We start from the raw sequence: 144,179 nt of genomic DNA, 5'->3' as shown, positions 1-144,179 counted from the left end.
CGGTGTGGTGAAATAAATAAATGCCTTGAGTCCAGGTCATGCAGGGATCAATAGAGGGAACTGGGAATATTTAACCAGGAGAGGAGAAGATTCAGAGACGGACATGGTATTTGAATGACTGTCCGGGGAAGAGGAATGAGATTTGGTCTTTTGGCCCCAGAGGGCAGAATCAGCCACCAAGGGTGGTCATTTTGCTCAGTTTCTTAGACTTGAGGTCAGGAAAAACAAAAAACAAACTTCTGAACAATTAGAATGGTCCAAAAATGGAATGGTCTGTCTTGGGAGGTAGTGAGTTCCCTTTCATCAGAGGTCATCAGAGTGCTGGGTGACCATTATCAGGGATGTTGTATGTGGGGTTGCAGCGGGGAAGTAGGGGTAGGGGGTGCAGAATTCTTGTTTAGGTATGGATTTCACCAGGTAGGTTTTGTGGTCCCTTCAACTCTGAGATTCTGAGCTTTGAGGATTATTGAACATCTACTGTGCTTTCAGCACTGAGCTAGCAGTCCAACAGTACTAAGCTATACTTTTGCCCTCAAGGAGCTGACAGATGGATGAGATGGAAATGTCCTTAGTTCATTAAGAGCCATAGATAATGTCGTGCTGAGAGTTTTTGTTTGTTTGTTTTGAGAAGGCAGGGGTAGCTTCTATGCTCTTAAGATGATAGGATCGTAACTAGAAGGAGCCTCAGAAGCTGCCTGGTCCAAAACTTTCATTTCACATATTAAGAAACTGAGAGTTAGGAGACTTTCCCAAGGTCATGCAGATAGTAAATATCAAAGGCAGGATCTGAACCAGTTCCTGTGACTTCCAAATCAGGACTTTTTCTGTTGCACCATGCTTGGGTATCAGTAACAGAGACTTCCCAGAAAATGTTTAGTTAGGATGAAAACTCTTAAGGAACTCTTATTGGCTTATAAAGTTGAGTTCACAGGCCTTTCTCCCTTTCTCTCTTGACTCTGTCCTTCCAGAGTTTAGGGGTTAGGAGTTTCTCTTTCCCTTCTACTCTGAGCCAGGAGCAGTTAATGGTGAATAGTAACCAAAGCCTGTTGTAAGTAATGTGAACTCAGGCAGGTAACTTGAGAGGGGAGATTCCTGGACCACAAATTCTTGACTGATGTTTGCTTATTTCCCTTTCTGAGCCCAGGTCAGAGATCAAGAGAATTGAAAATAGAATTTCAGAGGGAATGGTAGCAGCAGCTGGTAGGTGGTGGGATTTTGAGAATTCCCGGAGAAGCACATGGCTAAGGCAGACATATGCATGCCTGTGGGGATTGTGAGGAAAGGTCCTGGATGATGATTCTGAACCACAGCCTCATGAAAAGAGAAGAGGGGAGGGGGACAGCACAAGGTATCTGAGCACATTGCCTCAAGAGTAAACCCAAATTTGAGAGTGCTGCAATTGGATTTTCTAGAGAGAAATGAATGTCTTAGATAAAGTGGATTGCCCATGCACCTTCTATGACTGTAGGAAAAACTCCAGTGTATGGAGGAAGAAAAGGATGGGGAGCTGATGGCTCCCCCCATCACCCACAGCTGATTACTTTCAATAACTAACTTGGGTGGCCAAGGTCAATGGAGCATCATCTAACAGCCATCCTCTTGGCTGAGATCCTCTCCGTCTTTGGGAAGACAAGAACTCAGGAACTTTGGGAGAGAAGGAACTCAACGTATGGTTGGGACAGCTCTAACAGTCCTTTCTTCATAGGAAAACCTGTCTAAGTTTCTGCTCACCTGCCATGACCTTAGAATCTGAAGTCACCCTAGAAGCCATGATGAAACTTGATGAGCAGGATTTGATAGAGGAAGACATTGCTCAGAATGGTAAAATACACCAGGATATGTCCTAAGTCCATTAGTGTGGTATAGGGGATGAAGAATCTGGAAGTCCTCTGTTCGGGTCCTGCCCCCTGACATCTACTGGCTGTGTGACCCTGGCCAAGTCACTAGATTCTAGGCAACTCTCTAAGATTATAAATCACATAGAAGGTGAGAACCTGCACTAGTGGAAGGTTCCTCACCTGGGAGTTTCCTACACCAGTGAAATCGCAGATCTCTGGTCCTTCTCCCAGTCTGTTGCAAAACAAATTGATCTGATTATTTTAAATGCCTTTAAAATGTCAAGAATGAGAGTTATATTGGAAAGAAATGAGTCTTAAGACCTGCCAAGGATAAATGCTTTTTTTGGGGGGTGGGGAGGAATAGTATAGATTTAAGGGAGGGAGAGGGAAGAAGTCTCAGCAGTTTCCATTTGGGACTGAGACCTTTCTAAAATATGTCTCACACAAACCTGCTTTTTGAACAGATAGTACGAGCCACCTTGGAGGGAGGTCCAGAGGGGCTTGGAGATGAGTGAGGGTGCTGAGTCAGAGGATGGACTTTGGGCTACCTACCTACTCATGCCACTGACAAGCCTTATCTGCGTCCTCATGGTTCTTGGCTTGGTGCCCTCCCTGTAGGTGAGGCCACACTGAACTGAATTCAACTCCACAAGTATTCATTAAGCTCTTACATGGGCCAGGTCCTGGGCCAGGAAGGGGGTGTGGATAGGGCCCAGGAATCGAATTGCATGGTGCTAGTGAACTTCCTGATGAAGAAACTCCCATTCTCGTGGCTAATGTGTGCATTCTGGGCAACTTGTGCCCTTAGAAAATTATCTACGATACTAAGTGATTGACTTAACAAGGGTCATGTAGGTATAAATTGTTTATTAAGCCCTTATGTGCCCAGGACTGTGATAAGTGTTGAGGATACTGATACAAACAAAATAGATAGTCCTTGACCTCAACAAACTTCCATTTTAATGGGGGAAGACGAGATGCAAAGGGCAACTGGGAGGAAGGGGGAGGGCATTTCAAAGAGAAGAGATGGTTGAGGAGTGAAGTAGGCATAACGTGGCCCCTTGTGATGTGGCATGATCTGGGCCAGAGACTCATTAATCAGAAGGGAAAAAATAAGAAAGAAAGGAAAAAAGAAAAAAGAAAGAAATTTACATGATAACCTTATGATATATTTAAAAGGAATAGCAATTTGTACATAGTACATTTGCAGCTTCGTGTGCAATCTTTTTTTATTATATGATGTTATGAAAATGCTTGTTTTATTCCATAAATTAAAAATAAGTAATTAAAAAATCAGAAGAGAGGGCTGCAGGGGGCTGGCACCTCTGAGGTGAGACAGCTATGGCCATGGGTAGGCTGTCCAGGCTGCAGAGTGAGGAGTGGAAGCAGTGTGTGTGGGAGGCAAGCTTTGAAGCCGGGTCTTCTTGGCTTTGGGAACGACTTGCTTTCTACTACGCCTCTTAGCTGCTGGAGAGTAGAGTTTCTCTCTTTGAACAAGCCCCTTTTAAGCAGGTTGGTTAATTACTCTGCTGATCTGACAGCGGAAAGAGAAGTCCTGGCAGAGACCCAGGAGCATGACTCTGCAGGCTGTCTGGGAGAGGGCTAGGACAGGAGTCCCTCAACTGCCCCTGGGGCTGGGGTGGGAGGGGATTTCAGAGAAAAAGGGAAGCGAATTATTGCCTGACCCAGAGCCCCTTGAACGCATCCCTGCTGCTGGTTCCCGGCTTCTGCCTCAGTTCTGGTTTTGGCTTTTTTCTTTATAAGGCATCTAGGCGCTGCAGTGGATAGAGCAGTGATCCTGGAGTCAGACCTGAGTTCAAATCCAGCCTCAGAACCTTACCTTGGGCAAGCCACTTAACCTCTGCCTCAGTTTTCTCAACTATTGTTAGATGGAGATAAAAATAGCACCTTCTCTCAGGGTTGTTGTGAGGGTCAAATGAGAACAAGAAGGCACACATAGTAGGCCCTTAATAAATGTTTGTTTCATTTCCCACCCCGATTTTACTTCCTCTTCCTCTCAGAAGGCAGAGCTGACAGGGAGGCCTCAAGAGAGACTAGGGTCTGGGAAGTGTGTCAGGAACTTTTCTTGAAGTTTAGACCCTGCTTCTTTTTCCTCCTTTCTTAGTCCTGAGTGGTTGCCGTAGGGAACCCTTGGCCAGAGAAGGGCCACATCGACACTGGGATTCCCCAAACCTCCAGTGCCCTTGGGGAGTTCCTGAATAAAACCTGGGGAGAGACAGCCAGAAGTCTGGGGGAATCTGAGAGGCATCACCAGTAATGGGAGAGAAGGAACCAAGGGGCAGCCACCGTGGGTAAGAAGGTACCTTCCCCCACCCTGCCGAGCCACAGAGACTGGCATGAGTGTGTGGCACCGAGACGGCCTTCTGAAATTCAGAATCAGGGAGCCCTGGCTTCAAAGCCCATCACGGCACTCATCAGCTGCATGGCTGCCATTCAATTTCTCTGAGCCTCAGATTCCCCATCTGTAAAATGGGAATAATAATCGTACCTACTTACAGGGTTATCGGGAGGATCAAATGAGATTATGTCTGGAAAACACAGTATCATCTTGAATCAGTCTCTAGATGTTGGCTGTATTAATGACTCACCTCTACTTGTGGAGGTCACAAACCCAGCTCCTTGGACCCCTCGGAGTCCCAAGTCAGTACGTTTTCCCCTTCTGTGTATTCGTGTTATTAGCTGCTTAAATTGTAAAGCTCTGGATGAGTCATGCTTCTCCTCTTTATCATCATCATTGTTCTTGTTAGCTAGAGCTGTGAGAGGGGAGGGGGCATTTTAACAGACCCCTGGAGGGCAAATCACGTTGGCATTAAGGAAAAGGTGAAAGTGGAGGTGAATAGAGAGAGGAAGAAGCTGGGAGCAAAGGTTCAAAAGCAAGGAACTTAAATTAATTCCACAAACCTTATTCAGCAGTCACTTACTACAGGCCAGGCACTAGGCCAGAGGCCATCTATCAGTGGCATCAAACTCAAATAAGAAAGATCACTAAACCTGACCTATGGAGCCCTGTGGGCCACATGGTAACTTAGAAACTATATGTTAACATTATCTGTGTTTTGTTAAATATTTCCCAGTTATATTTTAATCTGACTCAGCCATTTGGGAATACCTGCTGCTGAGGGTTTGACACTTCCCATACAATATCTGGGAATGCTACTCCTCTTCCTAAGTACTTCCTACTCCTACTATTCTTCCTCCTCCTCCTCCTCCTCCTGCTACTATACTGCTACTGCTATTGCTGTTACTATTGCTGCTGCTATTACTGCTACTACTATTACTGCTGCTACTGTTACTGCTACTACTACTACTGCTGTCACTACTATACTGCTAGTGTTGCTGCTACTACTGTATTGCTACTGCTACTGTTACTCCTCCTACTGCTGCTATTACTACCACTCCTGTTACTCATGCTGCTACTCCTGCTACTGAAGTTACCCACCTAATCTAAGAGGTCATCAGTTTAAAAGAGTTAATAGAACCACTGTGATGTGTCCGGTGGAGATACTCTCTACGGAGGTACTGACAGATAATTGCAGCAGGCCAACCAAATGTTGAGAACTCAGTAGAGAAGATAGCTTGTGGGTGCAAGAGATAACTGGCCCTGAAAATTGTGAGTCCAGGTATGGAGAGGAGCAGAATCCAGTTGAAAGCGTTGTCTAGCCGAGACACTGAACTCAAAGGAAAATAGTGTGGGGTCAGCTAGGTGGCACAATGGATAGAGCACCGGCCCTGAGGTCAGGAGGACCTGAGTTCAAATCCGGCCTCAGACCAAACACTTGACACTTACTAGCTGTGTGACCCTGGGCAAGTCACTTAACCCCAATTTCCTCAAAAAAAAAAAAGAACAGTGTGAGGACCTACAGGGAAAGGAAGAACACTGGGACCCTGTAGTACCACAAGCATGGCCTTGACCATATATGTCTCACAATTACTGTACTCTAAGTTCGTGCCCATTTTTCCCAAAGATGATTTATGGGAAAATTCACTCCAGGTTTACAGTGAGATTGTTTTGTACTGGTATAGGGAAGTCCTGATGAGGAAGATCCTCTGCCAATGTAGATGAGCAAACTATTCTGCACCTTGTGGTATTGGCAAGTTGTCCGGGGGATTGAGAGGTTGAGTAATTTGCCCTGAATCACACAGAGATGAAACTTGAACTCTGGTCTTCCTGACTCACCCTGACTAACCCTGACTCAGTTAACATGTAAGGCCAGGTATTTCATGAATATTCTCTTATGTGAATGAAGGTAGAGTGCAAAGATGGGATTTACTGGGGGCACCAAGGAGGTCAGTGGGCAGAAGTCAAGGGTGCCTTAGACTGCTTTGTCTTCCTCTTCAGGCCTGTTCTGGAGGGTACAAGATTCCTAAGCCTATGAGAGAAGAAAGCAAGTTTTGAAGGGTCCCATTAAGCTTGAAAGAGCCCAAGTTTAAGCCTGGGGCCTGATTATTTTGCTTATTGTTTAAGAACCAGCTTGCTGTTCAGTCATTTCAGACTCTTTGTGACACCATTTGGGATTTTCTTGGCACAGATACTGGAGTGGTTTACCATTTTCTTCTCCAGCTCATTTTACAGATGAGGAAACTGAGGTAAACAGGGTGAAATGACTTGCCCAGGGTCACATAGCTAGTAAGCATCAAATTTGAACTCAGGTCTTCCTGACTCTAGGCTTGGTGCTCTATCCACTCCATCACCTAGCTACCCCAGCTTAGCTAAAGACAGAAAGCCTCTTCGTCAGAGGAGTGGCTACCAGTGGAGTGACTGGTTTTTAGCTACAGCATCTGCTGACAGGGTGGCTGCAATCTGCACTTGTGGAGGGAGCACCCATCCCAACAAATGAATGGCCTTTTGGAACATTGAAGGCATTTCTTCTCCAGACTGAGGAGCAGATCTCATGACCCATCTGCCAGGACAGAGTGGTGCACGATAAAAACAGGAGCAAACCAAAATGCTCCCAACCCTCAGTTTTGGAGGCCAGACTTATTGGTTTTCTTTTTCCAGCACTTGTGTGGCCATCACTCTTGGTCCTTTTCCTCCTCATTCCTCCTAGGCTCGAGGTCCTGGAGTTGGACATCCTCTCCAAGATCTGGTAGCGACCCTTGCAATGAATGCATTTGCCATCCTTACTGCCAACCAGAAAGAGAGAAGGAAAGGAAGAAAGCCTAGGACACTGGCCCCAGTCTGAAGTCACATTCTCTCCAGTGTCATGTTTTCATATCGGCTCCAGCTGCCCCTCTCCCCAAACCCCTTTTTTGGTCCTATGGCCTCCCCCAGCCAGTGTCCTTGAATCATCTCTGCTTCCCCTCCAGGAGCCCACCCTCCAATCAGAACTGGCCCACTTGCCCGTCCATCTTGTCTCACCTTCTCTCAGCTCTGCCCGGCCTTAAGGCTGGAGTCCCCTTCCCCCTCCCACAGACATCAAGGACAGAGAAGAAAGGTGGAGGTGCTTGAATCTTCATCCAAAGTCTTATTAAGGCACGCATATCTCTCTGTTTCACTGTCAACTGCTAGAAGCAGAATTTTTAGGTTTCTAGCCTCTCTTTTTCCAACAGGAAAATGAGTCCGTTCTTGGTAGGATCAAAGAGTTAGATCTGGAAGGGTTCTTAGAGTACAATTCCCCCATTTTACAGGGATGGCTTTCCCAATGGTACAACTAGTAAGCAGCAAAACTGGGTTCTCAGGTCTAAATGGAGGGCTCTTTCCCCCAAGGCTCCTTCTCCTTAAATGACTCTCAGAGCTGGAAGGACCATCCTGGGCCACCCAACAGAGCTCCTAACTGCATAATAACCCCCACAGTAATGTCCCTGACCATGGCCATTGAGCCAGTGCTGAAGACCTCCAATACCTCCAGGGGCAGACCACTTTGTGTCTGGAGGGCTTGAAGTGTCAGCTTGCAATTTCCACCTCTTAGTTCTGACTCAGGAGCCCTCCTCGGCCAGGCAGACAGAGTCTAAACCCTCTTCCCCATTACAATCTTCCCAATACTTAAAGACAGCTATCAGCTAGTGATACAGTGGATAGAGCACAGATGCCTGGATGCAGGAGGATCTGGGTTCAAATCCAGCCTCAGATACTTATTAGCTGTGTGACCTTAGGCAAGTTATTTAACATCTGTTTACCTCAGTTTCCTTATCTGTGAAATGGGGATAATAATAACACCCACCTCCCAAGGTTGTTGTTCGGGTCAGATGAAATAATATTTGTAAAGTGCTTAGCACAGTGCCTGGCACATAGTAGGCATTATTATATAAATGTTAGCTATTAGTATGCCTCCCCTGAGTCTTCTGTTCTCTGGGATAAACATCTCCATTTCCTTTAATCGAGCCTCATATGTCATGATCTAGAGGGCTTCCATCATTCTTGTACCCTTTTCTGGACTCCCTCCAACTCACTAATGCTCTTTCAAAATGTGGTGAATGGGGGGAATTGTACAAAAATATTTAGAGCAGCTTTTCTTGTACTGGCAAAGAATTGGAAATGGAGGGAATGCTCACCAATTGGGGAATGGATGAACAAGTTGTGGTATATGATTTTAATGGAATACCACTGTGTTATAAGAAATGACAAGCAGGATGCTTTCAGAAAAACCTGGAAAGACTTCCATGAACTGATGCAAAGTGAAGCAAGTAGAATCAAGAGAACATTATACACCATAACAGCAGTACAGTATGATGATCAACAGTGAATGATTTAGCTATTCTTAGGAATACAATGAATGATATAAGACAATTCCAAAGGATTCATGATGAAAAATGCTATCTAACTCCAGAAAAAAAGACCTGATGGAGTCTGAATACAGATTGAAGCATACTATTTTTCACTTTCTTCATTCCTTTTTTTGTGTTTTTTTTTTGGTCTGTTTTCTTTCACAATACAACTAATATGGAAATATGTTTTGCATGATTGCACGTGTATAATCTATATGAAATTGCTTACTGTCTCAGGGGGGGAAGGGAAAAAGAGAGAGGGAGAGACTTTGGAACTCCAAAATTTTTAAAAATGAATATTAAAAGTTATTTTTAAACGTAATTAGGAAAAAAATAAAATATTATTAAAAATAATTAGTTAAAAATAGAAAAGTACCAGTTGGGAGACATTGTTAATAATACCATCTTTGAGGCTTTACAGAAACTAGTCCCATCTCCCATTCCACAGAATTTTTCTGAATTGTTGTATTATTTTCACATATGTTGCCATATATTTTTCCTTGTCCTTATCTTTTCCTGCCTTTGCATTGAAGTCACCAAGCATCAGGGTTCTATCAACTTCTTCACAGAATTTCTCGACCACTTCATCCACATCAATCAATGTCAATGTGTATAAGCTGAAATTATTTTCATGTATTTCTTTCTTTTTTGTTTGCAAATAGTTTTCATTAGTACCACAGTACATGTTGATTACATGTCCCATGAAACAATGCTCTTAACCGCAGGTGGCCAACTCCTATCTTTGTTTCTCTAAGATAGATTCATGAACTATCCTTCCATCTAGTGGCAATTTTCTTTTGGTTTCTTATATCAAGAATGTCACGACTGACATTATCAAGTTCCTCTAATTGGTTGGTCCTCAGTTGGTCATTGGGCAAAGACCTGTCACTTAGAATACCAATAGTCAAATTGAAGTTCATCGATGGATTATTCTTGCCAACCTTTGCCCCATCTCTTGCAAATTGGCTCAAGTGAGTGAAGGGGCTCCAGAGGACTGAGGGCTATTTAGTACTTCTCTTGGTTTCAGGGATTGCTTTGGCCAAAAAAAAAATCTACCGCCAAATGTCCAGCCTGCTGGTGAAATGCCTGTCAGTTATTAGCTAGGGTAAGCTTCAGAAAACAGACTCCACCAGCTACTGGGGCCATCCTTGAAGTCTTTCCAACATGGAAGATGCTGTCTAAGCTTGTGGGACACTGAAGTAGCCCTCAATAAACTCACAATGCCACAATGGGACATTTGAGTCAATCTTTGTGAAGAAAGAAATGAGAGAAGCCAAATATATGTAGTTTCACACCCCTATATCATGAATACTTTCTTTAAAAAAGAAATAATTGGTAGGCACAGGGAATAATGAGTACTGACCAAAACCATAAAGAATGACATTGACTATATTTTAATAGACAGAAAAAGACTTGTTACTCATGTGAGAGTTATCTCCGAGTCAGCTATTTGTGTATAGTCAGAGCTGAAGTCAGAATAAATAGAAAAGAAAAACCAGTGGGAAAGATAATGGTATAAAATTAAAATTTTTAATCCTGAATTTTTAAAAAAGTTATTAAAAATTTAAATATGGAAAATGGACAACAGAAATGACATTGACAACAAGGATAATAAATTCACTCAATTTCAACCTATTTAAATTAACCATCACAACAAGGAGACCAAAAAAAGCCCAGAAAGTGCCTTAATGACCAAACATCTAACTACCTGTCCAAATGGAGTGAGTTGGCTGCCCAAAGGCTTCAGCTGTTGGTATAGTAGATAGAGTGCTGGGCCTGGAGTCAGGAATCCCCAGGTTCAAATTCAGCCTCAGACACTTACTACCTATGTGACCTTGGGCAAGTCACTTAACTTCTGCCACAGTTTCCTCATCTATAAAATGAGATTAACATCACCATCCCAGAGCTGTTATGGGATCATATGATATAAATTTGTAAAGCATTTAACATAGTGTGGAGGAGGGCAGCTAGGTTGCTCAGTGATTAGAACACTGGGCTTGGAATCAGGAAGACTCATCTTCATGAGTTCAAATCTGGTCTCAGACACTTATTAGCTGTGTGACTCTGGGCAAGTCACTTAATTCTGTTTGCCTCATCAGTTTCCTCAACTATAAAATAATCTGGAGAAGGAAATGGCAAACCACTCCAGTCTCTTTGCCAAGAAAACCTCAAATGGGGTCACATGGACCCCAGGGACATAACTGAAAAGACTCAACAATGACAAAATAGTTTGAAGGAGAGGCAGGATTATGGAGGAAAGGTTGATTAGTGGCTAGGTGGCCCAGTGGATAGAGAACTATGCCTGGAGTCTGGAAGACCTAGGTTCAAACTTGGTCTCAGAGATTTACTAGCTCTATGACTCTGGATAAGTCACTTACCTTCTACCTGCCTCAGTTTCCTCAACTGTAAAATGGGGATAATTACAGTACTTAGCTCACTGAGTTGTTGTGAACAGCAAATGAGATAATATTTGTAAAAAGTGTTTAGCTAAATAAAACAAAAACAAACAACCAAAAAAAACCCCAAACAAACAAAAACCAAGGGCAGCTAGGTGGTGCAGTGGATAGAGCTCTGTCCCTGGAGTCAGGAGGACCTGAGTTCAAATCTGGCCTCAGACGCTTGACGCTTAACTAGCTGTGCGATCCTGGGCAAATCACTTAACCCTGATTGCCTTACCAAAACAAACAAACAAACAAACAAAAAAGCAAAGAAACAAAACCAAACCAAAAGAAGTGCTTAGCACAGGCACCATATAACTCTTATTCCCTTCCTCTTCCCCAAGCATTACTTAGTTAGAATATTAACTTGTCTGGAAAATCTTGTGAAGAAGCGGATGACAGGCAATTATGAGCAGCGTCGTCTGATGAAGCAGAGGGAAGCGGTGGTGACAAAACCAGTCCAAAGAAATCTTGGCAAGCTCTCCAACCAAGCCAAGCCATCCTCTGGCCTTAAAATGGAAGGAGTATTCCAAAGAGAAGGAAAGTGGGAAAGACTGGCAAAATCCATTCCAACAACGTGGTGTGCAATCCCAGCTCAGTCACGTATGAATAATAACTGATGGTTATAGGGTGTCTCAAAAGTCTTAGTGAAGCTTTAAGATTAATCATTTAAAGAGACTATTTTAAGTTTGAGAGAGATTAAGATTTTTGTATTGTGCTTTAAGGCACTCTACCTACACTGCCTCAGTGATCCTCACAATAACTCTATAAGCTAGGTGATACGAGTAGTATTTTCCCCATTTTACAGATGAGGAAACTGAGGCAGACAGCGGTTCAGTGACTTGCCCCGGGTCACATAGCTAGGAAGTCTCTGAGGCTGGATTTGAATTTAGGTCTTCCTGATTCTGACTCTAGCATTGAACCACATGACCCCTAAGGGACCTCTTTCTGCTCTGGTACAAAGAGGGAATGAGCAGTACATGCCAGAGCATAGGCCACCATTTGATCCCCCCTAGAAATGTGGATCTGTAGTTAAAGGTTACCTTGGTGATGTTAGCACCATCCAGTTTAGTTTGTATGGAACCTTCTGTTTGCTCTCTCCATTACTTCAAACCTTCTTCTTGACATCTCCCTGTGTTCTTTCTCCTTGTGAATAAAGCCTAAAAAAATGGTCTCTTGTCATGTAGGGTGTGTAGTTTGTGAAGAAGAGAGACAAGAAGAAAGAATTAATCTTAAAGATGTGGTGGAAGGAAGAGAAGAAGAAAGAGAAAGGTGACCTTGATTAAATATATGGGTAATAGAGGGAGGGAGCTGGCCTCAAAGCCAGGTGTAGAGCAGAATGGTTAAACATTTATTAAGCACCTTTTGTGTGCCAGGATCTGTGCTATGCGCTCTACAGTTGTCTGTTTTCATCCTCACAATGACCCCGGGAGGTAGGTACTATTATTATCGCCATTTTACAGATGAGGAAACTGAGGTTAAGTGATTTGACCAATGTCACATGGTTAGTAAATATCTGAGGCTGGATTTGAACTCAGATCTTCCTGATTCTAGCTAGCTGTCTCTAGGGAAACCTGAATTCAAATTCTGTCTCTGACATATAATAGCTGTGTGACCCTAGATTGTTCACCTGACCTCTCAGGGCTCTCAGCAGTTCTTTAAGACTGTAAGTCACAGAGAAGGGTCCCACTTATATTGGTAAAAAGGGGGTTTCTTCACCAAGAGTTTCCTTCACCAATGAAATAGCCAGTCTGATTATAAAATCTGTGAGTGGGTGAAGGGGATCTCTGTATGGATAGAGTCAAATAGGCTCATCTATAGTAGCTGACAGTATATGAAATACTACACATCCATAGTCCCCCACCTCTGCATTTTCCCAGCTCTTTTCCAAAACCAGGGTTGGTCATCACAGCCACACAACATTCAGTCTCATTAGATTCTTCTGTTTATAGTGCAATCATTGTATATACATAGTTTTTCTGGTCCTAAGGACTTCACTCTTCATCACTTCATATGAACTTCCCATGTGGATTCTGCCTGGTGGCCTAGCCTTCTTGGTGCCGATAACCAGCCTATATAAATACTAGCTATAATTGTTATTATTACCAAAAAATTATGCTGAAATGCAGGGATCAAAATATTTTTTAAGTTCCTGGACTCCTGGTTAAGGATCCCCTACTCTAGAGGGAATAGCTGCTTCATCCCTGAGATGGAATTGATTGACTGATTGGCTAAATTCCTGGTGTACACATGGAAATATTGGTGTACAAAATGTACCCGACCAGGCTTATTCTTGGCACCAAGCAAGTAGGGTTACGGGGCAGAATTTCCATATGTAGCTAGCTGATAAAGCCTGTTGAATTCAATTCAGAGCAATACAATTCTATGTTAATTCAATTCAATTCAATTCTTCAAGCATTTTATTGGGCGCCTACTATACACCAGGTATGGTTCTAGGCATGAGGGACAGGAAACAAAACTATCTCTGTCCTCAAGGGGTCAGACAGTCAGTCAACAAGCATTTACTGAGCTATTACCATGGGGCTGCCATACAAATATTAGCAAAAATAAAGACAGTCTCTACCCACAAGGAGCCCACGTTCCATTGGGAGGCAACACAGATGAAGAAATACAAAGTAATATGGGGAGTGGGAGGCATCAGAAAAGGCTTGGTATATGAGGCAGCCTTTGGGTTAAGGCTTGAAGGGGGCTCAGGATTCCAGGTGGAGGAGGTAAGGAGGGGTTGGGGAGAGGGGCAGTAATTCAAGCCTGGGGGCTGATCTGCACAAAGGTATGGAAGTGGTAGGTGTTAGAATAGTATATACAGGGAAAATCAAATGGGCCAATGTGGCAGGAGAACGTGACAAACACCAATGTGTAATGAGCAGGGAAAGGTAGCTTGGAGCCAGGTTGTGAAGGGCTTCATCCTGCCTGCAAATTATCCACAAAAGTGGAAGTTATTTCCCAGGCTGCCGGTAAGTCCTTCAGGACAGTACTGCCAGGCTCCCCGAGTCCAGCCTGATTGACCATAACGACAAGCATTCTGTCTCCTTCTTCTGACTAGACTAGGAATGGTGCCAGTGTCTGATGGGGCGAGGTCCTGCCAAGAGCCTCCCTTCCCTTGGGGCATCACTGAACTGGAAGGCTATTTCCTTCCAAGTAGTGTTGGAAGCAGCAGGGCCCTGCCCGGACAAGTTGGCCTAAATCGGTGGGAGAGAGTCATGAGCACTCCACCTTCCTCGAGGGGTCTCAGGGAAGTTACTTGCACACATTCCTTAAGTCCCCACAGCCACCACTGGGCGAAAGGAAAGAACCTTTAAGAGCGGTTTTCATCCCATCTGCTCCTCTGAGGTATAAGAAGTTTGCTCTGGGAAGGATTATAGTTATCCACCCTGCTGAAAGCAAACACTTGACTAGAACAATTTGGAGCTCAGAGGATCTCCACCCAAGCCTACACGCTTACTATTAATTTTATTCCAATGCCTTTGACTCCATATAAAGTACTCTTTTTTATTGTGCACCCTGTTTTAATTTTTCTTGTTCAGTGATGTGTTTTTTATAAAAACAACATAGAATGTGAATTGTGAATTTGACAAGGTCCCACCTCTCCCCTGAGTTAAATTTACTCTCAGACAGGACAGGAACAGCAACACAACCAGTTAAACTGCCTCATGACAGTTCACGCTTCAATTTGTGTCAGTGGATAAAATCTTATAACTCATCGATCGCTCTCAGTCTCCATCACGATTCTGTTTGTTTAATGATTTCCACTCATTTCCCCTCTTATATGGCCATAGTATTGTGGTCATATGGGGTTGATGGGAGGATAAATGAGATTATATTGCTATAATAAGTGATTTGCAAACCTTAAAGTGCTATCGAAATGTTAATCGTCATCATCATCATCACCATCATCATCATCATTACATTAAGACACCCAACACGCTAAAGGATTTGTGATCTCATCCAAGTTGAGAGTCCCTCCCACAATGCATGCTGGAATCCTTCCATGTCTGCTCATCACGTGTGACTCCCCTCCATGCTCTTCTTAAAGCTCGTACATTACAGAAGTCCAGCTGATGTGGTAGGGAAATTCATTTGAGTTCACTTGACTTTGTGAAGATTATGATGGAGAACCAGAATTGCCCTTAGATAATCTCTCACTCTATGTGACCCTATGTATATGGAAACCCATACATTAATGTATCCCTAATGTATTAAACCACTCCTCCCTTATTGGATAGTTAGATTGCTTCCAGGTTTTTGCAATTATCAGTCATTCTGCTGTGAAACTCTTTGGATAGATGAAATGTTGGGAGTGTTATTTCTGAAAAGACCTTGTTTCCTCTTTTGAAAAAGTCTCTTTGTATCCTATGACCATGTATTTTCTGTGGCCCAGGACAATGCTCTTTCTACTTTTCCTCCATTCTACTTTCAAGCTTTGCTCATTGAATGACCTCCCACCCTGAGGCAGAAGTTCCTTAGGTTACCTCTTGACAGCCAAATTGAGAGGGTCATTGTAGGAAGAAAGCAGAAAGAGCCTTGAATGCCATATGCAGAAGAAGACAGACATTTTGGGATCTGTCCAGGGTTTGAACACCTGGAATTTATTTTGCTTGGTTAAGCATATTTTTTACAAGGGTTTTGTTTTTCTTTTTTCATTTGGGTGGTGGTGGTGGTGGTGGTGGAATGGGATGGGATGGGATGAAAATAAATTACTGTTAATTAGACAAAAATTTTAATTAAAAATAAAAGAAGAGAGTTGGATTCAGAAGACCTTGTTCAAATCTTAGCTCTACCATTTACTGTATGACCTTGGACAAGTCTCATAATTGCTTTGGGACTCAATTTCCTTATCTGTAAGATAGAGATAAATTATTATTTAGTATTGGCTATTATTAATGATTATAATGGAACATCTAGGTGGCACAGTAGATAGAGTCCCAGGCCTGGAGTAAGAAAGAGTCTTCCTGAGTTCAAATCCAGCCTCAGACACTTACTAGCTGTGTGACCCTGGGCAAGTCACTTCACCCTGTTTGCCTCAGTTTCCTCATCTGTAAAATGAACTGGAGAAGGAAATGGCAAACCTCTCCAGGATCTTTGCCAAGAAAACCCCAAATGGGATCATGAAGAGCTGGACATGACTGAAATGACTCAACAATAACAAATGATCATAAATATTAACATGTAGGACCTATCTCGTGGGGTTGATGCAAAGAAAGCATTTCACATGTCTTAAAGTGTCAATAAGTTTGTTATTATTGACTCCTGGTTCTCTCTCTACCTGTGTGACCTCTGGGTGAGACATCGACCCATGGCTTCATCCAGGTCACAATCATTAATCATTGACGTCCCCTAGGGCTCTGTTCTGGGCCCTCTTCTCTTCTTCCTCTCTGTTATTTCCCATGGTGATCTCATCAACTCTCATGGATTCAATCATCGTCTCTCAGCAGGTGATTCTCAGGCCTATCTATCTAGGTCTGACCTTTAGTCTCACATTTCCAACTGCTCACTGGACATTTTGAACTGGATGTCCTGTAGGCATCTTAAACTCATCATGTCTGAGACAGAACTTGTTATCTTCCCCTCTTAATCCCTCCCCTCTTCCTAATTTTCCTATTATTGTAGAGGGCACTATTATCCTCCCAGTACCCTGGGCTCCCAACTTAGGAATCATCCTGACTCCTCACTACCTTCCATATCCAATATGGCACCAAGGCCTGTTGATTTCACCTTAGCAGCTTCTCTAATACGCCCCCTTCTCTCCTCTGACATTGGCCCCACTGTAGTGCAGGCCCTTATCCCACACCTGGCCCATCACAGCAGCCTCCTAAGGTCTCCCTGCCCAGAGCCTCCCCCATTCCTGTCCCTTCTCCACTCGAATGTCTAGTTGATCTTCTCCAAATACAAGACCATCCTTAAGGGTAGGGACTGAATTTGCTTTCTTACATATCCCCAACCCCTAGCACAGTGTTTGACACGTAGGCTTAGGAAATGCTCATTAACTTGATTTGACTCAGAAACCTCCTTCTAGATGTATTGTGTGGATGCTTTATTTAGAATTATACACATATCCATGCCGACTCCTCCTCCACCTCCCAATAGAATGCAAGCTTCTGTTTTTGTGTCTTAATGCCCAGTGCCCACAGCAGTGCCTGACGTATAATAGGTACATATTAAATGCTTGCTGATTAAATGATGTTAATATTTTGTGGTTTCAATAGAGAATGAGTGCATCTGTTATTCCCTGTTTTGCCTCATAACTGAGTTCCCTCTTTCCCCCATCATCCTGTACATGTCATGGATAATGCTTTTCATGACATTTCTCAGGGATTACACAGTGGAGATAGCTCCTGACCTGGAGTCAGGAAGATCTGAGTTCAAATTCTGCCTTCAACACATACTAACTCTGTGACTTTGGGAAAGTCACTTAACCTCTATGGACCTCAATTTCCTCATCTGTAAAATAGGAATGATAATAGCACCTACCTCCCAGGGCTGAGCAGCTAAATGGCAAAGAGGATAGAGTATGGGGCTTGGAACCAGGAAGATTCATCTTTGTGAGTTCAAACATGGCCTCAGATACTTGCTAGCTGTGTGACCATGGGCAAGTCACTTTACCATGTTTGCCTCAGTTTCCTCATCTGTAAAATGAGCTGGAGAATGAAATGGCAAACCACTCCAGTATCTTTGCCAAGGAGACTGCAAATGGGTTCACAAAGAGTCAGACATGACTGAAAAACAACCTCCAAGGGTTATTGTGAAGATAAAATGAAATAATATTTTTAAGGTGCTTTGCGAGCCTTAGAACACTATATAATTCCAGCTGTTGTTATTTCTGTTATGCTCATTCACAAGTCAGCACGTAAGATGCTGCAGCTGACCCAGGCCTCCTATGCTCCCCTCCATCACCCTTTGGGCCATCTGCAATGCTGAGTGCTGTGAGATGGTGATGTTCCAGGGGTCTCAGGGGGAAGCTTGAGGGAGAAGGTGGGCTTTGATAGCAGGGAACAACCTGAGATCTTTGAAGGATCTCGAAGCATTCTCCTCTTCCTTTGCAATTTTGAATCCAACAGCCCATCGGGATCCCATGTCTGAGGTCATCCTTTGCTCCCATGAGCACTGTCTTCCTGAAACAAACCAGCCAGAGAGTAAAGAGAAGACTGAGTGGATCAAGTTGGCCACATAAGATATTCAAAGGGTTAAGTCCTTCCATGTATGATCTGTGGTCCAGGTGTAATAAAATACAGGTAGGGATGAATGGTGCAGGGGGGGGAAGGGGAATGGAGAGGCTCAAGGGGGATGGGACACCTCAATAAGCTCCTCTGAGCATTATAGTAACATTTACATAGCTCTTTAAGGTTTGCAAAGCACTTTACAGATGAGAGGTAGGTGTTGTTATTATCCTCATTTTAACAATTGGGGATACTGAGGCACTTTTCTCCACTCCTCTCTTTGCCTTTCCAAATACTGTCCAGCATCAAAGGCCCTCCTCTTCCGTGAAGCCTTCCCTGACTATTCAACCGCAGAAAGATTTCAAATTCCTCCAAAGTCTTGTGGCACTTATAATCTAATGGGGGGAATATATGACATTATATTAGATATTGTACTATTTTAATATATAGGATATATTATCTATGTAAATATTTTATATGAATGAATATATGAAACAGGTATATGAATATATGCCTATATAAATGTATGTATGTATGTATATATTTGTGTGTGTGTGTGTTGTGTGTGTGTGTGTGGTTGCAGTCACATCCAACTCTCTGTGACCACATTTGGGGTTTTCTTGGCAAAGATACTGGAGTGGTTTGCCATTTCCTTCTCCAGCTCATTTTACAGATGAGGAAACTGAGGTTAAATGACTTGCCCAGGGTCCCACAGCTAGTAAGTATCTAAGGCTGCATTTGAACTTGGGTCCTTCTTACTCCAGGGTAGCAACTCTATCCATTGTGCCACCTAGCTGTCTCTCTCTCTGGCGCTCGCTCTCTCTCTCTCTCTCTCTCTCCTCTCTCTCTCTCTCTCACACACACACACACACACACACACACACACACACACACATGCATATTAGTAATGGAAAGAATCTTAGAAACCACTTAATTAAAATTCTTCATTTTATAAATGAGGACTCTAAGGACCAAGAAAGAGATATTATTGGCCTAAAATAAACCTGTTGGCAGGCGATCCAGTCCTCAGAATCATTCATTTCTTCAATAAGCGTTCAGTAAGTGACAATCAGGCGTCAGGTCTCATGACTTTTAATTCCCTGCATGTAATTCCCACTAGCCTACACTGCCTTTTTTAAAGAATCCATCCTTGATCATCCGTTTCTGTCTTTCTGTTTCGATCTCTCTATTTCTTTCTGTTTTTTTTTTTTAGTTTGGTTACATCTGTTCCAGTTTATTGCCCCCCCACCCCCAACTCCCCAGCCTGCAGAGAAGTCTGATCTGGGAGGCCAGGCACACAGGGTAGGGGCGGGCCCGTATCTCTCCTTGACACATCTGCTTGCTGTTCACCCTCCTCCTTGCCCTGTGGCAGCTGGAGCCGGGAGATGGCCAGAGCCAGATCCAGAGATGCCCAGCTGTGCAGGGGCGCCAGCTGATGAGCTGAAGCAGCTGCGCCTGCAATTCTAAGATACGGAGAATTCTGCAAGCCAGCCCTGAGTCTAAGCGTCCCTAACCTGGGAAGAAAGCCCCAGGCCCTGGCCTGCAGGCTCTTCCTACTGTCTCCTTTCTCTGAGTTTTCACTTTCGAAATCCCCTTCCTGCCTTTTGAACAGAGACAGGATAACTCCTAGTCTATCTCCCATCCATTACGTTAATGACAGTTAAAATGTATCTAACATAAACATCTGGGTTGTTTTGTTTTAGTTTTTTGTGGTCTTTTTTTTTTTCTGGTCGGCTGTCAGACCTGTGATTTTACTGGAATAGGGAGCTTCCTAAAGAAGGTTTCTTCTGGCTTCCCATCTTTGCAGTCTCGAAGTTGCCTGGGGCACTGAGATTGTCAGTCAGTCAATAAGCGTTGTAAGTTTCTACGACGTGCCTAGACTTTGCGCAACTCTGCTTCAATTAAATCTAATTGACCCACGAGTCAAGACATTACCCACGATGCCATTCATCGGTCCTCTTTGAAAAGGAAGGACAAACAATAATTCTGTGTCAGACACTGTACCGAGCATGGGGGACAGAGAGAAATGCAAAAAACAATGCCTGCCCTCGGAGAAGTCACATTTTAACGAGACAGCACTCTAATAACTATGTGCCTACAATACACTTGCAGGTGGAAGGGTGGTCATTTCAAAGGGAAGACACTGGCACGTGGGGATTGAGGCATGGGAAGGCCACCTGGAAACGGTAAGACATGAACTGAATCTGGAAGCCAAGGAATCCAGGTGGCATCGGTGAAGACTTGCCGTGATCACACCGCAGGTATGTGTCAGAAATGGGATGTGAGTCTGTATCCTGACCTGAAGTCTGGCTCTATGCATTACACCACCCAAACCCACGTCTGAGGTTCTAATGAGGAGACCTGGGTTGTACTAGCTGCTCTGCCACTAACTTGATATGTGACCTGGGTCAAGGAACATCCCCCCTCTCTGGGCCTCTGTATCGCAGCATCTCACAGTCCGGAGGGACTTCAGAGGTCACCTCATGTAACCTATACTTAAAAGAAAAATTCAGTGGGATAGACTGGTGACCTCTAAGGGCCCTTCCAGCTTGGTCACCTCTTTGTAGGGAACCTGAGATATTATTTTAACATAATCTAGGACTGGAAGACACCTGAGAGCTCATCTGATTCATTTCCCCCATTTTACAGATGAGGAAATTGAGGCTCAAAGAAGGTGACCCACCCAAGGTTCTACAGATAGTAACAAATGAAGTCAGAATTCAAACCCAGTGTTGTTTTACTCTACCAAGGTTCTATGGCCAATCAATTCATCATAAACATCCGGTAAGTGCCTACTATGTGCCAGGCATTGGACAAAGCACTGTACAATACTATGAATATTAAATACAATTTATATCCCTCAATTTCTTTTTCTTTTTTTGTTTAAAATTAGCTTTTTTCCTTATTGAACAAAAATTGATTAGCTCTCCCTCCTACTACCCTAGAATTGACGAAAAAGAAAGAAAGAAAAAATAAAAGCTATGCATAGTCAAGCAAAACATATTCCTGCATTGGTCATATATGTGTGTGTATATGTATATATACACATATGTGTATATCCATATGTACATATTGAAAGAGACTGACAGATCTAGAGATATATTAATACCACTCTATGTGTATATGTGCGTGTGTGTGTGTGTGTGTGTGTGTATATATATATATATATATCTACATATATGTAGATATATATATATCTACATATATGTATATGTGGGTGTATCTTGTTCATACAAATCTTTCCAGGTTTCACTGAAACTGCTCCTTTCATCCTATCTTATTGTACAATAATTCCTGTATATTCATATACCACAATTTGTTCAGCCATTCCCCAACTCCTTATTACTAAAAATAGCTAACATTATTATGGTGTGCTTGAAGGCTTACAAAGAACTTTACAAATATTATCTCAGCTGATCAGTAAGTGCTATTGCTATAAGCATTTGAAAAAAGAGGAAACTGAGGCAGCCTGAGATTAGGTCTCCCACTGTTAGTATCTAGGGCTGGAGTCTTCCTGACCCAGATCCAGTGCAGTCTGCCTACCACTCCAGCTCTGCTACTCTGAAGTGAGGTGAAACACTCAGAGATCGTTTTTCTTCTTCTTTGATCTCTTTTTTGGAGTCAGTGATATTATTGCTGGGTCAAGGGATTTGCAAAGCTTGATGACTTCTGGAGCACGGTTCCAAATTGCTTTTCAAAATGGTTGGACCTGTTCACACCTCCACCTTCCCATTTTCTTTCACATATGCACAAATACTTTGACATCTTTGTAAACAGCACAGACAAATGAATTCCAGGCTCACCTTTTTTATTCCATAGACAGGACAGTTAGGTGGCTCAGTGGATAGAGTGCCAGGTCTGGAGTTAGGAAGACTCATCTTCCTGAGTTCCAGTCTGGCCTCACACATTTACTAGTGTCTACTAGTACTACTATTCAGACACTTACTGACTATAGCAAGCCATTTTGCCTGTTTGCCTCAGTTCCCTCATCTATAAAATGAGATGGAGAAGGAAATGGCAAACCACTCAGATATCTTTGCCAAGAAAATCCCCGAACGGGGTCATGAGGAGTTGCACACAAATGGAAAACAATTCAACAACAACCACAAATTCCATGGACAGCTTCCAGATTGCTACATAGCTCATCTACCTGCTATTTTGTATCTCTCTAGCCTCCCTTCCTAACACTGAATTATAGAATCTTTGAGGTAGAAGGGACCCAAGAGTTGACTTAGTCCAAGCTGTTTGTATTTTAACTACCATATTATAAGAATCAGAACTGCAGAAGATTTGACATGAAGGGACCCAGGTGGCCATCTAGTCCAATCAGGATCTGAAGAGGAGCCCCCACCACAACTCACTGGATGAATGCTTGTCCTTCCTCCAATGAGGAAGGGCCCACCCAGGCCTAACCCACAACTCTAAGCCTAAGACATCCCCCTCGTTGCTCCTAACTCTGCTCCAGTCCAGTCTCTGGTCTCTACGAAGCAGTATGGTACAGTGGAAAGACAACTGAGGATCCATGTTTGGATCTTGGCTCAGCTATATATCTTACATATAACCATGGGCAAATCACTTCCCTTTTATGTACCTTAATGTCCCCCTTCGTGTAATAAAGGAGTTGTGCTACATTAGCTCTACATTCTCTGCTATCTCTTGGTCCTTTTATACTACATGCTAAGACATTCTGCCAAAGTTGGACATTTGGGTGGTTTCCAAGTTTTTGCCATTATAAATAGCATGTACAGAGTTAGAGAAATGCCAGTCAGTCAATAAACGATTATTAAGCACCTACTATATACCAGGCACTGTGCTAAGTGCTGAAAATACAAAAAGAGGCAAAAGACAGTTTCTTCCCTCAAGAAGCTCCCAATCTAAGGGAGAATGCTTATGCATAGCCAAGTCTCTGAACACCCTGTTAAGAGATACAGGACAAAGAGCTGGGCATGTGTAGGGCAGAGGGAGGTCCTGAGGTTTGGAAGGATAGACATCAGCCTGTGGCCAGGATGGGGGTGGGGGTGTAAGTCCACCAGGGTATCTTCTGATCAGCAGTGCCTGACTGGGGGTTAGGGTGGAGGCTCCTTGAACAGAGACACAGCCACAATTTCACCCAGGGCCAATGCTGCCCCAGTACCTCCTTCACCATCTCCCAGGTCCCCTAAACTGGAAAGGTGAGTTCCCTTTACCAATGGGCCCTGGTATCTAATTACGGAGTTACATCAGAGCTCACCTTTCCTTGTTATCCTAAACCCTGGTGGGAGATAATGGTGACTTAAGTCATATGATTTGCCCTGGAAATTCAGGAGCTCAAGCCTGAGCCATAAAGCAGAGGGAGGAGGTCCAGGCAGTGCCAGGCTGCTCTGGGGACGTGAGAATTGGCGGATGCCACGTCTTGGGGGGCTTCCTGACTGCAGGATTTCTTCATCTCAGTCATCATCATGGGCTTGTTTTCCCTCTTTCTTTTTCTTTCTTGAATGGGGGGGGGAGGGAGAGAAAGGCTGTTTTCAACTGATCTAACACCTGGATTGTTGGGCCTCTGCTGACGTTAATCACACCTATCTACTTACCTGGCTATTTTGGGCAAATTACATCTCCTATAGAACACCAGGTGTCTTTGTCTGGCTTTGAATTCACCAATGTATAAGGCAAAAAAAAAAAGCCAGTGTGGAAGGTGATATCAGACATTTTTGTAGAGGAAACCTGGGTAGTCTGGGATCATGCCATCCTTCCAGTCCCTCAGATTTACCACCTCAGACTCATCTTAGATCAACTCTATCTTCTCCCCCCAGGCCCCAAGGTGAATTGACTGCCAAACATCATCCATTCTGCATCCCTAGCATCCATCTTTCTCCATTCACAAAGACTCTAGCCTAGTTCAGGCCCTCATCACCTCAGGCCTAGAATAGGACAATAGCCTCCAGATTCACATTTCTGACTGCCTATTGGCTATCTCAAGTAAATGTCTTGTAGCTGTCTCAAACTCAACATGTCCCCTTCCAGTATCCTTACACCTTAATCCCTGCCATGCCATGGAATCCAGCCACACAGGCCTCCTTGCTCTACCTTGAGCAAGGCTCCACCTTCTGACCATGGGAATTTTCCTGGGCTGCCCCCCTCCAGTGCCTGCCATTCTTCCTCTTCTCATCCATCCCTCCTGGCTTCCTTCAGGTAAAAATACTGCCATCTGCAAGAAAAAATTTCCCTATTCCCCCTTAAGGCTAGTGCCTTCCTTTGCCCGATTTTCTCCAGTTTTCCCTGCATATATCTTAATCGTACATAATTATTTGCATATTGTCTCCCTCCAGGGGAGGGCAGTTTTTATTTTATTTTATTATTTTATTTTATTTTATTTTATTTTATTTTATTTTATTTTATTTTATTTTATTTTATTTTATTTTATTTTATTTTATTTTATTTTGCTATTCTTTGTATCCCAGGTGCTTAGCACAGTGCCTGAAACATAACAGGAGCCTAATAAATGTTGACTGACAGTCTTTCACGTAGTCATTCTAATTAAGAGAGGCAACACAATATAAAAAAGACAGCTGCAGAGCTAATGGCAAGGCTCAGGGGTCTTTAGGTTGCACTGCTGGGAAGGGGTGATCCTGGTGGTCTCTGGCTAAGGGGAGGGTTGGGTGTGGCCACTGGAGGACAAAGGAGTCCATTCTGTGGGCTCTACTGTCAATATCTGAATGAATGACTGAAAAAGCATTTATTAAGTAATTACTATGTGCAGAACCCTGTCAGGATGCACAGAGAAAAGCAAGACCATTCTTGGATGGCCAATAAGGTCCCTTCTGATTGTAAGATTCTATGATCGGTAAAACAGGAATGGTAATACTACCAACCCTATCTGCCCCACAAGTTGTTGGGAGAGAAGTATTATAAAAGCCTAACATATTATAGAAATGGGAGCAATTATTATTGGCACTTTGTGCATACTCTGTGACTTCTCTGGAAGCATAGCCTTGCATAGCAATACAAGAATACTTAGGTAGCAATCTAAGTTTATGTGTTCAAGTCTTGTCTCTGTAAGTAGAGAGTAAGCAACTTGAGGGCAGGCATCAGCATCACCCTTTTGTCTGGGCTCACACAATGCTGTGGGTGTAGGAGACACTCCTAATCTGTCTCCTCTCAGAAGCCCCTCCTCCACTGGCATCAAAATTGCCACAATGCTTGGAAGCTGAGGGAAAGCCTTGCTCGTTTGGAGAGTCTGTGGACTCTCCTTCCCACAAGGTTGTGCATCGGGCTGCTTGGCAAGGTGGTAGAGTAGAAATGGTTGCTTGGTTGTTGTCCATTCTCAGAGAGGACCAGAATGACATCACCATGTTAGAGTCAAGTTATAGTGCGTCCGACTGTGGCTGATCAGGCCAAAACAAACTTGGAATGCTCCACCACAGGTTGGGCACAAATAGTTCATGTGAACATTTGGGGTGGATTCTCTAAATTTGCATATCTAGAATATCTTTTGAGCTACTTCAATTCTGCTTTGCTCAGAGAGCACAGCACCTTCTCTGATGAGGGCATGCCATGTTGGGTGGAGTGTCTCCCATGACACACAATCAATTCCAAAGTTTTTTGTTTGTTTGTTTGTTTGTTTCATTTGCTTTTTTGGTGAGGCAATCAGGGCTAAGTGACTTGCCCAGGGTCACACAGCTAGTTAAGTGTCAAGTGTCTGAGGCCGGATTCTAAAGTTCTTAAGAGAGACTTTGAGAGTATCTTTGTATTACTTCTGCCACTGTAGGTGGGGATGGACTAGAGAGCCCACTCACAATGTCCCTACCAGTCATGGGGAGCAGCTCTGTGGCTAAGGGTACTAAAAACACTTGGCTTTTGTTCCATTAAATGAAGCAAGTATGCATGAATGTGTATGTGTGTGTGTTTGCTTTGAACTCATGTGTCATCTGGCTGGGTCTGGTTAATAGAGGATCATTGGAGAGGAGCTCATGACCTTTGGCTTTGAATAGATGCTGACCCAATGTTTAATGAGAAGCTGAGCGTAGCTTTCAGAAGACAGTACTGAAAGTCTCCAGGCTACATTGGCATGGATAAATAAATGAATGAATGGGCTAAGCATGACTCCATTTGTGCTAACTCAGGTATGGGGAGTTGGCCCTTTAAGACAAGCTTATGTAGACCAGTTCAGACTGGAAAAGCTTGTAGAAAAGTGCAATAAAAAGCCGAGTTTGACTTTAGTTATTAGGAGGAGTCATAGCCCAGCTTTGAATGAAGTCACAATTCACCTTCTACTAATAGTAACATCGAGACTCCCAGCTTCAGGGCGGGACTGCACCAAAGGGTGTTTGGCCTTGCCTTTTAAGCCCAACATAGCCCTTCTTTTAGAAAGGATGGAGATCAGAGAGTATGAAAACGGGCTGCTAAACTTGCCTGAGAATCATGGGAGACCAACCCTCTTCAAACTTGCAACCCTGCTCTGAAAGGTGAGGCTCCCAGGAAGCCATCCGATGGCCAACCATCACAGGAACTAGGCCTGCTCAGGATACCACCCTTCCAAACCCTGAAATATCCATAGTACTAAATGATCTTGGGCAAATCACCCCCCCTTAGCCTCAGTTTCTTCATCTGTGAAATGAAAATATTGACCTAAATCATCTCTAAGGGTCCCTCCCCAATTCTGATATCCTATGGTCTAGGAGCTTTCTCCAAAAATAAATATCACTTTTTTGTTTACATGCCATTTCCCCAGATCCTACTGTTCAATTTAATTTAGTCCAATTCACTGTTTATTAGGTACCTACTATGTGCCAGGCAAGGTGCTAGGGATATAAAGACAAAAAAAAAAAGCCCTCAAAAGGCTTACATTAGATTGGAAGGATGCCACAGACATTGAGATATGTAAGGAACATTCAAAGTAACACAAAGTCTTTTTAAGAGGAAAAGAACACAAAAGAGGTGGGGGAGGGAAAGATGAGGGACTAAAGAGGAATACCTCAGAAAAAGCTTCACAGAGGCAGAGGCAGTGCTGTGCTAAGCCTTGATGGAAGCTGGGGATGCAAAGAGGTGAGGAAGAAGTTGGACAGTCAGTGCTAAGGCAGAGATGGGAGATGGGATGTCTATTTAGAGACCAAAAATAGGCCTGTTTGACTAAAACAGAAAGTGTGTAAAGGGAAATCATCTGAAATCAGACTGGAAAAGTACATGAGACCTTGACTGTAAAGGATTTGAAAAAAACAACAGGCTGAAGAGTTTGTGTTTTACACTGGGATTATAAGTACTTAGCAGTGTCTTACATGTACTAGATGCTTGATAAATGTTTATTGACTTGACTTTGAAGGCAGGAACTTCACCGTTTATCATTTTGTATTCCAGTGCCTAGCACAGGGAGACCTCAATCAACCAATAAGCGTAAGTTGTCTCCTACGTGGCCCAAACACATAGTAGGACTAAAAGGAAGCAATCTCTGATCTCAAAGAATTTACAAGTTTGCTGAGTTAAGCTCAAGTTCCTGCTCTGGGCAAAGCACTTACCATCTCTGGGACTCAGTTTCCTTATTGGTACAATGAAGGGTTAGATTAAATTGTACCTGAGAATCCTTTTATCCACTGGCCTTGGACCAGCAATTTTCCCTCTAGGCCCTCAGTTTCCTCATTTGAAAAGTGAGGAAGTTGGACCAGATAGCTTCTGAGGTGCCCTTCTAGCTCTGAAAACAATGTCACACTGAAATAATTCCCTTTGTTTGAGTGTAGTATATAAACCACTTTTACATATTATATATTTAATATATAATTTCATATAATATATAGTCATATATTTCATATACCTCATTAAATCTTTCCAGGTAAAAACTGTAGGTATCATTAGGCCTATTTTAATGGGAAGGCCAAGGTCCAGAAAGAGTAAGAGATTTACTTTAGCAGTCATCTTCTAGTACAACTTCCTCATTTAATTGAGTACAACTTGGAGAAATGGTTTACTAGACCTCTCCGAGCCTCTGTTAGTTATCTCTAAAATGGGGATGCCTTTTGGACAGAACTCTTATCGAGATGTTTCACGTTTCCCTGCCTCATTAAACAGAGCAAGCCAAACTCAATTTAACCTTTTCTTGTTGGCCCGGGGTTATCAACAGCAACATTGTTAAGGCTGCACTGCCATGCAGGAAGGCCCTCAAGCTCTTTACTTCTCTAACCATCCCCGACCCTGGGCTGCCGGACTTTTTGAGATCTGGGAAGGTTTTTCACTATTTGAGTCAAAGGCAACAAAATTCAGGTGACTGTGGCCTCCATTTCCTCCACTGTATGATAGCAGTGTTAGAATACATGGCCTTTGTATTTCCTAATACAGTCTAAAGTCCGTAAAATAGAAATCTACCCACTTTGTGGAGGAGAAAGCAAAGCACAAAAAGTAAATATTATTGGTCTGCACTTTCATTTGCAAAGTACTATTTTCACTACAACCTTGGAGGTTGATAGTAAAGCCTTATTTTGGAAATTTTATGGATGAGGAAACTGAGGCCTGGACAAGTTTAATGACTTGCCTAGGGTCACACAGTTGGCACATAACTTCCTGACTCCAGGTCCCAAGTTCTTTCTCTTATGCCCCTGAGTGACCTGGTAGCAAAGGGAGAAGCAGGCCCCTCTGTTGGCTATTCTTCTATATACAATCATTTCACTTATTTTTTTTTCTCTCCCCAATAAATGCTGGGCTTGCCCTGCCCGTCGGGTCCATACCAAAAAAGGAATGATTTCATTTGCCTTCTTTCCTCCCCTTCCTTGTCTTCATACCAATGCACCAGGGGCAGCCCGAGAAGAGAAAGAGGATCCGTAGCCAAACTCTGGGCCCTGAATGCAGGAAGTCAGTTGTCTGCAAGATGTTATCACTTACTAAGGTTAGAGTGACCAGCTGGAATTTAAAACATCTAACACATTCTGAATGCCTGCACAGAAGGAAGCCTCTTGCCTCCCTAGCTTGCTGGGCACAGGCCAGCTGTGTGCTGGGAAGGCAGGATCAGGGCCTAGGAGCTCCTGGGGATGCCAGGCAAAGGCAGGGGCCGGGTGGGGAGAAGAGGCTCCACTTCACGGGTCGCGTTCTGGACTGGGGGGGCCTGAGACATAAGCTCCTCTCCCCATTCTGCCCAGTACTCACCCCGTGACCTTCACCAACTGTGGTACACTTGGAAGTTGGAGAACTAGAGTGAAAATCCCAGTTTCTTTACTTCTTCCCTTCATTCTTCTGTGTCACAGTAACCTTGTTTATAAAATGAGAAAACTGGGCACAGCTAGATGGGGTACTGATAGAGTACTGGTACAGTACTGACCCTGGAGTCAAGAGGACCTGAGTATAAATCTGCCCTCGGACACGTACTAGCTGTGTGACCCTAGGCAAGTCACTTAACCCTGATCACCTCCAAAAAACCCCGAGAAAACACATTTGCTTTGGAGTCAAATAACCTGAGTACAAATTTCACATGTATTATCACACAGAGCATGGGAAAATCATTTCATCTTCAAGAGTTTTGTTTCCTCCCCCACAAAATGAGAGCACTGGACCTGGGGGCCTTGGAGGTCCCTCCTAGCCCTCCACCTACTAGCCTAACAATAAATGACCTCAAAAGTCCCCTGTAATTTTAAATCTATGATCTTAAGTTGTTCGACCTCTGAAAGTCTCAGTTTCCTCATCTGTAAAATGGGCATAATGATAGCAGTAGTATGGACCTCCCAGGGTTGCTGGGTTATTTTGAGTCACTTGCTGCACGCTTTCTTGCTATTATTTCCTATCTGTCATGTATATGGTTTGATTTGTACATTTTTGTTTTGCAGATTGTCTCCTATTAAATTGTAAGCTCCTTGAGGGCAGGAACTGTCTTTTGCCTCTTTTTGTATCCCCAGTGCTTAGCATAGTGCCTGGTACACACTAGGTGCTTGATAAACGATGTTGTACACAGCCGATAAAGCAATCTTCCTGAAGTGCAAGTATGGTCATGTTACTGCCCCGCTCAAGGTCCTTCAGCGGCTCCCTATTGCCAGACTCTGTGATCTGACATTTAAAGGCTTTTTCAATCTGGCTCCAACTTAGCTTTCCAGGCTTATTGCATGTCATTGCCATTCTCTGAAAAAAGAAAAAGAAAGAAAGAAAGAAAGAAAGAAAGAAAGAAAGAAAGAAAGAAAGAAAGAAAGAAAGAAAGAAAGAAAGAAAGAAAGAAAGAAAGAAAGAAAGAAAGAAAGAAAGAAAGAAAGAAAGAGAAAGAAAGAGAGAGAAAGAAAGAGAGAGAAAGAAAGAAAAAGAGAAAGAAAGAAAAAGAGAAAAAGAAAGAAGGAAGGAAGGAAGGAAAGAAAGGAAGGGAGGAACGAAAGAAAAAAGAAAATAAAAAACATTGATATAGCTACTATGTGCTCACTGTACTAATCACTTTAAATATGGTATTTGATTTTCACAACAGCCCTGAATGGTAGATGTTGTTTTTATTTCCATTTCGCAGATGAGGAAACTGAGGCAGGCAAAGGCTAAGTGACTTACCCAGGGTCACACAGCTAATGAATGTCAGAGGCAGCATTCGAAGAAAAGGTTTCTTGACCCCGAACCTGGCTCTCTCACTATGCCAGAGTGACACAAAGAAGGCTTGCTATGCATTGGTTTGGGTTGGATATGTCAGAGACAGCAGGAAGCTAGTCTTCCAGACTCCACCTCAGCACTATTTCCTCTTAGATAATTATCATTGAGCTTACCCAATTCAACTGAACAGACACTGATTATGCAGTCCAATGCTAGCAGTCACAGAGTCTTGTAGGAGCAAAATAAGACACAGACCATGGAAGGGCACGAGGTTCAAAACAGCAACAGCAGAGAGGAATTGTTTCTGGCTAGGGGCTCCAAGAAGGTTACAAGAAGGAGGTGGAAGAGCCTTGAAGGCTGGGAAAGATTTCATCTGGCTGAAGTGGTGGCTGGGGTGGGGGTGGGGGAGTCGCATTTCAGGTACTGGGAACAGTGTAACCAAGAGCTTGGAGACAGAATACTGCGCACTGTGTTCAGGGAACTATACGTGGACCGATTTATCTAGAGTGCAGGGAACAGAATGAAGAGTAATGTGAGATGTCTAAGGAGCGGATGAAAAGGAATGTATCAGGTGCTGGGGCTAGGCACTGAGGTATAAATACAAAAAGACAGTTACTGTCCTCAAGGATTCTAACGGGGCAGAGCCGGGGAAGGGTCTTTGGGTTTGGAAAGTCACTCTGGAGATCTAGGCGAATCATCTGCTGAGTCCTCACCGTCTCAATAGCACTACGGGATTCCATTAGTTAGTTCCCCAGGGGCTGCATCCAGCCAACTACAAACAGCTCACAGGAGTCGATTGTAAAGTTTTCAGTGTGATCACTTACACCTTGGAAATGGACAAGGGCTGCAAATCAGGGCTTGATGGATTGTTTTCTTATTTATCTAGACTTAAGAAAGTGAAAGAGAAAATGTTGCTAATGCTGAATGATGCGATACATTGTTATCAACCAGAAAGCTGAGTGTTAAGTACTTGCCAATACACAGTCGTTGAGAGGGGACAGTGGCAGGAAGGTTGGCTGCCAATCCGAAGGCCAGAGGGCAACGGGAAGCTTGGCTGGGGCTGACCAGATACAGTGGGCTGGAGAGGTGACAAGCTAGGGAGCTGCCATTTTGTCCTGTATGGTCCCCGTGGATGGCGAAAGGGTAAGTATCAGGAGAGCTAGCAGGCTGAGCCTTGTGCTCTAGGAGAAGAGATCCAAGGGGGAGAAGGCAATGGCCCAAGGACATGCGTTTGGTTAGTACTAGGCTTGGACTAGAGAGAACCCAGGGCTTCTGAGCCATACACCTGGGGCTTCCCAAATTTGTAAAATGTCTTACAATAAAAAGAATTAGAGACTTACTACACGTCAAGTCCGGTCCTGCGCTAGCTACTGTGAGCGCCAAGATGCAGAATCACTTACAGTCTTTTGGAAGAGCATAACATTATATGTGTATGTACATGTATATGTGTATGTGCACGTGTATGTGTATGCATATATCAAATATACATATCATATATGCATGCATTATATCTGTATTGTATTGCTATATCCTCTATACACATATGTGTATGTAAATATAGGTCTATATTATATAGTATATACATGCTATCTTCAAATAAAATAAATTCTAGCATTTTCCATGCATATGCATGTAAAATACATTAATGTTTCATAAGTAAAAATTACCCTCTTGATAAATCTTTTTAACCCTTTGGGATACAAGAACTCCAGACAGGGCACTCCTGCTCTAGTAAGACTCTAGGCTAGGAACTCTTGATTCAGAGAATACTGAAGGTCTTTGATCAGAGAAATGATGTAGTCAGATCTTCAAATTAGAAAGACTGTTGCAGTAGCCTCCCAAATGGTCTCTCTGTCTATTGTCTCTCTTCTCTCCAGTCTGTCCTTCAAACGGCTGCCCAGCTGCTCTTCTTACACCAAAGGTCATCTCTCAGGTCCCTTTCGGCTCTATGACTTCACAGGTGAAATTGAGCCCCTATTGAAAATGAACATTCTGATAGTAGTCCCACTTCTTCTGCTAGTGTGGAGATAGTGGGAGTATGGCAGACCAGGAGGGCAGAGATTAGACTGCCTAGATCAGACCTCTTAGTATGCTGAAAGTTTTCTGTTCCTTACCCTAAGCTAACCCTGAGGTTCTTGAAGGACATAGCACCTAATCCCCACAAAAATCAGTGATAGGACCCCAGAAGACACAGATCACGAAAAAACAAAGCCCTGATATTCCCCCCTAGAAGTGTGCAGAGCCTGACCCTCACACAAAGTTCCATTTCAGGAAGAAAGCCTAGAAGAATGAGTAAGAAAGAGAGGCACACACAATAAAGAACTGTTATAGAATCAGGGATGTCCACAACATAAACCCAGAAGAAGAGGATAAGTTCATGACATCTGTAAGCAAAATGTCAAAGAAAACATAGCTTTGTCACAAGGTCAACTAAAAGTGAATCAAAGGCTAAAAAGAAAATCTTATCAGTAAAATGAAATGTCTAGAAGAAAGAATTGGAAAAGAAATGAGTGTTAAAGGAAAGACTTAGAAAAACACTAAATAGCAGTATAAAATCTTACCTATGGAAGATATTGATATTGATATTATAATGAACCAAACAGAAGTTAATGACTCCATAAGGCAACAAGAAATATTAAAGTCAGAAGACTAGAAAGATATAAGATACTTCATATCAAAAATAAATGTCCTGGAAAACAAGTCAAGGAGGAAGAAAAATCTAAGAATCACTGGGCTACCTGAAAACCCAGTGACCAAAAAAAGAGAAAGAAAAAGAAAAAAAAAGAGCTTAGATACTATATTTCAGGAAATCATGAAGGAAAACTACCTAGACCTATTGGAACCTGAGGGCAAAGTGAAAACAGAAAAAAAAAAATCTACCAGTCATCTTCTCAGAGAAACCCCAAAATGAAAACTCCCAGTGACATCATTGCAAAAATCCAGAATTTCTCTGTCAAAGTAAAAACAATGCAAGTATCCAGAAAGAAAGAGTTCAAACACCAAAGAGTCATAGTTAGGATTTGGGGACATGATATTCCAAATGGCAAAACATACACCTTTACAACCAAGAATAACCTACCCAACAAAACTAAGTAGAATCTTACTGGGAGAAAGTGGATCTCTAATGAAAGAAAAGACTTCCAAGAATTCCTGAGAAAAGAAAAAGACAAGTAGAAACTTAGAATTGCAAAGATTTAGGTCAAAAGAAATATAACAAAGATAAATTCTTTTGAAAATTAGAAGTATTTAAAAGGAATTAAAAACAGATGTCTCCTCAGAACCCTAATAATATTTTCAAGGGTTATAAAGGGAGTCAAATAAGATAAAGGGCTTAGGGGTGGTTTTGTTATGGTTTTTTGGGTTTGTTTGTTTGTTTGGGGTTTTTTTGCTTTTAGGTGAGGCAATCAAGGTTAAGTGATTTGCCCAGGGTCACACAGCTAGTAAGTGTCAAGTATCTGAGGACGAATTTGAAAGATTTGTCATGTTTTGATGATCTTAAAAGAAGAAAGAAAAGGGAGAGTGGAAAGGGCTACACTAGAGAAGAAAAGAGGAGGAAGGATGGGGGAAACTCATATAATCTGGGTATGCATGTAGAAGACTGTACAAATAATAAAGAGGGGACTGGAAGTGGGTGTTACTTGAACTTCATTTTCATCTGAAGGAGTCAGATGAGGGGAGAATACACATATGGAGTTCAGTGTAGAAATACATTCAAATCAACAAGGAAACAAGAGGAAACTGGGACAGGAGAGAGTTGGAGCAGAACAGGGAGGGTAATTTCAGAGAGGGGTTAGTCATAAGCAAAACAAGCTTCAGCCTCAAAGAGTAGATTGTGAAGGGGAAGGTGTATTGAAGAAAGAAAAGGTAAGAACCTATGATTTGGGTCAATTTGAGGGAAGAAAAGAGGGTTAGGAGAACAGAGGTAAATTGCATCAAGTGTACAGATCACTAGTGATGAACACATTTCTTCTTTCACCATCCTTTTCTTCTTTGTAAAGAGAGAATCAGAGGGCAGAGAGGAAAAATTATAAAAAATGTTATAAGGAAAATATATAGTTAAATAATTGTGAATGTAAATGGGATGAATCCACCAATAAAGTGGAAGATAATAGAATGAAATAGAAAATAGAATTCAATAATATATGTTTATAAGAAACATAGGATTCACAGAGTTAAAATAAGGGGCTGAATTAAAACATATTATGCTTCAGATGAACTCAGTTTAGATGGAATGTCTCCAAGGAGAAGTAATGTGAAATTAGTCTGGAAAGATAGATTGAATCCAGATTGTGAAGGGTTTTAAGTAATAATGTAATAATAGCTAGCATTTTTATAGTACTTCATATCACTTTACATATGTTATCTCATTGGATCCTCACCATAACTGAGAGTTAAGTGCTATTTTTATCCCTATTTTATAGAGAAGGAAACTGAGGCTGAGAAATGTTAAGTGATTCACCCAGAGACACTGCAGCTAGTAAGTGTCTAAGGCAGGATTGGAACTCAGACCTTCCTGACTCCAAGTCTGATGCTCTATAGGGGAGTTTATTTTTGATCTTAGAGGAAATGAGAAACCACTGGAGTTTTGGGTGTATCTGTGTGTGTGTGTGTGTGTGTGTGTGTGTGTGTATGTGTGTGTGTGACAGAATCAGATTTGTGCTTTATGAAAATAACTTCAGCAGGTGAATGAAGGATGGATTGAAGGAGGTAGGAAGGCCAAATAGGAAGCTATTACAATAACTCAGATCACAGTGATGAGGACCTGGTGACAACTAGGATGGTGACAGTGAATTGAAAGGAGGGGACATATGAGAGAGAAGGGATGGAGATAGAAATGACAACATTCAGCACCTGCCTGAATATGTACAGTGAATGTCAATGAGAAATTGAGAGGGACACTGGGGCTGGTAGCCTGGGATATTGGAAAGATGGTGGTGTCCTTGACAGTAACAGGGAAGTTTGGGACAGGGTTGGCTTTGAGAATAGTACTTGCTGGGGAAAAAAAAATAGATGGAGTTCTTGCAGGTTGAGTGCTAGGGAAGGAAAGGAGGAAGGGAGGAAGCAAATAAGCAAAGGAAATAAGAATTTGTTAAGTACTTATATGCCAGGCACTGTGCTGAGACCTGAAGATATTATAGATACAAGCAAAAAGAAAGTCAGTCCCTGAAGGAACTTAAATTCTAATGAAGAAAGAGTAAGGCCAAACTCTTTGGAGAGGAACACACACACACACACACACACACACACACACACACACACACACACACTCACAGAATTTGGCATAGAAATCCATTCCACTCCATTGGGAAAGAGGAGCAAACTGGGAGAGGGGAGAGACAATAAGAAGGAGGATAGATTCAGAGATTAGTCATAAATAAAAGTTCAGATAGATTTATTTCAGGGAAAGATGGCCAGGGCTAATTAATCAATTACTGTTATTAAGCTTCTACTATGTGTGAAACTAAGACAAAAATGAAACAATCCCTGTCCTCAAGGAGCTTACAGTCTATCAAGATGGTGAAGAGTCCTAAAATCATGCCTTATCATATTAATTAAAGAAACTGGAGATACTTAACTCATAGAAGACTTAAGGGGCGACATGAAAGTTGTCTTCAAGCATGTGATAGGCTGCAGAGTAGAAGGAGGCAGCTAGGTGGTGAAGTGGATAGAGTGCTGGGCCTGGAGTCAGGAAGACTTGAGTTCAAATCCCACCTCAGAAACTTACTAGCTGTGTGACCCTGGGCAAGTCACTTAACCCTATTTGCTTCAGTTTCCTCATCTGTAAGATGAACTGGAGAAAGAAATGGCAAACCACTCCAGTATCTTTGCTACAAAAACCCCATGGACAGTATGGCCCATGGGGTCATAAAGAGTCAGACACAACTGTGTAACTGAACAACAAATGAAGTAAAAGAAGGATTCTTTAAAAGTAGTCCCCCCCAAAAACTAGAAGTAATGCGTGGGAATTGTTGGGATACAGATTTTGACTCAATGCAAATGGAGACTTCCTATGAAATAGGGCTCCCCAAAAGCAGAGCCCATCCCCTCAGGAGGTAGGTCTTTCCTCAAGGGAAGGTTGGCTGACCACTTGTTAGAATGTAGAAGTGCTTCTCAAGCAGGTTCGGGATCAGACCAGCTCTGGAAGCCCCTTCCAGCTCAGAGATTCCAAGACTCTGTGATCTTTATAACCAACATCTCCTTTGCAAAGTAGTTGGAGCTCTTTAGGGGAAGGGATTACATTAGATCAAAGCAAGGCATTGTATCTCTCCTGAATGGCATAAACTGAAAGCCCTCACATCACAACAAAGCTTTGTGAGTTTTTATGTTGATCCTCCTAAGATATAAAGCCTAGCTTGAGGGCTGTCTACAATTACAGGAGATTGGGACTACTGTGAGCTGTGGAAGCGAAAGGTATATTGTATGTGGGCTGAAATCATAGAATGTCAGAGCTGGAAGGGCCATTAGAAAATAATGATAATACCTAGTATTTACATAGCACTTCAGAAACATTAACTCATTTGATCTTTACAACAGCCCTGGGAAGTAGGTGCTATTATTATCATCCCCATTTTACAGATGAGGGAACTGAGGCAGACTGACTCAGGGCCACACAACTTGTGAGTGTCTGAGGTCACATTTGAATTCAGGTCTTCCTGACTCCAGGCCCAGAGCTCTATCTACTGTGACACCCAGATGCTCCTGGAAAATGAAATGGCAAGACTTAGAATGCAGAACGTTAGAGTGGACTGGGCCACCTTATGAGGCAATGAGTTAATACTACTCATCACTTAGAGATTGTCAGACAAAGGCTACTGATCAGGAATGTTGTAGAAAGCTTTCCTGTTCAGGCACGGAGCGATCGCTCCATTCCTCTGGGACCCATTGGATCATGGATACTGAGCAGTAAAATCAAGTCATCAGGCGTTTATGAAGCACTTTTTATGTCCCGAATACAAGCAAGAAGAAAGACAAGCCCTGGAGGAAGGAGGGGTGGGGATGGTCCAGGGTAAGAAGGTTGGACAGAGGAAGAACATGCCAATGGTAAGAGAGTCAGAAGAAGAGCTGGGAAAGGTATGAAGGATGACTGCCCAGAGTCCTTCCTCAAAATCGAGACTCACAGAAAGTCACTCAGCAGTGGGAGAAGGCGAGAAGGCCATCCAGGGTGAGAAGGGAGCTAAGGCACGGTCTGGAGGTGGATTTCCCATGCCTGAACAGTCATCCTCTTGACAACATAACCTGACAAGTAGTCCCCTAGCCAGAGCAGAGGCAGTCTTTTCTTCAGGGGATGTCATTAGTAGCAGAGCCAGACATTTAAATCCAGGTCTTCTGACTTTCAGCACTGAGCTCACCCCAACTCTGTGCCAGCCTCTCTGATCCCGTCCTGCTCTAAATCCAAGATCCCATGACTTTCCTCCATGGAATCCCAGACTGGCAGAGTTGGACCTCAGCAGCCATCTATGCAGCACACACCTGAGTAAGAATTCTCTTACTCCATCCCAAGCTGGCATCTAGACCTTGCTTGAAGGGCTCAGGAGAGGGAGGGGGATCCCCCACTTCCTAACCCAGTGCACTGGGCCCTCCTTGGACTAGCTTTGATTGGGAGGAAGCCCGTTCCCTCTGAAACAGCAGAAACCCTCTCCTCTGCCCCTGCTCCACATTGCTCCTGATTGGGTCCTTTGGGACCATTTTCCCTTTGCAGAGAAGACTTCACAATCTCTACGTATGGTTTCTTTACCGTGCATGCGTGCACACACATTCACAAACACAGACTCACTCACATGCACACACACACACATACACACATGCACACACATTCACATACACACATGCACACTCACATACTCACACTCATACCGTCACACATTCTCACATGCAGACATGTGCACACAACCAGACACATACGCACACTCACAAACATATGCTCACAGACACACATGTACACACACACTCTCACACGCATGCACACACCCTCACATACAGACACAGACACACACATGCATACACTCAGACATGCACATACACCCACACACACATGCACACATACGGTCACACACTCACATACACATAGGCACACTCACACACTCACAGACAGGTACACACACACTCACAAACACACCCTCACACACACCCAGGCATGTGTACACACACACACACACACACACACACACACACACACACACACGCACACCCCTCTTGGAAGACTGGTGAAGAGAACCTGCCTTGCCCTTTGCCAGTGGGTGATGTCATATCCCCAGAGGGCTGGAGAGCCTGGCGAACAGCTTAATGTCAGCTCAGACAGAATCCTGAAATACAAGGGCTCTCAGAACAATCGTTAGTTCACTCTTACACAGAGGACTTCAGACTACAGGCATTAGAAACTCAGGCCTTCCTTAGCTGGGAGGAGACTTTGGATTGGGTCTGGACCTGTGATTTCTGTAGTGTAAAGAATTATTGGTCTGAAGCTCCCCCATCCCCTTTCCTTGTTAATTAGTCAATCAATAAATATTTTTAGGGGCAGCTAGGTGAAGCTGCTAGAGTACCAGACCAGAGGTCAGGAAGACCTGAGTTCAAATCCAGCCTCACACACTGACTAGCTGTGTGAACTTGGCAAGTCACTTCACCCTGTTTGCCTCATTTTCCTCATCTGTAAAATGATCTGGAGAAGGGCATGGCAAACTACTCCAGTATCTCTGCCAGGAAAACCCCAAATGGGGTCACAGAGTCAGGCACAAGTGAAACAACTGAACAACTATAGGGGAAGACAACAAGTACTTTATAAGGATAAATAAACCAAGTGTATGTCCAATCATTCCAAGGTACCATTTTAGGGAGGAAGGAGGCATCAGTTTTGAGTGGGGAGGATCAGGAAAGGCTTTATAGGGAAGGGAGAAATGGACAGCTGAGATCTGGAAGAAACTAAATGGAGACAAGAGGGCCTTCCAGGCACTTCCGACAGCCCCTGCAAAGACATGGAGGCGGGTGATAAATGATCCTGCCTGGGGAATAAGAAATAGGCCGGTCTGGCTGGAACATACAGTATGTGAAAGGGTGCTATTTTTCCAAAGGTTTACTGGGGCCAGAATCATAACAGTTAGATAAGGGAGGGAAGGGAAAACGCATTATTTGGTGCCTACTGTGTGTAGGGCACTGTGCTAAACACCTTACAAATATTACCTCATTTGATCCTCGTAACAGCCTGGGGAGGTAGGAGCTATTATTATTCCCATTTTACAGATGAGGAAACTGAGGCAGATTGAGGTTAAGTGACTTGCCCAGGGTCATTCAGCTTGTAAATATCTGAGGCTGGATTTGAATTCAGGTCTTCTGACTACAGGCCCAGCATACTATCCACTGTGCCTCTAGATAAGAGATGGAATATTATTTTTGAGGACCAGCAAGAAGGCCAGTTGGGCTGAACCTTAGTGTAAGCAAAGGGGAGCTCTGTATAATAAGTATAGGAAGGTAAGTTAGAGTCATTTATGCCTTTGGGCAGATTATCTGTGACTTATACAGCACTTGGCATACAGTAGGTGCTTAAAAAATGTTGATTGAATTGTATTGAATTGGAGTCTTAGAGCAAAGCCTCCTCACTTGTTTTGGGTATTCTGGACCCCTCTGACACTCAGGTTGGTGAAGTCTATGAACTCCTTCTTGGAAAAATGTTTTTAAATGCAGAATAGGATTACCAAGGGAGCCAATTCTATTGAAATAAAGATGTCATTTTTTCCCCCATTCAACTTCACAGACCCCTGAAATCCATCCAGGTGGCCCAGAAGTTAAGGATTCCAGGCTCAGAGAGTTGTCTGACGCTGGGAGAGAGGAAGGGGCCTGTTTCTTTTCCCAATGTACAAATGTGCCCTGAGGCCTTTACTCCCCTTCTTTTATAGGTGAGGAAAAGGAGGTCTAGAGAACAGGCCTGTGACTCATAGTCTTAGGGCTTGTACAGATCATTGAGGCTTAAAATTTTTAAAAAAGAATGTCAAAACTGTTTTTACATGTAATTGGGAAAAAATAAACTGTTTCAATGAAAAAAAGGTCAATAACCAAGACTACTTGGTCCAATACAATGATAGACACAAATAAGTTTTGGACCAAATACAGGTTTACTTGCCAGAGTCATTCAGACAATCAATCAAACAGTTATTAATCGCCTACTGGGTGCCAGGCAGTGTGCTAGATGCAAGGGAGTTCAAAGGCAGAGACGCACGAAATGGTCTCCCTCCCCAAAGAGCTTAGCAGCAGAGCCAAGGCAGGATTTGAACCCTGGGGAGAGGGGGGAAGCTCTGCTTTCTCAGAGTTTGATATGGGGGCACCACGGGAAGAGAGCTGGATTTGTTATCAAGGAACCTGGGTTTGAATCCTGTCTATCTGGCCCCAGAAGTTACCTGACCACCCAAGATTTCAGTTTCCTTGTCTAGGAACTGAGGAGTTTGGTAAAATTCCTCGCTCTTTTTATGGTACCAGGCCAAGTTCTCACAGTTAATGAATGGCAGAGCTGAGCCTGCTTGCTGTCCTGATGCCCAACCCTGGCCTCATGACTGTCTTAGGAGGTAGGTATTATAATGACATATGAAGAAACTGAGTCTCAGGGGTATGACTGGCTCAGGGTCTCATAAGTAGTGAGTGGCAGAGCCAGCCTCCAAGCCCAGTTTCCTTCCTCTTCCTGGCTTATCTGCCTTTGAGGATGTACAGATCTGAAGATGAACAGCAAAAAGAATTCCTCCTGCTGGCTCTTTAAGGACAGCCCTTCCTAGGCCTGGTTCTAAGGGGGGTTTTCTCTGGGCAGGACACGCCTGGCTTATCTGGCCAGCTCCACCACCTTGGGGCAGCATCTTGGGTCTTCCACATGTCCTCTGCTTGGAAGCAGAACACATCTGATACAGAGCTGCCCACCCCCTGGCCCCCACTCCGGCCCTTTCTCTAATCAATAGAGAAGCACTCAGCAAGTTAAAGAGAGATAGCTCCAGAGGGGAGGGCCTCCCTCCATCCACATCTCAAATGGTAAAAGCCACGGAAAGTGTCTCTATTGCCAACAAAGGTCTCTTTTCCCAACTCCTCCTTTCAACCCCATCAGTTATAATGAACCCTGGAAAATATGATGAAATTAGAAGGCTCTGGATGTGAGCCTGAGAATGATTCACCTCAGCTAAAGCCCCCGCTCGAACCTGATGGGTAAAATGTGGAGTGGCCGAAAGTACCTTGGCCTGGAAGTGCAAAGGCTCAGAGGCTAGATGTGCCTCTGTCACTAACTTGCTGTGTGACCTTGGACAAGTCACTTCTCTCTGGACCACAATTTCCTCATCCATAAATAAGAATGATTAGTCTAGATACCTTCTAAGGACCCTTCAAGCTCTGAATCCTGTCATGCTGTCAGGAGTTGAGAACCAATTTCTCTTGCTGCTCTAGCCATAAGTGTACATTACTGCTTCCATTCAACAAATAATAATTAAGCACTTGTTGTATACAGGGCTCCTTAGTGCAGCTGGGACTTAATAAAAACACTACTAGCTCTGGAGTCCAAAGAGTGAAATTGGGATTCTGGCTTTACCACTTTTTGAATTCATTTCAATCCAACAAACCTTTATTAAGTGTTCTGGGCACCGGGAATACAAAGGGAAAAACAAAAAAGTCCTTGTCTTCAAGGAACTTACATTCTATTGGGTAAGGGAGAAAGAAACATTCAACATGTATGAAAATTGATAGAGAAAAGTTATAAGGGGCAGCCAGGCAGCAGAGTGGATAGAGTCCTGGACCTGGAGGAGTACCTGAGTTCAAATCTGGCCTCAGATACTTTCTAGCTGTGTGACCCTGGGCAAGTCACTTAACCCTAATTGCCTCCAAAAGAGAGAGAGAGAGAGAGAGAGAGAGAGAGAGAGAGAGAGAGAGAGAGAGAGAGAGAGAGAGAGAGAGAGAGAGAGAGAGAGAAAGAAAGAAAGAAGAAGAAAAAAGAAAGAAGAAAGAAAGAAAGAAAGAAAGAAAGAAAGAAAGAAAGAAAGAAAGAAAGAAAAAGAAAGAAAGAAAGAAAAGGTATAAATAGTGGTTTCAAGTAATGGGGGTGATCCAGGAAGACCTGACCTCTGCTTTGAGACTTTGCACAAGTCCTTCAAGGCAATTCTCTGTGCCTCAGTTTCCTCACCTATGAAATGGGGATAATATCTTTCCTGCCTATCTTAAGCAGTTGGGGAGATGATCAGATGGGATAACACATAGAACTTCTTCAAGTTCTATCTGAATCTCAATCACTCACCAAGCATTTATTAAGTGCCAACCATGCCCCGGGCACTTTGTTACAAAGATACAAAAATAAATAATCTTTGCTTTGGGGAAGCCTACATTCTACCGAATTACATACTAATGTAGGAAGAAGATAGATGTCACAGTAGATAAAGCACGGGACCTGGAGTCAGTAGGACCTGAGTTCAAAACCAGTCTCAGGCATTTACCAGCCATGTGAGTCACTGAACCTGTTTGCCTCAATTTCCTCATCTATAAAATGGGGATAATAATAGTACCTGCCTCAGAGGGTTGTTGTTAAAACCGAGATAACGTTTGTAAATCACCATATAATGGATAGCCATTATCAGCTAGATGATGATGATGATAACAGCATAATGTAGTGGATGGAGTGCTGGGCTTGGAACTAAGATGGCCTGGGTTAAAATCTGACCTCAGACACTTATTAGTTGTATGACTCGAGCAAGTCATTCCCTAGAACTCAGTTTGCTTGTCTGTAAAATGGGAGGGGGTGGCCTAGATATTCTTCCCAAATCTGATCCTATGGTGTTTTGTTGAAGGATATATGTGTGTGTGTTTTACACACACACACACACACACACACACACACATACACACACATATATAAATGTCAGTTATTAGCATTACAGTGGCATCATGACGAAATATACAGAGACCAGGAGTCACAAAGATCAAGTTCAGACCTTGCTGCAGACACTCATGGTGACCCTAGGCAAGTCACTTAACCGCTGTCTACCTCAGTTTCCTCATCTGTAAAATGGGAATAAGAGCAGTACCTGTCCCAGGGTTGTTGTGAGGGTCAAATGAGATCATTGTAAAAAGCACCTAGCATAGGGCCTGGCACATAGTAGGCACAATATAAATGGTCATGCCCTTCTCCCTTCCCCTTGTCATGTTGGCCATGATACAATGACCCCCATATATATAGCCTTGAACAACAGGCTCAGAGTGAGAAGGAACCTTGGAGGTCACCTGGTCCAACCCACTCGTTTCATAGAAACAAAGGTCCAGGGGAAAGAGGTGACTTGTCCAGGGTCACACAGGGAGAAAGTGAGAGGCTAAAACTGGAAGCCAAATCCAGAGCACTTTCCAATGAGCCACACTCCCTCTCAGGGTGAGGCTTCATGGTTTAGGTCTTTAGATCTGCCACTAAATGTTTATTAAACAACATAAATAACCTAAAAGGGGTGGAGCCAGAGTTCCTGAGTTGGAGGAGGGAGGGGCCCCTTGTGGGGGGAGGATGATCGGGGCAGGCTTGAGAGCTGCCCCCCCCCCCCCGAGGATGAGGGGCAGTTCCAGCTGGAAAAAGCCCAGAGTCATAGCAGCAGAGGAGACAGATTAAGGAAGAGGTTCAGCCCAGAAGGGCAGAACTGGCTGGGCTGCAAGGCTCCTGACCAGGCCTCTCGGCGTCAGCCTGGCCCTGCCCAGCTCTTGGCCTCTCATACCTGCACCTCCCCCCTGAGGAGGTGGGTACAGGCAACCAGCAAACCCAGAGGCAGCAGAGGCACATTCAGAAACCCAGAGGCAGAAGCCACTCACAAACCACTAATTAACAGAGCAAAACCCTCCCCATCAGCAAAACCCAAGAGAGTGATAGAATCAATCTGCCTAGCTTCCTTCCCTCTGCGTTTAGAGGGATTTAGAGAACAGATTCACAGACTGTCAGAGCTGGGAAGGCCCTTAGGAAAAAGGACCTCAGAACGTGGAATGTCGGAACGGGGAGGAGCCTTAGAACAGAGAATGGCAGAGATGGGAGAGGCTTTAGAGCACAGACTAGCAGAACCGAGAGGGGCCTTAGGATGTCAGACCTTAAGGCATGTTAGCTCAGGAGAGAACCTCAGGTTTCATATGGACCAGTCACTTCATTTCTAGACAGAACATGGAGCTTTAGAGAGAATAGAGGGGCCCCGGCTAATCTGTGGTAGATCCAGGATTTAAAACCTTGTCTCTGCCTCCTAGAGCAGTGGGCCTTCCCTCCTCCCAGCTGTTTCCCTGCCATTTAAAAACAGACAAATAAATAAATTCTTTTGGTTTAGGAAGTCGGGGTGGGGAGGCTTGTTATTTTAATTTCTCTGAAAGTCATAATCCAGGCTGCCAGATGGCTAGGTTGGCTCAGAGCTTGTACCTTTTTTTGTTTTGTTTTGTTTTGTTTTTTTCTTTTACAATCAGTATGTGAGCAGCCTTGGCAGTCTGTCAGAAGACCCAGGACATATAAGACGAAGGTGGCCACCAATGCCTGGTGAAGGCCTAGGGGTAGGGAAGGTTATAAATGTTTGTTTGGCCAGGCTAGTTCGAGATCTACTGAGGCCCTGAGCGAGTCAAGTTTAAGAGGCTCCCTGACATAAAATGTCAGTGGCAATGAAAATAGAGTAGGTAGCCCAGTATTGTGGAAAGACCCCAGGCCTGGGAGTCAAGACACCGGAAATCCAATCTCACATCTGTCACTGACTAGCTAAGACCTTTAGCAAACCTCTTTTATTTTCTGAGATTTAGAGGCTCCTAAATTGAGAGGTGAAATGGACCTTAAAAGCCATCTGGTCTAAATCCTTCATTTTAAAAATGAGGAAATTAGGAGTAGCTAGGTGGTGCAGTGGATGGAGCATTGTCCCTGGAGCTGGGAGGATCTGAGGTCAAATTTGACCTCAGACACTTACTAGCTGTGGGACCTTGGGCAAGGATTGCCTCCAAAAATTTTATAAAATAAAAATGAGTAAAATGCTTTGCCCCGGGTCACACTGCCAATAAATTTTGGAGGTGAGATTTGAACCTGATTCCAAGTACAGGACTCTAGCCATTCTCCCCACATTGCCTTCTTCCGTTGCCCCACCTATAAAATGAGCTCTAAGGGCCCTCCCAAGTATGACATTCTACATTCTAAGGTTCCTCCAATTTCTGACATTTTAGGTAGCTAGGTGACACAGTGGATAGAATTGTTAGCCTGGAAATTTGGAAGACTTGAATTCAATACTGCCTCAGACACTCAGGCCATCTGGGCAAGTCACATAATCTCTCTTAGCCTTAGTTTCCTCATTTGTAAAATGGAGGATGACAACAATCCTTGCAGTGTTTATCCTACAAACGAGGTAAAGCGCACAAACCTTAAAGTTCTAAATAAATGGGAAGGATTCCTTTTGTCTTGTGTTACTGGGAGTGACTGTTTTCATCCATCCATCCATCCTATCTCCCCACCAGCCCTGACCCATGCCCACCCACCCATATATACATTCCCAGGCTGCCACAGCTAGAAGGCTAGGCAGAGAGGCCATTTCCTGGTGATGCAATGTGCAGAGGATGGGGCCTGGAGTCAGGAACATTTGTGGTCAAATCCAGCCTCAGACACTTACTAGCTGTGTGACACAAGGCAAGTCACTTAACTTCCATTTGCCTCCATGTCTGCATCTGTAAAATGGGGATAATAACAGCATCTACCTCCCAGGGTTGTTGTAAAGATAAAATGAGATCATGTGTGTGAAGTGCTTAGCACAGTGCCTGGAACATAGTAAGCACTATATAAATGCTCATTATTGTTGTTGGTATTATTATTAACCTCTCAGCACCCAGACCATTCTCAGTCTCTAAATTGTAGAACAGATTTTAATCTGTACTAATAGGAGGAGACCTTGGTGAGAGCTCCCCACAGCAGTGAAATCATAGACAAAAAAGTATGTAGGTATGGAGGTGGGGATGGGGAACCCTGGGCTAGGCATTGCGGCTATGGAGTCAACAAGTCAATAAGCATTTATTAAACACCTACCATGTGCCAGGCACCATGCTAAGTGCTTTCTTTCACAAAGGCAAAACCACCTTCCCTGCCCTCAAGAGCTCACAGTCTCACAGGAGACAACACCCACAGAACCATCTACAAAGAAGCTATAGAAGGGTCAATGGGAGATGAGGAAACAGGATGAGTAGGGGAAATGATTTGCTTGTGGTTACAAAGCTATCAGGGCCCACAGGTGAGATGTGAACTCAGGCCTTACAGGAACACAGAGATTGAGAGCCAGAAGGAAGTTTTCTGACCACCTAATACACAGTCCTGCCCACAAGGAGTTTCTATTCTTCAGGAGTGGGGTGGGAAGTGACCGCATTATAACTGGGAGGTGAAGAAGGCGCTAAAAGCCCAGTGGGTGGGGAGGAGCAATATTTTACTATGTAGCCACTGCTCTGTTTTTAACATCAGTCCTGGGGTGTCAGAGCTGAAAGGGACCACAGAGGACTTGTCCAACCCTTGCACTAGGAGGAGGAGGAGGAGGAGAAGGAGGAGGAGGAGAAGGAGGGGGAGGACTGGACCGGGCCTTATGTCCACAAACATACCATTCCAGGGGTTAGGGCAAAAAGGCCCTCTTTTACACTGGTTACTGTGGTCAAGAAGCCGTGGGAAAGATAAGGACTACTCTCAGAGTGGGGCCTGTGGGATATTAGTCTGTCTTGGGTCTTTGCTCGTCCCGCTCGACATCCCTACTGTGTCTGACGCTGCCAGCTGGCAGTGCCTGGGTCTGGATACTGGCTGGGTCTCCTGATCCTGCTTCCCCTCCTGCCTTCAGCACTGTTCCTCGCTTCCTCTGCTTTCCCAACATCCATATCAGTGGTGAGGAGGGTCCTGCAAGTCTCTGTCCTTGCGCTACATCATCTCCCCAGATAGCCTTGTCAGCTCCCCACCATTCACATGCCATACCTACGCAGATGACGCCCAAATGTGCAGCTCTTCTGAGCTCCAGACCCTCATCACTAGCCTCCTCCTAGACTTCATCGAGAGCCCCATTGATATACAAACTCAAATAATGATTTCTTGTCCAGCTTGGGACCGAGGGCTCAGCTATGGATTTACCAAGTAGCACAGGGACCCTAGAAGTAGGGGTGCTTCTGGAGGTGGCCCATCTGATGGGCTTGGGAGAACGAGTCTGGGAAAGGGGAGAGACAAGGACAAAGCCAGGGAGATGTACTTAACCCCACTGTCCTCTACAGGGAAGTCAGCACATATGGCGGCCCACGAGGTCTCTGTTTAGAGAAGCGTGCTACGCTTAAGCTGTAGAGCCACATGGAAAGAAACCCAGATTTGAAGGTAGAGGATCTCACCGGATTCTCCAGCAGTAACGTGAAGAGGGTGGATTTGTTGGCCTTGAAGTTTCCATCCCAGTCTAAACTTGGGATCCAGCTGGATGCATTCCTAACCATGCCCTCCTCATGCCAAACATGCCTCTCCTTCCCCCTACCCCCACCCTGGGATCCGGCTCTAATAGTGGGAGCTTTCAGCTTCTCCTGTCTAGAACCAGCTCTCCAGGCTAGGCTGCCCCAGCCCCCAGCCCCCCATCTTGTGTTTGCTTCCTCCGCTAGAATGTAAACTTCTGGAGAAAAAGGACTGCATCTCTAGCTCTTAGCAGACCCTAGTATGTAGTAGCAAGTGCTCAGTAAATGTTCTCTCTCTTTCTCATCTATCCATGCTTGTCAGCCACACTAAGGAACCGACATTTTATCTATCCCTCTGGCTATCCATCCATTTATCTTCTGTCCGTCCATCCACCCATCCACCCATCCAGGCAGCTAGGTAGTGCAGTAGATAGAGTACCAGGTGGAGTCAGGAAGACAAGTTCAAATCCAGCCTCAGATGCTTCCTGGCTGTGTGATCCTGGGCAAGTCACTTAACCCTGTTTGTCTCAGTTTCCCCATCTGTAAAATGAGCTGGAGAAAAAAATGGCAAACCACTTTTTATCAGGGAAACCTCAAATGGGGTCACACAGAGTCAGACACAACTGAAATGACTAAACGACGGCAATCTATCAATCAGTCTATCTATCTGTCTTTCTGTCTCCAGTTGTCTGTCCATCTATCTCTATCATATCCTCCAAGGTCCCTTCTAGAATGAACTCTACGATTCTCTGAGCAGAGGTTCATAGGCTTATGTCCCTAGAGCTGGATGGGTGGGGGAACAATTTAATTCAACAAGCATGTATTCCTCACCCAGTCTACGTCTCACATTGTACTAGGCCCTGCAGACACAAAGACACAAGGGAATCTGTCCTTGCCATCACTGAGCTTTTATTCTCCCTGTGGACAGATTCACTCATTTTGTTTTCACTAATACACAGACTATGGGCAAAGTCTAAGAGGTGGATTGGAATGGAAGTGTGAGGGGCTATGTGAGCAGTGGGGCGTGCCTGCTCCTATGCCATGTCTGATTAGAGAAGCCCAGGGAGTGCCATTATGACTGCAAACCTTGTTATCAGCCTAGCTGTGCGGAACGTGATAGTTCCTGTAGTTTACTGTGTTTGAGTCTGAATATGCTTTCCTGTGTGGCCTTGGGTAAATCACTCAACCTTTCTGAGTTTCCGTTTGCTGGATGACCTCAGGCTCAATGTCCAGAAACTTGGCGTCAGAGACTGACAGGAGCAGTAAGTCAGAGGGCATGGCCCTGTCTTCCCAGCCATGTGTGCAGCTGCTTCTAATCGGCCCCCCGGAAGCAGCGGCATCTCCTGGTCTTGGGCCTCTGGCAGGCAGAGGCCAGCGTAGACTTTCGCCTATCCATTGCTTGCATTGCCCAGCTAGGGACTTCTCCCTTCCGTTTGCTAAGGAGGTGGGATGCAGAGGAAGCAGCCAAAAAATCCAGTTTATCATACTGTCATGGACTCTAGCCTGTGCCCCCCCAAACAAGAAGAGCTCCGATGTGAAGAATTATAGCAGGTATTCACATGGTACTTTAAGGTCTGCAAAGCACTTTGGGGTTCCTCCTCTCATCAGATCCTCACTTGAGGACAAGCATTATTTTTCTCTTTCTTGGTAACCCCAGTGCTTAGGACAGTGAGTGGCACATAGGAAACACTGCCCAGTGAGGCAGCTGCTATGATGATGTATGTTTTACAGATGAAGAAACAGAGTCTTAGGAAGGTGAAGTACCAGGATTATAGAAGCACGGGTCTAGAGCTAGAGGAGACCTCAGGGCCAGCTAGGCCAACCCCTTCATTTTTACAGATGAGGAAACTGAGGCCCAGGCAGGTGTAGGAACTTGCCCAAGATCACAGAGGCAGGTCGCAGAGTTGGGATTTGAACCCAGGCCCTTTGCCATTATATCATGACCATGATGGGAGCAGCCTCAAAGCTGAAATGCTGTGTGAGGAACAGTAAAGGAGGAGGCCACTGAGAGGGCAAGCTGAGAGGCCTGGCGCGGCAATCAGGGCACCTGTTAGGCAGGTCAATCATTTATCTTCCCTGGGCCTTGTTGGGTTACTCTTTTACAGAATGGAGGAGATGGATTAGATCATTTCTAAGGTTCCTTCCAGGGCTAAAATTCCACGAATTAGGGTCTATAAACTAGGGATACTTAGACTGAAAAAGACATATGATATAATGACCTAAGATGTTATATATACAATATGATGACACGACATAATAAGATGACATACGGTATGGTATGTAGTAAGATGACAATGACAAGACATGATATGATATGACACATCTATACAATATGATGGCATGACGATGACATATATATGTCGTAAGATGGCATGCGATATTATACGTATATCATATATGACAGCTGACTTCATGTGTCTGAGGCTCTGCCCTACAGAAGAGGAATTAGACTTTCCCTCTAGAGCTTCAAGGACAGAATCGATGGGAAATAGGGAAGCAGACCTGGACTCATGATAAGGGACACCTTCCCAACAATGAGAAGGGCCCAGTAATGGAAGGGATTGCTTTGTGAGGTAGTGACTTCCCCGTCCCTTGGAAGTGTTCAAGCAGACGCCTACCAACCACAGTTCAGAGTCACTGTAGGAAGTGAGGTCAGCTGACCCTTAGGTCCTTCCCCTTGGAATTCAGGGGAAAGCAATGTAGCACAGTGCACGACATCTTTGACCTACCTGGAGTCAAGAGACCTGAGTCTGAATCCAGACTGAGGGAGGATCGTGGGAGTAGGGCAAGTTATCTAAGCTCTCATATCTGCCATTGCTTATTGGTAAAATCAGAATAAATATCTGTGTATTTCATAACTTCATCGAGGCAGTTAGGAAGTTCAGTGGATAGAGCATTGGGCCTGGAGGCAGGAAGTCCTGAGTTCAAGTTACGCGAGCCTGGGCAAATCACTTCATCACTGTCTGCCTCAGTTTCCTCATCTGTAAAATGAGAATAATAACAGATCTGACCTCGAAGGGTTGTGGTGAAGATCAGAAGAGATGGTTGTAAAGTGCTTAGCATAGTGCCTGGCACATAGTAGGAACACATATGAGGCACAATAAATGCACAGGATGGAGGAGGGATTGGCAGCAGAAAAACCAATTAGGAGATTATTGTGACAGTCAGGCAGCCATGAAGGCCTGGGCTTAAGTGGTGACCATGTAAGCGGAGTGAAGGGGACAGATGCTGTGGAGGCAGAGAGCTGGCATGACTTAACAACTGAACATTTGGGGATGCAGGAAAAAGCAGAAGATCTGACCCGAGGTTGTAAATCGGGGTGAGAGAAGGATAATTAGTTCTGTTTTGGAAATGGTGAGATTGGATACCTATGGGACATCCTTGATGATATATAATAGGCAAGTGGTGATGTGTGACTGGAGTTCAGGAGAGAGACAGAGAGAGAAGAGAGAAAAAGATACAGAAACAGAGAGAGATATACACACAGAAACAAGACAGATAGGAACAGAGAGAAGGGAAGAAGGAGAGAGAGAGAGAGAGAGAGAGAGAGAGAGAGAGAGAGAGAGAGAGAGAGAGAGAGAGAGAAGAAGAAGAAGAAGAAGAAGAAGAAGAGGAAGAAGAAGGAGGAGGAGGAGGAGAAGGAGAGGAGAGAAGGGAAGAAGGGAGAGAAGAAGGGAAGAAGAGAAAAGAGAAGGTGGGAAGGAGAAAGAGAAAAGAGAAAGGGAAGGAGAGAGAGGAGGAAAGGAGGGAGGGAAGGAAGGAGAGAAAGAAGGGAAGGAAGGAGAGAGGGAGAGACAGAGGCAGAGTGACAGACAGAGAGAGAGAGTGGGGAAGAGAGAGAGACAGAGACAGACACAGAGGCTGAATATATGGCCCTGGGAGTCATCTGTATGGAGATCATAGTGAAGCCCATGGGAGCTGATGAGACCACCAAGGGAAAAATAATTGTTGTGACAATAGCCTGCCAGCTGGTCACCTCCCCTCTGGCCTGTCATGAAGCCACTTCCCCAGTACCTGAGTTTGACCTTGTCCTCCCTCCCATGATGCTCCGGTGCTTCCCTGGTGCCTCCAGAATGAAACAGACCCTCCTGGGCTTGGCATCTGGAGCTCTTGCCAACCTGGCCTCTCCTCCCTCCACTCTCATTACACACATCCCACCTCCCAAGTTCACCCAGACTAGCTTGCTCAGGGCTCTCCATCTCCCCACTCCTGGCCTTTGCACTCACTGTTCCTCCAGCCCAAAGATGGTCATGTGATTTGCCCAAGGCCACACAGCTTGTAAATGGCAGAATCAGGACTGGAATTCAGCCCCTGTAACTCCAGGGCCTCAGCTCTTTCTGGAGTCTGGCACTCCCTATGTCTTTGAGCCTAGGCTTGAGGGATAGAGGACAAATGTGGCATTCTGGGTAAATGTCAAAGGAGAAACAAAGGCACAGACAGCAACATTGAGGGTATGTTTGATGAGTCATCCAGCTTGGCCATAACTCAGAATGTGTGAAGAGAAATGGGGGACAAAACCACTCACTGAGATGACAGAGGGCATGGAATGGCAGGCAGAAGAATTTGGCCTTCACCTTTTCAGCCATAGGGGGCCATGGAAGGCTTTGGAGTAGGAGGGCCACCGTGGGTTCTGTGCCTCAAGATCACATCAGGCTGCAGGCTACACTGAAGAAATGCATCCTTGGCATGTGCCTTCCAGGCTTCCTAAGCCCTGGAGGGGCTTTGGAAGCCAAAGTTTCTGAGTCAAAGGGACTCCTTGGGTGATTTGGAGAAGGCTTCAAACTCCCAAGAGCAATCATTGTACATGAATAAAATAAAATACATAGGATTATCAAAGGTGAGTCAAAAAAGATATAATTTTTTGGTTCATAATCGACGTTCACAGTCTCTGGGTTAGGACTTCCAGACTGGAGGTTTTCTCAGGTCCCTTCCAGCTCTGTGAGCCTATGTGCAGAGCAGGCACTTAATAATTTTTTATTTGTTCAATGAATGACTGAACTGCAGAGCCAAAGTTTGCCCCATCAACTAGGCTCTTATTGGAGAGAGTGGGAAACAGGGCAACAATCACTTGCTCCCCGCCAAAAGGAGCCATCCCCCAAGAAAGAGATTTCCAGCTCAGAATACTGCAATGTTCTGGACACTGCTGTTGGCTGGTAAGCTAGAAGGAAAGTACTTTTGTAACACCTACTATGTGGCACGCACTATGCTATGTGCCTTTTTTAAAAACAAATATCTCATTTGATTCTCAGAATAACTCTTTGAAGTAGGTACTGTTATTACTCCCATTTTACAGTTGAAGAAACTAAGGCAAACAGAGGTTAAATGACTTGTCCAGGATCACCCAGCTAGTATGTGTCTGAGGCCACATTTGAACTTGGGTCTTCCTGACTACAAGATGGGCAACTACAGTAGAAGGCAGTCTGGAACTCATGCTGTCAACCATAAGCAGGCCACAGAATCTCACATCCCTAGAAACCCACCTGGAATGGGGTGTCTTGTACATTTTGACAAGGGTGGGGTGAGAGGAGGTTGGTGCATGACTGCTGCCTGAAAGGGATGATGTCTAAGAAGCCTCCCAGCTGTGATTCATTGATTGTATCCTTTTCTTTATCTGGGAGCTCCCAGAAAGGGAAGGGCATGGGTGGGGTGGCAGGCCAGTGGATAAGACTACTGGAAAGGACTGTAAGGGTCCTCTAGTCTATTCCCCCCTTTTCCCAGACACTGTAGACACACTATGTCATACTAAAAAAGGATCTTAGCACATGGAACGTTAGAAGGTCTAGACTGGAAAGGCCCACAGAGGTCATGCAATCCGACCCCTATTTTAAAGAGGGGATGACATGCCACGTGCAATCAATAAGTGCATATTGCATTGACTATGTGGGGACAAAGTACGATGCTGGGCACTGAAGCAAAGGGAGAGAAGGAACTTACATGCTAGGAGGGAGACAACATACACATAATGAGCGCCTACAAAAGTGGATACAAACTAGATACAAAGTAACCTTAAGAGAGTCTAACCCTTAAGAGGGGGAAAAAAAGGGAGAGCTTGGGGTCTAGGGAAATCCGTTTGGCAGCTGAGGGGAGGATGGAATGGAGTGAAACACCACCCAAGTAGTAGACTTGGAGTCAGAAAGACCTGAGTTCAAATGAGACCTCAGATGCTTACTAGCTATGTGACCCTGGGCAAATCACTTCACCCTGTTTGCCTCAGTTTCCTCATGTGTAAAATGAGCTGGAGAAGGAAATGGCAAACCAGTCCTGTATCTCTACCAAGAAAACTCCAAATGGGGTCATGGAGAGTCAGACATGACTGAATAACACAAAGGCCCACCTAACCTCTCAGCTTCAGTTCCTCATCTGCAAGATGGGGATAACAATGGCACCTGCCTTAGTACATACCAAGGGTGCTTGGCACAGGGTAGGAACTTTTTAAGTGCTACTTGGCTAGCTGAGTGACCCAGTAAGCACCAGGGGCGCTCTCCCCTGTCCTGGTAGCCTCAGTTTTCCTGGGCTGTAAAGTGGAGATAATACCCTTAGGCCCCTACCTCACAGTGTTATTGTAAAGCTCGGATGAGATAATGTGCCCAAAGTGCTTTGCAAACTCTATAGAAATGTCAGCTGTTGGCACAATTCAGGGGCCTGGGTAAGGCTGGATTGGGCATCTGTCCCAGTATGGATCACGTTAGGGGGAGTGGAAGCTTCCATCAGTGGAAGCGTGGAAAGCGCGCAGGCCTCGCGCCTCGAGACAAATGGAGGACGGACAGGAGGCGCTGCGGGCTGGCTCCCTTAGGATAGGGGCTGCCACGGAGCCCCCCACCCTCGGGGCCGGGCACGGATGGGCACGGCCGCGTTGGCGCCTCTCCGAGTCCCGAGCACCGTGGCTCACGCAACAGGCCGTCCTTGCAACTTTTCTCCAGTGCGGGCCTCTGGAACGTGAGGCTGCGGAGCAAGGCTGGCTTTGGAAAATCCTCCCGGCCCGGGCTGGGGCTCTCCCAGCTGGAGGCCGCCTCTCGTGGACACCCCAGTCCCCCGCCGGGCCGTGCACGCGCGCCCTTCCCAAGGGAGCGAGGGAGGAGCGGGAGGAGGGCACCCCACCCTCGCCTCCCCTCCCCTACCCTAAGAGCACCCCGAGCTCGCCGCCGCACCCCCTCCCCCAGCCGCTGCCCGGCTGCCTGGAAATGTGTAGAGGAGCTGTGACGTCAAAGAGGGGCGGGCCCCCGCGGCCGGCACGCCAATGGGGCGGTGCGGGCCGGCCTCTCCTCGCTGGGGATTGGCGGCGGCCCCTCCTCCCGGCCGCGCTCCCCCTCCCCGCCATGACGTCAGGCGGCGCTGCACCCGGAGGTGGGACCCACTTGAGGAGTGAAGTTTTTTCTCCGCCCGCTCGGCTCCGCTGGCCCTCCTGCTCCCACGCCTCGGCCCCGGCGGCGGCGGGCGGATGGCGCTGCGCCGCGGCGGCGGCGGCGCGGGGAGCCCAGCTGCGGGGCTGAGGATGGATGGGGACGCCCGCGAAGGCGGCGGCGGCCCCGGCGGCGGCAAGGAAGCGGGCGCCGAGGACTACGAGAACCTGCCCACCAGCGCCTCTGTCTCCACGCACATGACAGCTGGGGCCATGGCCGGGATCCTGGAGCACTCAGTCATGTACCCCGTGGACTGCGTGAAGGTGAGGCTCCGCGAGCACGCCTGGGCACCCGGGAACCCCCGGTGCGAGCACGCCGCGAGCCTGCCCGGCTTGCCGGTGCTGCTAGCCGGCGTGCGCGCGTGACTGCTGCCGGGGGCTTCCGAGTCTGGGGGCGTCCCGTGCCGGGGAGCGCCCCATCCCGGCCACGTTCCAGCCTGGGGACCTTTCATCTCGGGGGGCGTTCCACCCGGGGAGCGGGGAGGAGCGTGCTGGGCCGCCGCCGCCGCAGTCGCCGGGCTGGCTGTGCCCTCCTCCCCGCCCCTCGGAGCCGGGGATGGCGCGCGCCATCGGAGCCCTCTTCCTTGTCCTGGAAGGGCTCGGCCCGCCCCCTAGTCCGGAGCTAGCACATTTCTCCCAGAGTGGGTGTGTGCAGCCTTTTGGGGGGAGGGGGAGCAGACTATTACTCCCGAGTATGGGTCGCTGCCCTTAACGTGCGTTTCTGCGCTCATCAACTTCCCGCCCCCTAACTCCCCCCTGCCCAAAGAGTCATTCCGGTACCCACAAGGGTGCCCCTGTGCGCAGGGAGCTTGCATGGCAGAAACTTGCATCCGCTGCCCCTTCCTTTTCCGTCCATCCGGCCGGCAGGCTCTCTCTGCCCGGGAGAAAGGGGGCCGGTCGCCTCAGCTTATTTTTTGTTATTTTGCTGAGGGTGCCCTGGCTTTGAGCTAGCGAGGAGGGCAGCCTCTTCTAGGACGTGGCAGCTGCCGGCCTCCCTAGGTAGGCTCGGGCCCCTTCCCAGCCTCCGGTGCCGAAGACCGCGAGGCAGGCATTCCCGGGATAGTGAAGCTGATAGGGTCGGGGCCAGATTCCAGGTGGAGGACAGGAAACTGCCGGATTCAACTCCCTCCGAGGGCAGAAGGGCCCCGGGAGAGTTGTAGGTTTTTTTCTCCCTCCAGATCATTTAAACACTCACGTGGAGAAAGTGGGGGCTGGGAAGGGTTCCCTGTTGGGAGTTCTGGGGGGGTTTTGCTGTGTGAGACAGCGGTGGATGTGGAGTCAGGATCAGACAGCTATCGAGTTCTGGACCTGCCATTAACCCAGCTGGGCCCTAGCCTACCTGTGTGACCTTGGGCAAGTCACTTCTCTGTGCTTTAACCACCCCCCCTCCTATGAGGAAAGAAAGGAGTAGAAGATGGTTTTTGAGGCCTCTTCTATTTAGACCCTGGAGCCACAAGGGACACCAGAGGACATGGAGTCCACCTTCTTATCTCACAGGGGAGGAGATGGAGGACCAGGGAGCTTAAGTCACTTGTCCAAGGTCACACAGGTGGTGGCGGCTTCTTGGGCTCCACAGCCAGACACCTGTTCCTTCTCTGCCATGCTGCCCATGGGGCGCTGGGGGTGGTTAAGAGTTTAGCTACAAAGAGGTCCTTGCCTCATTGGGTGTGCAGGGCTCTGTAAGGATAAGGCATTGTTAAACTCATGCCCCTTTATTTGTGTTGTAGATTATATACTCTTTGAGGCAGGAAGTCTCATTATTTCTTTCTGTCCTGGGTACCTGACACGTAGTAGGTTCTTAATAAATGGCTGTTGAATTGAAGTGGGCTTCTAGGGTTTCTCACTATCGGGCAGTCTCCCGGGTATCCTCAGCAGAACGATTCTGGCCAGGACAGCAGCGATGATGCCCACTTATTTCCACCAGCTCAGTTGGGTCCAATGAGGGCTTTAGCGCAGGGGGCCCTAAGGTTCCCTTGCAGCCCTATCTATGATCTGCTGATCCTAGGGTTTGGGACAGGGTCTGACACATGGCAGGTAATGATTCATAAATGTATTAGTTGAGGGCTGATACTTCTCACCCAAGGGTTAGGGGACTGGTCCTGTCTGCTCAATGTTTGCTGGTCGGGGCTGGGAAATAGAGAGCATATTCACTGGGGAGAGGCAGTGTGGCCCCAGCCTGGCCTTGGGCAAGGGTTTTTGTCCACAAGGATCATAGGGCTACAGATAGAAGGGACCTTAGGCCAACCTCATCAGATTACAGATGAGGAAACTAAGTGACTTGCCCAGAGTCACAGCTGTAATTGAAAGAGCCGAGAGATGCTGGTCTGTCCCCTAGACAAGGGTTCTTTGCTGCAGCTGAGTCTAGGACTCCAGCCTGTCCCCTAGTCCAGGGCTCTCCCCTGCCGCTCCCAGCCTCGTTCAGTTGCCGAGGATACAATTTCCCCTCCTTCCCCTTGTATCCCACCAGTCTCTCTATTAGAGAGAAGAGCCCTTCCCTGTCTTAGGTTGCCAAGGTGTCCTGAGTGTGTAGGACGTTATAATTGGGGGCTGTTGGGAGGGAACTGAGATCTAAGACTTAGAAGACCTTGGTTCCAGTCTCAACTCTGCCAGTTAATTGGCCTTATAACCTTAAAGGGGGGGAAGGGGGAATAATAGCATTACTGCTTTCATCCGTGATTATTTCATCTCTAAAATGGGGATGAAATTCCTGTACTGTCTCTACCCCAGGGGTGATGTGCATATCAGAGGAGGCTGACAGGAACAGTCCATTGTAAAGAGCTATGCAAAAAACCCCCATTTTTTTTTAAACTGCAAATGAGATCATGCCTGCCAGGCCCTTTGCCCATCTCCCCAAGAGCTGTAGAATACCAAGAAGCCCTCCCTTAGGAAGAGGTCCGTACATCACAAGAGCGAAGCTTGCCACTTTGCAGGCCATGCTCCCACGTGCTTCGATGAAGGCTGGGGGACACACCTGAGCCCAGGGTGGTTATCTGAGTATGCCTCAGACCTGGAGCCCCATCCTCCTTAGCTTTGGCAACCTGGTGCCTCTATCTAGTCACTGCAGGTAACAGTGTCTCCATGTCTGCGGGGTGAGTTTGGCCTCAAACAAACACACAGAAGTAGAATTCACAGGCTCTTTTTTGGGGAAAGCCCTACCATGTGGGACATTTGATCTGCCTTCCTTCCGTTCCTGGTTCTCACCCCGTTCTTCTTTATTTGGATGCCTCATTAATACCTTCCTGTAGGTGTTGGTATATTTGTATCCAGTTGTTAACTGTGCTTTTCAGAGGATTCTCTGCAGAGATTTTCAGGACCTGGAAATGGAGGCCACCTTGGGAGGAACAGTGGACCCCAGGAGTCACAAGACTTGGGTTCTAATGCTGGTCCTGCTCTTATCCCAGTGTGTGACCCAGACAGGGCCAAACCCTTCCTCTCTCTATCAAGGTCCTTCACCTTTTAAAGTGAGCCTGTTAGACATAGACGATGATGATTTACAAATATTATCTCATTTTATCCTCAAAAAAACCCTGGGAGGCAAATTGTTGCTATTTTGATCCCAGTTTTACAGATCAGGAAACTGAGACTCAGAGAGGGGTAGAGGCTTGCCCAAGGTCACCCAGCTGGTGAGGGCCTGAAGGGAGATTCTGGTCTCTGTTCTTCCAAGCTGAGAGGTCTCCCCTCCCCACCCCCTACAGCACAGCTCAAACCCAGAGCCTTTACTTTCAGCCTCAGCAGCCCTTCAGCTCTGAGTGTTTTCCCACACCTCCCACTTCCCTAATTGTCTGCCACTGGATTTCAGAATTGAGAGGTGATGTGGTCTGCTGGGTAAAGTTTGGGGCTTGGAATCAGGGAGACCTCTGGTACTTGATAGCTTTGTGACCACAGGTAAATCATTTCCTTTCTGAGCCTCAGTTTCCTCATTTGTAAAATGAGATGGTTGGGCTGGATGGCTTGTGAGGTCCCCCCAGCACCAAATCTCTCTGATCTTATAAGACATGGATTCTGTTCTGGCCTCAGTCACTTTCTGTCTAGGTGACCATGGTCACAAGTCTCTGAGCCCCAACTTTCTTATCTGTAAAGTGGGGACAAATGCCAGTCTGCCTCAGGGTTGTGAGGATCAAATGAGGTGAATGGAGACAAAGTACTCTATAGAAATATAATCTTATTATTAGGCAGCTGGCCTAGGCAGTGCCCCAGTTAGAGCAGTGGCTGAATTCATTGTCTAGGTCCCCACAAGCTCCTCCAGGCCCCCAGCTCAGGTTGAGGCGGGGCTTCATTATGCCCTCCCTCTCCCCTGTGCCAGGGTTGGGCCGGGGGTTGGGGAGCATCTCGAAGTATTGCCCAGGGTTCCTCTGGGCCGCAGGGTGTCAGTTTGGACTGGTGGACTCTGCTGTTCCAAGTCAGGAGTGTGTGAGGGAGAGTGGGGCCAGAATGCCAGGTGGGTGGAGGAGGAAATTCCAACCAGATTAGGCACACCACACAGAGTCCGTGCTGGTCCCTGAAGCAGCGGCAGCAGCGACGGCAGCAGGGAGAGAGGGCAAAAGGAATCTTCAGGATGGTGCTCTCCTTTTCCTTCCTCCTACCCCAGGCTCCCACCAGGGGTGACAGGGATAGGCTGAAGAGGCCTCCCACCTGCCTCTCTGGACACTTGGACTTAATGGGCTTCTGGGCAGAGAAAACTGAAGTTTGGGAGTTAGAAGGCCTGGCGAGGAATCCCTGCTCTTTTTCCTGTTCCTCGTGGGCCCTTTCTGTTGCTTAGGTCTCAGTTTCCCTATATGTAAAACGAGAGGGTTGGGTTAGATAGCCTTTAAAGGGCCCTTTTGGTTCTGCAGCCTGTGACCCAGGCCTTCCCTTGTCTGGGCCTCAATTTCCAGGTTTGTAAAATGAGGAGGTTGGACTCAGTGACCTCTGAGGCCTTTTCTGGTTTCAGATGCCATGAAGTTGGCTCCCCTGCTGAATGGCAGGACTGGATGTCTTTTTCCTTCTCAGGATTCAGTAATGTAGGGTACTTTGGTGGTAGGACAGTTAGGATCATGAGGAGTGCTGCTGCCCACAGTAGCAGAGGGGCCAGAATTCTGTAGTTGGGGTCAGGAAGACCTGGGTTGGAATCCCGCCTTGGATTCTACTAATGGTACCTTGAGTAAGTCATTTTCACTTTTTGTTTTTGTTTTTTAGGCAGTTGGGGTTAAGTGACTTGGTCAGGGTCACACAGCTATTAAGTGTCTAGTGTTTGGTCTGAGGTCAGATTTGAACTCAGGTCCTCCTGACTTCAGGGCTGGTGCTCTATCCACTGTGCCACCTAGCTGCCCCCATTTTCACTTTTAAGGAACCTTTTTCCTCATTTGTAAAATATTGTAGTATCTGCCCTCTCCTACTCCTACCCCTGTTTTTGAGGCTAATGAGGATGATAGCTATAAAGGACCACAGAAATATTTTAGTCCTGTGTCCCCCAACCCCCCATCTTCCCACAATTGGACAGCTTAGGGAAGGAGAAAAGTGACTTGGCCAGGGTCACTTAGGTAATTCCCTCTGTGGAGCTACGTGTCAGAGGTGTGGGATTTGAATTTACGTACTCTTACCTCATCTGCTGCCTCTGGAGTCAATACCGGTAAATAACACAAATCTTTCAGCCTTGTAAACTCAAAGTTGGGATTGTATTCCTTCTCTTCCTTCCAGGTTTCTTCTGCCCTTGCAAAAACAGTACGGGGGGCAGCTAGATGGCACAGTGGATAGAGCACTGGCCCTGGAGTCAGGAGGACCTGAGTTCAAATCTGGCCTCAGACACATGATACTCACTAGCTGTGTGACCCTGGGCAAGTCACTTAACCCCAGTTGCCTGGCCAAAAATGAATAAAAACAAACAAAAACCAAAAATAAAGTAAGGCCCTACATCTCCAATCTTGGAGCAAAATTATACTGTTTCTCTGCTCTCCCATCCCTCCACCCCCAGTCTTTTTTCTCTTCCTTTTTATTCCCAAATAGAAAGTCATGGAATCTCAGAGACAGAAGAGATCTTAGTATGATTATCTAGTCTGTTCCCTTCATTTTACAAGAGAAGAAACTGAGGCCCAGAGATGGTGTATATCATAGGATTAGAATAGAATTAGAACTGGGAGGGTGGTTGAGGTCATCTGATCCCATCTCCTTGAGCTCATGGAGTCAGTTTGCCATGTTACTGCTAACAGCTGGAATGAGCACCCAGGTTTTTTTAACTCAGTATGACAACATTCCTTTCCATGGTTAAAGCCTCGAGGAGTGTGGCTTCCTGGTGTGGTGATTGAGGGGCTGCCTCTTCTGTAACTTATTTAATCCCTTGCCTCCCTTCTGTCACAGGACCAGAGGGACCAGAGACCTAGGGTAGGAAGGGACCTCTGGGGCTATCTAGACTGACTCCTTTGTTTCATTGGCCTGTTTATTCTGGCTGTCCTGTTTGTGACAGGATAGCACTGGAAGGATCAAAGTCTTGGAGAGTTGGCTCTTTTGACACTTGGGCTATCCCTGAGATCATGCGATTTAGAGAATCTGTTCTAAACTCTCCTTAGTTGACTGATGAGGAGTAGGAGTAACTTGGCTAAGGTCACATGGCTAGTTTTGATTCCAAATCCAGGGATGGGGAGGCTGTGGGGGAGCTGGGAGCAGGGGCAGAATTTAACCCTGACTTGGCTGGTGCAAAAGGAAACAGGTTCTGGGATGAGCAGGAGGGATTTTCTGGGATTAGGCTGTTTGTCTGGGAAGCATATGGTTCAGGAAAGTTAGTGGCGCTGTGGTGGTAAGTCAGTACAATGGGTGCCACTGGAGTAGGGAAGGAAGGGTGTTAGGTAAATAGACCACGTGTGTTCATAACCTTCCTCAGGCCCCATCCCACATTCTTAAGGCTCTTGGTGGATCATGGATTTGACTCAGATAACAAATAGCCCGATGTTTGAAAAATGAGATTTGTCGATGCTTTTTGCCTTTCTGAGAGGCAGTAGTGGTTAGGAGGCTGGGCTTAGGAAAACCATGCTATCCATGGGACCCTGGGCAAGCACATAGTGGCTGGGGAGCTTGGACTATCAGATTGCAGAGGAGCTGCTACCTGTACCCACAGAAGGAGTTTTTTTATCTGGAAGTTTCCTATGCTTGTGAAGTAGCCGGAATCCTGGCAGAACTCTCCCCAGTTACGCCTAATCCAGTTGCTTTGGCCTGAGAGTGCAGTGTTCTGTCCCCGTGGTTCCACCCCTCTCTTCCGGGAAAAGGGAGGCCTACAGTTTCTTCTGTTTTCTGGGCCTAATAATAGTTATTCCTTGGGGTATAACTCCCTGTTAGGGCTCTTTACCTGATTGAGGTAATTGTGTGCCTTACTTTCCAGAGGACACCTCTCCCTTTATTCCGCATCGGTCCAGACCAGCCTTTCCCATCATGCCTTATACTCTTTGATAAACGGCCTCCACCAAATAAATACATTTGTACGTGCTGCCACCCCCATCAGAGTGTAAGCTCCTTGAGAGCAGGAACTGATTCATTGTTTTGTCTTTGTATCTGAGCCACCTAACATGTGCCTGGCACATAGTAGGTGACTAATAAATGCTTGTCGATTGATTGAATGGCTTATTTTTCTCTGACTTCCTTGGGGTGTATGTAGGTATACACATATGTATCTGCATACATGCACACATGTAGTTGCAGTAGCTCAAACGAAACATGAGATGTGCCAATTTCGAGCCATTGCCACTTGGATGTTCAGACAGACTGTTTGTGGCTGACCGGTGGTAGAGCGGTGTTGGTCTGATCAGACAGTGGGACACACAGTACCCTGACCTGGACGTAGTGATGCCATTTTGGTCCCTTCCATTACGATGGCCAACAGCAGCCAGTCTACATAGCCACATAGACATGTCGATCTGTAAATACACATATGTGTGTGTGTCTTCTACCTATCTGTCCTTATATTTGCTGGGTCCGAGCCCAAAGAAGCAGCTGAGGCCCAGAAGGGTGAGATTTCCAACCATCAGTAATAGTCTTGCTGACCCAGTGCTGATGACTCTGGTCCCTCTTTTCCAGGTTTGTGGGTTCTTACCCCTGGCTTTCTACACAGAGGGTTGTTTTCCTGTCCTACCCCAGAAAGCAGGGCTTCTCTGTGGGATCCCATCTGCTGCTTTCTCCGGGCCCCCCCAGGGCCAGCCCATAGTCCACGTGCAGCCCAGAGGGGCCCTGTGTGGGTGTTAGGTGAGTTCTCTGGGCCTGTCTCTTTCCCCCTTCCCCCTCTCCTGCTCAGGGGATTAGCCCGGCTGCCTGCCTTCTGGAGGAGGAATGTGGGAGCAGCTGGGCCTGGCTGATGTCCCCAGGTTTTAATGAGGAGGCTTCCTGTGGCTGGAGTCTGCCTCCCTCTCAGGACCTCCAGTGGGGGAAGCAGGGTTCTGACTCTTTGACTTAGCACCTCCAAATCCTAGGCCCTCAGGGTTGGAAAGAACCTTATAGGTCATGTGATCCAACCACCCAAAATAAGAATCCCATGGAGACCCTCTGACTGTCTCTGCTTGGATACCCCCACTGAGGGGGAGCTCATTTCCCTACTCCTTCCTATGGTGTGCATCATCCTCAGGGAGGCCTTATAGGTCCTTCTCTCCTATAAGTATAAAAAATAATATAACAAATGATTAATGATGTTAGAATCATATAATCTTCTAAAGTTTGGCACCTCACAACAACCCTGGGAAGTGGTTACTACAAGCAGTGTTGTCTCCATTTTATAGATGAGGAAACTGAGGAGGATAGAGGAAGAGTGGCTGACCCTGGGGCACACTGCTAGTCAATGGCTGGCACACAGAAGGCGATTAATAAATGCTTGCTGATTAATGGTAAGTGCCATCGCCAGTCTGTCCCTACTCCCATGCCCAGGGCACTCTCCACTGGGCCACGTTCTCCTCTGGCCAAGTGTCTCCATCCTGGCTCTGGGTCTGCCCAGCAGAGAGGTGGCAGAAAATCAGCTCCTTCTCCTTGTCCGGGGGACAGCCCCCCCCGAATGAGGCCTGAGATGGGGTAATGGTGGATGTGGCTTGTGTACAAGCCGGGGGGGGGGGAATTTGCCTTAACTCCTCAGTGAGGATTTATTAAGTACCTACTGTGTACAGCCTGGGGATACTTAAGAAACAGAAATAGTCTCTGCACTCAGGGAACTTGCCGACCTATTAAATTACATACTTTTCCATGTGTAAACAACATATGAAGTAGTGAGAAAACTCCCTCTACCAGGAGTTGCAGTAGTTTTCTCTGCTCTTCTTGGGGTTCATCTTGGACCCTATTATACTTACACAACATTCAGTTTTGTTTTTAGTTTTGTATTTTAAAACAAATTTTTGTAAGATGGGGATGGGAAGGGGGGAATAAACATTTATAGAGAGCCTACTATGTGCCAGGCCCTGGGCTAACCACTTTACAATTATTATCTGATTTGATCCTCACAACAATGCTGGGAGGTAGGTGCTAGCATCGTTATCATTCCCATTTTACAGATGAGGAAACTGAGGCAGAAAGCGGTTAAGCGACTTGCTCAGAGCATACAGCTAGGTCACATTTGAACTCAGGTCTTCCTGACTCCAGGCCTAGTGCTATATCCACTGGGCCACCTAGATGTCTAATAGAGTGAACTACAAACTCAGTTTCCCCATCTGTAAAGAGGAGAATTAGAACTGATGATCTGTAAGGTTCATTCCAGCTGTAAGTGAACCTGTGACCTAACAGGCTAGTTTATTATAGAAGCTGTGGGGGCAGCGACTAGATGTCTCACTGTTGGCAGCACCCTAGTAGGTGCTTAGTAAGTGCTCCTGAGATCAAATGGTTCCAGAATTGTGAATTGCTTTCATAAACCCAGCTGTTGGGTTGGCCAAACAAATATGGTCGTTATCTCTCCACACTTGTTTTTTCCTTTCTTTCCTGATAAAAAGCTTATTCATGGAGAGCCATAATTAGAACCAATGGTGTCAGCTTCCGGGCTTGGGTCTTTGCCCTGCTGCCTTTCCCCTCTGGTGAAAACTGGGGGGTAATGCTTCTGAACTGGACCTTTTGGGGCCTTTGATGACATCTCCTCTGCAGAAAGCTTATCAGGCATCTCAGCAGACACATGGGTGATTAGCCTCTGAAGTGAAGAGCTGTCCCCCAGAATGGCGGCCTCGCCCTTTTAAGATGGGATGTGAACAACAGTGATCTTGAGTCACTGGGGTAAATATTCTCACCTTTGACTGCCTTCATTTTTGCCTTACACATAGTAGGTGCTCATTAAATATTTGTTAATAGTTTGAGTCACCTGGGAGATGTCTCTGGACCTTTTGTGGATGTTTGTCAAGGAGCCATCTAAGTCATAGCTGGAATGGACCTTGGAGGCGATTTAATACAAACCCCTCATTTTACAGATGAGCAAACAGAGGCCCAGACATTAGATGGGAGTTACAAGGGTACGAAGTCAGAGCGAAGATTTGAACCCAGGCCAGCCAATTTCCCCTATGCCATACTCCCTCTAAGCCCTTCTCTCTCTCTCCCTCCAGCTATCCAGCTGCCCACTCTGTACTGCCCACACTTAGGTATGATGAGGGTCTCAATCAAGCAGGAGGCAGTTAGAGTCTCTTATGGATGTACAAGAGAGATAATACCAGCTATTGTGGATTCAGAGTTGGAATAAGACAGCCATGCCCTTGAAGAGCTTACAATCACTTGGAGGGAATAAGACAAATGCATAAATAGTTATGATATGTTATATGCATAAGCTATGAAAAAGATTCTCAAAAGGAGATTTGGGTGGAGGAAATCGGGGAACACTTCATGGAAGTGGTGACACTTTCAGTTAATCACGAGTACCTATGTGTCAAGTACTGTGCTTAGGGCTAGAGATGCAAAGGTAATGATTGAAATAATGCTTACTTTCTAATGGGGAAAACAGTAAATTCACATGTAAGTATAAGCAGAATAAATATGAAATAAATTTAAGGGAGGGATGGTGGGCACCATTAGTTGGGGGGAGAGCAGATTAGGAAAGACTTTATGCAGAGGATGGTGCTTAGGCTTTGTCTTGAAGGAAGTGAGGGATTCTGTGAGACAGGTGAGGAAGGGAGGGCCTTCCTAGTGCAGGGGATAGCCAGTGCAAATGGATGGGTGTGGGAGACGTGAGTGCTGTGTGGATGGAATAGAGAAAAGGCCAGTTTGGTCAGGACTTAGAATACAGGCAGGGGAGTGACATATAATGAGGCTGGTAAGACAGATTGTAAAGGACTTCGAAAGCCAGGTGGAAAAATTTATATTTTCTCTTAGAGGCAATAGGGAAAGAAATACTGAAGTTAACTGAGTTGGGGGGAGAGTGGGGTCGGATGTTTGCTTAAGGAGAATCACTTTGGGAGTTGTGTGGTGGATAAACTGGAGTGGAGAGAGATCTGATTCAGGGAGACAAATGCCTTCATATTTTTATTTTATTTTTTCTCAATTATGTATAAAAACAATTTTTAACATTCATTTTAAAAAATGTTCAGTTCCAAATTCTCTCTCCTTCTCTCCTCCTCCCCTCTCCTTGAGAAGACAAGCCATTTGCTATAGATTATACATGTGTAGTCATGCAAAACATTTCCATGTTGGCCATGGTATATAGGAAAACTAACAAAAAACCCAAGAAACATAAAGTAAAAAAAAGATTTTTAAAAAAATTTTTAAATTTTTATTTTTTAGGCAATTGGAGTTAAGTGACTTGCCCAGGGTCACAGCTAGTCAGTGTTTGGTCTGAGGCTGGATTTGAACTCAGGTCCTCCATGACTTCAGGGCTGGTACTCTATCCATTTGCCACCTAGCTGCCCCGCAAAAAAGATGTGTTTTGATCTGCACTCAGACGACCTCAGTTCTTTCTCTGGAGGTGGATAGTATGTTCAGAATTGTTTTGTATCATTGTATTGCTGAGAATAGCTAAGTCTTTCACAGTTGATCATGTTACCGTATTCCTGTTACTGTATACAATGTTCTGGTTCTGCTCACTTCACTTTGTATCAGTTTGTAGAATTCTTCCCAGGTTTTTCTCAGAGTATCCTGCTCCTCGTTTCATATGGCACAATAATATTCCATCAAAATCAGAAAGCACAGCTTGTTGAGCCATTCCCCAAAGGATGGGTATCCTCTCAATTTTCAGTTCTTTGCCACCACAAAAAGAGCTGCTACAAATATTTTTGTATATGGGGGAGACAAATGAGGAGGCCATTGCAATAGTCTGGGCCCAGGCGTCCACCATGAAAGGAGCAAGATGGAGTCAGACACAAGAGACACCATGGAGGTCAAAGGATCTGACCACTGACTGGGTCTGTCTCGTGAGGGAGAATGAGGAGTCCTGCTTAATGATGAGATTTTGAAACTGACTGTGGGGAAAGTTGATGATGTATCTAACAAAAAGAGGGAAGTTTGGAAGAGGGGCAGTGTTGGGGTGGGGAAATGCTGAGTTCTGTTCTGGGCTGGCTGAGGTCTTGAGCCGACAACGGGACATGCAGGAGGAAATGTCCACTAGGCGTTTGGATGTCTTGGTCCGGGAATTATCTGTGTAGAGATGATAGATGAACCCATGGGAGATGATGTAGGCGCCAAGAGAGGGCAAGGAGAGATTTTGCTGGGTGGACTTACCCAGATGGCAGATTCCAGGCTTGGGGGAGGGTAGGCCCAAAGGCCTGGAGATGATAATGGGCAGTGGGAGATGAGGGGGTGGGGAATGTTACATTCTAGCTGCAGTGTAGAGGGAGGAACAGCCAAGGGAATGGGGGCAGCAGAAAGAGCCCCCGATTTGGAGTCAGGATGCCCATGGGCAAATGCCTTGCTCTCTCTGGGTTCAGTCCCCCCCCCCCATATGATGAAAGAGTTAGATTATTTCTAAGTTCCCTCCCAGACTGAGGAGGCACTTTCTACTTCATGGACATCCTGCCCATGGGCATGCCAATCACGACCTCCCTCCCTGTTTGCCAAGATTAGTCACTGGGGGAGGGCAGGCATGTGGGCTGCTATGAATTGCCTTAAAAACACAAACACAGAAGCTCCTTTCCTTCCCCCCTCTTCCTTTCCTCCCCTTGCTCCTTCCCCTCTCTTTTTCCCTCTCCCTCTTTCCCTCCCTCCCCCCTCCTTTCTTCCCCTCTCTCTCCCTCCTTCTGTCCCTCACTCTCTCCTCCCCTCCTTCTCTCCCTCCTCCTATCCTTCTCTCTCTTCCTCACTCACCCATCCCTCCATGGCTCTCCTCGCCTTCCCCACCCCCATCAGTTGTTCTAAAAGGGGAGCAGGGCCAGCACTCATCCCCTGCCTTAGATGTAGTGGTTTTGTTTTTCTTTTTTTCCTGCCCCGAAGCATTTTCTGAATAAAGACAAGCAAAAGTGTGGACATCCACGGGGGAAAGTCTTAGCAGGGTGGGGTCTCTTGCCCAACCAGGCGAGCAGGTTTGTGCAACATCTGGTTGAAGTTGGGCCATAGGATGGGGCAGAGGGCAGTCACTATGTGGGTCTGACTTGGCCTGAGGGCTCAGCCCTGTTCGGGGAACGGGGGGGGGGGCACTAGGTCACTCAGTCCTGGGGGGAACCTTAGAAAATCCTGGCCCAACCCTTCCTGCTGGGAGCTCAGTGGGGGGTGGGGCTGGATGGCTTTTGCTTTCATCATACCTTCATTTACATATATACTCCCCAGCCCCACCTAAGCCAAGAAAGGAGGAAAAGGCAGCTCAGCAAAACCAACCACCCCAGCCTCCACATCTGACTGATATATGTAGTATTCCACACCCATAGCCCCCAGCTTGGACAAAGGGAGGGAGGTACATTCACTCCTCTTTTCTGCTAGGTGCAAAGCTTCGTGCCAAGGCTGGGGAAAATAACTGAGTTTCACTTTAGTTTGCTTCAGCTTTGTTTTATTAAGTACCATAGGTTCATTCAGTCAACGAGCATTTATTAAACACTTACCGTGTATACCAAGCACAGAATGCAAAGAGGAAAACAGGCCCTGCCCTCAAGAAATGTATATCTCTTTTCAGAGAGACTTTGTATATTATTTATGCACTGATATACAAAGTATTTGCAAGAAAAAAACAACTAAGTAACATTGAGCCTAGCAGTTAGGATCAGAAAAGACTTCATAGAGAATGTGGTGCTCAAGCAGAATTCAAAAGGATACTAGGATTGTAAGAGGCTGAGAGGTGAGGAAAGGGCATTCTAGGCATTGGGCACGGCTCATGCAAAGGTGTGGAGATGGGAAATGAAGTAGCCCATTTGGCTGGACCTTATCGTGACCATCCCATGCATTGTTCTCTTGGTTTGGCTAACTTCACTTGGCCTCAGCCCACGTGAGGCCTTGCAGGTTCGTGGAATCTCCCCATTTTGGCATTATTCTGCAATAATGGTGTTGCATTCGTGTGCTTCAATTTGGCTCTGCCACGTTCCCATTCGATGGGCATTCCCTTTGCTACCACAAGGAGGACTGCTCTCAGTATTTTTTGCCTTGGGGCACGTGCCTGCCCCCTTGTGTGGCTGAGTCTACAGGTGTGGACGACTGTCCAGTCAGGACCAGCTGGTTTGTCTGTCATCGCCCCTCTCCCTGCCACTCTTCAATGTCTTCTGATGTCATCTTTGCCAAATCCGAGCCTGATATGAAATGCCTTTCCCTTATTGAGGAGCCAGAGCATTCTTTCATATGGTTGTGGGGATAGCTTGAATTTCTTCTTTGTTCATAATCTCAATGTTCATAATCTCAGTCTAGGTATTCAGATCCTGTCTCAGGCATTTACTAGTTATATGTGCCCCTGGGCAAATCACTTAACCTCTCTGGTCCTCAGTTTCCCTATCTGTAAAATAAGGAGGTTAGAGTTATTGACCTCTTAAGTAAGGTTCCTTCTAGCTCCTATGAAAGGAGGCTCTTTCCCTGGCCTGAAGTTGCCCTGCCCTCGGCAGCTGGGGCTTTCCCTAGCCATCCCTCTACATTTTATCTTTCCTCCTCTTCCCACATAAGCTCATTTGTTGGAATGGAAGAGGAGGAAGTGGGAGATGGGACAAAAGAGCCTTTGGGATCCTTTGGCCTGTCAGCTCAGGGAATTGAGTGGAAGGGCTGGTGAAGAGGGTACTGCACCCTGCCTGGCTTGGCTCAGGGGAGATGGAGAGTTGCTTGCAACACACGGGAAGCTTCTCTACCTGCTGGGAAACCCTTCTCCCTGGCTCTGACCCCCTGGCTGACCTCTGCTCCTGGTGCCTCCTTCTGTGAATGGCAGAGCTGACCATGGGAGGTCTCAGGGCCTTCATGAGAGTTGTGGCAGGGGGGCTAGCTGCTTTGTGGATGGGAGAAGCCAGACCCGAGAGGGGTGAGACAAGGCAGCTGAGGGCATTCAGAAAGGCTTCCCCTTGTCAGCCGTGTTATAGGGAGTGAAGTTCTGTGTGGCTGACGCCTGGCTTGTGTGTGTTAGGCTGAAGAGCACAGCTTTTATGGGACCCTCCTTGAAGAAGAGTTAGGAAGCAGCTTCTTAGAGCTCAGGAGGGTCCAGCCTCCCCTTTATGGATGGGCTGACTATGCCCTAGCAGAGACTGGCAGATGGGCCTCTAGCTGTGGCCCTGGAATCCAAGGCCTTGTGGACACTTACAGGCCCTGTGACCCTGGATAAGTCATTGAACTTCTGAGTCTCAGTTTCCTCATCTGTAAAATGGGGGTAATAACATCCCCTGCCCCTCCCCATCACGGGGTCAGTGTTTGTTTTGTTTTGTTTTTGGTTAGGCAATGGGGTTAAGAGACTTGCCCAGGGTCACACAGCTAGTAAGTGTTATGTGTCTGAGGCTGGATTTGAACTCAGGTCCTCCTGAATCCAGAGCCGGCGCCACTTAGCTGCCCCAGGGTCAGTGTTTGTAAAGTGTTTTTTTTGCCGAGCCTGATGTGCCCTGTAAGCACCGGCTACTGCTGCTGTTGTTATTTTGGTCTAGACTTGTAATTTCTCTGGGCTTGGGACTTCCCAGTGACTAACCTCCTCTATCAGTGATGACCGACCGACCAGACGAGCTGTCCTGGTGGGGTCTGGTGCTCAGAGGTGCGGGGTTGCCACAGCACAGTGGTATTGCCAACTCGATTATCGTTGTCGTCACGGTGACAGTGACGTAGCATCAGCAGAGCAGACTCGGAGTCTCCGGCTCCTCTGGCAGTTGCCACAGCCTTGGGCATGTCTGTTTCCCTCTCTCCTCACTTTCCCATCTCTGAGATGGGCCTGTTTTATAGGGCTGCTGGGAGGTTGATGCTTCCTTTGCATAGCGTTACCCATAGAAAAGGGAGAAGATGTTATTTATTCACTCTTGATGGTCATGCTTGTGTCTGTGGGAGGGGTGTGAGTGTCCGAAGGTCTCAATGACCAGCTGAGCTTCCACGGCTGACAGGAGCCTAGGTCAGGAGCTGAAAGGGACTCTAGAGGCCCCACTTTGCTGTTTGGAGAAACTGAGGCCCAGACTGACTGCATGGTGTGGAGGATAGAATGCAAGATTCCGGTGCAGGCGCCCTCTGGCACAGGGGATGACCCTCTCAGGCAACCCTCCAGTCTCCCAGAAAAGCACCTTCCCACCATCCTAGACCGGCGCTGGTGGCCCAAACATCATCATTATCTTGGCTAGCATACATGGAAGGCTTTAAGGAACCTGAGCTAGATGGTGGAGTGACTTGCCCAGGGTCATACAGCTCTGAAGTGGCAGAGGCCCGGCACCATTCCGTCGGCTGCCACCTGGCTATTTTGTGGATAATTTTTAATGAAAACACTAAGAACTCCATTTGCCTGGCATTCTACATGCATTATTTTGTTTGAGCCTTTTGAGGTGGGTTCAGTTCTTGTCCCCATTTTACAGATGGGGAAACTGAATCTCAGAGCTGTTATGGGACTTGAAGGGGTCCCACTGCTAGGTGTCGGTTGTGGATTTGAACCCAGTTCTTTCTGACTTTATCCTGCCACCCAAAAGAACTGTGGGGGAGGAGGGGACGTTTCCGCTGACCAGGCAGCCACATCCTGTTACCTCCAACTGGTTCTGATACCGGATCCCCGGCCAGGCCTCCGGAGGGTTTTATTTCGGGCTTATTTGTTGGCCTTGGTGCCTAACCTCGAGTACCAGATGCCCAGAGACAGGCCTGGCTTGGCAAAGATGAGACCCTGGGCTCCACGGGGCTCGGCAGGGCCGCCACCCACAGGCCTGCGCTGGCTGGGCAGCCCCTCGGGGAGGGGGCGGCTTTGGCCTTTCCTGGGGGAGCTGGGGGTTGAGTCAGTGTGAGAGCATGTGGCAGGGAGAGTGTGGCTTGGATTTCATGGAATGGCCTGATTGGGGTTTCAGCATGGGGTGAGGAATCAGGCATTTTTGGTCCAAGAGTTCAAGCCCCCAAGTTGTACAGGAGGCCAGGGAGCCATCTTCCTCCTTCTTTTCTTTCCTTTCCTTTCTTCCTTCCTTCCTCCTCCCTCCCTTTTTTCTTTCTTCTTTCCTTCCTTGGTCTCTTTCTTTCTGTCTATATCTCTCCTCCTCTCTCCCTTTCTTCCCTCTTTCCCTCTCTTCTTTTCTTTTCTTTCTTTCTTTCTTTCTTTCTTTCTTTCTTTCTTTCTTTCTTTCTTTCTTTCTTTCTTTCTTTCTCTCTCTCTTTCTTTCTTCTTTCCTTTTTTCCTTTCCTCCTTCCCTTATTTTCTTTCTTTTGTCTTTATTTCTCTCTTCCTCTCTCCCTCCCTTCTCTCTCTCTCTTCTCTCTCTCTCTCTCTCTCTCTCTCTCTCTCTCTCTCTCTCCCTCATCTCCTCCTTTTCTTCTTTTTCTTAATACATTTGAACCTTGACTTTCTGAAGCAATCGCTGACTAATAGCTAACTCTGTGGGCCAGGCAGATTAGGAAGAACCAAGCCTCCAATCCGCTTTCCTCTTTTAAAGACAGGTGCTGATTTACTGCTGTTCGGGCCTGGCCTAGTGGACAGAGACTTCCAAGACTGGAAGCCTGCCAGCTGCCTTGCTGGGTTGTGTGACCTTGGCTGAGTCATTTGGGCCTCTCTAGACTCCAGTCTCCTCATCTGTAAAATAAGATCATCTCAGGCACCGCGAGGATTTCCTCTTAAGAGTTTACCACCTAATTGTGTGCACTGGGGCTGACTGCTGGGACTCCAGTTCTCTCCTCCTTGGCCTTTCTCAAGGCTGGGAGCTGGAGTCAGAATTGAAATCGGGCAGTTGCATATCTCATCCATTCGCCTAAGGCCTTAGTGGTAATGAAAGCTCATATGTAGCACTTCTCATTGCCCAGAACCCTTTCCTCCCAGCAGCCCAGGGAAGAAGACTCCCACCAACGCCCAAACACAGGACCCTGTAGCTCTCTAATGACCAGGGCTTTGGACTCTCTCAAATGGAGCTAAGTTATTCCCACTTTATAGAGGAGGAGGCTGAGACTCTGAGGCGGACAGTGACTTGTCCACCATGTTGAGGCAGTGCTGGTTTTCAAACCTAAGCATCAAGGTCCAAGATTTAGACCTAGAAGGAAATTGAGGGATGTCCTCTAGCCCACTCCTTCATTTTACAGATGAGGAAATCAAGGCATTGAGAAAGCTGAAGTGACTTGCCCAGGTCAGATTTGTGTGTGAGGTCAGATTTGAACTCAGGCCTTCCTGACTCCAGCACTAGAACCTCATTCAGGGGACCGATCAGCTGTCGATTTCTGAGCCGTCCAGTGGAGGTGTCTTGTCAGGATAATACTTAGCCTCCCTTGGTGGGGAAGTTCTGGGAGACTGGCTTCCTTGGCTGCCCTGTTCAGGGGAGTTCTGGGCCACTCAGGCTAGCCGCTTCTTCATTGAAAGTTCCCAGAGTTCCTTCAGATGACTCTGGAACAATCCAAACTCGCTCGGAACGTGTGGTTTTTACTGGAAGATGATTTTAATTGAAAACAGGTTTCTGGCAGCAGCTCCAAGCGATTTGGCGGAAGATGGGTGAAGGGGCCAGGGAGGATCATGGGACATGTTTGTGTAACCCTGAAGCTGCCAGTAGATGGCCGTGAGAATGGCTGAATGCAGTTTGGAGGCATAGGGAAAAGCTGCCTGGAGAGCCAGACTTGTTCACAACTCCATCTGCTCTTGAAACAGTGTTCTCAGCAACTATTTGGAGTGAGTTTAAAGGTACTGGTCCCCTACTAAGTAGAAGTCATTGACTTGGCAAGCATCTTTTAGATGCCTTTGGGGTTCCAGGTACTGCTCTAGATGTCGGAGATTCAAAAAGAAACACAAGATAACCCTTTGGAAGTAAACATTTTTATTGTCCCCATTATACAGATGAAGAAATTGAGGCCCAGAGACTTGAAGTGACTTGTGTAGAGTCACATAGGCTAGTTACTGTCTGAAGAAGGACTAAACTAGCTGTGTGACATTGGACAAGTTATTTGTTGGGCATCAGTTTCCTCATCTGCAAAGTGGGAGGAGGGAGATTGGATTTCAAGAGTGGCTTCTGGTCAGTTCTTGATGACCTGTCCTGGTATCTCTTCACTTTACAGGTCAGCACAGATAAACTGTTGAGTGTGTATACTGACTTGTGAATTACATTATCATCACAGAAAGACTGTCAAAGTCAGTTCAGCATCCGTGTGAATTACCATGTAACTTTTTAGCTTTAACAAACATGCGTGTAAGAGACACTGTCCTGGGTGTTAGGGATAAAAAGGTATGCATACACCGCACTGACACTGCTGTCAGTGAGCTTATGGTCAAATAAGGGAAAACTTGTACAAAAGCAGCTGTGTGTGATACAAAGGACAGCACATGCAAGCAGTTGTCCAGGCAAAATAGCATGAGAAACAGTAGGAAGAAGGGGGAATCCCTTTCATTTAGGCTGAAAGTGGGGAGTCCATCATGGAGGAGGTGTCATCTGAGTTGCGACTTGACCCAGAATCTGGGCAGATTCCAAGGATGGAGGGGAGGACCATTTGAGGAAAGGTGTGGAGATCGGAAAAGACAAGGTAAGAGCAGGAGATATAGAGACCAGCTGTTTGCCTTTGTAATATGAGAAGACCAGAATGATTGTTGAGAGCCTTGGGATAGCTTGGGATTGCTAGCTAATTCACAAAGTACTTGAGAGCCCTGCTGCCCACACCAAATACCTCCCATCCATCCATCTGTCCATCCATCCATCCGTCTGTCCGTCTGTCCGTCCGTCCATCCATCCATCCATCCATCCATCCCCTTTTCTCCACTCGTGGCCCCCACACTAGTTTGGGATCTCATCACCTATATTGGGAGCATTGCAATTATCCTAGCTGTTCCCACCCTTCACATAGCTGCCAAGTTGGTATTTCTAGAGAACAAAACTGTGACCACATCAGTATTCAGGCACTTCTCATGGCCCCTGCTTGCCTCTAGATGAAAATACAGCTCCCCTCTTTGACATTTAAAGCCCTTCCCGATCCTTCTTCGGTTGACCTTTCCAGGTGCACTTCACCTGACTAATCTGGGGCGACATCTTGCCTCTGTCACCATGGGAGCCTGGAGGGAGGTCCCATCTCGATGCTGTCTGGCCAGCTTCTTGTTCCTCACAGGCTTGCTGCCCCATCTCTTACCTCCAGGCCTTTGCACTCCATTGCTGTCCCTCCTCACCTTGCTTGCCAGACACCTCAGCTCTCCTCTCACCTCTGTGACATCTTCCTTCCTGTGCACGGCGTTGTGCTCTCTCCCTTGCCACTCTTTGGAGATGGCTTCTTCACGGAGTTCACATTGCCCTGGGATCTGTGGAAACAGCATTGTCTCCTGGCCAGAGGCCGGATAGTAGGAATCGGCCTGTGTTTTAGCTTCCAAAGGGCTGTCCTTAGAGACATTATCTCACCAAATCTGTGACCCAGGTTCTGTTAATTAGCCTCTTTTGGCAGAGGAGAAAACTGAGGCCCAGGGTCACACTGCTAGTAATCCTCTGCTGTGAGATCTCCTGGACTCCATTCATTCAATAAACATTTATTAAGCCCTTGTTGCATGCCAGGCTTGTCATTATTCCTCACTCCTTGTGGAAACTCCCTGAGGGCTTCCTCAGTCCTTCTGCCAGCAAACATTTAGCACTTACTGTATGCTAGACCCTGTGCTAAGCATTAGAAATACGTAGGCAAAAGCAAATCCTTCCCTGCCCTCAAGGAGCTTCCACTCTGGTGGGTAAGTCTATGCACTCTCCCTCAGGCTGCTTTTCTTTCTTCTCTTTGGACTCCCTGTCCTGGCTCGGAGCTTGGGATGTAAAAGCTGCCTCTGGATGAGATGTTTACTCAGATGGGGTCAGCTGAGACCTTGGAGCCTTGTTCTCTGGAGTTCACTGGCTTGGAGGAAAGGCTTCCTTCAAACTCTGGGAGGTTCAGATGACCCAAGAGAGAAGGGCCCAAGGAGATTACTACTGCAGTGGGGCTGGGAAGTCGGTCAATGAGCATTTATTAAGCGCTCACTGTGTTCCAGGCAGTGGACCAGTTCCATTCCTCAAAGGGCTGGAGGAAACTACACATCTATAGGTATATTAAAAACAGACACCAGATAAATTGCAGGATGGGAGTTGGGGAATTAGGGAATAGCCATGGTTGGATGAGGGGTAGGGAAGTCCATTGAAATGGTGCTTTAAGGTTTGCAAAGTGCTTCCTAAATAGTATTTTATATGATCTGCCATTTTACAGATGAGGAAACTGAGACCAAAGGTGTTTTAGTGACTTGTCCAGGGTCACACAGATAGTGAGTATCTGAAGCTGGATTTGAACTCAGGTCTTCCTGACTCCCAAGTCCAGTTAGTTGTCTGTTCCTTGTACTGTCTTGCTGCTTCATGTTAGAGATGGCATTTGAGCTAAGTTTGAAGGAGCTGTGGAATTCTAAGAGGTGATTGGGAAGAGTGTGCATTCCAGGCTAGAAGGACAGACAGGCCACGCAAAGGCCTGGAGATGGGAGATGGAGCGTTGTGTGAGAGAAAGGAGACAAAGGCTAGTTGGCCTGGACCACAATGGGCTTTGAGGGAGAGGGGGGTAAAGTGTGTATAAGGCTGGAAAGGTAGTTTGGGCTGGGCCATGGCCAAGGTCACTGAGAGCTGGCCCCTGCCCCCAGATTGGCTGGTTGGGAATAGTCTACACCTGTTGTCCCCCCAGTAGGGACCCACCCTCAAGTGGAGGAGGGTGGCTCAGGGGTGAGGCGGGGCAGTGTTCCTAGGGGCCCCTCCCTGAGCCTTCGTTCCTGTTGAAGACCTCTGGCAAGTTCAGCTTTGGGGAAGCTGAGTCACAGAGAGGCCAGCTGGCCGGGCTGAGGTCAGGAAGATAGCCTGGGTTAGAGGAGCCCCTGGCAGCCCTGCCTGTCACCCTGGCTGAGGGCTGGGCTGGGGAGGCAGGCTGAGAGCCACAGAGAGGAGAGAGAAGGCTGCCCAAGCCCTAGTGGCCTCCTACTTTTATGAATTTCATTCATTCACTCAACAGACATCTACTTTCTGGCCTTTCATATGTCTGTGTTGTCTCCCTTGTTGAAACACTTAGGGAGGCAGTGTGGAATGATGGAAAGAACATTTCCTCTGAAGTTAGGGGATCTGGATTCAAATCCTGCTTGGCTGGCTGGCAGGCAGGCCAGTTCATCTCCCTGGGCCTCAATTTTCCTAATCTTTGAAAGAGGGGATTAGACTAGACCTTCCCCCTCTGACTATGGTCTGTGACAATGCAGGGAGGGGTCACTCCCAGGTCCTCAGTCTTCTTGTCTTTAAAATGGGGAGAGGGAAATGGAGGTTCCTTCCAGCCCCAACACTTATGGGCATTTTGAGAGAGAACGCTCAGCGTCAATCAGTGAACCAGCTTTTCTGTTCTGGGCATTGTGATTGTAGATCCCCTCCCTCCTACCCCAGCCCTGTAGCAGCTTCCATCCTCCTTGGGGGTGGGGGCACGAGGTAGTCACATGATAATATGCAAATAGAGGCACACTGATGGAGGGAGGGGTGCTAGCAAAGATGATGTATGGAGATTTAATTCCTACTTTTTAAGCTCCTACTATAAGCCAGGTCCCTATGGATACAGATACAGAGGAGACAGAAAGAATTTATGTTCTCCTGGGGTCCTGCAGAGATGGAAGTGGGACCTTTCCTTCCCTCTGAGAACTCCTATTCCTTATTCTCCTGGTGCCTGGACTTTGTAAGCTGCAGAACACTCTAGGAATGTGAATGGAGAAGAATCTGAATGGTCTGTGAGCTCCTGGAGAACCGGGACTTTTTTGCATTTCTTATTAGAACATACGTAGGTCCTTAACAAATAAATGCCAGTTGACCAACCCAACTGACTGACTGACTGACTCCTTCCTTGAAGGTGGATCAGGTCCTTTTCCTTTGGACCCTTCCCCTGGTTTGGCCCTTGGATCAGAGGCTCTGGCTGGCATGGCCTGTGGAATGATGATGACGTTCATCCATTCTCCAAGCGTGCTGCCTGTCCTCCTGGCCTGCTTTGGGACTCTCGTTCTGGGGGCTCTGAGCTATGCAGCCACCACACTTCGTGAAGTCTTCTAGCGTTCTGTTGGGGACAGTGGGTGGGTGTGGGCCTGTGATCAGGAACGAGACAGTGGCAGCCAAGATGGTACCCTTCTGTTTGGGGTCCCATTGGGCTGAGACGAAGGCTGATGGCCTGATCACACGCCGTGCGGTTTCTGAACTCCAGAGAGCACAGCCAGGAGTGATCTGGGATGGCCACAGGGTTGGTCCTAATGGAGGAGCTCCGAGGGCTCTTCAGGAAGGACCAGCTGCCAGTGGGGTTCAGATAGTCTGTGACTTCTGGTCAGAGGGCTCATTGGGAGGGAGGCAAAGTTGTTGACCCTCCGAAGGCTGTGGTGCCTTGTAATGATTAACCTGTCCCTTCTTTTACCTGTCCTGAAGGGCTGTTGGGCCATGGCCAAGAAGAGTGATTTTGGGCCACTCTCTTTGCCAGATGCCAAGTGTGGGAGCTGCAGTTTTTCCAGATAAATCTCCCTCTTCTACAGACCCTTTCTTTCTGACTCAAGAATCTTGTAGGAGAAGTGACCATGCTTCGTATCATGAGCAGAGAAGAAGTCAAAGAGGGAATGGGTCAGGAAATTGAGGCAGAAGGGAGGATTTGCTCAGGGCGCCGTAAAAACGAGGTATCATGGAAAAGACCCTTGATGAGCAAAGAAGCATTGATGTCCTTTATCCCTGAGATTCTCCCCAATTTATCCTTCAGACACCTCATTTGTTCATGGTTGTCTGTGGTGGGCACTGTTGTTTTTTGCCTGTCTTTGTTTCCCTCAATGCCTGGCACATAGTAGGGAAGTTATCAGTGCTCCTTCCCTTTCCTTTCCTCTTCTGAACTTCCTCTGTGGGGGTAGAATGGGGAAATGCTCTGATCCTGTGATTTCCTTGCCTTCCCAGTATGCAAATCATTTAACATTATATAAACCTTTTAATATTACGCAAATATTGGAAGTCATCCTTAAAACCAAGTGCCTGATTTGTTCTGGTCGGGGAACTTCCTTTTCCTTGGGCTCCAGCTGGCCTGCATCCAGCTACCCTGCCAAAGGGGCTGGTGCTGGCTCTCAGGTGATAATGGGCAGGGCCTCCTGGACCATCATGGGGCGGGGAGAACATTGCACCCTGGGATGCTGGGCTCCCTCTAAGGCCTTTGCTGTAAAACACTGGATTTCCCGGTCAGCTTTTGGGACAGCCTCTAATCCCTCCTCCTCCCTTCACATCTCAGAATCAAACCAAACAGCAGATTTAAAAAACCCACCCAAACCCCCCAAACCCAGGACGAATGGTGAGCGATTATTTGCCTTCCTGAAGAGTTAGCTTTCCAAGACTGCCATGACTTTTGGCATGGGAGCTGTACCTGAGATTTCACTGGACCATAGGTTTAGAGCAGAAGGATGCCGTGGGGTCATTTTATAGGGGAGAATCCCAGGGAGGGGAAGGGATTTATCAACCCAGGGTCACAGAGATCAGTCAGTGTCTGAGGGAAGATTTGAACTCAAGGTTTTTCTGACTCCAGACCCCAAACCGTTCCCTTTATAAAGGAGGAAATGGAGGCCCAAGAGGTTAAAAGACATCATCTTCATCATGATCATGATCATGATGACAATAACCACAACAGTGATAATAGATCACATTTATGTGGTGCTTCCTATGTGCCAGGTACTGTACTAAGTGCTTTACGATGATTATCTCATTTGAGCCTCACAACAACCCTTCGAGATAGGCGCTATTATCTCCATTTTACAGATGTGAAAACTGAGGCTGGAAGAGGTTTTTGCCAAGGTCTGGTGCTCTGTGCACCATGGAGCCACCTAAGTGCCCCAGGCTTGTCCAGGATAGAGCTGGAAGGGACCATAGAGCTCATCTATACCAGCCCCTTCATTTTACAGGAGATGGAACTGAGGCCCAGGGAGAGAGACTTGTCTAAGGGATGACATTTGAGGCAGGCAGGCTCTTGTTTTTGTGATTTTTCCTTGGTTCCTGCCCCCAGTGGTTAGCACAGGGCCAGGCACACAGGCACTTACATGTTTGTTGACTTACTGATGACTGGAGAGGAAATGATGATGGTGATGGTGAAGATGGTGATGGTGGTGATGGTGATGGTGATGATGGTGATGGCGATGGCAATGGTGATGATGATGGTGGTGATGGTGATGGTGATAATGGTGATGGCAATGGTGTTGATGGTGATGGTGATGGTGATGGCAATGGTGATGATGGTGGTGAAGATGGTGATGGCAATGGTGATGATGGTGATGGTGATGGCAATGGTGATGATGGTGGTGAAGATGGTGATGGCAATGGTGATGATGGTGATGGTGATGATGGTGATGGCGATGGTGATGATGGTGATGGTGATGATAGTGAAGATGGTGATGGTGATGATGGTGATGGTGATGGTGAAGATGGTGATGGTGAGAGAGATAATGATGATTTTCTTTTAATCTCCCTTCTGTTGACTGCAGGCTCCCAGGGGGTGAGTGTTAGAAGGCTGGATGGCTGAGACTGAGTGAGGCTCTGCTGCATGGGCTTTTTGAATCTCTCAGACTCAGACAGGGACCAAGGAGCCCAAACACCACTGGTATACAGCCTCCTAGTCTTCTTCCCCTCCCCACCCGATCCTTTCCCCAGGCTGGCCTTCCGGGGCCCTTGTGACCGGTGCCTTAGTCTTGGAGAGACTCGGCTATAATTAGCCAGAAGTGAGAGTTGGCACCTCCCTCCTTGACCCCACCTCTGTCTCCACCCTTGAGGTGGTGACAGATGCTTACCTGGGGCAGAGGGCCCAGGAAGGCTCAAGGCTGGGATGGTGGGTGATGTGTTTGGGGGCTCTGAGGGGAGATCCTTTGGCTTTGGTGAACTTGCATGCAAAAAAAAAATAGGCTAACTGGATTTCACTATGATGGTTTCCTTTGGAAGCCTATGCATTTTATTTTGCATATGTAGATAATTTCTTTCTCAGAAGGAGCTCATCAGCTTCCCCCAACTGCCACAGGGACATGGGATGCAGAAAAGATGCCCCCTTGCCTTAGAGCCCATCTGTTCTAACCCTCTCCTTGTTTTTGTACATGAGGCAACTGAGGCCCAGAGCAGGAAGGCTCCTTGCTTGGGGTCCCCCACTGCCAGGCAGTGGCAGACCCAGCATTTGCCCCCAGGTCTGTCCCCTGCCTCTCAGTGCTGAGCTTTAGCTAATTCACAGCTTAGGTGGTAGTTGCATCTTCAGTCCTGTTGGACCCTTGGGCTTTGTAGTACCCAGGATTTTGAACGGCCCCTCTGTCAGACTTTCCTGCTGATCCAAGGATTCTGGACTCCTTGGAGCCTTGGAGGATGGGATACTGTGGGAAGTCTCTTTGCTCTCTTTCCAAGTCTTTCCAAGTCACTGAGGCATCTTGAGGAAGAGCAACTTAGCAATGTGTGAACAGGGTACACTACCAGCCTTGGAATCCTGAAGACTTGGGTTCAAATCTCAACGGTCTTGGATCCTACAGGTTCCCTGCCTGTGAAGAGGGGCATCATAATTACCTGTAGAGCTTACCTCAGAGCTTCTAAGAGAGTGTCTAGTGCTTCTACAGACTTCAAAGTCCTGTCTAAATGTCAGGTATTACTGTTATAATAGGTGTGCATGGGAGCTTTAGGCAAAGCTAGTATGGGATGACATATGATTGCAAAATCCCTCAATTAGGAGATGAGGATTTGCTTACAAAGGAGGCTGTCCAGGCTGGGTGGGTAGGTTTGTGGACCGAGGTTCAGCTTGGAGTCAGAGCTGGGATTCTGGTCCTGGCTTGGGCTGGTTGAGAGCTGTGTGTCTCCTGGCTGAGTCTCAGACTCCGCTCATCTGTCAAATGTCCAGGAAGGGGAGGGGGGTTGTTGTGGATTGAGTGCTGGGCTTGCAGTCAGGATGGGTCTGGGTTAAGATCCCATCAACTGACACTACCTATGTGATTTAGCCTCTCTGATCCCTGTTCCCTCATTTGTAAAGTGGAGGTGATAACCTGTGCTGACCAAATCAGAAGGTGCTTGTGAGGCTCATATAAAGGAACATGTGGAAAGTGTTTTGTAAGTTTTAAAGTGCTGTAGAAATGTCCATTATTATTATTTATTATTATCAACAGTAATAGTAATAAAGACTCATGAAAGTACAATCTGAAGTCAAAGGGACGTGGATTCGAATGTTGGCCCTGCTGCTTAGGATTGTTATGACTCTGGGCCTGGGGATTTTTTCCTTTGCAAAGTGACCTCTGAGGGCCCTTCCCTGTCAAGCTGTGATCCTGTGATTCTTCCCATTCATCCATATCACTGTCTCCCTAACAGTGACTGCAGGCTCCTGGGGGTGGGTGTTCAGAAGGCAGGCTGGTTGAGAGTGGCTGGCCAGTGTGAACTAGAGGGAGGCTCCCCCTCCTTCAGGATTCTCCTTAGGTTCCTCCGAGTTTGGCATCCCAGAGTGACGCTTGCTTTTGTAGGAATCCCTCGGTTGTGTTTTGGGTTGGGATGGTATTTGTCGTGGATGGCATACAAGTGTGTGAGGACATAGATGGATGCAGAGGTGTCCCCTCCATCCCTTTCCCAGTGCCGGATTGGACTGAGACTTGGCATCCAGCCTTGGCCCTGCTGCCTCTTTTCCTCGGCAGAGTCGTCGGGTGGTTGGCTAGTTGGCGGCCTTGGGCCCCGATGCCTGGAGGTGGAGCCAGCTGCCTTTTGGGCTTACAGGAGTCTGGCGGAATGGGGTGGACTTTAGCAAGGTGAGGGCCAAAGAGCAGAGGCCTCCCTCAGGAGGGATCGGCCCTGCCCTGCCTTGCCCAGCCCTGCCCCGAGGACCTTTGTGTGGGTAATCTGACCCTGGCAGTGTCTTTCAACGTGGGGGCCTGCCTTTCTTACGTAATAGGGGCTCATGCAGTGGCGGGCAGCTCCTTTGTAGTCATACCTGATTGGTGTGTGTGTCAGGGTGCTCCTTCTCTCATTCGATCAGGCTCAGGCCAGATTGAAGGCCCTTCCCAGACCATCGAGTTTAGCCTTTTTTTTTTTTTAATCTTTCTTCCATGCCTTTGCTCGTTTACAGTTTACTTACGCCCTCTCCCCGCATTGGACCTGCCTTTGTAACAGACTCACAGTCGACCATAGGGAAGGACTTCCTGTGACAGTGTGTGCAACGTTTGGGTCCTGTGGGCCCTCGCCTCTCTACTCAGCAGAGCACAGGAATGGTGTTTCCCCTGCTGTTCTCCTGTCCCCTCCCCGTGTTTCACTTCCCTTGAGTAACAAAGAAAACCGCTTCAAACCAGTGGCCCAAGCAGGCTTCTCCAAGCATGTATGCAGTAGTACAGTCCAGTCACACCCCACCTTTCTACTCAGAGGCCCAGCATGGACCGTGCCAGTGAGACAGCATGGAGCAGCCTTGTGATTGGGGCTTCATTTGAGGTATTTCAGTTACTGTGTCTGTTATTTTGTGAGTTCTGCCTCATCCCTGAAAGTCTGGCCAGGTTTCTTGGAATTCCTTGATTCTTTGCTTTTAGAGGCAGTGATTGGGCTGGGGCTGTGATTTCATGAGTCAGTCAGCTGCTTAGCAAACACTCATCAGGGCCTGCTGTGCGCCTGGCACGTTCTTAGGCTGAAGGTACAAAAAAAGGGAAGAGGCGGTTCATGTATGGGCAGCCCCGAGGAGCCCATAATCTAACTGGGGAGACAACGTGTGAGCATGTATGCACGGACAAGCTGCAGATGGTCAGCAGGGGAAGGTGGAAGAACTGAGAGGTGCTGGGAGCGGCTTTGGGCAGATGGAGAGTTCTAGCTGAGACTGAGAGGAAGCCAGGAGGTGGAGATGAGGAGGGAGGGCATTCCAGGCATGGGGGCACAGCCAGAGAAAATGCCTGGAGTTGGAAGATAGACAGTCTTGGGTGAAAAACAGCAAGGAGGCCAGTGCCGTTCGATGGAAGATGTCTCAGAGGTGGAAGTGTAAGGTGGGGTGAAGGTGGTGCTTTGAGGAATGAGCTTTTCAGGCTGTAGTGTGCTCCAGAATGGGGCTCTCTTCCTCCCTCTTCCTGGGGAGCTAGTGTGGCTGTAGGGCAGAAGTATTTCTCAGGTCCGCCTTCCACTAATGACGATGGTAATAATTCCCACCTCACTTTGATCTTCACAACAGCCCTGGAAGGCTGTTAGTGTTATTATCCCATTTGTCAAATGAAGCAGTTGAAGACAGGCAGAGGTTAAATGACCTCCCTTCATCACACAGTAAGTATCTGAGACTAGATTTGAACTGGAGTCTTCCTGACCCCATGTCCAGTGCTTTACCAGCTATACCACCAACTGCCCTAAGAACACTGGTCTTTAAAGTCAGAAGGCCAAGGTGTGAAACCCATCTTTTGCAGTGGATAGAGTCCTGCATCTGGACCTGGAGTCAGGAAGTCCAGAATTCAAATCTGGCTTCAGATACTTAGTAGCTGTGTGACCTTGGACAAGTCACTTAACCTCTCTCTACACTCAATATCCACTCTATTACTAGATGCTTCCCATAGGGCCCTCACTGATGACCTCTCCAGCCTTATTTCATATTTTTTCTCACCTTTATACAATGTATTTTCTAATTGCATATTAGCTTTTTAATGATTAGATTTGTCTGACTGTGGAATGAATTTTCTCAGGAACTCGTGAGCTCTGTCATTGCAAGGTGTGAATGTACAGGCTGGGTGACTTGGTCGGAGGTGTCGTAAAAGTGTTCTCTTCTTCAGGAGTGTTGGTCAGTCTTGTCCTGTTCTTTGTGATTGCATGTTGGGTTTTCTTGGCAGAGATACTGGATTTTACAGATGAGGAAACTGTAGCAAACAGGGTGAAGAGACTTGCACAGGGTCACGTAGCTAGTAAGTATTTGAGGTGAGATTTGAACTCAGGTCTTACCGACTCGAGGCCCAGCCCTCCATCTACTGAGCCACCCAGCTGCCCTTCTTCAGGAGTGGGCTGTTTGAGATCAGGGTTTCTTAATCTATGGGTTCATGGATGGATTTCAGGTAGTTTGTGAACATAGATGGGGAAAAAATACATCTTTATTTTCCTAACTTCTGGTTGCCTTTGCAATGCTGCGTATTTTATTTTAAAAACACGATCCTGTGGAGGGGTCCCTAGGCTTTGCCAGACTGCCTGCTGAGGGGACCGGAACACAAAAATAGTCAAAGAAATTCTGCTCCCGATGACCTCCAAGGCTCCATCCATTGGAAAGTCTCTGATCTCTTGGCAAATGTATTTGTGTTGGTGATGCTGGCTTGTATTGTGGGACTGTGTTTTTGGCACCTAGGAACACTGACGAGCATTTCTAAAGACTGGCCATGGGCTGCCTCGAGCCTGGGTGAGTGATATCATGATAGTTTCACCATCATGGTGGCTGCCATCTTCTCTGGCTGACTCCAGACCTCTTGTGTCCACTCTCAGTTTTCATCGGCAGTATGGCTGGTTCCATGAAGTTCCAGATATACAAATGCTACCTTGATGTGGCTTTGAGCTCTTGCTGTCTCACCCCACTGGCCTTTGGGGTGAGGGGAAGCAGAGCTAGGAAGGCCTTGATGCGCTAGCAATGACATCATGCTGACCTCATCCTGGCTGTGTCGTTTGCACGAACAGATTGCCCGCACGAACAGATTGCCCGGGACCAAGGATTTCCTCCTATATTTAAGTGGGTGGCTGGGATGGGGGGAAGGGAGGATGATTTGTAGTTCTGTTTGTGTGTGTGAAGGGCCAGCTCCAGGCAGGGGTGCTGTCCTCTGCCAAAGCGTCCTTGCTCAAAGATAGTCAGCGGGAAGGTGGCCTTGTGGTTTCCTGAGTGTTATCCGCCGACCTCCAGTTCAGGTCAGAAAACTGCATGACCAGCAACACTTGGAGGTCTCTGATGAGGGGAGAGCCTTTGTAGGAGAGGCTTGTGGGGTCTGGCCATATAAACAAGTCCACCCAATTGGTGGCAGCAGCTGGGGATGACACCCATTTCTGCCCATTTCTCTTCCTATTCATAAATTAAAGAAATTGGGATTAAAAACTGGTGTTTTTTAATAATGCTTTAGCAAAGCCCTTTGATCTTTGGAACCAGGCTGCGATGTAGGTGTCTGTGGTGCGAGGGGGTGCAGGTGGTAGAATGTCTGACTAGGAGTCAGGGAGAGCCGTGTTCAGAGCCTATCCCAGACATTGATTTACTAGCTTTGTGACTGATTCTGTGCTGCAGTTTCTTCATTTGCCAAATGGACTTTGTGATGGCCCTTACCTCACACGACTGCCTCGAGAATCAGATGAGAGAACAGATGGAAAGCACTCACTCAGGAAACCTTGAAGCTGATATAAATGTTAGTGATGACCATCTCTGTTATTCAGATGAAGAAACCAAGGCTGAGAGAGGTCACAGGAACATAGATCCAGAGCTGACCACTGAGTCCAACACCCTCGTTGGACACTTGGAGAAACAGGCTCAGAGAGGAGAGGAAGAAGCTTGCCCAGGTGTGGGCTCTTCTCCCCAAGCAGATCCCAGCTCCTCTGGGACCTAGTGGGTGGCCTCTGAAAGATGAAAATGGATCACCCTCTGGCCAACCTGGTGAAGAGGGGCAGAGATTTGAATGACAGATGCATTGTGGCTCCCCTTGCTCATAGAGCTTTGGCCAGTCTGGGGTCACTGCCAAGTCCTGAAGAACGTTTATTAGTGGGGTGTGTGTGTGTGTGTGTGTGTGTGTGTGTGTGTGTGTGTGTGTATACACATGTGCATATGTATGTATGTATCTATACACTATACACACACATAAAAATATACACACTTAAGTATTCTAATATAGTCATAACAGTTATTGTTATTATTGTTATATAAATTAAAGGGAGGCATTATGGAAAAATACACGTTTATGTATTGTAATATATTACAGTCATTATTATAACATTTATTGTTGTTATTCTTATTATTGTTATATAAATTAAAGGGAGACATTATGGAAAAAGAGCCAGCTGTAGAGTTCCAGGGAAGACCTGGCTGCATTTCCTGCCTCTGCTGCCCGCTGCCTGTGTGACCTTTGGCAGACCACTCAATGACTCTGTGCCAGGAGACCCTTCACTGGCAGAGGAAGTTTCTTCATCTGGGAATTCCCTTAACTGATGATATCATAGGACCAACCCCTTTCCTTATCTTAATTAGAATATCTTTGGAGGATGTGTGTGTGTGTGTGTGTGTGTGTGTGTGTGTGTGTGTTATGAGACATTTATCATCCCTGAGGTACCTCACCAGGACATGCAAAGGCAGGACTGGAATCTTTGGCCTTTGGGTCTGCTGCTGAGTGAAGGATGGAGAAGCCTAGAACTTTAGGAGAAAGAGGGACCTCTGAGGCCATCCCCATGCCTTGTGGGTTCTGCTATCTCCAAATTTTTTTTTTGAACTTGATCTCTGATTTCATTGGGATGATAGTGAGTATGATAGTAATAATGGCTAGCATTTATATAGGGCTTTAAGGTTTGCAAAATCCTTTACATCGATTCTCATTCATTAAAATAACCTTGTGAAGTAGGTGCTGTCATCGCCAACTTAGTGGTGAGGAAACTGAGGGGGAGAGGCTAATGATTTACCCAGGATCACACAGCCGGCAAGTGTCTGAGGCAAGAGTTGAACGCTGGTCTTTCTGACTCTGAGTCCAGTGCTTTGTCCGTTATCCATCTGCCTCAACTGTAGGAAGCTCCCTTTACCAGTGTGGGTTGGCTCCTCCCAGCTCTTAGCCAGCTGCCTGGGCCCTGGAACTGTAAGGGACTTGACCCTAGTCCCTCAGGCAGTTTGTTGTGAGCGCAGACTCAGAGGTGGTGGGGACCTCTGAAGCTAGTCTAATGGAGGTCCACTCTGCCATTCTATAGGTAAGGAAAGCCTTTGGAAGTTAAGTGACTTGTCTGAACTCAGGTCTCCCTGACACTGTCATGTCTTTCCTCCACATTTGAGAGATGGAGAAGCTTCCTTTCAGGATAGCCTATAGATTCTCCTCCAGTCAGATGGCTAGGGAATGTCTGGTGAGATTGGATCCCAGGTCTGCCTGATGCCAAGTCCAAAACTTTGGCCGATCCCTCAGATTGCCTTCTGGCTCCCGGCCCAGTCTTCCTAGAGTCTCCCAGCAGGCTGGGAGCCCCCAGAATATCTGATGAGTCGCTCCTCTCGCCAGAGTTGGGTAGGCCCCCTGAGGTCCTCTGGCCCCAACAGAGAAGGAAGCTGAGGCTTAGAGAAAGTAGGGACATGTCCAAGGTGACAGAGACCATTCTAGACCCCAGATCCCCAGCCCTCCCTCTATCATTGGCTGCTAATTTTGTGAGGATTATCATTGTGTTCTAATAGTAAAGTGCCCACTCTGGGCCTGAGATGCATCTACCCCAGGGAAGCCACATTGAGAGCAGAGAGTTTCAGGGGATCTTGGGAGACCTTCATACAGCTGGCTGCTGTTGAACAGAACTGACTAGAGAAGAAGGGCCAGGCTTTTTTTTCTGTCTGACATTCAAGGTTTTCTGTGATCTGATATTGGAGCTGCCTCTGCCCCTTGGCCCTCTTCTCTGATGGGTGAGTCCCTGGCCCCTGGAGGAGGGGGAGAAGGAAAGAAAGGAGAAAGGGGAGAGAGGAAGGGAGAAAAAGAGAAAGAGGGAAGGAAGGGAGGAAGGAAGGAAAACTCGCTGTCCATGCTGACTTCACTCCTAGCTCTCCATCTCACCCTCCAGCTTTTTCTCCTCCTCCTCCCCAGCAGCTTTCGCTCTGTGAGGGTCTTCTTCCTTGCCCACCCCTCACATTCCAGTTTCCTTTTGTTTGTTATTAAGCCTCTTGAGAGCAAGGACTGTCTCTTTGGCTTATATTTGTTCCTCAGTGCTTAGCTCAGTACCGAGCACATAGTAAGTACTTAATAAACGTACTCTTTGTCTCTCTTCTCCTCCTTTTCCCCCCTTCTTTCTCTGTCTGTTGTTGCCAAGCCGGGCTTCTCATGCTCTTCCCTCATATCTCCACGCCCCTTGTTTCCTGACCTCCAGGCCTTGGGTCATGCTGTCCCATGAGCCCTGGAATGCCCCTCCCTACTAGCACCAAGTGCCTACCTATCTCCTTCAGGGCCCAGACCAGATGCAGGGTGGCATAGTGGAGAGTGATCTGGACTTGGAGTGTGATAAGACTGATTTCTTCTGCAGGCCTCAGTTTCCTCATCTGAAATATGGGTCATAATCCCTGTCTGGACAGAAATCTTGGCTGGGAAGGTGTTTCATTCAGTGTAAAAATGTCCAGGTTTGTAGGTCCAGAGCTGGTAGGGGCCTCCCTCTGAGGCCCTGGAAGAATAGATGACTTCAGTCCAAGGTCACCCAGGTAGTAGATATCAGAGGCAGGATTTAAACCCAGTCCTCTGACCTCAGAGTCAGTGTATCTTCCACCTCCTAAGAATGATATTCTCCCAGTCCAGTGTTACACATCACAGTATTGAACTAGCTGATTCCTTCATTCATTCAGCAAACATTAAGTGCCTACTGTGTGCTAGGCACTGGGCTAAGCACTGGGGATACAAAAAGAGGCAAAAGACAGTCCCTGCCCTCAAGGAGCTTACAATCTAATGGAAGAGACGACATAAATACCAAGCAGGCTTTATGCAAGATAAATGGGAAATAATTAACTGAGGGAAGACCCTGGAATTAAGAGGGCTTGGGGAAGGAGAAGGCTTCCTCCAGGGGGTGGGGTTTTTTTTTGGGACTTATAGGAAGGTGGGGAGGTCAGTGGTCAGAGGGGAGGAAGCCTGGAGGATATCTTGGCTTTGCCTTAGAGTCTGGTCTCCCAACTGGAAGTTTGGAGCGGTCCTGTTTCTTGAAGGTGGAGTCTTCCTTCAAATGGGTCAGGCTAAAAGATATTTAGACGGGAAGGTATTTCTAGGATTTTCTTTGTTTGGGGAAAATGTATTAGACTATGTCTTTTTTTCTGAAGTGGGTTTAGGCTGGAAGGGGTAGTTTTTATTCATTCATTGTCTTCTCCTTTTTCTCTTTCTGTCTGGCCTTTGTCCTTTCTTTTCTCCTTTTCTCTTGCTTTCTCCCTTTCTCTTTGCCTCTCTTCTCCCAGTCAGTCTCCCATCCCACCAGGTAAATTTGCTTTCTGCAAGGAACAGCCTCGTTAGAGCTAACAAAAGCAGGATTTGTAACTGAGCCCCAGGGGATGATGTCAGGAATGATGGTGCCATCTTTCCCCCTTCTCTCCAGCCCCACCTTGCATGCCTGGTCTAGCCAGACATGGCCCCCATCACTGCCAGCGCTGGGTGGTGAGGCTTTTGTAGTCTTCCTGGGTAGCTGGCTTTTCTTTCTCTTAAACTCCAGGAAAAATCCTGGGTCATGGGCCAGTCATGCAAGCACTGGCAAGAAGCAGTCGGGTAGGGGGAGCCCTCCTTCCCCAGGCTTGGGGCCATGGACTTCCCTTGCTGGGGCAGGAGAACTTCACAGGCTAATTAAGAAAGCTGGGAGGCTCTTCTTGTGGAAAGGTGACTTACCAGCCACCCCTTCTCCTATCTGGCGTGCGCGCAAGTACACACACACACACACACACACACACACACACACACACACACACACACGCACACGCACACATGCGCGTGCCTTGGTTGACAGCTGGCAGAGAAAGCTGACCTGCTTGGGACTCTGAAAAGCAGATCCTTGCCTTGGTTGGGTTTCATTCACATGGACGGGGGTCATGGGGGAAGAGCTAGACAGTGTCTTGTGATGGAAAGAGCAGGCCTTTGGGCCAGTGAATGCTCTGATCCTCACAGACCACCTCCCCCCACCCACCCCACACACAGCATCTAGGCGAGGCAGGAGACTTCCTCTCAAAGCTGGGCTTGGCTGAGGGCAGAGGAGGAGGCAAAGGAGACAAGGCTGTCTGTCTGCACAGCAGCTTCAGGCATCTGGGAAATCCAGACAAATGTGATGTGGCTTGCCCCATCCCCCAGAGAGCTTCCAGGCCCATTCCTTTTCAGCTGGGGCTGAATGAAATGATTAATATGGGCCCCCTTTCCAACTCTGAAAACAGTAAGGACTGGAAGGTATTTTAAGTGCACCTTAATCTCCCCAACTAGACCAGACTAGTTATTCTTCTTAGATACCTAGGACAGTGCTCTGGATGTAGTAGGGACTTAGTAACTCATTGTTAAACTTGAACTATTTGAGAAGTAGGAAAAAAGGAAGAAGTTTGGGGACACTTACTAGCTGTGTGACCCTGGGCAAGTCACTTATGTTTGCCTCAGTTTCCCCATCTGTAAAAATGAGGATAACAATAGCCCCCACCTCCCAGAGTTGTGAAGATCAAATGAGAATGATTGTAAAATGCTTATCAGCATAGTGCCTGGTACACAGTAGACGCCATGTGAATGTTGGCCATCATCCTTATCACTGTCATCATTATCACCGTCACCACCATCATCTCATCATCACCATCACCATCACCATCACCATCACCACCGCCATCACCATCGCCATCACCATCACCATCACCATCACCATCACCATCACCATCACCATCACCATCACCATCACCATCACCATCATTTCTCTGCAGCCAAATTAGATTCTGCTTTGGAGATTTAGTAACTTTTCCCCAGTCCCTTTGTTTAGTCTAGGGCTGAGTGTGACCTTGAGAGAGGCCTGAGGCCTCCTGGAACACTGAGACTTCAAGGTTAGGTGGTACAATGGAATGTCACAGGGCTTGGTGAGGAGGCTGCAGCCAGAGCAAGCCTTGGTTCACTTGGGAGGCACTGTGTTAGGAAGGACGTGGGTCCCATAGGAGAGTGACCAGGCAGGAGGGGTGAGAGGGGACTGGTGACCCCGTCAAGAAACGGGTCCGTTACAGAAGCTGGGGATAGGGAGCCTAAAGCTTCCCAGCGTTGGGGGAAAGGGTCTTCACGTTTTCTTGGCCTGGGCTGTGGAACCAGGAGCAGTGCCAGGAGGATGCAAAGAGGTGGCTTTTTGGCTTGGCGGAGAACTGTCTTGATAGGTTGAGGCATTTAAAAGGAAAATGGGGCTTTCTCAGCAGGTAGTGAGCTCCCCATCCCTGGAGGTCCCCAGCAGAGGCTTGACGAGCACTTCTCCATTAAAGAAGGTTGGACACTAGATTATCTTTGAGAAGCAGGTCCCTTACCCTGAGATTCTGGAGCCTTTACTCTGTGCCTAGTGTTTTGTGGGTGCTGTTTGGAGAGACAGTCTGGCTTAATGGAAAGAGCAGTGAACTCTGGGGATCAGAACAACCTAGGTTCACATCACAGCTCTTGGCCGTGTAATAACCTGTGTGAGCCTGGGTGGCTCCTTTCAAACCCTTGTGGGGCACAGTCTGCTCGTCTGTAGGGAGAGGGTAGGTCCAGGACCTATGGTTTCATTGCCAGAGGGAACTCCCAGGTGACAAAACCTCCTTTGCCAGTACAGATCGACACCTCCTCTACGGTTTAGAGACTGTCAGAGAGTTAGCTGGCCACTGAGAGGTGTCCCCCAACCAGGCCATGTCAGAGTCAGCTCTTTCAACGAGGCCTCCTCTTCTTTCTCATCTGTAAAATGGAGATAATGACATTTCTGCCTCCCAGGATGCTTTGTGAGAACATGCTTTGGAAGCCTCTGGCGGTCTTCACGTGGCTGACCTGCACGTAGCCCTGGCCAGTCTGCCCAAGTTGAGGCACACTGCCTCCCTCTCAGTGGTAGAAATGAAACCTATAATTATTATTTTTCCTTAGGGTGTCAGGGGGGATGCCATAAGTGCCTCTTCTGTGACAGGCTCCAGATTACAAAGGTAACAGGAGGGATGATCGTGGAAATTCTTGGGGAGCCATTTTTCTTTGTATAACCTTGAGGGGGGTGGAAAGCTCCTTGAGTGTCACTGCTATGGCTTTGGTGTGAACTGTCACCTCTGGGATGTGGGGCCCCCCTCCAGCTTTGATCCAGCCCACAGTAGATGCTTAATGAGTAGTCACTCCTCTTGTCCCTGTCCTATATACCCACTAATGGGAAGTGAGTTGGGGGAAAGACACTCAAAGTGCTGGGCTCCTTTCTCCAGATCTCAGTGTTGCATGGATACCATTGTTGTATGGTGGTCCATCCAGCTCTGCCCCATGAGAACAATGATGCCAACTGGCATGAATGTGTGGCACTTGAAGGTTTGCAAAGCGTTTTACAAATATCTCCTTTGATCTTCACAACAACCTCTGGAGGTCAGTGCTGTGGTTCCCATTTTATAGATGGGGAAACTGAGGCAAACAGCAGTCAAGTGACTTGCCCAGCATCAGCCAGCTAGTAAGTGTCTGAGGTAGGATTTGACTCAGGTCTTCCTGTCTCCAGGCCCAGCACTCTGTATACTATGGTGCCCTACACTATAGCTGCCGTAGATATGCCCCCATACCAGATCCCCTTGGCCTTTCTGCTGAACTGAACAGTCCCATCCCCCAAGGTTTGCCCAATCCTTATATTTCACATGTATCTAAGGGAATAGGAAAACCAGCAGTTAAATTTCTTTCTTTTTTCCCCCCACTTAATAATATTTTATTTTTCCCAATTATATGTAAAGATAGTTTTCAACGTTCACTTTTATAAGATTTTGAGTTGCAAATTTTTTTCTCCCTCCCACCCTCCCTTCCCCAAGATGGCAAGCAGTCTGACAGGTTCTACATGTACGATCACATTAAACACACTTCCACATTCATCTTGTAGCAGTTACATTTAACTCAGTTCGGCAAACAAGGAGCATTTATGTCTCCTGTGTACAGATGGCTGTTTGAGGTGCTGAGGGTATAAAGAACTGGAAACAGGTCAGTACATTTTATTGAGGGACACAATGTTCCTAAGGCCTCTTCTCTAGAGCCAGAAGAAGGGACCTCTGGCCCAAATGAGACCACGTCACATAGAGTTCTTTGCACACCTTCAGATGCTGCTGCTGAGTTGTCACCCTTAGACTTCACATTTAGTGAGCCCCCTGCTCTGTGTCTGGCACGTGGAAGGTGAAGTGTGGCCAAGGAAGTTTCCTCCCATCAGGGCTTCCCACGAGCAGGAAGATCGTGGTTCTTGGGAGCCTCTTGATGACCTTGGATGGTCACTTCCCTTCTCAGAGCCTCTCAAATGAGGGGGAGGGATTTGCCTAGATGAGGTTCCTCAAAGTATCTCTCCAGGGTCACTTACCCCCATTTTATTCTCTTTCCCTCCCCGCGCAGACTAGAATGCAGAGCCTACATCCAGATCCCAAAGCCCGCTATACAAGTGTATATGGCGCCCTCAAGCAAATCATCCGGACTGAAGGCTTCTGGAGACCCTTGCGGGGCATCAACGTGATGGTGATGGGGGCGGGGCCAGCCCACGCCATGTATTTTGCCTGCTACGAAAACATGAAAAGGACTTTAAATGAGGTCCTCCACCACAGAGGAAACAGCCATCTGTCCAATGGTATTTTGAAAGCATTTGTCTGGAGTTAGACTGCTCTGTTCTATTCTACAACAGACCCTCCCCTCTCTGCTTCCTTGGGGCTTTCCCCCTTGGGTGACCCAGCAAGCTAACACACCCAGTCTTCAGCCTGATTGCTTGTGAATAATGAACCGTAGACCTGTCCATATCTATCTATATATCTATGGATCAATAGATCTATAGATAGATATAGAAATATTCAATTTTTCTGAACTTTGGGGAACTTGACAACCAAGGGGTGTGCTTGGTTTTTTTGTATTTTTTTTGGTTTTTTTTTACTTTTGCTTTAACACTCAGACTCTTTTCATAGACCTTTATTGATCAGACCTTAAGTAGAAACCAAACATGTGAATTCAGGCTACGAGAAGCACTCTCTGAACAGCCTCTCTCAGACTATGCTTAAAAAAAAAAGACCTTTGGCGTTGCAGCAGCATCGGCGAGAAAATCAGGCTTTCAGAGATCTTACAAGAAGTGTTACTGACTGACTGGAGGCGTATTCTGCAGAGCAGACCACCATGTGTCAGGATCTAAGCTCCTGGGAGGGTGCCCCCTCCCACCCCTGTGGCTCGTCTGAGTCACAGCTTTCTGGGAGCAAGGGATGGAATAGTTTACTTTTGGAGGAGAAGGGGGGTGGAGACAGGGTTTTGTGAGTTCTTATGTACAGCTCTTCCGTAACGTTCCACGTGGGCTTGAGACGGGAGGGTGAGTTAGGAGAGGAGGGGGGTGCACACGTGTGGGTTTGGGGCTTTTGTTTTTGTTTTGTGGGTGGTGGTGTTGAGGGATGATGGAGGCCCGCTTTGCTGGGAGCCCCATCTGGGCTTCTGAGCTTAGCTGGAGAGATGCGACCTGCTTTCTTCAGCCCTCCTTTCTCTGATGCGACCTGTAGCAGCTTTCTTCTGCCCTGCTTTCTCTGCCCCTTCGAGCAGCAGACCTTGGTAATCCACGTCCTAAGTGTGTTCTGTAGAAATGCGTTAAGAACATTCACTGAGATGTTATGACCACCTAGGAACAGTCTTAATTTAGGTGTTTGGTGATTTCAGTCCTGAAACAGGCCCCACTGGGAGTGTAGTGAGGTTTGCAGACATTGCGTACCCTAGAGACGTCCTCTCTGGCCTGTCCTGGTGCTGACTCTCCAGGCTGGCCGGAGGGTGGATGTCATTCCTCAGCTACCCTCCCGCTCCTCAGTGGTAACGTCACTTACTTGGCATTGTCATCACTGAATAAGAAAGCTCAAAGCCCCAGGTAGGACTCCTGGACCAGTGCTCCTGGTTCTTGAAGTTTGGCTGGGGACCTGCCAGTGGAGAAGCTCACAGTAAGCTCAAATTTATTTTGGACATCTGCAGAGTCCCTTTCCTTCCATTGCTGACCCGGCCTATCCCCATTCTAATTCTGTAGGACTTAGGATTTAAGCCTCCTTGGACCTTAAAGGTCATATCTGGCCCAGTCCCTGTACTTTACAGCTGGGGAAACTGAGGCCCAGAGAAATGAAATCACTTGCTCCAAGGATTTGAACCCAGGTTCTCTGATGCCTAACCTAGCCAGCTTTTCTGCTGACTTCTGTTTGCACTGTCCTTCAAGACCCCTCTTCTTTTCATTTCCCTCTGCCTTGCCTTACCCCCCTCCCTTGGGTGGGCTCCATCCAGGCTAGAACTGAGGAACTGAATTGAATTACTGAATGGGACAAATTGAATTATGAAGGAGAGGGCAGTGAGAGTGAGGAAAACCCACTGAAGGTGAGGGGGGAGAGGGCTGCTGAGGGTGGTTTCTGTGGGCTCTCTGGCCTCAGCTCCTCCCCAGAGATTCCTTGAGAGAGCTGAGGCCTTCTCGGGAGGTCTGCTGGAATTTGCTGAGCTCTGTGCCCTTCCCCCACCCCCGCACCCCTTCACATTCTTACCCTTGCTTGGGGCCTTTGGGGATAAAAAGCAGTTAGTCACCTGATGGTAAGTGGTTTGGCCAGGCCTCAAGATGCTTGGGTTGAGGTCCCCAGGGACTGTGCCCCAGCAGTCTGCTTTGGGAAGCTAACTGTCTGGAGTTTGTTTTGCAGGGATAGCGGGGAGTTTGGCCACCCTGCTCCACGATGCCGTAATGAATCCAGCCGAAGGTAACGTGTCCCTGCCCCGGGGAAGGGGGAGACTGGAGCAGGTCCCAACAGCATGGGAGGGAGCAGTAACCGCTAACTCAGGGGAATAGTTAGGAAGACCTAGTGCCTTGTTTCTAAAGACCAAGAGAGCCCCCAAAGTTTATTTTATTTGATCACTGGGCTCCTTAAGTAAATAAGGTGGTTAATTACTGAGGCAGGTAGGTGGTACAATAGGTAGAGTGCTGGGCCTAGAGTCAGGAAGACTTGAGTTCAAATATGGCCTCGGACGCTTATTAGCTCTGTGACCTTGGGCAAGTCACTTAACTGTCTTTGCCTCAGTTTCCTCATCTGTATCGTAGGGATACAACACCATCTACCTTACTGAGTGGTTGTGAAGATCAAGTGATAAAAGTATTTGTGAAACACTTAGCCCAGTGTCCATAAGAGGTTCTATATAAATGCATATTCCGTTTCCTTTTCTTGTTTAAATGTGATTGCAAAGATGTTCTTAGATCTGTGATTTTGAGGAAGGGACCAAAGGGGCTTTGTTTTGGAGGAAGTCCAGTTTTTCCAAGTGTCTCTGGTTCAGGCCTTAATTACTTGAGCTGATTACAGGTTGTGAAATGGAAAGGACCTGAGTTCTCAGGCAGACTTTTGACTGTGTGACCCTGGGCAAGTCACAACTTCTAGGCAACTCTCTAACACGGGTTCTTAATCTGGGGCCTGGAGCTGGTTATTAGAGACATTTTGATAACTATGTTTCAACATGATTGGTTTTCTTTGCAATCTTAAGTATTTTACTTTATGCATTTAAAAAATATTCTGAGAAGACAAGAAGTCTGTGGGCTTCACCAGACTGCCAAAGGGGTCCATATTGAGAAACGAGGTTAAGAATGCTTAGTCTAAGGCTTTGAAGTTGCAGAAAAGCTGCCAACATGCATTGGTGGAGGGCATTTCTTCATAGAAGATTGCTGTTATCAATGAAATCACAGGTCCGGTTTCTATCCCTATCCCCTTAGTGATGGTACTGGGCATAATGAGTTATAGCCTCATGGGAATCCTGGAAAGGACCTTAGAGGTCACCAGATCCAGCCTTCCCATTTTGTGGATGACAAAACTTGAGGCCTAGAGAGGTTAAGTCACTTGACCAGAGTCACACAAGAAGTCTGTGTTGGAAATTAAATACAAGTCTTCCGACTCCAAATTCTTTGTTCTTTCCGTGGTACTGTTTGTTGTCTGGATTTAAAACAGCAGTAACTGATCATGTAGTCCAACCTCCTTATTTTATAGATTGGAAAACTGAGGCCCAAGTTGGGGGAGCAGTGACTTGCCCAAATTACACAGATGGTAAATGGCCACAGTGGGAATCCAGACCCAGGCCTGTAGACTCTTTGTGCCTTGCTGACCCCAGAATAGCTTCAGGCAAAGAAGAAGCTGATAGGCTTCTTTCATATCTAGTGGCCATGGAGCTAGGAGGGAATACCTCCTGAAGCCATTGAAGACTAAAGGCCCTCTTGGTCCTCCAGGACTGGCCAGCCCACTGCTGTCCAGCAATTGAAGTGTGGGACATAAACCATGAGGAAAGACCTTCCGTTTGTTAGCCTTGAAGTTCAGCGGTGTTTCAGGGGAGTAAAAGGGTTCATTTTAGTTGGATTTCCTCCCGCTGTCTAGGTCGAGACACCCTGGAAGAGCTGATTGTTTTTATTTGTAAAGTAAAAGCTAGAATGATGAGTAAGGACTTGGCAGCGTGGAATATGGGGAAGAAATAGGCCGCTGCTTCCGGTTTCATAAACATCAGCTGTCTGAATCAGTGCAATGGTCTCAAAGAGCTTACAAAACTTCCTGAGTCCTCCTCAAACTGTAACTTCACACCAGACAAGGCAGCTTTGAGGCCAGGAAAGACTGATTCTAGAAACATCATAATCCATTAGCATAAAATTTCAGGAAGAAAATATCAAGGATCAAAACTTGTTATACCTCATAGGAACTAGAAGGGAGCTCAGACTTACTTAGGAAACTGAGGCCATGGAGATGCAGGGAGGGATTGGCACAGTCATATGGCTGTGTAGGATTTGAAGCCACACTCTGTACATCCAGCACTGTGCCTTGCCGCCTCACCCAGCCTGGGGACCTCCCTGTTTCTTAAGGGAACTCCTAGCCCCATTGCCTAATTTTACTTTGGGATTTTTCCCCCGTCTCTAGGCTGCTAAATGAATGTTTGATCTTCATAAACTCGAGACTTTTGTGGCCTTTCCTCTCTCTCTTGTCTTTAGAATTAAGTCTCCTTTTTACATATTTAATGGCCGGCCTGAAGGAAGCTGGAATTAATTTACTTGCTTTCTACTAGTGGGACCACCGATTGAAGAGCTGTCTTGTGGGAGAGGGCTTAGCCTTGTTTTGCTTGGGCCGCAGGGGGAGGCTTGGGGAGTGAGGGGCCCAGAGCTAAGAGCAACGGATGGATGTTTCCAAGGAAGACTTCAGTTTTGTATAAGGAAGATTTTCCTTCCATCATTTGAGCAATTCAGCTCAGCGTTGATAATGATTATCGAGGAAGGCACTGTGGTAGGTTCTGGGGATATAGAGACCAGCCAAGAAGAACGGTCCCTGCCCTTATGGAGTTGATGTTCTAATGGAGCTAATCCCAAAGAGGAATGGGCTGGCACGAGAACTAGTGAGTTCCCCAGCCCTAGAGGTCTTTAAGCAAAGAGTAGCTGATCTCATATTAGAAAATCAACAACTCAATTCATCAGACTTGTATTAAGAGCCTACCTGGGTCTATGCAAGTCTTTGAAGGCAAAAATGGAGCAGTCCCTCCCTTCAGGGAGCTTACATTCTACTGGATTGTAGAGAGGATTCTTAAGTATGGATAACCTTTCTGGAGCTCAGTTTCCTCATCTGTAAAATTAGGAGGGCTGGACCAGATGACCCCTAAGGTCCCTTCTGGTTCTAGAACTGTGATCCTAGGTGGCCTCTGAGATCCTGTGTGTGACCTTTCATTAATTCCCCAAGCCAGCTTCCTCTTAAGAATTATTTAATTGAACCTGGGCCCAAGGGAATTCTGATAGGCCATTGAAAAGCATACACATGTCATTTAGTCCATCAGTAAGCATTTATTAAGCATCTACTGTGTGTTGGGCACTGTCCTAGTTGATGAAGATACAATTACAAAGAATGAAACAATGCCTATTTTGAAGGAAAAACAGCCTAGGTTGGGAAATTTGGAGTGAGCCTGGGGAAGGTCATTTCAAGTCTGGGTGGTCATGATAACAAGAATTCTCATTTCTGTTGTGCTTTCAAGGATGCAGAGTGCTAAAGCAGCATTAGGAGTAGGGGTTCTCATGGCTCCCTCTTCCTGCTGCTGGGGCAGGGAGGCCCGGGTCAGGGAGTTGGAAGCAGGGTGAGACTTTATATGAGGCAATGAAGACAACTTGGGGATAGGTAAGGCAGGGCTTCTTCACCTGGGGTCTGGGGACTTGAATGGGGAAAAGCTTAGGTTTTTATTTTGATTAACCTTTGGTTTTCCTTTGTGATCTCATGTGTTTGATCATGAAACATGATTTTGGGAAGGGTCCCGAGGGCTTCGCCGCCGGCCCCAAGGGTCCAAGCCAGGGGGAAGGTGAAGAACTCCTGGGTTTGGACTCTGAGTCATGGGGCAGATCCAGCCTGGGCTGCCCCAATGCACCACTCATGGGTCCCCAAGACCGAGGCTGCTGAAGCTCTGTGACAGCGTCTGTGTCCTTTGGGTCTAACTTGCCTGTTTTTCTTTATGACTTGCCTTCTTCTGCATCTCCATAATATGGGGTGGCAAACATCTCTACCTGGATCACCCGGACCATCGGCGCCCTCTTCTGGCAGTGGTGAAGCAGCGCATGCAGATGTACAACTCCCCTCATCATTCGGCACTAAGATGCGTCCGGGATGTGTGGAGGACCGAGGGGGTGGGCGCCTTCTACCGGAGCTACACCACCCAGCTCACCATGAACATTCCCTTCCAGTCCATTCACTTTATTACCTATGAGTTCCTTCAGGAACAGATCAACCCTCGCCGAGGTTACAATCCCCAGTCCCACATTCTCGCCGGAGGGCTGGCGGGCGCCATCGCTGCGGCTGCCACTACTCCCCTGGATGTCTGTAAGACCCTCCTTAACACTCAGGAAAACGTGGCTCTCTCCTTGGCCAATGTCAGCGGACATCTCTCTGGCATGGCCAATGCCTTTCGGACAGTGTACCAGCTCAATGGTATTTCTGGGTACTTTAAAGGTATGCAGGCACGGGTAATCTACCAGATGCCATCCACAGCCATCTCCTGGTCAGTCTATGAGTTTTTCAAGTACTTCCTTACAAAGCATCAGATCGAGAATAGAACTCCATACTAAAGGAACAGACTATGGGGAGCAATTCCCGTATCTTATTTAAAAAAGAAAGGATTTCCCCCTCATTTCCATCCCTCTTTCCCCCATGCCCCCGAACCAAGTTTTACAAGCTTCAGGGTTTCCCGAAGCACCAATGTGATTCTTGCAGGGTGTGTGCCACTGACCGGCTCTTCCCTGTGGCCAGCCTTGAAAGAGGGGTTGGGGCTAAAATGGCGGCACTGATGGCTGGGGAAAGATTTTAGCAGAAGAAAGATGAATGCCTTCCTCTTCCCCCTTCCTGTCTTTCTCTCCCCTGCCAGAAGAATGAATGTGACTTTTTTTCTTCCCCTGAAATCCTAAATCGCACAGAATAGGGTTGGGGAAGGGGGGGGGTCTGGATAGGTGGGGAGTTTGCACCTCAGAGACTTAAGATGTTAAAGACAAATTAAATATGATATGTATATAGAAGTTCCATTACGCAATATAAAAATAGATGGATAATGTTTATCCTTTATTTTTCTATGTAGAGGTTGAATTTGTGTGTGTGTGTGTGTATGTGTGTGAGAGTGTGCAAATAGCATTACAGTTGAAATTTTAAAGCGCTTTTTTAAAAAAATGAAACAAAGGGCTCAGTTTCTCCCATCATGATATATAATTAAGCACCAAAGCATCTTTACCCAACCTCCAGGGGTAGCCTGAAAGCCTAGAGGCTAGTCACCCTCCCTGCTCCTCTGACCACCCCCACCCCCAACCTCCATGGAAGTTTCCCTTGAATGTATGTACTAAACATTGAGTTTATACTTTAAAGTTTTTTTTTTTATGGGGAAAAAGGTACATTTTTTAAAAAAAATCTGTAACCAAGAGAAAAAAATGACTATTTTGTCATTTCTTCTCTTTACACACATGAGACGTTAGGTCTGAAAGAGATACCAGAGGCCATTTGAGCTGACTCCCTGTGTATATAGATGAGGAAACTGAGGCTTGGCAGGGGTGAGGTTATTTAAGTCATTCTCAACAGAGTGTGACTTCCTGTAGTCCAGGATGAATATCCTCTGTTTCTAAGGCCCTGGAGAGCAAGTGTTCCCTTCTCCTGGACTCTGGTGGACGTTGAGTCCTGGGTCCTTTGAGGCCCTTCCTGTGAGAAAGGACGTGGCCAAGTCATCCCCTGCTAACATCCTGAGATGGAAGATTTGAAAGGGCATTGGTTGTGCTTGTGTGTAGGATTTTGGTCTTTGTGTGAGTGTGTGTATGTGTGTGTTCTGAAGTTCCATAAAAGGCTTGTTTGTGGCCAGGGCAGTCCAAGACCCTTTTCTGAGGACTCTTCTCTTCCTCAATGGCTAAAGTGGATTGTTTCTAGGACAGATGTATATGTAGCTGGCACATGTGGACAAAGCAGGTGTTTTTTCTCTCCCCTGATCCTGCATTTTCAGACAATTTTTCCTGTGGCATTACTTAGGGTCTTGTTCTTTCTGCCCAGCTTGGAGGAGGGATGGGGGTGAGGGAGGAGGTACCTTGCTAAAAGCTCATCTTTGGTTTTCCATGCCTTGCAAGAAGTGCCAAAAAGAAAGTGTGTGTGTGTGTGTGTGTGTGTGTGTGTGTGTGTGTGTGTGTGTGTGTGTGGTGAGGGTGAGGGTGGGGGCAGGGGCGGGGGTTTTTGGCTTCATCAGTGGTGAGGAAGAGTCGGAGTTGCAGAGAGGCACAAGATGCTTGGGATGGTTTTTATTGGGTATTTTTCTGTTAATGACTCAGGCCCTTGTAAGTTTTGTAGTGTGTCCTGAGTGACAGTCTCCTAAAAAAAAATACAGACCTGTGTTTTCCAGCCCATTGCTAGCTGCCAGCCCCGAAGTCAGAGAAAAGACACACTTAATTAGCTGCATGCTTCTCCTTGCCCAAGTGCCTGTCTCTAAGTCTCAGCCAATGGGCATTTCTTTTGGCAGAGGCTCTGAGAGGGCCCCAGAGACAGCCAATAGCCACTTGTCCTGGACCCAAGTGTCTCCCATTGAGCGTTCTGACCTGGGGATAGGCACTTGGTGGGGGGTGATTTCTAGGGAGGAGTTGACTTCATCCCTTTGAGATAGTACCATGGTCTTGGGGACACACAGGGAAATGTGGGTGGGCCCCAAGCAAGGGAGGGGGAAATCTTTGCTTGGTGATCCCAAGGGTTTTTCCTCTGAATCCAAACACTTAGAAGGTCTGTCTTGACTTCATTCATGAAGATGGGAGTGCCAAGTTGAGTTCCGTCAGAGAGAAGCGTGGCCTTGTTGCCAGGATCTAGATAACCTTTCTGAGCCTAGTCAGAGCTCAGGGGGACTGGGGACAGCAGACAGGGCAGGGACAGGGTCCGGATTGTGTCTATGCCATGTTGGGGGTTTGGGAAGGGGGAAGTGGGCAGTAGAAAGGTTGAACCTGCTGAAGCCAGAGCCAGGATTAATTTATTTTCTAAAGTAGTGTCTCATCCTTCTTCTTTTCCCCCTCAGCCCCCAGCCATTTCCTCTTCCTCCTTAAGCTTTTGTTTCAAATGGTATTTAGAAACTGGAATGCCCACTTGTCTAGGTGAGGCTTTCTTTAAGGAAGGGGCCTGCTGATCTCTTTTCAAGACTTTCCAAGCCTGGGCTTGCCCTAATTCTGCTTGATTCAACAGGCAACTAAGTGCCTACTGTGTGCTGGGATTCCAAGGCAAAAATGAAATCATGCCCTCCCTCAGGGCTCTGTGTCAATAACCTTGAAGAGCACACAGTGCCTCGGGCCCCTCCTCGGACAAGTTTCTTGTTTGTCTGTGCCTTGATGTCTGGACGGATGACTTCTGATATGTAGGAACTGTAAGACAAAGGTTCCGCTATCAATTGTAATGGCTAAGATAAACCTTCAGAACTTGATTCTTCTCCCCCCATTACCCCAACTCTGCCTTAGTTACTGGGTAAATCTGCCTGGTTTCCTGATCTCTCTGTCCTTTTTATTGAACCATACGAGAAGCTACATGGGTCCGCCTTTCGCTCTTAGAGGCTGCCTCTCCCAATGCACCTGTACTGCCTGGGACCATTGTATTTGACGGGGGCGAGGGGAGCGTTTCTTGTGTTTTGTTTGGCCTGTGAGATCCACATGTGTTTGCTGCTTCATATCTGCAAGAACACACAGTGTATTTTTCTTTTTTAAAGGGAGCAAAAGAGTGTTGTTTAAAATTTTTTTAAAGGTTGTGATGGCTGCCTGTAGTTTGTATCAAACCCTATTTCTCCCTCTTTTCTGATTGTTAACCAGCTGTTTGAAGAAGGAATGGGGAAGGTCGGGGGCGGGGAAAGGAGTGTGCCTTGGTGTGTGGGGTCTTTGTTTCCAAATATGCTGCTACAGTTGTACCACTGGAGCTGGAGGAAAAAAATAAAGTATTGACTCATCTGTCTCTCGTGTGCCATGTGGTGGGGGTGGCATGGGGGAAGGTGGAGGGAGCGGGGCTGAAGAAGGAACTGAAGGGATGCTGAGAAGGGGCAAGTTAGAGCTGGGATTTTCCAAGGGATGCAGCTCGGCTAGAGAGGTACATTGTACCGTAGCTGTAGAGCTGGGAGAGACCGCTGATGCCATCCAGCCTGACCCATTCATCTTACAAAGAAGGAAATCAGCCCAGAGAAGTGATTGCAGCTCAAAGATTTACAGCTGGAAGGGGCCTTAGAAACCAGCTAGTCCAAGTGCTTTACAGAGAAGGAAACTGAGTCCACGTTGGTTAGGGGCACCCAAGTAGCACATATTGGAGCCCAGGTTCTCTGACATGAGGTGGAGTGCTCTTCACTCTACCCTACGTCTCCCATGATGAGGCATTTAGAGATTATCTAGTCCTAACACCAATTTTACAGAAAAAGAAACTGAGGCTGAGAGAAGGGATGATGGCAGCACAGTATTGGATTTAGAGTCAGGCAGGTAAGTTGCACCATCTGCCTCAATTTCCTTATATGTAAGAGTGGGGATAATAGCATCTACTTGGAAGGGTTGTGAGGATCAGAAGAGATGTAAAGTGCTTGGCAAACTGAAATGCTCTGTCAATGCTAGCTGCTAGCATTGTATGCTCATTGGGGTTTGGAAGGGACCTCAGAGGGTCTGGTTTGACAGATGGAGAAACAGGTACAGGGAAGGGAAGGCTCGCAGAATCAGCTGGATGGGACCTTGAAGGTAATCTTGTCCAGCCTCTTACTGTAGAGGACAAAACAGACTTGGAGATTATAGGACATTTAAGGTCACATAAGTAGGGACAGAGGCAGGATCTGGACTTCAAGTCCCCTCCCAAGTTGGTGCGCAAATGCGCTCTCCCACACTGCTGCTTCAGAGACATGGAGATACCTTAAACTTGGACTGCAACCCTCTCTTTTTAAAGACAGAAATGAAGGTCTGGTCTTATTGATCTCAAACTGGAGGGGCCTCAGAGATGACCGAGGCCCAGGGGAGGGTCTTTGGGTCCTCAATTTAGGGCTGGAAGGGACTTGGGGTCATCTAGTCCAACTGTCATTGACTGGGGGAGTCATACTGGAGCTGAGATACACAGCTAGGGTCCTGCTGGCCACCAAGACCACCAGTCTGCCCAGGCCTGGCTCTTCAAGAGCTGGAAGGAGTAGAATGACCAGAAAAAGGCAATCGAGAAGGGGGAGAAGACAGGGCATGTGATAGCAGAGCATGAATGGCCATCCTGGGGAAAGAGGGAAGGAAAAAGAGGGAGGGAGGGAATAAGCATTAAGCACCTACCTAATCTATACCAGGCACTGTGTATAAACTCCTCATGTATGTGTGTGTGTGTGTGTGTGTGTGTGTGTGTGTGTGTGTGTGTGTATATATATATATATACATATATATATATATATGAATAACACTTTATTAATATTATCTCATTTAATCCTCACAACAACCCTGTGAAGTAGGTACTATTGTCCCCCTTTTACAGATGAGAAAACTAAGGCCAACAGGTTGAATGACTTGCCCAGAGTCACACAGCTTGAAAGTAGCGTAAGTGTAATTTGAACTCGGGTCTCCCTGACCTCTGGTCCAGCCCTCTATCTGTTGTGCATTTAGCTGCTTGGAGTAGGAGGGTCTGCGGGTGAACACCACCTTAGAAAGTGGTGTACAGCTTCCTTTTAAAAAATCAGACTATGCCGGGGCCTGGCAGTGCCTTCAAAGGGGACTTTCGTTAAGCGGAATGTGGCATCAGCTGCCTTTCTTCAAAGGGCTTATGGGCACAAAAGACCAGCCAGCCCCATTTCGCAACCCCAAGAGGCCCTTTCTGAGGGGAGGGTTTTGGAGCAGGGAGGACTCTCCTCCCTTAAAAGGATCCAAATGTTCTCAAGAACCTCATAATTTTAGGGCTGGAGAGACCTTGGAGGTCATCCCACTCTGTTTTACACAGGAAGACATTGAGGCCCTGAAAGGGAGCTTGCTTGAACTTATACAGTTCATAGAGGGCAGACACAGGTGTTACAGGTCTTTTGAGAGGCAGCATGGTTGGGGCGGCTAGGTGTAATGGAGTCAAGACAACCTGGGTTTAATGATAATAATAGCTATGTGCCAGGCACTGGGCTAAGTGCTTTACAAATGCTGTCTCATTTGATCCTCACAATGACCCTTAAAGGCAGGTCCTATTATCATTTTACAGTTGAGGGAACTGAGACAAACTGAGGTGGGATTTGAACTCGTCTTTCTAGCTCATGGCCCAGTGCTTTATCCATTGGGTCACCTAGTTGCCTATTTAAGTGTTGACTCTGGTGCTTTCTAGCTGTGTGATCCTGGATGAGGCCCTTAACCTCTCTGAGTGTTAGTCTCCTCATCTGTAAAGTAAAGTTAGTATACCTGTAGTATCTGTCTCACCAGATTGTCAGGAATCTCATGAGGAGATTGTAAAGCCCTTTTGAAACCTCAAATACATAGAAGCATTATCATTCTGACCTCAGGCCAATGGTTTGCTACTTTTGGCCATTGAAATTATATCAATCAAGATAAAATAAGGCAGAGGCCCATTTGGGAGGAGGGGTAGGGTCTTTCTGGGGCTGATTGGGGAAGGGCAAGACCCCTTTGCCCGTTGGCAGATCCACCAAAGACCAGCATCTCTGTGCTCAGGTGTAAGACTCAGGCCCTGAGATTGATGACGGGAGTGGGAAGAAATGCCCATCCAAATCCTAGATGCCTACTGTGTGCTGGCTGCTGTGAGGATCCCCATGTCCCTAGCCTCCAAGACTTTATAATCTAATTAGAGAATTGAGTCAATTCTCAAGTAATTATGTAAAAATGCCAGTGATGAGAACAGTACAACATTCAGAGAAAAGAGAGAATGTTTAGAAACATTCAGAATTCGGAGGGAACTTTGAGGGTATCTATTTCAACCTCCTTTTACAGACAAGGAAATTGAGGTGTAGAAAGTCATTTGCCTAAGGCCACATAGCTAGAACAAGCCAGGGCCAGGATTTGAATTAGAAGACCTTACAGACCCAACATTCACTACTAGGTTTTTCTGACCAGGAGATCAGAAGTTTTTCAGGACCTCAGAGTAGGAAGGGCCCTCAAAGGCCATCTGTTGCAACCCAGAACCATGGTGTCAGAGATTTTGAGTTGGGAAAGACCTTAGAGGTCACTTAGAATATCCCCCTCATTAGACAGATGGGAAAAATGAAGGCCAGTTTTCTGTGTGAGGTTACATGTGTGGTGACAGTCAGAATTAGAACTCAGGTTCAAGAAATCCAAATCCTTCCTTCCATAATACTGTGCTGCCTTCTCCTGTGCCTGAATAAAAATTCTATTAAATCAGTATTTATTAAGTGCCTATCATATGCCAAGAAATGTGCTAAGCACAATCAATAATCATTTATTAAGCACTTACTTTGTGCCAGGCACTGTGCTAAGCACTAAAGATACAAAGAAGGCAAAACACAGTCTGCCCTTGAGCTCACAATCTCCTGGGGGACAACATGCAAACAATTATGTACAAACAAGCTGTAGATGGATAAATTGGAAATAACAGAGGGAAGGCACAGGTAGCACAAAGACAACAAGTCTCTGCCCTCAAGGAGATTACATTCTCCTGAGAACCAAATGTACACAGATAAATAAATACAAAATAGAAGTAATACAAAGTTATGTCTTTGCTAGGAGGGGAGGGAGAAAGACAGTCCTGCCAACTGAGTGGGTCATGAAGAGCCTTCCCATGGAATTGGCAATACTTAAGCTGAGCTTTGAAGGGAAGAAGGGATTCCAAGAGGGAGCTGTGGAGATGAGTGAAAGCATTCCAGACACTAGGGACAGCTTGTGCAATGTGAAGCAAGGGATTATCATTCTTGGGAAATGACACAGACGTAGGCTAATTTGGTTAAAATGGAGAGCCCCAAAGAAACATCTGCAGTCAGTGGTCATACTGTTGTTGGTTTTGAACTCTTTGGGGGCTTCATTTTCATCTAGATCCAGAAAAGGATGCATAAGTCCTTAGCAAGGGCTCCTCCCAACTCTCCTATTCTGTGTCCTAAGATCACCCCCAGTTCTGACATGGTGCTATAGATAGATTTCCCACCTTTTTACATGTCTGTTTAAAAACAAAACCCTAACCCTAAGGTCCTATTCCACAGGAAATGCCATTGCTTCCCTTTCCTATGTGACCTGGGAAAAGTCTCTGGACCTCAGTTTCCTCATCTATCAAGTGAGGAAGTTAGATTAGATGGCTTCTAAAGACACTTCCCACTCTAAATCTGTGATCCTGTGATCCTTTTTGTGAGTGAAATTCATATCTCCAGATAAACTACAAATACCTAACTGTGAAGAGCCTTCCTAGGTTTTGTTTTTTTCCTCTAACACTCTCAGCAACTTTTATCCATCTTTGAGTTGTGTTTAATGCAGGGCCATTGCTAAGAGGAAGGCAGACTTGGGATCAAAATCACATTGCGTCCCACTGACCCACATCATGTTCCCTTAAATGTGATGTTGATGGAATTTGGTGAGTGAACATGCCAAGGGCAGCCTTGATCAGTGGCATAGAGAGATGAAACATTAATAGAATCAGAACCAGAACCCCAGAATGGAAGGGACTCCAGAAGCCTTCTAATCCAACACATATCTGAATAAGAGTCTCTTCTACAAGTGGATGTCCAGGTTTTGCTGGGATGCTTCCAGGGAGGGAGAACCCACTACCCTCCACCCTAAGACAACCCATTTCTGTTTGGATGGAAGGGAGCCTAAATGGATTATTTCTAGCTTCTATTCCTTCCTCCTTCTGGGGCCAAGTAGATCAAGTCCAGTCAGCCTTTCACATGATGGCCTCCAAGCACCTGAAGTTAGCTCTTATGAACTGTCTCCCGCCTGAGTCCTCTGCAGGCTAAAGATTCTTGGTTCCTTCAAGCAATCTTCATGTCCCAAGGACTTGAGGCTCTTCACCATCTTGGATGCCCTCTGTCATCCTTGGATGCCCTCTTCTGGGTGCTTTCTAGTCTATCTACCTTCGTGAATAATACTCATTTACTTGACTGTGGCAGAGTACAGTGGGACTTTCACCTCTGCTCCTGAAGGTTCTGCCTCTTTTACCATACCTCAAGCTTGCTTGTGTCCCACTGTTCAGGCAAACTGACATAACCAAGTGTAAGTCTGTGGTCTGAAGTGGTAGCCCCAAAGCTAATGCCATTCTCATATATATGTATATATGTATACATGTATATATGTATACATGTATGCATATATATGTATATATGTGTACATGTATATATGTATATACATACATACACACACTCACATATATATATATATATATATATATATATATATATATATATATTATATATATATATATTAATATATAGTTAAATTAAGTTGATCTGAAACTTAATAAATATCAAATTTGACCCTTCAAAAGAGAACAGAGATGTGTGACCCTGGGCAAACCACTTAACGCCATTGCCTAGCCCCCTCCCCCCCAAAAAAAGAGAAAGAGGACTGTATGAAAGTGCTCATCTCTCAAATGTAGCTTATTTTTTTTAATTGAAGAATATAATGACTTCCAGCATGTAAATTTTAAAGTTGCTTGTCTGATTCCATTTGGCTTTCCTTCTGTTCCCTTCTGTTCATTAAAAAATTATTCAATGATCCTCATTCCTTTCTTTTTTTGGGGGGAGGAGAAAAAAACATATCATTTTATCCACTGTCCTTTTGCATTGGAAAAAGCAAACAAACAAAATCCTTGTGACAAATTTACATAAGCAAACAAAACATATTCCTGCATTCACTGTGTTCAAAAATGCATATCTCACTGCCTTGACTTCTGGGAGCCAAGATGGTGGAGTAAGCAGTAAATCTCCATAACTCTCCCATATTCACCTCTAAACAACCATAAAATAGCACCCCAAAACTAATCCTGGAACAGCAGAAACAGCAAAAAGGGTGAAACAATCTTTGAGCCCAAGAAACTTGGAAAGTTGGCAGGAAAGATCTGTCTCAGGTAAAAGGGGAGTGCAGTCCAAGACAGGAGGCAATCCAGCAAGCCAACAGCAAATCCCACATCAGCAAACCAGCAGTAGATCCTGAGCCTCAGTGCAGTGGAGCAGGCAAACAACTCAGATATTGGGTAACCACAGTCAGGATTACACAGGACATGGCAGCTGCAACATTAAAAGATTGGAGGTCATGGAACATGATACTCTGCAAGGCAAAGGAGCTAGTACTGCCACCAAAAATCACTTACCCAGTAAAATTAAGCATAATATATCAGGGGAAAAAATGGTCATTCAATGAAATCCTTTGATTTCAAGTTTTCATAAGGAGAAGACCAGAATTAAACCAAAAATTTGATCTCCAATATCAAGACTCAAGAAAAGCATAAGCAGGTGAAAAGGGGGGGAAAAAGGATTCAATAGGGCTAAACTGTTCACATCCCTGCATGGGAAGATAATACTTGTAATTCTTAAAAACTGTATCACTAATAGTACAGCTAGAAGGACTATACATAGACAGAGGGTATGGGTATAAGGTGAATTTGAGGGAATGATTTTAAAAAAAAACTTAAGAGAAGAGAAAGAGGACTACACTGGGTGCAGAAGGGAGAGGTAGAATGGGGCAAATTATTTCACATAGAGAGGTGCAAAAGACCTATTACAGTGGAGGGGAAGATGGGAGAGTGGGTAACAGGCATTGCTTGAACCTTACTCTCATAAGTTCAAAGAGGGAATATACATAGTCCCGTGAATATAGAAATCTATCTTATCCAACAGGGAAGGAGGGGAACAGATTAAGTAAAGGGGAGGGGACGGGGCCTGAGCGAAGAGAGGGCAAATCAGGGGAGGTGGTAGCAGAAGCAAAACACCGGTGAGGAGGGAAAGGGTGAAAGGAGAGAGAGGACAAACTGGAGAAAGAACATGTTGGGGGGAGATACACAGGTAGTAATCATAACTGTGAATGTGAATGGGATGAACTGTCCTATAAAATAGAAGTGAATAGCAGAGTGGATAAAAAAACAGAATCCTACAATATGTGATTTACAAGACACACACTTGAAGAAGAGGGACACAAAGAGTTAAGGTAAGGGGCTGGAGCAGAATTTATTATGTTTCAGCTGAAGTGGAAAAAAAAAGCAGGAGGAGCAATCCTGATCTCAGACAAAGCAAAAGCAAAAATAGACATAATTAAGAGGATAAGGAAGGAAACTACACTGGCTAAAAGGTACCATAGACAATGAAGCAATATCAATACTAAACATATATGCACCAAGTGGTATAGTATCCAAATTCTTAAAGAAGTTAAGTGAGTTACAGGAAGAAATGGACAGCAAAACTATACTAGTGAGGGCCCTTAACTCTCCCCTCTCAGAACTCAATAAATCCAACCAAAAAATAAACAAGAAAGAAACTAAAAAGTTAAATAGAAAAGTTAGACATGACAGACCTTTGGAGAAAACTGAATGGGAACATCAAGGAATATACATTTTTCTCAGCAACAAATGGCACTTACACAAAAATTGACCATGTAATAGGGCATTAAAAACCTCAAAATCAGGTGTAGGAAGGCAGAAATATTAAATGTATTCTGTTCAGATCACAATGCAATAAAAATTACATTCAACAAAGGGCAATGGAAAGATAGATGAAAAATTAATTGGAAGTGAAATAATCTAATCCTAAAGAATAAATGGGACAAAGAACAAATCATAGAAACAATCAATAATTTCATTAAAGAGAATGGTAACAATGAGACAACATACCAAAATGTATGGGATGCAGCCAAAGCAGTATTTAGGGGAGAATTTATTTCTCTAAATTCTCACATCAACAAAATGAAAAAAAAACAACAACAGATCAATGAATTGGGCATGCAACAACAACAACAACAAACAGACAAACAAAAAGACTAGAAAAAAGAACAAATAAAAACTCTCCAGTTGAACACCAAATTGGAAATCCTGAAAATCAAAAGTGAGATTAATAAGATTGAAAATTAAAAATAAAATTATTGAGCTAATAAATAAATCTAGGAGCTTGTTTTATGGGGAAAAAACCCCCAGCAAGATAGATAAGCCATTGATTAATTTGGTTAAAAAAAAAGAAAGAAAAAACCTCAATATCCAGTATCAAAAATGAAAAGGTTGAAATCACACCATTGAAGAAGAAATTTAAGCAAACATTAGGAAATATTTTGCCCAATTATATGCCAGTAAATCTGATAATCTGAGCAAAATTAAAGAATATTTACAAAAATATAAATTACCAAGATTAACAGATCAGGAAATAAAATGCCTAAATAATCCCATCTTAGAAAAAGAAATTTAAAAAGCCATTGATGAACTCCTTAGGAAAAAATCCCCAGGGCCATATGGGTTCACAAGCGAATTCTACTAAACATTTAAATAATGATTAATTCCAGTACTATATAAACTATTTGGAAAAATAGGCAAAGAAGGAATCCTACCAAACTCCTTTTATGACACAAATATGGTGCTGATACTTACAGCACGAAGAGCCAAAACAGAGAAAGGAAATTATAGACCAATTTCTGTAATGAACATTGGTGCAAAAAATTTGAACAAAATATTAGCAAGGTGATTAGAGCAATATATTGCAAGGATTATACACTATGACCAGGTGGGATTTATACCAGGAATGCAGGGTTGGTTTAATATTAGGAAAACTATCAACATAATTGACTATATCAATAAGAAAACCATCAGAAATCATATAATTATCTCAATAGATGCTGAAAAAAGCTTTTGACAAAATACAGCACCCATTCCTATTGAAAACACTAAAGAGCATAGGAAAAAAAGGGAGCATTTCTAAAAATAATAAGCAGTATCTATCTAAAATTATTAGCAACTATTATCTGTAATGAGGATAATCCCAATAAGATCAGGGGTGAAGCAAGGGCTGCCCATTATCACCACTGTTATTCAATATAGTACTAGAAATGTTAGCTATAGCAATAAAAGAAGAAAAAGAAATAGAATTAAAATTGGCAATGAGGAAACAAAACTATCACTCTTTGCAGATGATATGATGGTATACTTAGAGAATCCTTGAGAATCAACTAAAAAACTACTTGAAATAATTAACAACTTTAGAAAAGTTGTAGAAAATAAGATAAACCTACATAGACCATCAACATTTCTTTATATGACCAAAAAAGCTCAGCAGCAAGAGATAGAAAAAGAAATTTCATTAAAAATAACTGTAAACAGTATAAAATAGTTGGAAGTCTACCTGCCAAAATAAACCCAGCAACTGTATGAACACAATTACAAAACACGTTTCATGCAAATAAAGTCATATCTAAACAATTGGGAAAATATCGATTGCTCATGGGTAGGCTGAGCCAATATAGTAAAAATTACAATTCTGCCTGAACTAATTTACTTATGTAGTGCCATACTGATCAAACTACCAAAAATTTGTTTGATAGAGCTAGGAAAAATAGCAAAATTCATCTGGAAGAACAAAAGGTCAAGGTAATTAATGAAAAAATACAAAGGAAGGTGGCTCAGCAATACTAGATCTCAAACAATATTACAAAGCAGTAATCATCAAAACTATCTGATACTGGCTAAGAAATAGAGTGGTGCATCAGTGGAATAAACTAAGTACATAAGACACAGTAGTAAATTACCATAGCAACCTAGTGTTTGGTAAACCCAAAGACCCCAGCTTTTTGGATAAGAACTCACTATTTGACAAAAACTGCTGGGAAAACTGGAAAACAGTATGGCAGAAACCAGGCATAGACCAGCATTCACATTGTGTACTACGATAAGATCAAAATGGGTGCATGATTTAGACATAAAGGGTGACACCGTAAGCAAATTAGAAGAGCAAGGGAATAGTCTACCTGTCACATCTATGGGGAATGGGGGAATCCATGACTAAACAAGAGATACACATACAAATTCCACAAAGTGGAATGTAGATAATTTTGATTATATTAAATTTAAAAGCTTTTGTACAAACAAAACCAATGCAGTCAAGATTAGAAGGAGAGCAGAAAACTGGGAAACAATCTTTACAGCAAGTGTCTCTGATATTGGCCTCATTTCTAAAATATATAGAGAACTGAGTCAAATTTATAAGAATACAAGCCATTCCCCAATTGATAAATGGTCAAATGATCTGAACAGGCAGTTTTCAGATGAAGAAATCAAAGTTATCTATAGGCATGTGAGGAAGTGCTCTACATTTCTTTTGATTAGAGAAAAACAAATTAAAACAACTCTGAGGTACCACCTCACACCTATCAGAGTGGCTAACAGGATGAAAAAGGAAATAATAAATGTTGGAGAGTATGTGGGAATATTAGGATACTAATGCATGGTTGGTGGAGTTGCCAACTGATCCAACCATTCTGGAGAGCAGTTTGGAACTATGCCTAAAGGGCATAGTGTTGATCCAGCAATAGTATTACTAGATCTGCATCCCAAAGAGATCATAAAAAAGGGAAAAGGACCCACATACGCAAAAATATGTATAGCAGCCCTTTTCATGGTGGCAAACTATTGGAAATTGAGGGGATGTCCATCAATTGGGGAATATCTGAACGAACTGTGCTATATGAATGTAATGGAATACTATTGTGCAATAGGAAATGATGAACAGGCAGAAAAAAAAAACTTATACAAACTGATGCAAAGTGAAATGAGCAGAACCAGGAAAACACTGTATACAGTGTCAGCAGCATTGTGTGATGATCAACTATGAATGACTCACTCTTCTCAGAAACACAATGATCCAAGACAAATACAAAGGACTCACAAAGGAAAATGCTATCCACATCCAGAAAAAGAACTAATGGACTCAATGCATATCAGAACTTTTTTTTTCATTTACTTTATTCTTTTTTTGTGTTTTTTTAATTTTCATCTGTTTCTTCTTTCACAACTGTTACTAATATGGAAATATGTTTTACATGATAGCATGTGTGTAACTTATCTCAAATTGTCTACCATTTTCAGAAGGGGGAGGGAGGGATGGAGAAAAAATTAAAACTCAAAATTTTGTAAAAATGAATGCTAAAAATTGTTTTGATATGTAATAGGGAAAAAAATAAAGTACTATTTAAAAATGCGTATCTCATTCTACACCTTGAGTTCATCATCTCTCTGTCAGGAGGCAGCTAACATGCTGCAGTCTTAATTCATCATTGAATTAATCAAGCAACATGCACTTATCAAACTTTTACTATATGCCAGGTACTATGCCAAGTGTTGGGGATAGAAAGAAAAACTAAAAACTAAAACTAAAAACAGTCCATGTCCTCAAGAAGCTAACATTCTAATGAGGGAGACCAGGTGGAAACAAGATATTATGGAAAAATGGGGGGGACATGGGCAGATTGGAAGGGACCAGAAAATCATGTCACTGAAGGGGAAATTTGAGCTGAATCTTGAAGGAAGCCAGGGAAATTAAGAGATGAAGGGGAGGGGCTAAATAAAATTCAGTGTTGTGATTCTCCAAAGCTTCAGAGGGCAGGACCATTATCAGTGGATGGAAGTTACAGGAAAAGCAGACAGTTAACTGCCATAATGAAATGGACTGCTTTCACTTGTTGCTACCTAGAATCAGATTCGAGCTGGAATGAACAAACGAATGAATATCATTTGTTAAGTGCGTATGCGCTAAACACTAGGGGGTACAAATACATAGGGAGACATTTCCTGCTCTCAGGAAGCTCCCATTCTAATGGAGACAATGCTTAGGGAAGGTTTCAGCTGCAAATCAGAGGGAAAGGTCCTGTGGTCCTCAGGGTAAAGCAGTAAAATAGTTGGCTCTCAGACATCTAATCCAGGGCTCATCCCGCTCATCCAACCTGCCTCAATAGGACCGGTGGATTGAGAGCTAGGATAATGAGGAGGAGGAGGACAGCAGCCCTTATATAAGCCTTTAAGTTTTGCAGTCTTGCACAAGTGTTATTTGATTTCATCCTCACAGCGACTCCATAAAACAGCTGCTGTTATTATTCCCAGTTTACAGACGAGCAAAATAAAAACCCTTTGTACATTTAAAGTGCTAAAACAAACAAACAAATAAACAAACAAACAAATAAATAAATAAATGTAAGCCATTACATTATTAGAGAGGCAACTAGGTGGCTCAGTGGATAGAGTGCTGGGACTGGAGTCAAGAACACTCATCTCTGTGAGTTCAAATCTGACCTCAGACACCGACTTGCTGTATGACCCTGGGCAAGTCACTTAACCCTGTTTGACTCAGTTTCCTCAACTGTAAAATGGGATCCTGGCAGACCACTCTGGTATCTTTGCCAAGAAGACCCTATAAAAAATGGAGTCATGAAGAGTTAGACATGGCTAAATGACTTAACAAAAACATGTACCAGGTACTATTCTAGGTGCTAGGTACAAAACACAGTGAAAGACAGTCCCTGCCTTTAAGGAGCTTACAATGTAGTGGGGGAGACAACTTGCAAATATATACAAAGATCAAATGAGTTAATATTTGTAAAGCCCTATATAAAGGCTAGCTATTATTATTATCATTTGCCTATCCTTCAAGATACTATAAAATATGGTGGCCATCCTGCCTGTCCAGGCTTATCGAATAATAATATCCAAACTAGACTAGTTCCTCACTATTGCTTGTAGTTCTCTATATTTTCCAGTCTCCATTCCTTTGCTAACACAGTTTCTTATTGCAAGTACTCTCTTGCTCCCCTCCCATTCCTGTTAAGGTTCTGGTCCAGCCTTTACAATCCCACTTAAATGCCACTTCCCTGAGTTCTTCCATCATATCCATGCCCCAAGTCATTAATGATCTCTCCCCTTCTTACCTCCTCTATCACTTTGTAAGTTTCTTATAAGCATGGTATAGTACAGCACTTCTCAAGGTGTGGTCCAGGGACCTCTGGGGGTCCCCAAGACCCTTTCAGGGGGTCTTTGAGATCAAAGCTAATACAACACATATCAATAGATAGGAACCCCATAAACAAAGGCTCTTGGGATGGGGGTCCTCATTTTAAGAATAAATAGGGATCTGAGGCCAGAAGGTCTGAGAGCTAGTCCAGAAGTGGAAGGAGAAACACTGGTCTTGGAGTCTGAAGATCTGGGTATGAGTTTTGGAGCTTGTTGCTGAGTAATTGCATGCTTTGGGTAGGTTATTTAACCTCTCTAAGCCTGTTTCCTCATCAGTAAATGGAGATAATACTTATGCTACTTTCCTCACAACATTGGTGTGAGGAAATTGCTTAGCAAATATGGTTGTTGTTTGTCCTTTGTTTTCCAAGAGGATTGCCCATAACATCACAGGATGATGTCTTGACTTGTGCTTGAATCGGATTTAAGTGAGGCAGAGTTGCCCGAAGTCATCAGCCTCACTTTTTCTTCTTGAGTCATCAAAGTCCATTGGCAGGACAAAAGTCTTTTTTTTTTGTTTTGTTTTTTGTTTTGGCTAGGCAATGGGATTAAGTGACTTGTCCAGGGTCATACAACTAGTAAGTGTTATGTGTCTGAGGTCGGATTTGAAGTCAGGTCCTCCTGAATCCAGGACCGGTACTCTATCCACTGCACCATCTAGCTGCCCCAGCAGGACAAAAGTCAAGGCAACTGGTGATACCCTGGGATGCAATGGACGACCTTGGCATCTTCAATGTGTGACCAAGGTCTAAGTGCTCCACAGTGCCTGCTTCATGTCCATTGGAACAAATTGCTCTCGTCTGCCCATTCCAATGGAGTAAAGTATTTAAATGCTTGGGGTAGACCTCCCCATAACTCTTTTGTTTTGAGACCTGTTGGTTCCCCTCACCCTGGTTTAGCCCAATCTGCTGGGTTGGTTTTCCTGGGGTGTGGATGCTATAGCTTCTTGGAGGCACAGGCAAGGGTTGGGTGAATCAGGTAGACACCAAAAGTGAATCAACAGCCCTCCTTGTTTTGGAGGTGCTAGTCCTCCTGAACACCTCATACACCCCAGTTAGCAAATATCACTGCATTATAAAGAGCTCTGACTATAGCTTTGTCTTCTGATCATCCATATTTCTGTCTCATGTCCCACCATTCATGAGAGCAGGGACCATGTCCAATATAGACCTTTTAGTCCTCTCTGGGGCCTGCTCCATGATGTGCACACAGTGGGTGCTTTATCAAAGTGTGTTGAATTCCCTGGGATCCAACTACCGATTCCACAGACCCCAGGAAAAGCTCAGGTTGTTCCCATCACCGGCCACAAGGTGGCGTATGTTCTTTATCAATGTGGTTAACCCGCTCTCTCAATAAAACACTGTGGCTTTCCTATTTTGGAGAACTTTCTGTTTAGAATTATTCTAGAAGAACAAAAGTTGTGCACTTTACATTTCCAGAAGGGAGCAATTAGACTTGATTCCCTTAAGTTTTCCTTCCAAGTGCCTCTGATTCATTCATCAAATCACAATTGTAGACCATTAGAGCTGGAGAAGTTGGAACGGAGTTTTTGTCCAATCAATCAACATTAATTTGTTAAATGCTTACTGTGTATCAGGCCCTATGGTAAGCACTGGTGATACAAAGAAAAAGCAGAATCAGTCTTTACCCTCAAGGAGCTTACGCTCTAGAGGGGGAGACAAAATAGAAAATAAAAATAAATGAAATATAAATAAATAGGTACATACAAGACACAGGAAGAGTGGATGGGACATTAGAGAGGAAGACCCCAAAGCAGGAGGCACTGCAGAAGGTGGAATGTGAGCTGAATCTGGAAGGAAGCCAGAAAGTGTCAGAGTCAGAGGTGAAGGAGAGCATCATAGGCATGACGGAACAGCTGGTGCAAAGACATGGAGGTGGGAGATGAAGCCAGGAGGGACATTAAAGCATCGACTCTCAAGCAGAATAAATCCAACCTCTCTTCTATACTACAGCCCTTCTAATACCTTAAGATGGGTGTGATTGTCCAAAAAACCCTCTTAGGGCTTGGGGATCTCTCTGAGCTCTCTGAGGACTTGGCTCTAGACCCACATCCTTCCACTACCCCTTTCCAGGAAATTCTATCTCCCCATGCTTGAAACTTCCATTCTCTCCAGCAGCTCGGCCAGGCCATAATTGTGATCTTCAGGTACATTGAGAGGGGCAAAGATCCCAGAAATTAGGAAGGGGCAGTCCTGCTGGTCTCTGCCCTGGGTACAGTGCTGGGGGGGGGTCATAGTTTAAGAAGGATGTTGATAAGTTGGAAGGTAACCCGAGGAAGGTAGCCAGAATGGTTGTTTGATTTCATGTCACATGACAGTCAGTCAAAGGAACTGGGAATGTTTAACCTGGAGAAGAAAAGACTGGGGGTGGTGGTCCAGGGGTGGGATATGCTAGTTGTCTTCAAGCATAGAGGACCATCATTGGGAAAAGAGATCAGGCTTCTGTGTGGCTCTCACCCAAAGTGCTTGATTTTACAAGTGAGCCAGGAGAGACATTTAATTTAAGAAAAAAAAACCATTGAAATACATAGCACAGTAAGACAAATCACAATAAAACAAGAGTTCTCCAGCATTTTCGTGCATTGTGGACACATGGTAATCAAGTAATGCCTACTTACACTTGAGAATACGGTTTTGAAAAGTATAAAATAAAATTAATAAGATTAAAATATATTGAAATGCAGTTATCAAAATATTAGAAAGGCAAATACACAGACCCCAGCTTAAGAACCCCTGAAATGGATGATTCCTCTCATACTCTGACCTATGCTCATCGTCAGTGGGGAGAATGGGAACCTATGAGGACCATCTGTTAGGGACACATATTCAGGGAACATAGGCAAAGGAGCATCTCAGACCTCCAAAGCTGCAGGACTGCTGAGCTCTTCTGGTGATGTGAAGGTGCTGCTCTCACTGGACCTGCTTCCTATTGGAAATCATTAGTTGACACAGTGGGTAAAGTGCTAGCCCTGGAGTCAGGAAGACCTGAGTTCAAATCCTGCCATAGACCTTTACAAGCTGTGTGACCCTGGGCAAGTCATTTAACCTATGTTTGCCTCAGTTTCCTCAAGGATAATATGGTGAGAATTATACTGCCCAGAGGGCAAGCCTACTGGTCTCTTCTCACTTCATATCACAGGTGGGAATGGCCCTTCCTGGCTAGCAGCTGCCTTTTGGCACATAAATTGTCTTCAAAAATTTCTTTTATGTTTGATTTTAATTTTTTTTTTCATTTTAAGCGTACTCATTCTCCCCTTTTAGTTGAGGTGTGTGTGTGTGTTAGGGAGGGTTTAGGAGGGTTCCTAAAGAATGATTTTGGGGTGGAAATACTCCATGAGTGTCAAGTGGGAAAAAATAATTCCCCTTAGAACTCAAGTACACCTTATATAAAATAAATATCCACCCCATGAGGTTTGTGGCTGTTTCCTTTGTGGCCCATGGGTTATATTCATCCCCTCCCAGTCCCAGCCATCTCCCTCCCTTCTTTGGAAGGCTACATCATGTCATCACATCTTGGGCTGCAGACAGAGCTGGGAGAGAAGCTGGAGGATACTGGCAAAGGAATGAAAAAGAGATTTCTGTTCTGCTGGGGGCTTGAATCTCTCCAGAAGTTGTGTGTGAGTGTATGTGTGTGTGAGTGTATATGTGAGTATATATGTATGTATGTATGCATGTGAGTGTGTTTGTGTGTGTGTGAATGTATATGTGAGTACATATGTATGTATGTATGTGTGTGTGTTTGTGTGTGTGTGTGTGTGTGTGTGAGTGTATGTGAGTGTGTGTGTGTGAGTGTGTGTGTTGATTCCGCTCTCTCTTCTATTTACAATATGTAAAGAAACAGGAGGGAGAGAATGGGTTCAAATCATCCAAGGCTCCTGGGCCTGGGCTTTGGCCAAGAAGACCAGCCTTAGTCTTTTACTATCTAGCCTGGTGGTCTTTATTTTGCCTTCATGGATGGCCTTCCTTTCAATGCTAAGTTTCTTCAGAGTACTTAAAGTGTAAATTGATTTACCAACATGTAACTTCCCTGAATCAGAGAACTGGAGAGTTGGAAAGGACTGTTTAGGCCATCCCATTCATAAAGGAGCCCTAATTATAACCTGTCCAGCCTCTGTCTGAAGGCTTCCCAAGGGAGGAACTCCCTACCTCTCCGGGGCCCATGTGGACAGCTCTCTGTGTTACAAAGCCTTTCCTGATATCAGGCCTGAATCAGCCTCTCTGTGGCGCCCCCCTAGTGCTCCTATGAGACCAGAAGCCTAATCCCTCATCCACAAGTTGGCCTTTCAAATATTTGAGTGTAACCTCTTAAAGAAATGTCTCTTGCATCAACTGACATCCATTGAAGAATGGAGAAGTGGGAAGAGCTCTGGATTTGGGATCAAGGACTGCGGGGTTCCTCTCTGACTCTGCTGCTAGCTGTGTGGCTGTGGGTGAGGCACTTCCCCTCTCTGGCCTCATTCTTTTCATCTGTAAAATAAGGGGTTGGACTAAATGTTCTCTGAGATTGCTTCTCTGGGAGTCAAGTCAACAAGGGCTTCCTTGGTGCCAAGCCCTGAGCTAAAAGCCTAGGGATACAAAGAAAGCAAAACACAAACAATCAAAGAACGACAAAGATCCCAGCTGCCCTGGCCCTCGAGGGGCTCCCACTCTGATGGGAGCGGGTAGCAAGGGCAGAGCTGTCTCTGGGATCTCCTAAACAGAAGCATTTCTTGGGGAAATGAGGCCCCAGGGAAGCTTCACCAGGATGTACAAAATAGCCAAGAGGAACAGCTGAGCTAACTGTGGGGTCTGGAGAGAGCCAAGAGCCGGGCGGGTAAAGTTTGCTTGGTTTATTGAACGAGTGTCATCCCTGACAGACATCAGAGAGCAGCAGCCTGAGACAAAAGCGACTTCCTCCTTCTCATGGGGGTTGCTGTTTGCACTTGACCTCAGGGCGTTCCGAGTGGGCTCGGCCCTGGCACTGCAAGGTGGAGGGCCAGGGCAGTGGGCCAGGTCCTTCGGAGCTCACTTCATTTTAGCTGGGGAGAAAGAGCCTGATACAAGGGAGTCACTGGGACAGTGGGGCCGCAGGGACTCTACCTGCCTCAACCTGACACCCCGGAATCTGTCATGATCATTGTCCCAACTCTAGTTTGCTGGCACCTTGAAATTTGCCTGGTTTAACCCTCTTAGCAACCTTGGAAGAGAGGGAGCCCCCCATTTTACAGATGAGGAAACTGAGTCCCTGAGAAAGGAAGTGACTTGCTCAAAGTCCCGCAGTACTAAGCAGGGGAACAGAGATTCACATCCCAGTCTTCTCCAGCAGTGGTCACCAGAATGAAGTCTGGGACCCCTCAGAGGCCCAGACCTGATTATGAAAAGGTGGGACCTGACCCCGAGGGATGTGTGGTCAACCAATCAGAAAGTGAGAAAATGAGTGGGCCAGGATCAGTAGGATCAGGTATTTAAAGCTGGAGGGGCTATCTAGTAAATTTTTTTTTTTTTGAGCTAGGCCATGGGGTTAAGCAACTTGCCCAGGGTCACACAGCTAGTAAGTGTTATGTGTTGGAGGCTGGATTTGAACTCAAGTCCTCCTGAATCCAGGGCCAGTGCTCTATCCACTGCGCCACCTAGCTGCCCCATCCATGTGCTGGTTCATAAGTGAATGTGTTAGCCTGAAGTAGAGAAGACACAGTGGGGGCATGATAGCTATCTTCAAACATTTTTTCTTTTCTAAGAAGAAAGGGAATTTGTCTCTTTTTTTTCCCCCTCAGTGAAGTATGAGCCTCACCCTTCCACTTACATACATTGTATATATGTATATATACATATATGTACACGTGTACATACATAGAAGAAGAGAATAATTGAAAGAACAGGTATGTACAATAGAAAATTTTCAACAAAAATGAAAGGGATGTCAGTTCAAAAGCATTTATTAATCACTAACTGTTTGCTAAGGACTGGAGATGCAAATGCAAAATGAAAGAATGACCATCTGGACGGAATGTCACAGCAGCGTGGATTGGAAGCCAGAAAGCCAGGTTCTGCTCCCAGACTTGCTACTAATTGGCTTTGTTACCTCTGACAAAGCTATCTCCCCTCCCTGGGCTTCAGTTTGGTTGTCTCTAATATGAGGGCATTAAATCAGATAGCTTCTAAATCTCCTGGAGGCTCTATGATCCTGTGCAGGAGCTTTTAAATAGCAAATGGCTCTCCAGAATGGTAGGACCAGTTCATAACTCCACCAAAAGTTCATTAGTGTCCCAATTTTTCCACATCCCCTGCAACATTGGTCATTTTCTTTTTCTGTCATGTTAGCCAACCTGATAGATGTGAGGTGCTATCGCAGAAACATTTTAATTCGTATTTTTCTAATCAGTACAGATTTAGGGCATTTTTCAGGTGACTATGGATAGCTTTGATTTCTTCATTTTAAAACTGCCTGTTCCTATCCTTTGACCACTTATCAGAAAGGCTTGTATTTTTATAAATTTGACTCCATTCCCTCTATATTTGAGAAGAGTCCTTTATCAGTGAAACTTGCTGAAAAAATTTCCCCCAAGTTTTCTGCTTTCTGATCTTGGCTGCATTGGTCTTATTTGTGCAAAATATTTTCAATTTAATGTAATCAAAATTATCCATTTTACTTCCTGTGATTCTCTCTCTCTCTTGTTTAGTCATAAATTCTTCCTTTACCAATAGATCTGACAGGTAAAATTTTCCATGCTACCCTAATTGCTTATGATATCACACTTTATGTCAAGCGTGTACCTCTTTTGACCTCATCTTCTTATAACTTGTGAGATGTTGGTCTGTACCTAATCTCTGCCAAACTGCCTTCCAGTTTTCCCAGCGATTTTTGTGAAATGGTGAGTTCTTGTACCAAAAGCTTGGATCTTTGGGTTTATCAAATACTAGATCACTATGGCCATTTACTATGGTGTATTGTGTGCCTAATCCATCCCACTGATCCACTACTCTATTTCTTAGGCAGTATTACATTGTTTTCATGATCACCACTTGGTAATACAGTTTGAAATCTGGTACTGCTAGGTGATCATCCTTCACTCTTCTGTTAATCTGGACAATTTATACTTTTGTAAATATTCAACCATTTCACTTAGATTGTTAGAATTAGTGGCGTATAATCAGGCAAAATACCTCCTAATAGTTGCTTTAGTTTCATGTTCATTGGTGGTAAATGAATCTTCTTCATTTTTGGTGCTGATAATTTAGTTTTCTTCTTTCCGTTTTTAAGTCAAATTAACCAATGGTTTATCTATTTGTGTGTGTGTGTGTGTGTGTGTGTGTGTGTGAGTGTGTGTGTGTATGTGTTATAAAACCAACTCCTAGTTTTATTTATTAGTACTGTGGCTTTTTTACTTTCAATTTTATTAGTCTCTCCTTTGTTTTTCCATATTTCCATTTTGGTGTTTAATTAAGGATTTTAAATTTGTTCTTCTAGTTTTTTTTTTTTATTGGTTGCCTATTGATATGCTTTTCCTCTTTTTTACTGACATAAGCATTTAAACATATAACTTTCCCCCTAACTACTGCTTTGGCTGCATTCCACAAATTTTGGAATGTATCTCAATCTTCTCATTCACTGTAATGAAATTATTGATTGTTTCTATGATTTGTTTTTTGACCCACTCATTCTTTTGAATTAGATTATTTAGTTTCCAATTAATTTTTAAATCTATGCTTCTATGGCCCTTTAGTGAATATAATTTTTATTGCCTAATGATCTGAAAAGGTCTGAAAATTTCCTCCTATAACTCATTTAATATTTCTGCTTTTCTGCATTTGGTCATGAGATTTTTAATGCCTCAATACACGGTCAATTTCTGTGAAGGTGCTGTGTATAGCTAAGAAAAAGGTATACTCCTTTGTATTCCCATTCATTTTCTCCAGAGATCTATTATATCTAACTTTTCTAAAATTTCATTCACCTTCTTAACTTCTTTCTTTCTTATTTATTTTATGATTAGATTTATCTAGTTCTGAGAGAGGAAAATTGAGGTCCCCCACTAATATGGTTTTACTATTTCCTCCTATAACTCATTTAATTTTTTCTTTAAGTATTTGGATGCTATGCCATTTGGTGCATACGCTTAATATTGATAGTACTTCATTGTCTATGGTACTTTTTAGCAAAATGTAGTTTCTCTGCTTATCTCTTTTAATTAGGTCTATTTTTGCTTTTGCTTTGTCTGAAATCACAATTGTTACCCCTTCCTTTTTCTTTTTTTTCTTCCTCTTTTTTTTTACCTCAACTGAAGCATAATGGATTCTGCTCTAACCATTTATTTTAACACTCTATGTGTCTTTTTGTTTCTTGTAAACAATATATTTTAGATTCTGGTTTCTAATCCATTCTGCTATCTACTTGCATTTTATGGGTAATTCATCCCCTTCACATTCAGTTATGTTTACTAACTGTGTATTTCCCTCCATTCTATTTTTCCCCATTTAGCACTCTTTCTCTCTTTTTACACCATCCCTGCTCAAAAATCTGTTTTGCTTCTGATCATTGTCTCCCTTAATATGCCCTCCCCTCTGTCATCCCTCCCTCCTCTTATCCCCTTCCATTCCTACTTCCCAGCTGAGTAAGAGAGATTTGTATACCCAATGAGTGTGTATGTTATTCCATCTTTGAACCAATTCTAATGAGAGTGAGGTTCAAGTCTTGCCCACTATTCCCTCTTCCATTTTCTTCTCAACTGTAAAAGTTTTTCTTTTTGTGCCTCTTCTATGTGAGATAATTTTTCCAATTCTTCTTCTCCCTTCCCTCTTATACCAGGACATCCCTGTTTCTTACTATTTAACTTTTTTGAAATCGTCTCATCATAGTCAACTTACACCTATGCCCTCAGCCTATGTATACTCTTCTAACTGCCCTAATAATGATAAAGTTCATAGGAGTTACAAATATTATCTTTCCATATAGGAATACAAACAGTTTAACCATATTAAGTCCATTAAGATTTCTCTTTCATGTTTACCCTTTTATGCTTCTCTTGGGCCTTGTGTTTGAAAGTCAAATTTTCTATTGAGCTCTGGTCTGCTTAAAAGTCCTCTGTTTCATTAAATAACCATTTTCCCCCCTGAAGGATTAGACTGTTTTTTCTTGATAGGTTGTTTTTTGTTGTAACCCTGCTCCTTCACCTTCTGAAATATCATATTCCAAACCCTTCATTCCTTTAATGTGGAAGCTGCTAAAACTTGTGTGATCCTGACTGTGGTTCCAAAATATTTGAATTATTTCTTTCTGGCTATTTGCAATATTTTCTCTTTGACCTGGGAGCTCTGGAATTTGGTTATAATATTTCTGGAAGTTTTTCATTTGGGATCTTTTTTTAGGAGGTGATCAGTAGATTCTTTTAATTTCCATGTTGCCTTCTTGTTCTAGTATATCAGGGCAGTTTTCCTTGATAAAATTTCTTGAAATATGATGTCCAGGCTTATTATTATTATTTTTTTGATCATGGCTTTCAGGTAGTCCAATAATTCTTAAGTTATCTTTCCTCAATCTACTTTCTTTTCCAGGTCAACTATTTTTTCATATTTTTTCCCATTTCCCCCTATTCTTATGACTTTGTTTTATTGTTTCTTGATGTCTCATGGAGTCATTAGCCCCAACTTGCTCAATTCTGTTTTTTTTTAGGCAATTGGGATTAAGTGACTTGCCCAAGGTCACACAGCTAGTGTCAAGTGTTTGGTCTGAGTCTGGATTTGAACTCCGGTCCTCCTGACTTCAGGGCCAGTGCTCTATCCACTGCGCCGTGTAGCTGCCCTTCAATTCTAATTTTTAAGGAATTATTTTCTTCAATGAACTTTTGTACTTCTTTTGCCATTTGACCAATTATGCTTTTTAAGGTGCTCCCTTCAGTGAATTTTTAAGCCTCTTTTGCCATTTGGCCAATTCTGTTTTTTAAGATGTTAATTTCTAATGTATTTTTTGTGCCTCTTTTAGCAAGCTGTTGACATTCTTTTAATAATTTTTTTATATCACTCTCATTTCTTTTCCCATTTTTTCCTCCACTTCCTTTATTTGAATTTTTAAAAAATCATTAAAAAAAACAACAACAAACCTCTTCCAGTAATTCTTGTTGGACTTGTGTCCCATTTGCTTTTTTCTTTGAAGCTTTGCTTATAGCTGTTTTGATATCATGGTCTTCTGCTGAGTTTGTTCTTGATCTTCCCTGTCACCATAGTAGTTTCTTATAGTCAGGTTCTTCTTTTTTTGTTGCTTGCTCATTTTACCAGCCTATTTTTTTTTTACTTTTAAGTTTATGCTAAATTGGGTTCTGCTCCTAGAGTGGGGGTGGGGTATTGTCTCAAGCTTTTGTGCTGCTGTTTTCAGAGACAGTTCTGTGGGTCTGTAAGTTTCCAGTGCTTCTAAGGTGGTGTGATCCAAGGAAAAGTGTGACCATAGCTCAACTGACCTGAGTGCTGGTCTTTACTCAGGAAGGGACCTTGTTCCCCTGCAGCTCTCCTCTTTGCCCTGGAACTGTGAGCAGGTCCCCAGTTTTGCTGTGGCCACAAGTGCTAGGGCCCCTTTCTGCCTTGGAAATAAGACCAGGGCCCCTGCTTCCTTGTGAGAGACCACTCTTCTCTGCCTTGGAATTATGAACAAGGCTTCCTCTCTCTTGTGGCCACAAGCACTAGTGTTCTCCTTTGCCTTGAAACCATGACCTGGAACTGTGTGTAGGTGATACACAAGGGTCCTGTACCCAGTGACAGCAAAGAGTCTCCTATAATCTCTTTCTAATTGTCTGATCCCCTAGTTGAATCTCTCTTTCCCTCCCCCAACCCAATTCTTTAGTATCAAATTCTTAAAAAAAAAATCCTTATTCAGGCTCCATGGATAAACTCCAGAGGGTCCATGAACTTGTAAGGGAAAAATTTTGCATCTTTATTTTCACTAACTTCTAATTAATTTCCATCAACTAGTTTAAAACATTATTCTGCAAAGGTCTGAAGGCTGTACCAGACTCCCAAAGGAATCCAGGCAGGGCTGTGCTGGAGCCAGCTGAAACCAACTATGGAGAGCCGATTGTTAAATCTGCAGAGTGAGCAATCACACCTTGAAAACAGCAAACAGGACAAATCAGGGGTTGATTTGTCATTTTGTTGATTGTCCAGACTTAAGAAAATAATGAAGAATAATATAATAATAATTAATAATAATTTAATTATAAAAATAAATAATAAAATTAAATATAATAATAATAAAAATTAAACTTAAAAGTGTCTCAACACATTCCAGAGAGCTAGTTGTTAAACTTTTGAAAACACATCCCCAGGTCCAGGGGGAAAAATGATGAATAGCTCCTACTTTAAATAAGATAAAGGTAAAAAGACATCATTTTTATGCCATGAAGCAAAGTAAATCTTCATGGGCTCATAAATCATAGATCTAGACCTCAAAGGGACCCAAGAGGACATCTGGTCCAACTCCCTTGTTTAACAGGTGGAGAAACTGAGGCAGAGTTTAAGTGACTTGCCAAAGGTCAGAGATAGGATTTGAACCCTAACCTCTGACCCCAGAGCCATTGCCTTCTCTGTTGTGCTTTTCTCCTAGGGCATGTAGAAAACAATTTTATAGTTTCAATCACATGAGAAGCTGGCTGCCTAGAGACCATATTGCCGAGATGTTCTATCTTCTGTCCAAATCTGTCCATGCACATTTTATTAAGCAGAAGCATGAGCGACTGCTCACTGGGTCCAGGCACCCATTCGTTCTGGGAGAATGATTACAACCAACTTCGGAGACTTGGCTGGGGTGTGTTCCAGAGCCATTTGAAGCATTCTGGCCTAATTTGGCATTTGTTTTGGACTGGAACTGAGGAAGGTGTCAACGGGGAGCTAAGCAGGGATGTAATGGAGATAAATCTTTGCCACACCCTCCCAGGATCCTACATATTTGTGGCTTAGGATGTGGAGGGAGTCTGATCACAGTTGATGAGTTAATAAGCCCCATCCCACACTACCAGAAAATGTAAATGCTACTGACAGTAGTTTCATTCAACAAGCATTCATGAAGCACCTACTGTGTGTCAGTCACTGGGCAAGGTGCTAGGGATACAGAAACAAAAGTAAATCAATCCTTGCCCTCAGGGGGCTTCCCTTCTGTTGGGGAGGCACAGCATGTACACAAATAAGCATAGAACCCTGAAGCCTGAGGAGGGAGAAATCCCTAAAAATGATGGGAGCCAGTGAATATTTTGAAAGAAGAGGCAAAGCCTGCATTGTTCCTTGAAGGAAGAAAGGGTCCTGAGAGGCAGAGATCAAACAAAAGGTCAGCCAACAAGCGTTTATTAATACCTACTGTGTGCCAGGCACTGTGCTGGGTGCCAGAGATACAAAGACAAATGTCTTATCCTCCAGGACCGCACGTTCTATTGAGGGGAAAACAAGACAAGTGAAACCAAAATACAAACGGCTTGGATTCAAGTCCCCCTGGAGAATGTAAACTTGTTGGAAGGGACTGTTTCACACAATGTTTGATTGACTGGGGGACCTGGGATGTGGCTGAGACTCCCGGGACATTAGTCTCCTTCCCTGTCAAAATGGAAAGTAGAACTCGATGACCTAAGAAATCTATGACCCTAGAATAAAATGTGCATTCTACAACATGGCAAATGTGCTCATTTGTTTTTCCTGACTATACGTATTTGATACAAGGGACAGATGCTTCTCTGGGGATATGGATTAGTGTGTAATGAAAGACACGGAAAAACATTTCAAATGTAAAACACAGTCGAATTGGCCAGACTGTGCTCTGATTAGATTTTCCATTTCCAGACCAAAGTCACCACTATGGTTTTTTCCATCTCTAAGTCTATGGGTCACTTCTCCATTCTCTGGATCTCATTTTTCTGACTTCCATAAGGAGTAGGGGATGAAGGTGAGGTGTGTTCTATCGTGCTCAAGGCTAGATGAGTCACTTAAGCCCTTAGTGTCCCAGGTAGCTCTCTAAGATGATAACACACAGGACAACTACTGGTTTGCTTGGTGGAGGGAGTTTACTCATGGAGAATTCCCTTTGCCAATGAAATCACAGGTCTATCCAAAGAAATTAGAAAAAAAAATGTAATTTGGAATTGAACATGGTATGGACAAAACTACTTTTCCGGTTTGGGCTGACCACATGCTTGTGACAAGCATGGAAGTGAACTGGTGCTTTGAGATGACAAATCAATCACCTTATTGGCCAATGAGCAGGAAGAGCTGATGACTTATTGGACCTCTCAGAAAGGTGCTGAAATTCATCCCTGGTCTCTTCTTCCTTGGACTCCATGTGACAAGCAGTTTTCCCATGAGACCTGGGGGTCCGGGGCCACTCCACTGAGCAGAAATGGTGAACCTGAGCATATGGGAGCTAAAGTCCATGTTGTGGCCAAGTCATCTTGACTATGGGTTTAGGGCTGCCTCTTCAGTCTTCTTTCCTCATCTTGGGTGAATGAGTAATAATTCTGTCTGGGCTTGGAGTCCAGACTGCCCTGTGACTCTGAGAGGTGCTCCTGGATCCTTTGGTTCGAGATGAGTAACAACAAGGGAAGAAGTCCCCAGCAACCATTCAGGTGTCCTTGGAGCAGATAACCACCATTAAGAGCCTAAGCCAAGCTGAGATGTAAAGTGCTTACTCAGCAGTCCTGCAAAACGGCTTTTTGTTTTGAGAAGGTTTAAGCACCAACTATGGCAGTAGTTATAAATTAAGTTACCGAACCCTGGTTTCACTTTTTCTTATGAATGTTTTGTGTATAGGAAATAAATACTTGTCCCCTACCTGATTCATATTGTACATTAGGAATTCCTTTCTTCTCCTCCCCTCCCCCACCACTCCTTGCTTTTGAAGAAAACCTAGACATAAGTCAAAGTCTAAGCCTTAAGCATTTTTTCCCTTGATAGTGTCAAGGGTAGAAGACATAATAAGCCAAAGAGAAAAGGAGGCTCCCCCAGAATTAAACCCAGTCTAATCACATCCATATATTCAGAACAGAGGGCCCCACAAGTAGAGAACAGGGAATAGAACGCCAGAGCCCTTTGGGCCCAGTAGAGGTTATTAATGTTAGAATAATTTTGGGAGGTTAAGGCACTGGCAATTGGGAGGACTGAGAAAGGTTACCAGGTAGCCCTTGAGCTGAGCCTGGAATTCTAAGAGATAGAGATGAATGAATGATTGAATGAATTAAAAACACATTTATTAAGCATTTCTATATACAAAGCACTGTGCTGAGTCCCGGGGATACAAATAAAGAGGCGAGGCAGTTCATACCCTCAAGAAGCCCAGTTACCACCCTTCTTGACCTGTCTGCAGCATTTAATGCTTCACCACCTTCTCCTGGCTTCTCTCTCCTCTCAGTTTTGGTGACTCCGTTCTCTCCTCATTCTCCTCCTATTTGACTATTCTTTCCCAGTATTTTTTCTATTCCTTCATCCCTCACATACCCAATAACCATAGTTATCCCCAAAGTCCGGTCCTGGGCCCTCCTCTTTTTGCTCTGTTTGGTTCTTAATGCCCATTACAACTGACCTTTCTAGCCTTATCGCACATTATCCCCACCTACAAACTGTTTAGTCCATTAAGCCTGGCCTTCCCACTAGTCCTCACACACAGCTCTCCATCTCCCATCTTTATGCCTCTGCATCAGCTGGCCCCATGCCTGGAATGTACTCCCTCCTTACCTCCGTCTGTCATAATTCCTAGTTTCCTTCAAGATTCGACACAAGTTCTACCTTATAATAAAGCCTTTCTTGACCCCCCCCAATTGCTACTGTTCTATCCTCCCCGCATTATCTAGTATCCATTTTGTATCTCTTTCTATATGTACATGTTGTGTGTTCATCTCTGTCACTCTTAACCTCAATAGAATGCAAGCTTCTGGAGAACAGGGATTATTTAACTTTTGACGTTTCCAGCGTGGAATAGAGACAGATCTGGTCTCAAAGCCAGGAAGATCTGAGTTCAAGTCTTGCCTCTGACAGAGACCGGCCATTCTCTAAGACCGTAAATTGTATATGTTGTGTGGACCTGCTTCAGTGGAGGGACCTTCCTCACCTGGGAGCTCCCTATGCTAATGAAATCCCAGATCTGGTCCCTATCTGCTTAACACAATGCTTGGCACAGAATAGAGCTTGCTGACTGAGAAACTGAATGACTGACTTTACCAAGTCATCCTAGGACTGGCAGGGTGCTCCAAGTCCAATGAATGGGAAACCAAACTTTGGTAGAGGACTGGGCAGGAATTCTTTGTAGTTGGACAGACTACCTTCAGACCAAAACTATCATCAGGGAATTGATCTGCTCTCATCTCTCCTGTTTCCATCTCTCCGTTCTATTAGAAAAAAAAGTACAAGTAGAGAAATCGGAGAAGCGTTTCACAGGGCACATGTTGCCTAACTAGAGTTTCATTTGGAAATGGAAGCTGGGCCATCCTGGGCCTATAAAGAAAACCAGCTTAATATCCCTCAAATATGTATTTAGCGACACTCAAAATAGTTTTATTTACCCAAACGTCACTAATTGCTGCTTTGGAAAGATGACAGCGACAAGTGTAAATACAGCTTTTGGGTTGTTTTCAAGGCATCTTATGCACCCAACAGACCATGGAAGTTTCTTCAGGGACCAGGATTTCCTTGAAGCCCTGTACATTGCCTGGTGGATGGGAGAGTCCTGAGTGCCTCTCCCAGAGTCTCACTGGGCAGCCTTCCTGGGTGCCCTGAGCAAAACTTTTCCAGGGAAGTTGTAGTCAGCTGAAAGAAATCTGAGTATCAATAATTTGAAAGCCAAATGTTGATTTTTCTTTGGCATGTGGAGTTTGCCATCATCCTTCATGGACAATAAATAGACAAGAAGGGAGTAAGTGAAACATCATAAAGTATAGTCTGTGAGGCCAAGTTAAATAGAGCACCCGCAAAGCCACGGGATGGCTGGAGCATCTTACAATACTTAGTGTCAATATGACCCACAAGGATAGGGCAGGCTGGAATTATTCTGTGGTGATGATGGAAAACTTCGTGGAGAAGTGGTGGACTATGGGTGTGGCACCTTGCATACCCTTTCTGACCCATTTCATTTCCTTTATCCATTGATTTGGGTTAGTTGTCTTCCTTGGTTACAAGGAGGAGGCAGTATTTCATAGCAGATCAAGTCAGGGGGCAAGAAAGTAACAAACGTTTGAAAAGAAAATCCGGTTCATCTATTGTAAGCCCAGTCCAAGTCCCACACCCTCCAGGAAACGCTCCCTGAGCTCTTCAGGCCACAGTGATCTCTCCTGGCTCTGAACCCTTTTAAAGTACTAATTGTCCATACCACTCACTGGGCACTTAGGATATACAGAATTGCCTTCTTCTAGTAGTGAACTTTTCATGGACGTTGGTTAGTGTCACAGTTTCTTGGGGTTTATGAGCAATCTTCCCTTTAACATTACTCCAGATTCATGGTACTCTCAGGCTTATTTTGCCCACACCCATTGGCAAGTTCTTATCCTTTTTCGATTCAATTGTCTTTATTACACTTATCGTTCAGTTGTTTTTCAGCCTTGTTTGACTCTCCATGACCCCATTTGTGGTTTTCTTGGCAGAGGTAATGGAGTGGTTTGCCATTTCCTTCTCCAGCTCGTTTTACAGATGAAGAAACTGAGGCAAACAGGTTAAGTGATTTTCTCGGGGTCAAACAGCTATTAAGTGTCTATTTGAAATCAGAGAGAAGAGTCTTCTTGACTCCAGGCCTGGTGCTCTATGCATTGCTCCCACTAGCTGCCCAACAGACCACTTAGATTTCATATTAGTAGAAAGGAACAATTTACTTAAAATAAGCAAAGGCCCTTTAGACCAATAGCATTAGCTGTGTCTCCTCAATTAGAGTACCACCTTTGTAAATAGGGAGACCTTTATATCTTTGAATTTCATGAGGCATGGACATACCAATCAATCAATGAGAATTTTTTTAAAAATACCACCCAGGAAGTGTATGCTAGGAAGAGAGAATGGGCTAGTCATGTGGAAGTGAAGGAGGACACGTGGACAGTCAGAGTGCTCCCCTGGTACACTCTGAGGGCCAGGGGACAGTGAGAAAGGCTTGAAGCACTGAGGATGGGCCCCCATGACAAACTTAACAACTCCAATAATGATAGCTAGCATCTACATAGCCCTTGAAGGTTTGTAAAGCACTTTACACATATTATCTTGTTGGATGCTCACAAACACCCTGAGAGTCAAGTGCTATTATTATGCCCATTTTACAGATGAAAAAATTGAGACAGGCAGAAGTTAAGTGACTTGCCCAGCATCATATGGTAAGTGTTTGAGGCTGGATTTGAACTCAGGTCTTCCTGACTCTAGAGCCAGTGCTCTATCCACCGGACCACCCAGCTACGTTGAACTTATGGGAAGAAATGGACAAGAGTGGCATGGGATGGGCAGGCTTGGGTCTGCGCTATTGGAGGGAATATATGAATCGGTGACATCACGGACCTATTGGTGTGTCCAAGTATTACAATGTACCAGGCACTGCTATAAGTGTGGGACAACCCCAATCTGAAGAAAAATGCTCCCTGCCCTCATGAAAATTATATTGTAATACAGAGACAATATGCACATTTATACCAGATAGGATCATTGTTTAGAGCTGGAAGAGTGTCAGAGTCTGATCTAATCCCAGTCTAGTCTCTTGATTTTACAGATTAGGAGACTGAGGCCCAGAGAATATCTTGCCCAAGATCACCTAGGTTCAATACCTAACAATTTATTTATACCCAGATCACCTATGTATTAAATGGCAGAGTCCAGATTCAAACGTACATTTTTCTCCCCAAGGACACTGCCTTTCTATACACATGGAGATACATATAAAATTGTATATATAGAGATAGATAAGACAACATTATTGGGGAAGGTTTTAGCTGTTGGGTGGGCTTCCCATAGGAGGTGGCCTTTGAGCTGAGTCTTGAAGGAAACCAAGGTTTCCAAGAGGTGCAAGTGGGGAGTGAGAGCGAGGTGCTCAAGAAACAGGTAATGTTAATTGAAATAGGAACTTAATAAGTCAGTGCTGAGAATGGAGCTGTGAGTAGTCAGGTTCAGATGTGTAGACAACCAGAGAGCAGCACCCTGACCTGAAGGGTTGATGCCAGAGTGAAAAAAGGCATGGCTCAATACACGTTTCCTCCATGCAGCCTTCCCTGATTACACACCCCAAGCGGAACACAATAAGACAATCTGAGGAGAACCAGAAACAATGGATGGAAAGTATAAGAGAGAAAGCCTTTCTAACAAGTGGTGTTGTCCCAAAGTGGAACAAACTGTCTCAAGAGGTGGGGCTTCCTCCTCAAGCAGAGGGTCCATGAGCACTTGTCTGCCATGATACGTAGTGGGGATTTTGTTCATGGGTTGGACTCTATGGCTGCCCAGTCTCCTTCCAACTCTCAGATTCTATTGTAAAGGCCAAGGTGGGGTGGGGGGGGGGGGGGGGATTTGTGGCATCATTCCAAAGCACCGAACTGTCCAAGGTTGAGCCGCAGGTTTCCTGAGAAGTGACACAATCTTTATTTTTTAGGAACTTACATTCCATTGAAGGCTATGACAAACACACCGATAAATAGCAAATGAAACTCAACATTCCATGGGCTGTGCTCTAGCCGGGTCAGACCAGGGGGATCACTGTGTCCTTCTAGCTCCAAATTTCCACAGAACACTTTGTCTGAATAGCTCCTCCCATCCCTCACACAGCACTACGTAATCTGTCACCTTTATCAGTGTGCCTGTTATATAGGCCAAGGGACCATAAGCCCCTCAAGGGCAGGAATGGTTTCATTTTTGTCTTTATATCTCCAGTACCTCAGTACGGATTTTCTGTCTATCAAAGTACTTTCCCACGCCTTATCTGATTTGATCTTCAACCACTTCCCCACTCATTTATCAAATGCCTTCTCAGAATCTGCTAGGGGAGATTCCGAGATCAAAGAAGACACAATTCCTGCCCTCAGGAAGTTTCCAATCCTGAGGAGGGCAGAAGAATGGTAATAATAAACATAATGACAGTTCTCGTCTTTAAGGGACTTTATAAAGCCCTTTCCCCACAACAAGTGTGTGAAGTAGACCAGCAGGAGCAGGAAGGGTGTTATTATCTGAGGGTGTTGGGTAACTCAGAAGTCTCTTCCTGTTCTAATAGGTGGAGATTCTGTGAGCCCTGTTTTACAGATGAGAAAACATTGACAGAGGGAAATGAAGTGACTTGTCTAACACAGTGGCAGCAGAGCTGGAGGCTGTCTCCACATCTCCCTTGATGTCAATTGGAGCACCATTTCTACTATCACGCCTGGTCTCTAAAAGGTGTATCTCTTAAGCAGAGAGAGAATTCCCTGTGCTGTAGGATGACCACTGGATCAGAACTCAGTCAATCAACAAACGTTTATTAAGTACTTATTAGCATTTATTAATTAAGCATTTATTTAGTGTGTGGGGGTGGAGACTCAAAGAAAGGGAAAAGACAGGAGAAGCGGGTTCCAGGCCAACTTTTGTCATTCACTATTGTGTTGTTGTTCAGTTATTTCTGTTGTGTCCAATTCTGTGACCCCATTTGGGGTTTTCTTGGTAGAGATAGTGGAGTGGTTTGCCATTTCCTTCCCTAGCTTATTTTACAGAGGAGGAAACTAAGGCAAAGAGTGACTTGCAGCTAGTAAGTGTCTGAGGCCAGATTTGAACTTGAAGTCAAGTCTTCTTGACTTCAGACCTTGCATTCTATCCACTGTGCAACTGACCTTAGACAAATCATTCTCTCTAGAACTCATTTTCCTCCTCTATCAAAATGAGGGGGCTGAATTAGACAGGCTGAAGGGTCTTGTTCAGTTATGACCTTCTATATTCCGGATTCAAAGCTTTTTAGTCATTGTTTTCTATGTATTATTTTGAATTTGTATTTATTATGATTTTGAAATCAGCTTCAGCTCTGATATTTAATCACCTGTATTCAAAAGTCCATTTCAACTCTGACATTTTATGGCCTGTGTTTAAAAATGTTTTCTAGATCTGATCATCTATGATTTTGCCTCTTATATAAAGACATGTAAAGTGTATGTGCCCACCCTCTTTTAATTTACCCTGTGTAGAGTTCGCTTTGTATACCTTTGTTTGTATGTCTCCCCCACTGGACTGGAAGTTCCTTAATGTCTGAGACTCTTTTGCCTCTTTTTGTATCCCCAGAGCTTGGCTCACTGCCTGGAACATAGCAGCTGCTCAATAAATATTTTTGATTGATTGGTTATTCAGCATGCACTATCTCCATTGGCCAACAGGTGGCACCCCAAGCTTGAGTTTGCCAAGATCACTGCACATGTGTGAGCAGTACCCTACTGAGTAACCATGCTCAGAATTTCCTAGTTGCCTTGTTTGGGCTTTCTGTCTCTCTCTCTCTATATATATATATACACATATGTCTCTCTCTATATATATATGTCTATGTATATATTCATATATATGTCTATATATATTCATATATATTAACATATGAATATCTATAATAACACATGAATCTTTTATGGCTCAGCCCCCATCCTTTAAGATTCTAAACCAGCTGTTAAGTGGATTACTTACTCATACATAGTTTCAAGGGACTCTTTCCTACAATGAAGATGAAATGACCAGTATTGGCTTTCAATCTTCTGAGTGTCAGGGAACCCAACACTTCAAAAGGTTTGAAATCTCACCTTTCTCCTGGTCTTCCATGCCTGGTTTCTCCCAGGTGCAGTGGAAGACTATAGTGATAAGGGACAGTCCATCAAGTAATTTCATCTCAGAGAGAAAAGGTACAGGAGGAAGACACCTACTGCTGTCTGGGTACTCCTAGGATGACCACCACCTGGTCCCTTCATGGATTCAACAGTTTCCTTCTAGGCATCATCTCCCAGTGTTGTCTTCTGATGTTGCTTTTCCTGGAACCCTGGATGGGGGAAGAGGGATTCCCAGATAAACAAAAGATAGGCTCTTCTAAGAAGGCACACTATATACTAACTTTCATCCACCTTCTTCTCTCACTGTCCCCTGCCCCATAACCCCCAGGCATCTCTAGCACCTTTCTCTTGCATGCTCATAAAGCACCACTTTAAAATACCGCCCCCCCCATCATTCTCTACTCCTTCACCTGAGGGGGGGGGCATTAGAAAACCTCAGGCATTCTGTTTATATTGCAAAGCTGTTTAGCCCTTAATGTCCTGGCTTCTGCACCTCTCCCCTCACCCCCAAGACCTAGGGAAACCCATAGTCAGCTGGGCAACAAGCATTTGTTAATCACCTACTATATATCAGGCACTGTTATGCCTGATAACCCACAAAGATGCAAAGAAAAAGACAGACCCTGCTTTCCAGCAGATCACAGTTCAAAGGTGGGGGACAGCTCCGCACATGCAAAATGTGTACTTGGGTGGTATCATTATAAGGAAGGCATGAACCTTCCTAGGGAGATCAATAAAGAGAAAACCCCAGGTACATGTGGATTGTGAAGGATGATGACAACCAGCTACTATGCTTACAATTGGAGATTTGCCTAAGGAGTTAGACCTAAGGAAAATTGAATCCAGCTTTCAAAGGCTCTTCATACCAATCGTCTTTTCAGTCCTCCCAACACATCCATGTGTTCCCAGCCTCCCTTTGGTCATACTCCCCTTTCATCCACCTCACAGTCCCCAGTGTCTCCTGTGCTGACTTAGGACCCCAATCACAGTGTCCCATGGTTCAGATTATTCTCTATGTCCCTTCATCATGCCCATCCAAAACTACCTATCCTAGGGCCCATCTTTGCTCAGGTGAATTTGATAATATTATCTACGATAATACATAGCACATAGTAATTTACTTAATGTATTACTTCATCTTGGGTAACACATTTGCCTTTTGACAAAGGCTTGGGATAATCATCAAATCAAATCAACAAGCGTTTGTTAAACTCCTACTATGTGCCAGGCACTGTGTTAAGCCCTGAGATATAAAGGGAAGAAAATCCAAACTTGTCCTTACCTTCAAGGAGCTCACAATCTAACGTGGAGAGACCACGCAAATGATGATGTGCAAACAAGCTGTATTTACAGGATCAACTGAAAGTAGTTTCAGAGGGAAGGAGAACTGGAGAAGGCCCCTTGGAAAAGGTAGGATTTTAGTTAAGGGTTGATGGAATTCAGGGATTTGAAGAGAGCCTGCATTCCAGGCATGAGCTTCAGCCAGTGAAAAGCCTTGGAGTCGGGAGATGGAGTTGTGTTCATGGAACAGCAAGGAGAATGGTGTCCTGGGAAATTTGGAATTGTAGGTGAGCTAGTGAGGATGATCCCTTGGGGAAAGGGAGTATTTCTTCTGTGAAGGCAAGTGTTAGCTTGGGTTTGAAGTCAGAGGATGTGGCTTTGTCAATACCTGTGTAACCTTAGGCAAGTCATCTGACCATTGTTGGCCTTAGTTCATCTTTATATGATGGTGTAGAGCAAATGGTCTCTAAGCTCCCTTCTAATTCTAAATCTTTAAGCAAAGTTCAATTTCTCTATGCATCAGTATTCCCATCCTGAAAATGGGGGTAACACTAGTAGTACCCACCTCCCAGGGGGTTGTGAGGGTTATAAGGACAAATAGAATTTGTTGCCAACTACCAGGTGCTGGGTAAATGCTATTATTTCTCTGCCCTGCAAATCACACCACATGAGAGTAAACTGTGGGTTCTAATTCTTAACACATCTAACCTGCCTTATATCTAGAAAACCATGGTGAAGTACCCATTGCGAAGTTTCCTCTCTAGGTTTTTAAAAAATCCTAAGGCTAAGAATTCCTAGCTTATTAGAGCCTGATGAAACCGCAGATGAAGCCAAACTCTTCATGTCAGAGACGAGGACGCTGAGCCCCAGCAAAGTGAGGAGATCTTCCTAAGCAACATGTAATTGCTCTGAAGGACTCCTCACGAGCTCTTCCCCTGGCTCCTCCTACCCTACCTTTGTGGGACCAAAGATTCTGGGTCTTTGTGAAGGCATGACATTACTGAATGTGGCTGTTCTCTGGGAGTTCCCTCTCCCACATGGCTCTAGAGCTCTGGGTTCAGAGAACTGTGCTCAGTCCTGAGAAGACAGGACTGACCCCAAATGGGGGTATTTGATTTCTCATCTCTCTGGCTCATCATACCCCCAACTCTGTAGTAACTCTTGGAAAATATCTTTTAAAAGTGTAGTTATTTTATGTCTAAGGTCTCCCCACAATGTGAGCAGCAGGGTCCCTTCTAGAAAAGGACCCATGTACACAGTGGTTATCAGGTATAGATGACTATTTCTACTACCACAGAGAAAACCATAGATAAAAATGACTCATGAGTGTGCACAAATGCAAAAAACATAACGCATCTCAAATGGCCATTTATGTTCATTTTGATCTCCCTTCAAAGTAAAAGCCCTTTCAGGGGACTGCTGTACAGATAGACCACATTCACCTCAGTAACACACTTGGTCCAAATGGGATCTCAGAGCCAGCTCAAACTGTCTTGGAGCTGATTGCTAAGATTTCTAATTCAATAATTGGCAACAAACCTTGACAATTGGTGGATGTTACAAATCAGGGCTTGATTTATTGTTTTAATTGCCTAGACTTAAGAAAGTGATGGAAAAAATGCTAATAATAGAGATTAAACTTAAAAGTGTGTCATGTGTACATATTTCTTCTCGAAAGCCAGATGTTAAATATTTACCAGCACACCCCTATGACCAGATCCCATGTTCAACTCATGGCAGATGCCTCTTTTTGCCAAAGGCTTGTACTCTATTTTCACCTAATGAATCAGAAACACTCAATTGATCTGATCAGTCCCATGAGTAACTCCATGAGTAACTTCAGAACTGAGCCCAGAGTGAAATAAGGGGTAGAAAGTGACCTGGAAGGCATTTGGGAATGATTTCAAAGTCCCCAAGCTTCTTCTGGAAACAAAAAAGCCTATTTTTATATGTGTTCTTCAGGTGTGCCATGTGTCTGTGAATCATGGAAAAGCACATTTCTGAAGAACTAAAATTACAAGTCACCCAAAAAGCAGTGGAGAGGTAGTTGAAGGTGTCTATATGTGTGTGTAAATTTTATTCAACCAATGATGAAAGGATGACAACAAAGAGATGTTTGAATGGAAGAAGAGGGGAGCAAGAAAGAGGAATGATTGACAGGTAGATAGCCCAGATGCTTCAGTGGTACCTGAGTGGTACAAGAGATCTAGAGAAATGACCCAGAAGTCAGCTAAGTGTTTCAGCGGATAGAATGCTAGGCTTGGAGTCAAGAAGACCCAAGTTCAAATCCAGCCTCAGACACTTACTAGCTGTATGACCCTAGGCAAATCACTTAACCCCATTTACCTCATTTTCCCCAACTGTAAAATGGGGATAACAATAGCATTTACCTCTCCGGGGTAGTTGTGAAGATCAAATGAGATTATATCTGTAAAGTGCCTTTCTTCCTTCTTTGGTAGACCCTGTATGGAGGATTTATGGAAGACTGAGAATGCATGAATGATTTATGATAGATACCAATTGGAGGACCAGCATCGACAAAGTCATAGCTAAGTGCCACAGAGGAAAGAGTGCTAGACTTGGAGTCAGGAAGCCCTGAGTTCCAATCCTGCTTCAGACTTTGTACTAACTATATGACCCTGGGCAAGTCAATTAACTTTCTTCAGCCTCAATTCCCTCATCTCTAAAATGAAAATAAAAATGGTATCCACCTCACAGGGTTGATAAGAAATCAAAAGAGCACAAAGTTCTTTGCAAACCGTAAAGCACTAATTCAATTCTTATTAATATATTCATCCAGGTATTGATGGAATGAAGACTAGGAGCCAGAAGAATAACTGCTGGGAGAAAACTACTATGCTGTGAATCCAAGCTCTGCACATGTCTCTGCACCCATTCTCTCTTCCCTGTAGTGCCCAAGGGAGTACATCCAGGGACTAGGAGGCTAGAATATGTGAAGCTTCTCAGAGGAACTGAAAGCAATACTTTTTTCAAGTAAGGCAGTTGGAGTTAAGTGACTTGCCCAGAGTCACACAGCAAGGAAGTATTATGTGTCTGAGGCTGGATTTGAACTCAGGTCCTCCTGACTCCAGGGCCGCTGCTCTATCCACTGTGCCACCTAGCTGCCCCCACTTCCTACATTTTCAAAGACCATGTGAAGGAGGGAGGGTCAGAAAGAAACAACCGATGTGCTGTTGAAGGACTCAGTGGGTCCTGAGCAATGTAATAAGCTTGCTGTTCAACCCCAAAGTGAGGATGATACCCAAAACTAATTGGCAGGCTATCAGGGTGGGGATGAGGAAGCCTGCTAAGTATTGTCAGCAAACAGTTAAAGCTTCTCTTCATTTTTAAAAGTTTCTTTTTTATTGTGAATTTGACAAACATCAACAAACATGAACTTTTCCATATACAAAGAACAGAAAGAAGATTGCATAGGACACTGTGAAGCTCTATTATGTACAGCTTTTTAAAAGTCCATATTCCATTTAATACAGTACTTCCAACACTGCCCTGCTTGTCTGGGTGCCCTTCTGAACCTCCTCCTGTTCTCTTCTGTGTATCTTTAAAGGTTCTCTTAAAGATGGGCTAAGAAAATTCGAGATTACAGTAAGTAGTGACTGATAGGAGCTGCGGTTTGCAGTCAGTGGGCCAGTAAGTGTTTATCAAGTGTTCTGGGCAATGAGCTAAGCAATAGGAATAGAAAGGCAGAACAATGGCACATACTCTCCACGGACATCTGTTCCAAGGAGGGAGAGAACATGTAAACAACCAGGGACATACATGATATATAGAGCAGATGGAAGGGAAAGGCAGTAGCAGCTTGGGGGACCCAGGAAAGGCTTTCTTCAGAAAGGCTTGAGCTGAGCCTTGAAAGAAGCCAGGGAAATTAAGATGTGGAGGTAAGGGATAGAAAAGTACTTAGGTGGGCAAAAAAGTACTTGGGTGTTTGCATTTCTTTAAATCTTGCTCTAAATTGCAAATCAGCTCTTAAAATACATTGATTAGGGATTCATTTGTAGCAATGCAGTTATTTTAATAAAGGGTTTCCCCCCTATATATTAATGTGGC

The 144,179-nt window shown here is 45.2% G+C and overlaps 1 protein-coding gene and 1 non-coding gene across 6 annotated transcripts; both read left to right on the top strand.

Moving 5' to 3' along the window:
• Positions 1 to 55,431: 55,431 nt before the first annotated feature.
• SLC25A37 (solute carrier family 25 member 37) lies at positions 55,432 to 105,151 on the top strand. 5 transcript variants are annotated; one of them, XM_021001211.2, is made up of 5 exons: positions 55,655 to 55,732; positions 64,201 to 64,305; positions 95,079 to 95,307; positions 97,370 to 97,426; positions 101,261 to 105,151. In XM_021001211.2, the coding sequence occupies exons 2-5, from the start codon at positions 64,303 to 64,305 to the stop codon at positions 101,779 to 101,781; spliced, it is 810 nt and encodes a 269-aa protein (XP_020856870.1). In that variant the 5' UTR covers positions 55,655 to 55,732; positions 64,201 to 64,302; the 3' UTR covers positions 101,782 to 105,151. The 5 variants fall into 5 exon arrangements, with proteins under 5 accessions (XP_020856867.1, XP_020856870.1, XP_020856869.1 ...); XM_021001208.2 differs by lacking the exon at positions 64,201 to 64,305 and having other exon boundaries at positions 55,432 to 55,732; XM_021001210.2 differs by lacking the exons at positions 55,655 to 55,732; positions 64,201 to 64,305 and adding an exon at positions 83,978 to 84,321.
• Positions 78,818 to 79,062, top strand: LOC144456068 (small nucleolar RNA SNORD17). The gene has a single exon (XR_013484974.1). It is a non-coding gene; the product is annotated as a small nucleolar RNA SNORD17 (small nucleolar RNA).
• Positions 105,152 to 144,179: the final 39,028 nt, after the last annotated feature.

This window comes from Phascolarctos cinereus, unplaced genomic scaffold (assembly GCF_003287225.1).
Source record: "Phascolarctos cinereus isolate Bilbo 61053 unplaced genomic scaffold, phaCin_HiC Scaffold_2;HRSCAF=192, whole genome shotgun sequence".
Taxonomy (NCBI): Eukaryota; Metazoa; Chordata; class Mammalia; order Diprotodontia; family Phascolarctidae; genus Phascolarctos; species Phascolarctos cinereus.
This window is presented reverse-complemented; position numbering and strand designations above follow the sequence as displayed.

Coding starts and splice junctions, on each gene's coding strand:
- SLC25A37 (XM_021001208.2), top strand. CDS start 55,508: ATGGCGCTGCGCCGCGGCGGCGGCGGCGCGGGGAGCCCAGCTGCGGGG. Junction 55,733..95,078: donor ACCCCGTGGACTGCGTGAAG/GTGAGGCTCCGC, acceptor CTCCCCGCGCAG/ACTAGAATGCAGAGCCTACA. Junction 95,308..97,369: donor AAACAGCCATCTGTCCAATG/GTATTTTGAAAG, acceptor TTTGTTTTGCAG/GGATAGCGGGGAGTTTGGCC.